The 109,076-nt window shown below is 46.1% G+C and overlaps 3 protein-coding genes across 16 annotated transcripts; 1 reads left to right on the top strand and 2 right to left on the bottom strand.

The window, feature by feature from the left end:
* Positions 1 to 21,968: 21,968 nt before the first annotated feature.
* On the bottom strand, positions 21,969 to 32,168 carry LOC143377482 (uncharacterized). Of its 9 annotated transcripts, none has more exons than XM_076828746.1 (9): positions 31,431 to 32,168; positions 31,226 to 31,317; positions 29,295 to 29,607; positions 27,218 to 27,479; positions 26,368 to 26,650; positions 25,866 to 26,054; positions 24,678 to 24,796; positions 22,363 to 24,603; positions 21,969 to 22,293 (listed from the first exon to the last, which is right to left on the bottom strand). In XM_076828746.1, exons 3-8 carry the CDS (start codon positions 29,358 to 29,360, stop codon positions 23,144 to 23,146), a joined length of 2,379 nt encoding a protein of 792 aa, XP_076684861.1. In that variant the 5' UTR covers positions 29,361 to 29,607; positions 31,226 to 31,317; positions 31,431 to 32,168; the 3' UTR covers positions 21,969 to 22,293; positions 22,363 to 23,143. The 9 variants fall into 9 exon arrangements, with proteins under 9 accessions (XP_076684861.1, XP_076684858.1, XP_076684863.1 ...); XM_076828743.1 differs by having other exon boundaries at positions 31,226 to 31,469; positions 31,601 to 32,168; XM_076828748.1 differs by lacking the exon at positions 31,226 to 31,317 and having other exon boundaries at positions 31,431 to 31,469; positions 31,601 to 32,168.
* Positions 32,169 to 33,588: 1,420 nt separating this feature from the next.
* Snrk (SNF related kinase) lies at positions 33,589 to 58,474 on the top strand. Of its 3 annotated transcripts, none has more exons than XM_076829825.1 (8): positions 33,589 to 34,581; positions 45,370 to 45,573; positions 47,341 to 47,493; positions 48,677 to 48,923; positions 50,041 to 50,356; positions 50,986 to 51,114; positions 51,459 to 51,564; positions 51,690 to 58,474. In XM_076829825.1, the coding sequence occupies exons 2-8, from the start codon at positions 45,379 to 45,381 to the stop codon at positions 53,739 to 53,741; spliced, it is 3,198 nt and encodes a 1,065-aa protein (XP_076685940.1). In that variant the 5' UTR covers positions 33,589 to 34,581; positions 45,370 to 45,378; the 3' UTR covers positions 53,742 to 58,474. The 3 variants fall into 3 exon arrangements, with proteins under 3 accessions (XP_076685940.1, XP_076685938.1, XP_076685937.1); XM_076829823.1 differs by having other exon boundaries at positions 33,590 to 33,925; positions 50,005 to 50,356; XM_076829822.1 differs by having other exon boundaries at positions 33,590 to 34,581; positions 50,005 to 50,356.
* Positions 58,475 to 59,317: 843 nt separating this feature from the next.
* LOC143377439 (choline transporter-like protein 1) lies at positions 59,318 to 96,934 on the bottom strand. Of its 4 annotated transcripts, XM_076828650.1 has the most exons (17): positions 96,569 to 96,705; positions 72,546 to 72,694; positions 68,969 to 69,082; positions 68,716 to 68,864; positions 65,288 to 65,356; positions 65,072 to 65,162; positions 63,848 to 63,911; positions 63,666 to 63,774; positions 63,400 to 63,508; positions 62,791 to 62,910; positions 62,587 to 62,712; positions 62,407 to 62,513; positions 61,562 to 61,818; positions 61,318 to 61,484; positions 61,157 to 61,249; positions 60,973 to 61,065; positions 59,318 to 60,884 (listed from the first exon to the last, which is right to left on the bottom strand). In XM_076828650.1, the coding sequence occupies exons 2-17, from the start codon at positions 72,594 to 72,596 to the stop codon at positions 60,816 to 60,818; spliced, it is 1,788 nt and encodes a 595-aa protein (XP_076684765.1). In that variant the 5' UTR covers positions 72,597 to 72,694; positions 96,569 to 96,705; the 3' UTR covers positions 59,318 to 60,815. The 4 variants fall into 4 exon arrangements, with proteins under 4 accessions (XP_076684765.1, XP_076684764.1, XP_076684763.1 ...); XM_076828649.1 differs by lacking the exon at positions 72,546 to 72,694 and having other exon boundaries at positions 61,157 to 61,246; positions 96,569 to 96,934; XM_076828648.1 differs by lacking the exon at positions 72,546 to 72,694 and having other exon boundaries at positions 96,569 to 96,931.
* Positions 96,935 to 109,076: the final 12,142 nt, after the last annotated feature.

Genomic DNA, 109,076 nt, shown 5'->3' with positions numbered 1-109,076 from the left:
AACTTTACGTTTTAACATTCGTTATATATTTCACAATCGTTTGCTTAACAAGAAAACCTTTGAACCACATTGATCGATACATAGTTATATCTCAGAAGGCGGACAGCGCTGTCAGTAATAATAATTGAATAATAATGATGACAATGCTCGAAGTATAATTCAAACGCCACTTCAAGACAATAAAATTCGAATGGAACGATTGCTATGAGCTAAGGAATATTCAAATTGGATCACAGCCACGTGAAAAATTTTCCCATTTTCAGTTTTATTAAACTTAACAAATACTCTAACATTTTTAAGCGATAGTGTACCTGTTCCTGCTTCGGGGATATTGCTTATCTGCTTAATCTCAGAGGGTTCAGTGAATCAGCATGAAAGGTAAAGGAAATTCCATTTTCCTACTACTTGTAAAAGCTACGTGAAAATTAAGGCGGCAAGAAAGAGCGATCGAAAACATCGTAGGCAAATCGTTTCTGCGGAGAAAGACGGGATCCAAGAATTTATCGACGCTTTCGAGCACAGAGCCATGGAAGCGCAGCAATGCAAGCGACACAGTGCACGCGCACGCAATTGCACGCGCGAAGAACTGCGAAATCGTGATCACTCTGACGCGGCTCGCATTGTTCCGCGACTCCTTTTCGCGAAGGCGATGATGATGACGGCGCACTGCCCCCGGCGTTCGAAGGAAAATGGAAGGAAATGTCATTGGCCGCGTGGTGCGTGCGCTCACGCGCTTTGTAATTGCGCGCGGTTGATCCTGGCTGGCAACCACGAATGAAAACGATAGTTTCTAAACCCAAATCGATTTTCTCTTATTACTCGACGAGTCTTCTGCCTCCCCCATTTTTCATGAAAATGGAAAGCAATCGAGAAAAATGTTGAACAAGACTTTAACGAAGACTCGTGTAAAGTTGACTTAAGGGGGTAGACACGTCACGCATCAGGAGAACATGAAGCGAAAAGAGGTATTCTGAATTTCAGCTTCGAAGGCATCCTCGATTCTCTCTCCGAAGACATTACTTAGTGCCACCTCCTTCGACATCATGTTCTCCTGTTACAAAGCCCAATTTTGTGCATTCTGAAAATTTTTGCCAGATTTTGGCCCAGGTATCAGGAGAACATGAAGCGAAAGGAGGTATTCTGAATTTCAGCTGCGAAGGCATCCTCGATTCTCTCTCCGGAGACATTACTTAGTGCCACCTCCTTCGACATCATGTTCTCCTGTTACAAAGCCCAATTTTGTGCATTCTGAAAATTTTTGCCAGATTTTGGCCCAGGTATCAAGAGAACATGAAGCGAAAAGAGGTATTCTGAATTTCAGCTTCAAAGGCCTCGCCTTAAAGTTGCAAATAAGAGGCGCTAAGAGCTTGGTTTTTCAATTTAAAAATCTGAAAAAAATTCAGGACAATAGTAACAATCATACGTACTTACAGTAAAAATATAATTATAGTGCCAAGCCTGCTTCGATACACAATCGGCATTTTTCCGCATTTTTTGGCGTTTTTTATTTTTCACAGCTTGGTTTTTCAATTTAAAAATCTGAAAAAAATTTAGGACAATAGTAACAATCATACGTACTTACAGGAAAAATATAATTATAGTGCCAAGCCTGCTTCGATACACAATCGGCATTTTTCCGCATTTTTTGGCGTTTTTTATTTTTCACAGCTTGGTTTTTCAATTTAAAAATCTGAAACAATTCTCTAATATGTGCCCCGATAACAGAAATGCCTCTGATTTTTTTCAAAATTTTTCATCCCCTAGTATAGGAGAAATTCGGCAAAAACCTGATTTCCTACTTTTGCCACCTCTTTCGACATCATGTTCTCCTGTTACAAAGCCCAATTTTGTGCATTCTGAAAATTTTTGCCAGATTTTGGCCCAGGTATCAGGAGAACATGAAGCGAAAAGAGGTATTCTGAATTTCAGCTTCGAAGGCATCCTCGATTCTCTCTCCGAAGACATTACTTAGTGCCACCTCTTTCGACATCATGTTCTCCTGTTACAAAGCCCAATTTTGTGCATTCTGAAAATTTTTGCCAGATTTTGGCCCAGGTATCAGGAGAACATGAAGCGAAAAGAGGTATTCTGAATTTCAGCTTCGAAGGCATCCTCGATTCTCTCTCCGAAGACGTTACTTAGTGCCACCTCTTTCGACATCATGTTCTCCTATTACAAAGCCCAATTTCGTGCATTCTGAAAATTTTCGCCAGATTTTGGTCCAGGTATCAGGAGAACATGAAGCGAAAAGAGGTATTCTGAATTTCAGCTTCGAAGGCATCCTCGATTCTCTCTCCGGAGACATTACTTAGTGCCACCTCCTTCGACATCATGTTCTCCTGTTACAAAGCCCAATTTTGTGCATTCTGAAAATTTTTGCCAGATTTTGGCCCAGGTATCAAGAGAACATGAAGCGAAAAGAGGTATTCTGAATTTCAGCTTCAAAGGCCTCGCCTTAAAGTTGCAAATAAGAGGCGCTAAGAGCTTGGTTTTTCAATTTAAAAATCTGAAAAAATTTCAGGACAATAGTAACAATCATACGTACTTACAGTAAAAATATAATTATAGTGCCAAGCCTGCTTCGATACACAATCGGCATTTTTCCGCATTTTTTGGCGTTTTTTATTTTTCACAGCTTGGTTTTTCAATTTAAAAATCTGAAAAAAATTTAGGACAATAGTAACAATCATACGTACTTACAGGAAAAATATAATTATAGTGCCAAGCCTGCTTCGATACACAATCGGCATTTTTCCGCATTTTTTGGCGTTTTTTATTTTTCACAGCTTGGTTTTTCAATTTAAAAATCTGAAACAATTCTCTAATATGTGCCCCGATAACAGAAATGCCTCTGATTTTTTTCAAAATTTTTCATCCCCTAGTATAGGAGAAATTCGGCAAAAACCTGATTTCCTACTTTTGCCACCTCTTTCGACATCATGTTCTCCTGTTACAAAGCCCAATTTTGTGCATTCTGAAAATTTTTGCCAGATTTTGGCCCAGGTATCAGGAGAACATGAAGCGAAAAGAGGTATTCTGAATTTCAGCTTCGAAGGCATCCTCGATTCTCTCTCCGAAGACATTACTTAGTGCCACCTCTTTCGACATCATGTTCTCCTGTTACAAAGCCCAATTTTGTGCATTCTGAAAATTTTTGCCAGATTTTGGCCCAGGTATCAGGAGAACATGAAGCGAAAAGAGGTATTCTGAATTTCAGCTTCGAAGGCATCCTCGATTCTCTCTCCGAAGACGTTACTTAGTGCCACCTCTTTCGACATCATGTTCTCCTATTACAAAGCCCAATTTCGTGCATTCTGAAAATTTTCGCCAGATTTTGGTCCAGGTATCAGGAGAACATGAAGCGAAAAGAGGTATTCTGAATTTCAGCTTCGAAGGCATCCTCGATTCTCTCTCCGGAGACATTACTTAGTGCCACCTCCTTCGACATCATGTTCTCCTGTTACAAAGCCCAATTTTGTGCATTCTGAAAATTTTTGCCAGATTTTGGCCCAGGTATCAAGAGAACATGAAGCGAAAAGAGGTATTCTGAATTTCAGCTTCAAAGGCCTCGCCTTAAAGTTGCAAATAAGAGGCGCTAAGAGCTTGGTTTTTCAATTTAAAAATCTGAAAAAATTTCAGGACAATAGTAACAATCATACGTACTTACAGTAAAAATATAATTATAGTGCCAAGCCTGCTTCGATACACAATCGGCATTTTTCCGCATTTTTTGGCGTTTTTTATTTTTCACAGCTTGGTTTTTCAATTTAAAAATCTGAAAAAAATTTAGGACAATAGTAACAATCATACGTACTTACAGGAAAAATATAATTATAGTGCCAAGCCTGCTTCGATACACAATCGGCATTTTTCCGCATTTTTTGGCGTTTTTTATTTTTCACAGCTTGGTTTTTCAATTTAAAAATCTGAAACAATTCTCTAATATGTGCCCCGATAACAGAAATGCCTCTGATTTTTTTCAAAATTTTTCATCCCCTAGTATAGGAGAAATTCGGCAAAAACCTGATTTCCTACTTTTGCCACCTCTTTCGACATCATGTTCTCCTGTTACAAAGCCCAATTTTGTGCATTCTGAAAATTTTTGCCAGATTTTGGCCCAGGTATCAGGAGAACATGAAGCGAAAAGAGGTATTCTGAATTTCAGCTTCGAAGGCATCCTCGATTCTCTCTCCGAAGACGTTACTTAGTGCCACCTCTTTCGACATCATGTTCTCCTATTACAAAGCCCAATTTCGTGCATTCTGAAAATTTTCGCCAGATTTTGGTCCAGGTATCAGGAGAACATGAAGCGAAAAGAGGTATTCTGAATTTCAGCTTCGAAGGCATCCTCGATTCTCTCTCCGGAGACATTACTTAGTGCCACCTCCTTCGACATCATGTTCTCCTGTTACAAAGCCCAATTTTGTGCATTCTGAAAATTTTTGCCAGATTTTGGCCCAGGTATCAAGAGAACATGAAGCGAAAAGAGGTATTCTGAATTTCAGCTTCAAAGGCCTCGCCTTAAAGTTGCAAATAAGAGGCGCTAAGAGCTTGGTTTTTCAATTTAAAAATCTGAAAAAATTTCAGGACAATAGTAACAATCATACGTACTTACAGTAAAAATATAATTATAGTGCCAAGCCTGCTTCGATACACAATCGGCATTTTTCCGCATTTTTTGGCGTTTTTTATTTTTCACAGCTTGGTTTTTCAATTTAAAAATCTGAAAAAAATTTAGGACAATAGTAACAATCATACGTACTTACAGGAAAAATATAATTATAGTGCCAAGCCTGCTTCGATACACAATCGGCATTTTTCCGCATTTTTTGGCGTTTTTTATTTTTCACAGCTTGGTTTTTCAATTTAAAAATCTGAAACAATTCTCTAATATGTGCCCCGATAACAGAAATGCCTCTGATTTTTTTCAAAATTTTTCATCCCCTAGTATAGGAGAAATTCGGCAAAAACCTGATTTCCTACTTTTGCCACCTCTTTCGACATCATGTTCTCCTGTTACAAAGCCCAATTTTGTGCATTCTGAAAATTTTTGCCAGATTTTGGCCCAGGTATCAGGAGAACATGAAGCGAAAAGAGGTATTCTGAATTTCAGCTTCGAAGGCATCCTCGATTCTCTCTCCGAAGACATTACTTAGTGCCACCTCTTTCGACATCATGTTCTCCTGTTACAAAGCCCAATTTTGTGCATTCTGAAAATTTTTGCCAGATTTTGGCCCAGGTATCAGGAGAACATGAAGCGAAAAGAGGTATTCTGAATTTCAGCTTCGAAGGCATCCTCGATTCTCTCTCCGAAGACGTTACTTAGTGCCACCTCTTTCGACATCATGTTCTCCTATTACAAAGCCCAATTTCGTGCATTCTGAAAATTTTCGCCAGATTTTGGTCCAGGTATCAGGAGAACATGAAGCGAAAAGAGGTATTCTGAATTTCAGCTTCGAAGGCATCCTCGATTCTCTCTCCGGAGACATTACTTAGTGCCACCTCCTTCGACATCATGTTCTCCTGTTACAAAGCCCAATTTTGTGCATTCTGAAAATTTTTGCCAGATTTTGGCCCAGGTATCAAGAGAACATGAAGCGAAAAGAGGTATTCTGAATTTCAGCTTCAAAGGCCTCGCCTTAAAGTTGCAAATAAGAGGCGCTAAGAGCTTGGTTTTTCAATTTAAAAATCTGAAAAAATTTCAGGACAATAGTAACAATCATACGTACTTACAGTAAAAATATAATTATAGTGCCAAGCCTGCTTCGATACACAATCGGCATTTTTCCGCATTTTTTGGCGTTTTTTATTTTTCACAGCTTGGTTTTTCAATTTAAAAATCTGAAAAAAATTTAGGACAATAGTAACAATCATACGTACTTACAGGAAAAATATAATTATAGTGCCAAGCCTGCTTCGATACACAATCGGCATTTTTCCGCATTTTTTGGCGTTTTTTATTTTTCACAGCTTGGTTTTTCAATTTAAAAATCTGAAACAATTCTCTAATATGTGCCCCGATAACAGAAATGCCTCTGATTTTTTTCAAAATTTTTCATCCCCTAGTATAGGAGAAATTCGGCAAAAACCTGATTTCCTACTTTTGCCACCTCTTTCGACATCATGTTCTCCTGTTACAAAGCCCAATTTTGTGCATTCTGAAAATTTTTGCCAGATTTTGGCCCAGGTATCAGGAGAACATGAAGCGAAAAGAGGTATTCTGAATTTCAGCTTCGAAGGCATCCTCGATTCTCTCTCCGAAGACATTACTTAGTGCCACCTCTTTCGACATCATGTTCTCCTGTTACAAAGCCCAATTTTGTGCATTCTGAAAATTTTTGCCAGATTTTGGCCCAGGTATCAGGAGAACATGAAGCGAAAAGAGGTATTCTGAATTTCAGCTTCGAAGGCATCCTCGATTCTCTCTCCGAAGACGTTACTTAGTGCCACCTCTTTCGACATCATGTTCTCCTATTACAAAGCCCAATTTCGTGCATTCTGAAAATTTTCGCCAGATTTTGGTCCAGGTATCAGGAGAACATGAAGCGAAAAGAGGTATTCTGAATTTCAGCTTCGAAGGCATCCTCGATTCTCTCTCCGGAGACATTACTTAGTGCCACCTCCTTCGACATCATGTTCTCCTGTTACAAAGCCCAATTTTGTGCATTCTGAAAATTTTTGCCAGATTTTGGCCCAGGTATCAGGAGAACATGAAGCGAAAAGAGGTATTCTGAATTTCAGCTTCAAAGGCCTCGCCTTAAAGTTGCAAATAAGAGGCGCTAAGAGCTTGGTTTTTCAATTTAAAAATCTGAAAAAAATTCAGGACAATAGTAACAATCATACGTACTTACAGTAAAAATATAATTATAGTGCCAAGCCTGCTTCGATACACAATCGGCATTTTTCCGCATTTTTTGGCGTTTTTTATTTTTCACAGCTTGGTTTTTCAATTTAAAAATCTGAAAAAAATTTAGGATAATAGTAACAATCATACGTACTTACAGTAAAAATATAATTATAGTGCCAAGCCTGCTTCTATACACAATCGGCATTTTTCCGCATTTTTTGGCGTTTTTTATTTTTCACAGCTTGGTTTTTCAATTTAAAAATCTGAAAAAAATTTAGGACAATAGTAACAATCATACGTACTTACAGTAAAAATATAATTATAGTGCCAAGCCTGTTTCTATACACAATCGGCATTTTTCCGCATTTTTTGGCGATTTTTATTTTTCACAGCTTGGTTTTTCAATTTAAAAATCTGAAAAAAATTTAGGACAATAGTAACAATCATACGTACTTACAGGAAAAATATAATTATAGTGCCAAGCCTGCTTCGATACACAATCGGCATTTTTCCGCATTTTTTGGCGTTTTTTATTTTTCACAGCTTGGTTTTTCAATTTAAAAATCTGAAACAATTCTCTAATATGTGCCCCGATAACAGAAATGCCTCTGATTTTTTTCAAAATTTTTCATCCCCTAGTATAGGAGAAATTCGGCAAAAACCTGATTTCCTATTTTTGCCACCTCTTTCGACATCATGTTCTCCTGTTACAAAGCCCAATTTCGTGCATTCTGAAAAATTTCGCCAGATTTTGGCCCAAGTATCAGGAGAACATGAAGCGAAAAGAGGTATTCTGAATTTCAGCTGCGAAGGCATCCTCGATTCTCTCTCCGGAGACATTACTTAGTGCCACCTCTTTCGACATCATGTTCTCCTGTTACAAAGCCCAATTTTGTGCATTCTGAAAATTTTTGCCAGATTTTGGCCCAGGTATCAGGAGAACATGAAGCGAAAAGAGGTATTCTGAATTTCAGCGAAACTTCTGCTTCGAATAGTTCTGCGTCTTCGATTCGCTTTCCGGAGACATTACTTTGCGCCACCTCTTTCGACATCATGTTCTCCTGTTACAAAGCCCAATTTTGTGCATTCTGAAAATTTTTGCCAGATTTTGGCCCAGGTATCAGGAGAACATGAAGCGAAAAGAGGTATTCTGAATTTCAGCTTCGAAGGCATCCTCGATTCTCTCTGCGAAGACTTTACTTAGTGCCACCTCTTTCGACATCATGTTCTCCTATTACAAAGCCCAATTTCGTGCATTCTGAAAATTTTCGCCACATTTTGGCCCAGGTATCAGGAGAACATGAAGCGAAAAGAGGTATTCTGAATTTCAGCTTTGAAGGCATCCTCGATTCTCTCTCCGAAGACGTTACTTAGTGCCACCTCTTTCGACATCATGTTCTCCTGTTACAAAGCCCAATTTTATGCATTCTGAAAATTTTCGCCAGATTTTGGCCCAGGTATCAGGAGAACATGAAGCGAAAAGAGGTATTCTGAATTTCAGCTTCGAAGGCATCTTCGATTCTCTCTGCGAAGACTTTACTTAGTGCCACCTCTTTCGACATCATGTTCTCCTATTACAAAGCCCAATTTTGTGCATTCTGAAAAATTTCGCCAGATTTTGGCCCAGGTATCAGGAGAACATGAAGCGAAAAGAGGTATTCTGAATTTCAGCTTCGAAGGCATCTTCGATTCTCTCTGCGAAGACTTTACTTAGTGCCACCTCTTTCGACATCATGTTCTCCTATTACAAAGCCCAATTTTGTGCATTCTGAAAAATTTCGCCAGATTTTGGCCCAGGTATCAGGAGAACATGAAGCGAAAAGAGGTATTCTGAATTTCAGCTTCGAAGGCATCTTCGATTCTCTCTGCGAAGACTTTACTTAGTGCCACCTCTTTCGACATCATGTTCTCCTATTACAAAGCCCAATTTTGTGCATTCTGAAAAATTTCGCCAGATTTTGGCCCAGGTATCAGGAGAACATGAAGCGAAAAGAGGTATTCTGAATTTCAACTTCGAAGGCATCCTCGATTCTCTCTCCGAAGACGTTACTTAGTGCCACCTCTTTCGACATCATGTTCTCCTGTTACAAAGCCCAATTTTATGCATTCTGAAAATTTTCGCCAGATTTTGGCCCAGGTATCAGGAGAACATGAAGCGAAAAGAGGTATTCTGAATTTCAGCTTCGAAGGCATCTTCGATTCTCTCTGCGAAGACTTTACTTAGTGCCACCTCTTTCGACATCATGTTCTCCTATTACAAAGCCCAATTTTGTGCATTCTGAAAATTTTCGCCAGATTTTGGCCCAGGTATCAGGAGAACATGAAGCGAAAAGAGGTATTCTGAATTTCAGCTTCGAAGGCATCCTCGATTCTCTCTGCGAAGACTTTACTTAGTGCCACCTCTTTCGACATCATGTTCTCTTATTACAAAGCCCAATTTCGTGCATTCTGAAAATTTTCGCCAGATTTTGGCCCAGGTATCAGGAGAACATGAAGCGAAAAGAGGTATTCTGAATTTCAGCTTCGAAGGCATCCTCGATTCTCTCTGCGAAGACTTTACTTAGTGCCACCTCTTTCGACATCATGTTCTCCTATTACAAAGCCCAATTTCGTGCATTCTGAAAATTTTCGCCAGATTTTGGCCCAGGTATCAGGAGAACATGAAGCGAAAAGAGGTATTCTGAATTTCAGCTTCGAAGGCATCCTCGATTCTCTCTGCGAAGACTTTACTTAGTGCCACCTCTTTCGACATCATGTTCTCCTATTACAAAGCCCAATTTCGTGCATTCTGAAAATTTTCGCCAGATTTTGGCCCAGGTATCAGGAGAACATGAAGCGAAAAGAGGTATTCTGAATTTCAGCTTCGAAGGCATCTTCGATTCTCTCTGCGAAGACTTTACTTAGTGCCACCTCTTTCGACATCATGTTCTCCTATTACAAAGCCCAATTTCGTGCATTCTGAAAAATTTCGCCAGATTTTGGCCCAGGTATCAGGAGAACATGAAGCGAAAAGAGGTATTCTGAATTTCAGCTTCGAAGGCATCTTCGATTCTCTCTGCGAAGACTTTACTTAGTGCCACCTCTTTCGACATCATGTTCTCCTATTACAAAGCCCAATTTCGTGCATTCTGAAAATTTTCGCCAGATTTTGGCCCAGGTATCAGGAGAACATGAAGCGAAAAGAGGTATTCTGAATTTCAGCTTCGAAGGCATCCTCGATTCTCTCTGCGAAGACTTTACTTAGTGCCACCTCTTTCGACATCATGTTCTCCTATTACAAAGCCCAATTTCGTGCATTCTGAAAATTTTCGCCAGATTTTGGCCCAGGTATCAGGAGAACATGAAGCGAAAAGAGGTATTCTGAATTTCAGCTTCGAAGGCATCTTCGATTCTCTCTGCGAAGACTTTACTTAGTGCCACCTCTTTCGACATCATGTTCTCCTATTTCAAAGCCCAATTTTGTGCATTCTGAAAAATTTCGCCAGATTTTGGCCCAGGTATCAGGAGAACATGAAGCGAAAAGAGGTATTCTGAATTTCAACTTCGAAGGCATCCTCGATTCTCTCTCCGAAGACGTTACTTAGTGCCACCTCTTTCGACATCATGTTCTCCTGTTACAAAGCCCAATTTTATGCATTCTGAAAATTTTCGCCAGATTTTGGCCCAGGTATCAGGAGAACATGAAGCGAAAAGAGGTATTCTGAATTTCAGCTTCGAAGGCATCTTCGATTCTCTCTGCGAAGACTTTACTTAGTGCCACCTCTTTCGACATCATGTTCTCCTATTACAAAGCCCAATTTTGTGCATTCTGAAAAATTTCGCCAGATTTTGGCCCAGGTATCAGGAGAACATGAAGCGAAAAGAGGTATTCTGAATTTCAACTTCGAAGGCATCCTCGATTCTCTCTCCGAAGACGTTACTTAGTGCCACCTCTTTCGACATCATGTTCTCCTGTTACAAAGCCCAATTTTATGCATTCTGAAAATTTTCGCCAGATTTTGGCCCAGGTATCAGGAGAACATGAAGCGAAAAGAGGTATTCTGAATTTCAGCTTCGAAGGCATCTTCGATTCTCTCTGCGAAGACTTTACTTAGTGCCACCTCTTTCGACATCATGTTCTCCTATTACAAAGCCCAATTTTGTGCATTCTGAAAATTTTCGCCAGATTTTGGCCCAGGTATCAGGAGAACATGAAGCGAAAAGAGGTATTCTGAATTTCAGCTTCGAAGGCATCCTCGATTCTCTCTGCGAAGACTTTACTTAGTGCCACCTCTTTCGACATCATGTTCTCCTATTACAAAGCCCAATTTCGTGCATTCTGAAAATTTTCGCCAGATTTTGGCCCAGGTATCAGGAGAACATGAAGCGAAAAGAGGTATTCTGAATTTCAGCTTCGAAGGCATCCTCGATTCTCTCTGCGAAGACTTTACTTAGTGCCACCTCTTTCGACATCATGTTCTCCTATTACAAAGCCCAATTTCGTGCATTCTGAAAATTTTCGCCAGATTTTGGCCCAGGTATCAGGAGAACATGAAGCGAAAAGAGGTATTCTGAATTTCAGCTTCGAAGGCATCCTCGATTCTCTCTGCGAAGACTTTACTTAGTGCCACCTCTTTCGACATCATGTTCTCCTATTACAAAGCCCAATTTCGTGCATTCTGAAAATTTTCGCCAGATTTTGGCCCAGGTATCAGGAGAACATGAAGCGAAAAGAGGTATTCTGAATTTCAGCTTCGAAGGCATCTTCGATTCTCTCTGCGAAGACTTTACTTAGTGCCACCTCTTTCGACATCATGTTCTCCTATTACAAAGCCCAATTTTGTGCATTCTGAAAAATTTCGCCAGATTTTGGCCCAGGTATCAGGAGAACATGAAGCGAAAAGAGGTATTCTGAATTTCAACTTCGAAGGCATCCTCGATTCTCTCTCCGAAGACGTTACTTAGTGCCACCTCTTTCGACATCATGTTCTCCTGTTACAAAGCCCAATTTTATGCATTCTGAAAATTTTCGCCAGATTTTGGCCCAGGTATCAGGAGAACATGAAGCGAAAAGAGGTATTCTGAATTTCAGCTTCGAAGGCATCTTCGATTCTCTCTGCGAAGACTTTACTTAGTGCCACCTCTTTCGACATCATGTTCTCCTATTACAAAGCCCAATTTTGTGCATTCTGAAAAATTTCGCCAGATTTTGGCCCAGGTTTCAGGAGAACATGAAGCGAAAAGAGGTATTCTGAATTTCAACTTCGAAGGCATCCTCGATTCTCTCTCCGAAGACGTTACTTAGTGCCACCTCTTTCGACATCATGTTCTCCTGTTACAAAGCCCAATTTTATGCATTCTGAAAATTTTCGCCAGATTTTGGCCCAGGTATCAGGAGAACATGAAGCGAAAAGAGGTATTCTGAATTTCAGCTTCGAAGGCATCTTCGATTCTCTCTGCGAAGACTTTACTTAGTGCCACCTCTTTCGACATCATGTTCTCCTATTACAAAGCCCAATTTTGTGCATTCTGAAAAATTTCGCCAGATTTTGGCCCAGGTATCAGGAGAACATGAAGCGAAAAGAGGTATTCTGAATTTCAACTTCGAAGGCATCCTCGATTCTCTCTCCGAAGACGTTACTTAGTGCCACCTCTTTCGACATCATGTTCTCCTGTTACAAAGCCCAATTTTATGCATTCTGAAAATTTTCGCCAGATTTTGGCCCAGGTATCAGGAGAACATGAAGCGAAAAGAGGTATTCTGAATTTCAGCTTCGAAGGCATCTTCGATTCTCTCTGCGAAGACTTTACTTAGTGCCACCTCTTTCGACATCATGTTCTCCTATTACAAAGCCCAATTTTGTGCATTCTGAAAAATTTCGCCAGATTTTGGCCCAGGTATCAGGAGAACATGAAGCGAAAAGAGGTATTCTGAATTTCAACTTCGAAGGCATCCTCGATTCTCTCTCCGAAGACGTTACTTAGTGCCACCTCTTTCGACATCATGTTCTCCTGTTACAAAGCCCAATTTTATGCATTCTGAAAATTTTCGCCAGATTTTGGCCCAGGTATCAGGAGAACATGAAGCGAAAAGAGGTATTCTGAATTTCAGCTTCGAAGGCATCTTCGATTCTCTCTGCGAAGACTTTACTTAGTGCCACCTCTTTCGACATCATGTTCTCCTATTACAAAGCCCAATTTTGTGCATTCTGAAAAATTTCGCCAGATTTTGGCCCAGGTATCAGGAGAACATGAAGCGAAAAGAGGTATTCTGAATTTCAACTTCGAAGGCATCCTCGATTCTCTCTCCGAAGACGTTACTTAGTGCCACCTCTTTCGACATCATGTTCTCCTGTTACAAAGCCCAATTTTATGCATTCTGAAAATTTTCGCCAGATTTTGGCCCAGGTATCAGGAGAACATGAAGCGAAAAGAGGTATTCTGAATTTCAGCTTCGAAGGCATCTTCGATTCTCTCTGCGAAGACTTTACTTAGTGCCACCTCTTTCGACATCATGTTCTCCTATTACAAAGCCCAATTTTGTGCATTCTGAAAATTTTCGCCAGATTTTGGCCCAGGTATCAGGAGAACATGAAGCGAAAAGAGGTATTCTGAATTTCAGCTTCGAAGGCATCCTCGATTCTCTCTGCGAAGACTTTACTTAGTGCCACCTCTTTCGACATCATGTTCTCCTATTACAAAGCCCAATTTCGTGCATTCTGAAAATTTTCGCCAGATTTTGGCCCAGGTATCAGGAGAACATGAAGCGAAAAGAGGTATTCTGAATTTCAGCTTCGAAGGCATCTTCGATTCTCTCTGCGAAGACTTTACTTAGTGCCACCTCTTTCGACATCATGTTCTCCTATTACAAAGCCCAATTTTGTGCATTCTGAAAAATTTCGCCAGATTTTGGCCCAGGTATCAGGAGAACATGAAGCGAAAAGAGGTATTCTGAATTTCAACTTCGAAGGCATCCTCGATTCTCTCTCCGAAGACGTTACTTAGTGCCACCTCTTTCGACATCATGTTCTCCTGTTACAAAGCCCAATTTTATGAATTCTGAAAATTTTCGCCAGATTTTGGCCCAGGTATCAGGAGAACATGAAGCGAAAAGAGGTATTCTGAATTTCAGCTTCGAAGGCATCCTCGATTCTCTCTGCGAAGACTTTACTTAGTGCCACCTCTTTCGACATCATGTTCTCCTATTACAAAGCCCAAGTTTCCTTATTCCACTAGAACTGTCATTCCTCGAATTAAGTCGCATCAGTGCTGAGGGTAATCCGGAAAACTATCGTAACTCGCAATCACTGCTCATATTGCACGGCATTCAAACCAAGAATTGCGGGATGGAGTTGCGGGTTGTGCAATACCAGGCCAGTGTTACCTTGGAGTTTCCCTAATCCGGGAAATTGCTCGTCCCAGCGCGGTGATTCTGTGATCTGCGTGAGGCGAAATGAGTTTCCGCTGGAAGAACGGGGGGGAAATTCCGAAAGAGTAGAAAAGAGAGGCAGAACGACAGAGACCACTGGGTGCACCGCGTTTATTCGCGAACTTGAGCAGAGTTGCCGAAGAGAAATGTTTAGAAAGTCCATCATCGATAGCAGATTGTTCGCTTGAAATCGCTAGTAGCAATTCTCATCGAGTAATTAATTCGCGCCAGCTGCGATAACGCCGCGCGTTAGTCAGACGAGAATTCCACTTGCACTTTTTAACAGCTGCGACTCCGGCGAGTAGGAAAAGTTCGTCTAAGTCCAGAGAACTTGTTTGGTCAGAAAGTCCAACCATTAGGATATCAGAGCGCGCGGAAATTGCGATATTCTAATCGGAGGCGTCCCACTCGTTCTCTAGCGATACACTCGGCCAGAAATTATCGTTCGCGGAGCGGTTCCCTCGTGGGACGGCGACAATTTTCTTCGCGAGGTGGCGAAAGTTCGCACGTTCCATCGCTCGTTAATGTCAGAACGCCGGCTGTCTAGCGTGATGTAACGCGTTGTAACGCGCTCGGCATCGCGTTAAAAGCTTTTCGGGGGCAACAATCAGCCACGGTCGAGAATGATAGACGAGCGGAATCGTGTTTAACGATGTCCCGTCATCGGTGACGCAATCGCACGGAACGATCCAGCGCCGATAGAGCGCCGAGGGTGGCTTTTACGAGCCTCTTTTCCGACGCCACTCGCAAAAAACGTTTGCAATTTTTAATGAGATCGGAAGTCATTTCCCGACTCACTCCGCGGAGTCATTGTCTTAATCTGGATTAAGCGATCTCTCGCCCATTGACGCGCAATTACAGGGCTAAAAACCCGTGTTTTAATGATTTTCCAGCGGGACCGGGCGACGCTTCAGCTTTTAATTGTGCTGGGAACAATTTCCGGGTGAAATTGGAGCGCGGCGAATGAAACTTGTTGAATTTCGAGATGCAGGGTTCAAGATCGCCAAGTGCCATTGAAAATTCAATCCTTGAGAAATAAATCATCGCGGATATTTTGCCAGTTCTATAATGCTCCCACGTATCGAAGTCTCCCAGGTATGATACTTAAACTTCCACTTACGTCGCCTCTGAAATTCACGGGCCTGAACTTTACGTCTCGCGACTAAATTTCAGGAAAAATCGGGTATCGTTGCGGCGTGGAACCGCGCGAAAATAGACTGCCGAACGAAGGGGCGCGATGAAAGGGGGTCTCGATTGTTTCCGTCGACGTCGGGTTCCGGTGCATTTTCGAAGACAAATACACGGTGAACGCGGGCGGAGTAAATTCAATTTGGCGGCCGCGATGCGCGGGCATGGAAGAGCAAACAAAGCGAACGAGCACGTAAGGAAGCAAGCGGTGTTTTACGCGCGCGGGGCTTTTCGTGTCCAAACAATTAGCGGCGGCAGGGGGTGCGCGCGGGGGTAACCCACTTACCCGTCTGCTAAAGAGCGAAACACGCCACTCCGCGGATACGGCGCCCGTATTAATGGCCCGTCGCTAATGTGCGAGTATCCCATTGCGCGGCTTAAGGTGTTTACCAACCTCTCGCCAGTCGGATTTTCATATTGCCGGGGGTGGCCAAACATCTGTCCAATCTCCTCTGCCGCGGCTCATCCACGGAAGAGGACAAAAGTTGCTCAAGCAGCGGGATCCTGGCACGAGAAGCGAGAAAGCGAACGAATTCAATATCATTCGAGGAACGTTCTCTCCCCGAGTAGAAGCTGCGATCTTTTGTATCTGCTCGGCTGCTGACACCGCGGAACGAGAACGAACGTTTCTGAACGTGCTCCGTGACGAATGACATTTCCACTCTGCGCTCCAATTGGGACAACGATGAAACGCGGGACGTGGAAATAGGAACTTAGCTCCGCGATTGCCGCGGCTACAGCTGCGGGGGTGGAAACTGGGTGAAGCCACGCTTGAAACTTCTGTAGGTAAATCAGATGTTTGAATAAAATCATAATATTTGTATTTGAAGACGAGGTCCTGGGGGGCCGCTGCTACGAAATTATTGAAAAACGGGACTGCCAAACTACAAGCACCCCCTAGTCACCGCGTCGCATCAGCAATTAAGAGAGGTATCTTCCACCATAGGGTATTCGTGAAACATCGTGATCCACAAACACGATCTTAAAGCCTGAGCTTGCAAAGAGAGCCCTTTGCCATGGACGCTTGAACAGGCACCGTGAAGCGCATCAGCAACCCCCAGAGGTTCCTTGGAGAAGCGCGAGCGACGCGCTTTAAGTCGCGGCACTCCATATTTATACCATTACGGTCACGCACACGGGGCGCGTTTCGCGCTCTTAATCCGCGCTCTGTCGAACGGTGACGGCCGTGGGGGTGGCGCGGACGAAACAGCAGGGGCTGCTGGTAGGTACGCGCCGTGTTCCCTACTAATTGCTAAATGCTAATGTACGCATACGCTTTGGCGACGACTACTTTCGCGACAGCCGTAGGACACGCCGATACCCGGTATCATCGCCGACGGGCCTCTCCGTCATCCACTTTCGCCCCGTGCCTCGCGCCCGGGGACCTGCCGATCGGTATTTGCATATCATCCCCCGGGCCACGCCGGGATTAATCATTCCGGCTCGCTACTTGCTGATTTATGAAAACGGAGGGACGCGAGACGATGAGATTCAACGACAGCCGCGACTCCCGCCGACGATAACGCGGGGATGTCCACCCCTTTGTGGAGCAGCGACGGTACCTATTCGAAAATTTTCCATTTTCGCGCTTACAACGGCGCAGAGGCTTGGGGGAATGAACTCGGTGTGTAAAAGTAGTTTATGCGATACAGTTTTTCTAGGTAGTAATTAGTTGTTCTTCTTTCGGTAAAGCCTTTACGTGAAGTTTTTCAGTGAACGCTGCATTTACGACAGGTAACTCTAAATTCTGTGAATGGATCGTATTAAATAGAGTGCTTCCGAGGAAACCGCCTCCTCTTTCGGTGCATGCTCTAAGACTTCGATCCGTTGAATCTTGTTAACGGAACGGCAAAGCGTTCCTTAAGCGGGCGAAGGCCTCGCGCAAGCGAGCCACCAACGATTCCCTTGTATCCACTTTAGTTAATTGGCACGCGTTGCTCTTCGAGATAAGACGAATATATTTCGAGGGCTGCTCTGCCCTCGTTCCCTTTCGTCACGAAAATTACAATACTCATTACGTACTCGAACAGCCTTTAATACCCACCGAAATGAACACGTTAAACCCGCGGTAGCCCTCTCAGCGACACATGCAAATACCTCTTCGCAAACAGACCTCCGACGTCCCCACAAAAAAAGGCACAACGCCACCCAAGCGGCTCTCGACTTTCGCCCACGAAAAGACGCGCGGCATTAACGTGAATTTTTAAAAGTGAAACAAGCTATTAGCCCGGCACGCGAGATAATCTCCAGGTCACGTTGGATTTCCCCTGGTCTCCCCCTGCTGGCTAACAGCCGCGCCCCAGGATCAGCCGCCCCGAAAAGGATTAAAGCGACTTGGTCCCGAGGAGCTTTTTGTCGCCTCGGTGTTTCCTGCGGGCGACCACGGTGAACGGAGTTACGGTACGATAGCCCCGGCGATGACCCGCGTGCCGCTGACCCCGCGTGCCAGAACTACGACTTATTATCGCGGCCAATTACCGGATTGCGAGTTAATTAACCAGCAGCACGAACACGGCCGGCGAGCAGGCACGCATGCTTCTTTTCGAAAATCGCCGCAATTCCTACAGGTGTTCGTGGCTCCGGGGCAACACTATCCCCCGTCTGCCGTGTTGCGATTTTATTAACACCTCTCCCGCTCGTCATGCTACTGCGTTTTTGCATATAATCTGCGAAATGGGTTCGCACCTTCGCATACGCGCGAGGCAACAGCAAGGGGGATAACACAGAAATAAATAAGACAAATTAGCGGGGGACGCGTACAGGGCGGTTCATAGGCGGCGTCGCCAACGTTTGGAATTGTGTTTTATGAGTATGGAAGTGAGAAGTTGAGGCTGCGACGCTATTTCTGTTTTAATTACAGAGTGGTTTAGGTGGAAGGAATTTGAGTGTCAATGAGTGAAGTTATCGCGTTACTGAATGCCAAGATATCTATTAGAGTTGGTTGTATCAGGAGTTCAATCTTGTAGCTTCCTATGCAGCACTTAAGATTAAAAGATAGCCTACATTCTGACAAGGAATTTTCTACCTCGAAAATTCTGACTATAATGAAGCTTCGTGTGAATATAAAGCACTAGCTTTATTACCCACTCGACTTTGCCCGGAAAAAAATCAATTCTTTTAGTTCTTTTTGTGAAAATGGTCTCGTTCGTCTGAATTAGTCAGGCATAATGAGCTGCGGAAAGTTTTTAGGCGACAGACAAACACACAAACATATAGAAGCTTTGTGCTTTATATATTAAGATATTGGAGTTCCCTTCTCGCGGTTTCTTCTTCTTTTTTTTAATATAACTTTGTAGCGTCGCGAGATTGAATTAAACTTTAAATATAATAACTATTCAGTTTTGTATGCCTTATCACACTACGAAAAGAAAATTAATGTTATATTAAGAAAACGAAAACTCGCGGTAACATTAATGGCTAATCTCAATGCGCAGAAAAAATTGCTCCTTGCCTACTGCAATATGCTCTACAGTCACGCGAAGTTTCCTTAAAATCTGAATTTTCGAGTTGCTACTTTTTAATGGGGAAATGTGGTGCAATCTGTGGTAGAAATAAGGCTTCTTTATGAACCTTTCAGACTATATTATGTACCTATTTCAAGAAGTGAAAACAGCTTTCGATATAAAAATATCGAAATGGCGAAATTTGGTAAAAAAACCAAACAGTTTTGTGTTTCTAATAAGATTACGTTACGGATGGACCTCGATCCAGCATAATATTATATTTTATATTTTATTGCACATGTAACTTGAAACACTCACCATTATCTTATTAATATTCACTATTATCTAGCCGGATGTTGTATCTTAAATGGAGGACAGTCTTTATTCTAATTTGAGTTATCGGAATTATAGAAAACTGTTTTTGCATAGCCTGAAGGTTTTAAAAAGATTGCATACCCATATAATTTCCTTACAAAAAAATTCTCAGATAGAACCTTGAAATGGGAACGTATAATCTTCCCGCAACACCATTCTCGAAGCGCCCTGTACCCGACAAGAAGGACGGTGGTAGTCGCCAGCCGCGACCGAGTATCTCGTTTGAGACGATAAATCGCGATGCTCATTGATAAGTTACGCGTGTCACGATAACATCCTTCAAGGCGCGCGTTGCGTTTCCCATAATTCGCCTCCCCCCCTCCGGCTAGCCTCGCATTCGTACGGCCGTCGTAATTACACGGAACGTGAAGGCCGAGGCGAGCGCGTAAAGACAAGATCCCGGCGCGATAGCGCGGGAATCGGTGAATTAACATCGACCCAGGAGCGATCCGAGGCGCGTTACCAGCGAGCAAACACGCGCGGCCAGGGCGATTATAAATAGAGCGCCGTTCCAGCGGTTCGATCGGATGCTGGGAATTCGCATCTGGATCGTGTCGCGGATCTACGCGCTCAAACAAACCCGGCCGGGCCCCCGAAAGCCGTCGCGCGGTGCCGTAACGAGGATGCAGAAGCTTCCCTGGCTGGGACCTGAGCAGGGGAGGCCGTGCTACGCCATTAACGCCAATTGTGGTTTCATTAATTTTCATCCGCACTTTGGTCCGCTGGCGCTGCCCAGCGAAGGTGACGGCCTGAAGTCCTGAATTGGGTAGCCGTTCCGGGCCCACGTGGATCATCTACGATTCCAAAGCAAGCGATTTAAACGCCGGAACACTGTGCTGCAGAGTTCGAACACTTCAAAGTTTCGCATTACAGTGCTCCGCAGCAGGGACGTTTATAATACATATACGTAGAATCCTACAGCAGCGCGTTCTGCAGCGCGGCTACCTCTAATGTCTTCGGCATCCAGCAGCCTTGAAGCTTCATCCATCTACCCAGGGCAACCCACGAAACCATCAATCATGCGAGCTCATTTCAACCGCGTGCAATTAAGCTTACTCGACGCTCTCGCACTGGCTTCCTGTATGAACGGTTTTGAACGATTGCTGAGATCGTTGCGCTTACTTGTTCGAGGAGGGAATATCGGTAGATATGGATTTCGGTGATAGGTGACGGACATAGGGGTTGAGGAACGGTGGCTCGTACTTCATTACATATCTAGGCGTTGGCTCTGCCCAACGTGGATTCAAAGACGACGTAATTGCATCTCGTGCGCGATATACGCTACTTACGTATCTCTTAATTAATTCGTGCCTCGCCCCGCCCGGTAATTATTTCCATATCGCCAGACACGTACCCCCATGACCCTCCTCCGGGGTCCCTGCGGCGGCGACGTCGTCGAGGCGACGTCGACGCCGAGCACGACGTCGGAAGCGAGGGGAGGGAGCCGCCGACGGTCGTTTGAATCATTAGGTTCGAAAATTCTGCGATACGAAGATTGGAATCTCCTTGAATATCGTTAGGGACAGTTTCTTTCTTAAACGCGGTAAAACTGTTGAACGGCTTTGCGTGGAAGGGCATTCGAGCCGAGCGGAGATATATGTTGCACGTCCGTTGCGATTCGATGTGTCTTGAGGCCATCACTAGGCAGAGAATCACGGACACGCAGCGGCGTCGAGAATATCGAGCATTTCCAACCTCAGCCGCCGTATCGCTGCGCTTCTTCCCTCTTTTTATTCGTAATTAATTACGCGGCAACGAGATACACCGACGGCAACCGACTAAAAAATGCTTATCGCCGCGAGACAATTAAAGTTCGCGAGGACGAGCGGTATTTATGGGGTACCGTATCGACCACGGGTCCCGCTAATCGGCCAAGTATTATTAGCTCCGCTGATTTCGTTTAACAGCGAACAAGTCCTCTTTTAGAGTGCGCGGGACGCGATCGCTTTCAATTAGGTATGCAGTCGATGGATGCACTTTTATTGTGGCCAGTTGAATCAATAAAGCAGGCTAGCTGTTCACTTCAGCGACTGCTTTCATGCGTCTTCAGTACGAGCAACATAAAATGTTAGGCGATGCTTCTTAATTAATTAGCTCCAATCGCTATTATTCTAGCAGGAATACTCAGAATTTTTCCTGACACGCGACGACATCGACGTTGCTTTCATCCAGGGCTCGATACATGATTCTTGCCACCCTCTATATTTAATTATAAATAATTATTCTAAAACATAATCTTTCTCACATAAAAACCCAATATAATATGGTAACTATATGGACGATTTAAAAACAATTTATAAGTCTCATACTAAATCCTTTAACGCTTTCTCAAAAAGTTTTACTGTTTTCATTGGTTTTTATCGATTTTAATTTTCTCTTTCTACCAATTTTGCCGCACTGTGCTGTTGCCTTGTTTGTCCAACGCTGCTTTCATCGTTCCCCGCAATTTAACACAGAAATCGACACAGTACAATATTATTTGCTACATGGAATTAATCTGGCGCGAATAACTGTCCGATAACTGTCCTCGACGCGTCGCGTCGCGCCTTCTATCTTCATTTATTCATGGAATACAGGATAGTCATCAGCGATCAAGTTGTTCAAGTCTCACATTTACATACTGAGATTATCGTCTTTCAACTAGAAATTGCTAGCTTTTGTTGAAGGTCCGATTGGGAGCGACTGAAAAGCCATACCACGGGTCCTCTAGTATCACAATTCATTTAATTCACGTGACATTCCGTCGGCCACACCTTGGACTGCTCCCGAGGAACGGGAGCCCCTGCTCGGTGTGCAATGTAATATTTACATTTCAATTACGCTAATACCGTCCTGGGGGTAGCTACGATCGAATATCCCGATCAGTAAGGTTAATCGTCGGTTGATCGCTGGAGGGCGTGCCCGAGGAGCCGGAAGCTCGATCGTCCTCCGCGATCGAGAAGAACGTAGACACGCCATTCTCCGAGCGTTCGTGCCAAATTTCATTTGCTTGTCGCTGGATGATCGACGATCGCAGGCACGCGAATGGATTCCTGAAATACACGACACAGGGTTGAAAATGGGACGAAAGCCCGGCGACGCGGGCTCCGCCTTGCCGTTACCTTTCTGTCTTCTTTCGGCGATGCACCGGCATCCTGTTACGGGGCAATAACTGGAAAGGTAAACCTGAAAATCGTTCAACGGAGCGTGCTCTATGTACCAGCTACAATAACGTAAGAATCGGCGTGGAGGAACAAAAGAATCACTATAGTGGGCCTCGTCGTGGCTCGTGTCCAACAAACGGAACATTCTAAACGGTACAGTCGCGTCATATCGTTTAATACAAAGTCGGATGGGCTAGTGTGCGTGAGCGTAGGACAGATTTGGTCGGTTTCCGTATAGATCCTTCGTCTAGTTACGTAACATCCTCTGCAACTTCGCATTTTCTCGTCGAAACGTCATTCCGCTGTTCTTCTTTTACTTTCTAGCGCTCGCACTGTCCGCAAGCTTTCCCGTAGAATCAGTAAACACGCGGCGAGGTGTCAGACTGTGCTCGCATCGTAGCTCGTTCGATTGTTTAAATAGTAATCAGCTGTAGCACATTGCGCAACATTTTCTATCTCGCTGCGCGACATGTTACTTATCGTTCGCCCTGCGTCCTCGGGGCCCATTTTATAAATCCCCATACAGCTACAAAAATTCTACCAATTCTGCGGACCAATTCGTGTCAATTAATCTCGACGATGCGATACATTAACAACCCTCAACCAAGGAAGAACACCTCGTATCGCAACATGGGCAAGAACACCCTGAATTAGGGCGCGAGAACGCAGCTACGTCGCACATGATGCAACGTCAGCCTCCAATCCACCATCGTCCAAATCTTCAAGCCAACAACGATCCTCAATTGCTGACGGATCGGCTAGCGCTTTCCAGCGACCCCCGTCGAACGTTCTCAGCCCTCAGGATCACTCCCTGCGCGATACCGTAGTGTTCAAATGGATCCTTGCCGTAGCCAAACGTCTCTTCAGCCCTGTGGCCAATTTTGGGCCTCGGCGGCGTCGACGTTCTCGCCGGGGTTGTAGTGGGGCTGTTCTTCGGGGTGATGATCCTGGCCGGCGTGGAGGATGGGCTGTTCTTCGGGCTAACGTGCAGGTTCGACGCTAAGCCGGTACCGGGATGATTAACCGCGTCGCCGGCGCTGGCGACGCTCATCCCTTGCAGCGCGTTGAAGCTCTGCAGGACCAGATGAGAGGCAACCGACATGGTCAGCGGATTCGCGAGTGGCGCCGGCCCGGCCGTGGACTTCTCGTTTCGGGCCACGGGCGAAGCGTTACTCGATTGACTCTCCACTCGAGCCACCCCTGGCGGCATTACCACGGATTGATTTTCTACTCGAGACATTGATTGCGTCGCGGATCGATTCTCGGCCCTCGGGGCGGACCTCTCCTGCCGGCCCGTAGGCAACGCCGACCTGTCGGTCTGCGTGGTCGGCAGCGCTGTGGCCGACTGGCTCCTCCTCGTCGATTCCGCCCGGCTTCCGTTCAGCACAGGCGACGTCGGGGCCGGAAACGGGGCAGTTTGCGAGCGATGCCTCCTCGCCGGGATCTGCGGGCTCCTCGCCGAACTTCGATCCCCCTCGACGTCACCGTGCGTTACCATCGTCCGGTCTTGAGCCGCGGAGCTCGCGGGAGCCTCCTCCGAGGCTGGTGGATTGGGACTGAAGCCACCGCTGGTCGTGGGTAGCGAGCTGTCACGGGAAACGTTCAGACTGCTGGATGGAGAATTATTTACGACGTGGCCATTCACGTTGCCGATCGATCTGCTCTCGTCCAAGGTGGAGTCTTGCTTTTGTAGCGTCATCGGGGGCACCAGGCTGCCGTTGGTCCCGTTCTTTGAGATCGCCAGGCTCGGATCGCCGTTGGGGAAGCTGGCGAACCGCGCGATTGTCTCTCTCTCCTCGGCCACTTGTGGCGCGAATGGGATTTTTCGTTCCGTAGGCTTGACGGACTGTCGCCTTCTGGTCGCCGATCCGTGTGTTCTACTCTTGTGCCTTTTATGCTCGCTTGTCTTGACGACGGGGCGCGTCTCGGGGAAGTGTCTGCCCTTCATAGAGGCTGGCTCCTCGTCCTCGTCCTCAAGAATGCGGATGTCCTCGTTCAAGTCGGACTCATCTTCCTCGTACTCCTCGGCAATCGCGCTGGCTTGGATCCATTCCCGAATGCGGTCCTTCTTCTTCGCTCTGTCCACCGTCGTCTCGATCCCGTACGTGGTCAGGGTGTGGAGCAGTTGATTCTTCTCCTCGAGGGAGCTGTGGAAGCTGTACATCGAAGGGCAAAGTTCGTCCCTCTCGTCGGCGCCACCTGTGCAAACGTTGAATCAATGGAGCAGGCACGAGAGGGGGGCCACGTAGCCTTTAATTTCGATCGATTGTTACCGTTCAAGGCCTTCTCGGCGCCCAGCTTCGCCAGCCACCTGTCCTCCACGTATTTGTTTACCTCCAAGACGCTGGCGGGCCGCTTCTCTGCCTTAGGGTCCAGCAGTCGCTTGAACATCCTGAGGAACAGCGAGCAGTATCGTTAAGGAGACCGGAAATTAGCTTCGGACCGACGGGACGCTGATAAAATCGCTACATTTTGGGGAAGGTAGCGTTGCAGACGGTGTTTAATTAATGGGGCTATCAAGGAACCGATGGTAGACTCTAGAATGATTTTAACTAAAGTAACCTGGATGGTTCTAGTGGCGCCTAGATTATCAGTGGCGGATTTAAGGAAAATGCCGAGGTGGCAAATGTGCTGGGACACCCTGTATACATGACAGAAAAAATAGTATTTGCATAAAATCATATTTTTTTGTTGAAGAAATTATTTGTTGGCATTTTTAAGGGGCCATTAACGCGTTATCGGTTGACCAACGATTAGAAGTGTTCCTGAACCGACATTAACAAACTGCAATGTAAATAATTACTTATTTGTAAATAAGAAAAGAAAACACTCAACTTGGAATATAATAACAGGTTTTTGGGTGTAGCAAAGCTAACACAACAATTAAATGTTGGCCTACTTCGGTTGGCCCAATGTAGTATCATCGTTGTAACTTTTTTCTTAATTAATCAACATTGAATAGGTATTCGTAGGCAAACTGTCATAACTTGTTTGCTGCGGGCCATATTTTGGGAATGTATAGGGAAAAACACTAATTATATGCCAACTAATTCGAAACTGTTGGATACTATTAGTCAACCAGAAATGCTACTACATACGGCACTGCCGATTATACTACAGCAGGTCCCTCTATTTCTCGCATTTAATAATTCCATCCTCATTGAGACATCAGACTATTCAACACGGAGTTAGGTGTAGCGTCCGTCATCGTCCTCATGCTTATTTCGAAAATAAACCACAGCTAAAAGAGTAACCCCCTGAGAGCGCAGTCTATAATCGTCTACGAACCCTCTTGATTATTTGAACGCGTTCGAATCAATCCCGAAACCCTCCCCCTGTTATTAACTTCCTCCGCTTCCATGTGGGAATGGACCATTCAGAGAGCTGTGCTTTTCAGAAAAGTCAAGAGAGTTCGTGGAAATACGGTGCACCGCTGGCGCCTGCTCGAGGAAGAAACTGACCTCTGCGCCCGCGAGCTGATCAGCTGAAATAATTTCGGTTTCTTGGCTATGTTCAGCGTCGCGTTGTGCCAGTTTTGATATCTGGTATACCGTGGATCGTCCAACGCCGCCTTCTGCCACGGCAAGCATCCGGTCAGACAGACAAATAGGACAATGCCGAATTGCCAGACGTCGTGCGACGTGAGTGCTCTGAAAAATGTCGAACGTAATATTCTAAATAGGTATCAAGCGCGCGCGCACGCTCTTTCTCATTCATGCTCGCGCGAACCACGGCTCTGATCGTTTACTTTCTGTAATTTACTACACTTTCTGCTTCCCTCGCTCTCGGTGAATCGTGAAAGCACAGATTTAAACTTCCATCTTGGGCCACTGATCGCCCAAACTTGTGGTTAAATCGATGCCTCGCGATCTCGAGCGCTCAATGATTCTAGCCAAAGTTCCGAGCGCGCAGGGGGATCTCGGGGACGCGGTAATTGCTGGTAATGGTCAAGCGTATAATTACTTGTACGTCTCGTCAGTGTCGATCTGCAATACCTCGGGCGGCGAGTATGGCAGCCATTCGTTGTGCCGCCGCACCACGGTGTTCATCCGCCTGGTCTCGCCGAAGTCGCAGAGCTTGATCCGCGAGAAGTCGCTCCGGAACACGAGGATGTTGTCCAGCTTGATGTCGCGGTGCACCAATTCGCGGCTGTGAATGTGATGCACCGCCGCGGCCAGCTGCCTGGCGACCCTCTTCGCGTGCAATTCGCCCAAGCCTGTCTCTGTCACGTTGGACGTCAGATCTCCTGAAAGTTGAAGCATAAATTAGGGAAGTAATTGCGGCAGGAATTGCCTTGGATGTGTTAACAGAAACACCTAATCCGAGCGAGATGGAGAACTGCGCTATTAGCAGGTACTCCGGTACTATTTACTCTACTTCAACACCAAAGCAAAAGTTCCTGCGAAACACCCAACTTTCCACGCTACCGTAATCAATATTTCATACAGTTCGCACGTCCTATTACAATATTCACTTTCCGTTTGATTTCACTGATGTTCCTACGGCCGCCGTTCAAGAACAAAGCGGTGTCGCAGGGTTAATGTCAAGCGTGAAGCGTTCGAGAAAGCACCGAGCGTAATTTTAGCTGCCTCTTAATTGGGGCAAGCGGTCCAGACTCAAAGCGACACGCGATAAATCAATCCAGCGTATAAACGCGCCAGTGTTTTTTTATCCGTCGCCGAGTGGTTCGGGAGTGGAGCGGCTAAATATCAAGATCCCAGTATAAAATCTACCCTTATAACAACCGACAGACATCCAACAAGCTAGCATCCCGAAGCAGCCGTAAAGATTCCCTAAATTCCTCTGAACTCACCGAGCGGAGCGTACTCCTGGCTGAAGACATAGAAGCCCGCAGTCTCGAAAGCCACGTCGTAGGTGGTGATGATGTTCCTGTGCGCTGCCAGGTGCAGCCCGTAATGGAACTCGCGAAAGAAGTCCGTGATGCCCGTGTACGCCTTGGGCAGCGCCTTCAGGACCATCTCGGTCTGGGTGCTGCGATGCTCTGTCAGCAGGATCTTGCCGAACCATCCTTCGCCGACTATCTGCAGGATATCGAACTCGTCGATCAGGTTCACCTGTTCCAGAAGAAAGTCCGGCTCAGCTGTGGCCACGGGCTCGCGGGTCGCGACGGGACGTGGACGCGAGCGGCGACGGAACAGCTGCATCGCATCCCTCGACTGGATTTGGCTGGCGCGCGGAGGTCGGCTCCGTGGCTAGCAACGTGGAGGAGCACGACGCCTCGGCAATCTATTTTTAATTCGACTCGCGACACGGTTCGTTCGTCGGGCACGTTTCGATCGCGCCGCGAGATCGACGGATAACGGAGGACGATCGGGGGTGGCTCTGGCTGCAAGGGTATCCGGAAGTCGGATTCGCGGAGTCGATGCATAATTTAGCGCTGCAACCGCGACCCGTCGTCGACACGCCCCGCGCGCCTCAAAGAAGCGGTGGCCTGCTTTTAGACTAGCAGAGTGTTTGACAGTGGACATGCGACGGGGCTGTGAATTATCGAGGGTGAGATCTGTTGCAGACTCGCCGATACTCGCTACAAGTGGAAGTGCCTTGTTTCATTGGCGAAGGAGAGCTCGGCGCGGTGGACTCGTCGAGCTCGGTGCTTGCATTCGAAATTGTTGGAGACTCCGCGAGTGGGCTTGACGGTAATGCTAATTAGTGGATGCTCGGACTTGTTAGCGGGGCAGGAGCAACTTCCTAAATTGGATTCACTTCGGTTTGTAGGTACTGCAAAGTGCTCGGGCAGCGGCGTGATATTGGCGTTGCCTCGGAGTCCAGTCTCCACGGTGAATATTTCAGAGCGCAGAAGGAGAACAAAGTGTCCCGTTCATCGTGACACATTTCTGTCACGTCAAAGTCTCCCTCCACCGCGGAGCGAAGCGGCGAACGGCGTCCGAGAGCCGATAGAGCGCCGACGGTGTTCCCGATTTTCCGAAGTCTTTCGAAACACGCGGGAGGATCACGATTCACCGCTTGTCCTTTGGAACAACGGCTGCACCGCGAGCAGCCACCCCGTGCGACTTGCCGGAGTGTTAAAGGTTACAACCGCGTCGCTTATTGTCATAAACCGAGGATCGAGGGAAAGTTGGTTTAGTGCCAGGCGGGAGGAGATCGCCCGGCTTGCTCCGCTTAGATGTAAATGTTGTACACGCGGCCACTATTTCTGGATCGCGACGGCTCGTGGCTGGAAACTCGGCTGCGAATTACCACTACGTTATCCGCCCGTCCACGGGTAATTTAAACGTCCATCGTTCAGCAAAGACGATCGCTTAGGAGACAATTTTACGGCGGCTGGATCATTGGGCTCGCTTCGAAGATTCATCGAATTTTCAACATTCTGCTCGTGATTCATCGGCCGACACGGCGCAGGGGAACCAGCAGTCAGGACTGTTTGTAATTTTCTGCCTCTAAATTCAATTCGCCAAAGAACCGCAAGGGTAGGTTTTCCTATAAGCGACTGAACGAAACGTGAAGAATTTCAAAGTTCGAACAGTAACTTTTCTTTTTACATTGCGCTTGATTTTCCAGAAAATCGACTTTGAAATTCTTCGCGTTGCGTCTAGTCGCGTATAGGAAAACCTAAACTATGGAACTCTTCTCTGAATTTTTTTGATATTTCAAATTCGAGGTTTATTTTTACTGTGGAATCTAATTCCTCTTGGAAATTCACGGTTAAGCTTTTGATCAGACCAGTCCACGAAATGGGTCAGTCGATTAATCGTCTCATCCACGATCTACCCAATTTCGTTCAGCATATTAATTATCGCCCCTGGAAAAATTCTATTACCAGCCGGCCACTCGAGGCACCGAGAGATCGACGAGGAAGGAAAGGAGCGGTAGAAGTATCGCGGGGGAGGTTCGGTTGGCGATTCAGTTACCTTCTCGAGCTCGAACTCTCGTATCCTGTGAATGGAGCCGCCGATGGCCTTCTTCATTAAGCTCATTCTGACGGGCGGTCGTCGATCGTGCGCCACAGGCTCGAGCGGAAGCCAAAAGTTGGAAACGCGTTTAACGATTCGGTGTGGTTGACGAAGAGATCGCGGTCCTCACGGTCTGTCATTTCGCGGCGAGCCGTCGGCGACGTAGTTTCACGGCCCGCATTGTCATCGAGTCTTCGTAACGATTTAGCGCTTCGATTAACGCCGCTCCTAGAACCAGTATACCTGCGAGACTTAATTCCCTGAGTAGACACTGCAAGCGAACAGAATTAGGATCTTCAGACATTGTAATTTGTAATTTTGCTCGAGGGGGTTTCGCGAGTGTGAAATTCCGCGGAGAGTTACAGTACTTTTCCTTTGGTAGGAGAAGTTTAGAGCGTTGAGAATGGGAGCGCCGCGCCGGGGCTCCCGTTGCGAATTAAAGCATCGGCCGGGGTAGAGGAAAGAGGAACGCGGCGAGGAGCGGCGGGAAGTTTGTCGAAAGTCACTTAAACCGCGATCACGTGCGCGCGGTTCCACAAAGCGAAGGCGTAAGTTTCAGATAATGCGCCCTTTGTGCGCGTGCAGGGCAACGACGCGTTTTCATGGACTTGCAAGGCTCGTAAGCGCTGCGAAAATGGCACGGGCATTCCATGAATGAAGGGAGAAAAAGTTCCGTGAATGACGCCTCGCTGGGCCGGGGTGTTACTTCGTCTTGACGGAAAGAGATACTTCGTACGCGCGTATCGCGTTACAGGCCCGCGTTCAGCTACTTTTAAATGGGAAACACGATTTCGCCATGTGAATGTTTCAGGAGGGTGCACGCGTGGAAAAATGTATCGATGCGATTGGAGAAAATAGTGCCGAGGAACGCGAGGGGTGGGAAATAAGAAAAATAAACTGTAGTGCAGAAAGTGAAAAGTGGTGTTAGGTGTTTTTCGTGGGTAGATGCATACTTCTGAGTAAATTCAACTGTTACTTTTTAGTGGCTTTCAACGCTGTTTAAGGGGTGAACCTGGTTTAGGACGCTGAAACGAATCGATAGTAATACTCATGGAGGATGTACATATTCCCAAAGTTACAGACAGAAATTCGAAGGTAGCTTCATAGATACAGCTGACTTAACAGATGCGTGTCGCGCAGATATGTATAGGTACGGTCGAAAACTTTAAACGCGGTTTTCTCGAAACCACATTTTCTAAACTTGCGTATAGGATAGAGAAAAATTTATTTGACCGATTGATTTCACCCGCCGCTTTTTAGTTACATACTGACCAACCATCGTCGATGAATGAAAAACATTTATGCAGCAATTAACTTCAACCATTTTTTTCCATAAAACCTAGTCAATTTTTTCTTATTTTTTTAATACATCCACGATACAGTTCATGTCAATTAAGAAAAACTTCGGCTTTCTTATTTCAGGCAAAAATTGGATACGCAATAAAACAATATTAAATGAATTATTCTTGAATAAAAAACGTTTTCTTGTTGCCTGAATATATACAGTAAAACACTCTTAAAGTTTTGGAAAGACTCGCCTTTTATATTTGTTGAGAAAATAATTCTTAAAAATCATCGCGTTCTAAACCAGGCTCCCTCCTTAAGTAGGAGGAATTGTTAATTAGTCAAGGAATGGCACAGTGTGTCTCGAGTATTCTGAAAAGATGGCTATTCTGGAGTGCGCGTGTCGTGGACCAGAATAGCGTTATAGATTCCTGGTCATAAATCATAGCAGCGCGTTAGTACTTGAAATAAATTGTTTCTAGGTAATTCCTCGCCGAGGCTATTTTCTTTTCTACAGAGCTTAAGCTCGTATTTTCGATCCGCGATAATTGTTGCGCAAGATGAGCAAACGGAAACGCTACAAATCTCGCCCGGTGCACACAAACCTCTTCATTCGCCAAATTACGATGTCTATATCGCCCGCGTATTCATCGAACATTCCTCTGCTTTCTCTAAAAATTTTCTCCACCCGATCCATCTCGAAACGTGACGGCAGGTCCAAAAAACGTGCGTAACGTAACAGAAAAATGCTGAACTATTGGTCTAATTGTGTAAAGAAGCATTGAATTAACTGCGTAATAAATAGAATACCTTAAAATCAGTGGATTGAGGAAACCTTCACTGATCGATCTAGTCGAATAAAAATAACTTTAACCATATGGCCAAAAGAAGTAGGTAACACGATCCTGAAGATCTTGCCTAGAATTCCTAAATCGAATACAAAAATTCAAATACTGTAACAGGTCTATATCAGCTCATACCGAAAGATATGAAGAATCTTCGCAGTGCGATGCTCTTACTCCCCCAGAAACAAATGGCACCAAAAGTATCAGTCCATCTTTCCTTATCACAACTCTCGGACCACCTACAATTCACCAGAATCTTCCGCCTCGACTTTCGTCCACGCACTCGCGCAATTCGCTGGCACTTGGTCCCGAGAATTCGCTTGCGAACCCGGGCCACAATTAATCCACGAAAATGTCACCACACTCTCGGCACACTTTAAGGAGGCCCACGCTGCCGCGAGTCCGCGTACATACGGGAGGAATCGGTTTATCTAACGACGCGAGAATAAATCGATAGGGTCGTGCAAAGCAGCCGCAACTGTGCCCGTCGAGATTTCTGATTTTACAGCGGCTCCCGTGTTCGCTGCACTCTTCGAGTGTCTGCAGTATTTATAAAACACCGACCGGAAAGCGCGACTGGCGAGCTGATTTTGGCGCCGAGCCGGCTTGGCCGCGCGCTGACGCCTCGACGCGGACGTCGTCGTTGTCGTCGTCGGCGACGACCTATAGATCCCGGGGGCATCGTCGGAAACGGCGCGTGTTTCGTGTGTTTGCGTAGAAGTCGCTCGCGGCCATCGTTGAGCATCGCATTTTTGCACGGAACCACGTGGCGGAAGGTGGTCGTCGGTGTATCCTCCGCGCCCCCCGGGGAAATTTATGCGTCTGCGTCGCGACGCTATGGGCTTTTCACCGTGCTTTATGGGAACGATGACTAATTCGCGTGTTATTTCCACCCGCGCAAACGGTGCCACCGAGGGAAAAGAACGGAGATATTTTGCACGAGGGAGGAGGAAGGAATGGATCGGAGAAGTAGCGCGAATCGATTCGTTTACGCGGGAGGAGACAGTTTCGGGGAAATATTCGGGCGGATTGCGTGGCGTCTACGAAATTTGTGTAGCCCTATTTCGACGAATCTATAAGAGTCGTCTCATTTGTCACTGAGTAGGAATACTTTTAGCGTATGCGGTATGCCTGGTTTAATAGCGTGTGACTTTTGCTGAAATATCGGATACGTGAGAGGTTTGAAAGCGGTTAAGTAATGTTGGATTTGAGGTCTTTCTGAAATTAAAGCTTGTTTCACCTGCTAACTTCTGTCTGTAATATATACACTCGAAGAAATGTATTTTAGAATTTACTCCGGGCACACTCTCACTAAATGCATACTTATTGAACGGTATATTGAATAATGCGCAATATAACAACTCGTTGTTTACTGCACATAAACTTTCATAACAAGTTACACAATCAATTTACCTAATTAATAGCGGAACAAATTTAAAATTATCCCCCGATCGATGGTTCTTAAACGCTACGGACATCTCTCGCCGCTCAGTTGAACAGTCTCCTCTTCTCGTCAGTGTTAGTCCAGCGACTCAGTCGATAACCCGCGCGATGTCTTCCGTCGTATTCACCGATCCCTGTTTCAGCGAGTACTGAATAAATTAAACCGAACGTCGTCGCGGTGCACCTGCATAAATTTGCATACATAAATCAAGTCTATTAAACGTTACTATTTCAAATGAAGAATATTAATAATTCACATATACAGCATCCCAAATGATGTATTTTAATCTACATTATCAACTCGATTCATCCCCGCAGCCGTTTATTAACCATTCAACCGTAGTTCACCGAAAAAGAGTCTCCGAATCGACTTACCACCGAGATGGAACCCCCAAATCAAGCTTCCTACCGAAGATGATCTCCCGACTTGATTTCGCAGATAGAAGGAACCCCAGAATCAACCTTCGTACCGAAAAGGAGCCCCCGAATCAAATTTTCTATCCAAGAAGAGCTCTTAAATCGACTTCCCACCGAAAAGGAGTCCCCAAATCGACTTCCCACCGAAGAGAATCCCCCGAATCGACATCCCACGATTTCGAATTTTCGCGCCAGCCAGATAGCGCCAGTAGTCCCCTCCACGCGGCACCAGGTGGCGCTAGCATGCCCGTGCAGACGCGACGGCAGTCGCTGGCCGCTCGTGCTCCGCCGCGTACGTTTTCTCAGCTTTCCCGTGTCACGGTGTCGCGAGCGCGTCTGTCCGTGGACGCTCGCGGTGTCCGTCAGTTTTATCTAATCGCTCGGAGAAAATTCAATTCCGCGAGTGTGCGGGCGAGCACCGGTCGCGAGTGAACGGTCGGGCGTGCGTGGCGTGCGCGAGAGATCGAAACGGTCGGCCCCCGGTTGGCCGGGTGGAACGAGGAAGAGGCGATTGGCAAAAGAGGTGTGCGACGTCGTCGGACAGAGACAGAGCGAACAGCGGGGAAACGAGGGAGCAGGCCGGGGCGAGACGGAGACGAGGTGAACGGCAGAGGCGAGAGAAAGAGAGAGAGAGAGAGAGAGAGCGAGCAAGGCTTAGAAGTGTGTCGGGGGCAGTTGGCGGAGGAAGGAGCAGGCAAATCTTCCTTTTCCTCTGGCTCTGGATCGAAGGGGCGGAGGGGTGGCCACGGGGCGGGTTGGGGTGGCGAGACGAGAGAAACAGAGAATTGGACGGCTCGAAAAGGGACGAGGTGATCCAGCGACCAAGGGTGTACGGGCTACGGGCCCCGTGTTCCGCGTCGTGTCATCGCCGAAGAAGAGAGCCAACCGTGTCGGGCGAACGGCGGTGCGGGAAAGAGACAGTGCCAGTGCCGTGTAAACACACGTCCCATTGCCCGTGAGTGCGTGCGCGCGAGTGGCAATCAGCGGCGACTTAACGTCGTCCTCGTCGTGCACGCCCGACGCGAGTGTGCTCCCCGTGGCTGCACATTCCGCGGCAAGGAACGTAGACGACGCGACGTTGGCTCAAAGGGGCGAGCCTTCCGCGAGAGATCGGCCGAGCAACGGTCTCAGGTGCCGTGTATCAATCGTCGCGGCGTCCGGGCACGCGTGCATGAACCTCCGTCACAAATGACAGTCCGTCGGACGGGAGGCCAAATCAGCTGCTGGCTGGATTCCTCTGTCTAGCGGGCAAAACGGTACGTGAAACATTATTCGAACGGTACATTTAGTGGACTCTCCTGTAAAAATGGCTCCTCGCGCCTCTTCTCTTTTCTACATCGTTCTACTCCCACTCCGCCGTTCCTCCGGCGTTGCGGTACTCGTCGTACCGGAAGTCGACGCTGCGCTTTTCTCTTCCCCTTTTCTACACAGCCGATCTCGTTCGTTTCCTGTTCCTTGTTCTTCAGCTGGCGAACTGTGTCACTGGAATTCAGCCTCGCGCTAACCCGCCGCGCGCAATTGTCAAGTATCGAGTGGCGATAGCGATCGGTGCCCGACACTTACGCCTTTCCGTTTATAAACATTCGCGACCTACACTGCACGTGATGTAGCGCGTTGCTCGCCCGCGACAAACGCGAATGACAGCCGGCCACTGACGGCAAACCCGTTACGCGTTTTCAGAAATATCCTCGCCGATGCTTCCCGTAACACCGTTTCCGCCATATTTACTTCTCTCGCGGGTACATAACCTGACTTGCGACCTTGAAACGCGAACGTCTGTCGGATAGGCGTCCCGACGCGGATCGTTTTCTGCGAAATGTGCGTTTTGCGCGCAAGGTGCACACTTTCAACACACGAGCGCTGGAAAGTTTTAAAGAATCGTTGGGTGTGCTACAATTCTTTCAGACACCACAGTGCCTCCGTCTTTTTTTTCTTAATAAAGCGACCGGTTTGCAACGTCTCCCGGAAGCTAGCACGGGGGTAGGAGCAGCAGCGTGTCGGGAAACGCATGCCCAACCTCTTTTTCGTTCCTCTCGAACATTACGCGGTGCGTTTTATTTCGAATTCTGGCGCTAAGTTATTAGCGGAGTAACGTACGATTGTTAGCAGTGGGTATTAGCGATATGGCGTACCTCGATTCAGGTTTTCTCGTTCGATTTCACATCGATTTACGTGGCAGTTTCTTTGCCATTTAAAAATAGTGTCTTACAAAATATACCGTGGTATGAAAGGTATCTTGCAAATGATACGCTATATTTTATTCGCGCTCAGTTAGGTACGTTAAATAATACCTACATCTGGCTTAGAGGCTATTTTCGCTTCATCTCCGGTGCCATTAGATATTCGAAGCGCTTGGAAATCGAGAACAAGAATGCCCACTCGGTACCATCTCTGTTGGAATATAATGTTTATTTATTCAAGAAAATAAAAGTTACACGGTCGAACGAAATAATAATAATAAGAACTGTATAAAACTTAAACTAAAAGTAATAGAAAGAATACTGTCTTTAGCGCGATACAAGTTATCCGTTCGGAGGGTTTTCTCGGACCGAGAAGCGCAGGGGTCGAGAAGACCGTTTTCCCCTCTTTTGGGTCTCCTGTAGCGAAAGAAAGGAAACTCATAAATTACCGGGTCCTTAAAGTCCCTGACACTCTAACTCTAGGAACAGTCTATCGTTGTACACATTCCAACAATCTCTCACAAAATACTTTCGATTGCGCCACATACGTCTCCGCTTCTCAAACTCCGCACGAAACCTCCCATCGACTATCCACGCTCTCTCTTATATGTACACAAAATAACGTCCCAAACAGCATTCGCATCTACGTACCATTCGCTGGGCAGCTCGGTATCGAAAAGCCGCGTGTCCACGGACACTTCTTAACGACCGTCTCCGCGGAAGAAGAAAAGAAAGCGGGGAGAGGACAGCAGCCTGGATGGCCCCCGGTATTTCGATTGCCGGGTTAACGAACCGGTCGGTGAAATGTTAATGCCTCGTTACGTCACGTTCGTTTACCGTCACCGGAGAAAGGGGTCAAAGGAGACGGAAGGAACGGGAGGAGGAAAACTGTGCGATACGACTAAAAATGGCGTGGCACTGTGCACCATCGGTCTCTCACGGATACGGATTACAGAGTCCACGCTTCGATCGTTCCTCTTTCTCCCTCCCACCCCTTCCCTCCGATCCGCGTCTTCCTCTCGCTGGAATACCGTGGAGTGCACGCATGCACTTCGTCGCACGACGAGGAACGTGTTCTAATCGCTCCTAATTGTTGCAGCCGCGCGGACGGAACAGTATCGTTTCAGCCGCTGCGGTTTCGCAGGCTCCTCTCTCGAGGAATCCCGATAACTGTACGCCGACGAGCGCTACCTGTTACGCAGCCCCGCCGCTCAGTTTACATTGCGCATTACCATGGGTTATCGCCTCGCGAATCGGCCCACAGTGGAGGCCTCCCGCGATTTTTTCCCCGCGATCGTGGAGTACCGTTCCGACAACGGGAGCACAGTGAAATCTCCGTGCCATCTTCCTCCATCGCAGCGATGAGCGACCCGCGGGCCGCATTTGTAAAATTGTAAATCTATGCCAGAAATAACAGACTCACCCCATAAATTCAAATCATCGCGATCGACGGTGTATAGCTTGACGAAAGAGTCGATTTATTGAAGCCTCCGCGTAATCCGGCCTAGCTATAACACGATATGAAAGTTTAAGAGTACCCGCATTCCTGAAGCCTAACAAGAAACAATTTAGAAAGCTTTTCTGCCCGGAGTAAACGCATTCAGAGTTTACTAGTCCAAGTGGAACCGTTCGCGAAACTGTTTCAAACACCGCGCCACGGATGTACGACGAAGAAACAGTCGGCCCGGTGCGTACGCTCGTGAAAACCGTGGACCGCGCTAGGTCCTTGCATCAGGGACGAACAGTGGCGGGCTTGTTCGAGACAATGCTCGCGCATCGTCGCTGGAAACACTTTTCCGCGCGCGACAAGAGGTTGCATAGATGATACAGGCGGTCGTTATCTCCGACGCGATTAGCAATCGGTGATAAAAGCTAGGATCGGGGAAAAACTCGTGGCTTTCGCGTGCGTGGTTCTGCGTCTAAATTAATTCGCTGCAGCCAGTGGAAGTAGGCAGCGCATTATTCATTACGCTTATTTACCGCCTGCGCGCGGCGCGCGCGAGTCGTTGGCATTTCGCGAGGCTCGTAGAGATGTCGGAGATGAAATTCGCGGGGAAAAGGGGCGGCTTTGGTTCGACGAGCGCTCGTTGCATTCGTCGACGACCTTTTCCGTTTTAATGCCAACAGGCTCCATCAGCGGCTCGTCTCTTTATTCCCTCGCGGAATTACGGGTTAATGAAATTTTTGTCCCCCCGCCCGTCTGCTCCATTTCTGGCTGATCGAGAGATCTGGAAATCAATTACCCGCACCGCGGCGCTAAATCCGATCCTCTCTCGGTTAAACTGGGCCACCCGAGTAAAATGGCACTGGCTTCCTTTAACCTATAAAGAAGTATAAAAAGCCTCTGGTGGTAGGCTTCTGTGCTTCTTCATTTGAATATAACTGGAAGGCAGTCGGAATCATTGGTACTTGGGGCGAACCTCGATTTTTCACCCGTTTATTTTAGAGTATAGGTATTATTGCAATTCTGCTTAAGGTGTTTCGCAAGCAAGAAGAAAGAAATAATATTAACCCTTCACTGGTATACTGGGGTCGCTCGTGACCCCAAGCACCCAAAGTTCGATGTACAATTTTCAGTTGTCTAAGTTGGTAAACTGAATTTCTAATTAATTTTATAATGATAGTTTAACTTTCTACGCTTCTATTATTTTATACATTACCTAAGATGAAAATATTCGTAGTGGTTGCTCTAGTGTCGACTTTACAAATTTCTGTGCCCTTTTTTATTTGGGGTCTGCCACGACCCCGGTATACCAGTCACGTTTGCCAAAAACAGTATACCAGTTAAGGGTTAAAGCAATCCCCTTAGCTGTGCACATGCGACTGGAACGTGTCGAAACATCATTTTTTCTATCGTGTCTTCAGTTCACGCGGAATAACGGCTCGGTAGCGTTTCAAATATCACAGGTACAGCTAATGTCCGGTATTAGGTGGTATACGGTGCACAGTAGATGGAAACCCGCTTTTTTTTAGTGGTCAAAAGTGGATTTTTCAAGTTTAATATTTTGAAATAAAATTTCTTATAAAGTCGCAACCCTTGGAAGCTTCAAAATGCAAAATATTTTTCATTTCGGATGATTCTGTGATGAGATACAGCGTTCTGAAGACAAAATCATAAAGTTCAAAGTGATTTTATACATGTTAGCAGATGTATTTTAAGTATTAAGTTCCAAGTTGTAAATTCTAAGTAGTTTTTAATCCCTGTATAAACAATGCAAGATTTACAGTAATTGAAACCCTTTCAGCAGGTTTTTAAAAAAATGTTTGAAAGTGTTAGACGTCTAACTTATTTCATATGAAAGCTTAGTTAGACAATTATAAAGGAGAAAATACAAATTTCAGATGGAACTGGGTACTTACCTGCAACTTTTAAATTTATTCAGATTCCATAAAATAGATAATCGAGGTGGGTACTGTAGCGTTCAGGACGCGGTTAAAATAATTATATTTTATATTTTTTATGCGCGAATATATATTTTGTTATTTATCATATTTTAGTTACATTGGTTACATTAACTATATTTTTATTGAAAAAAGTCGCTGCGACAGAATCTTTTGAATTTTGGCCACAAAAAGCGGGTGTTCAGCCCACTGTGCTTTGTTAAGAGAACTCCCCCCTATGTAACCGTTATACGATGGTAGTACAGAAGTGGTTTAATTCTCGAATCAGGGAAATTCTGGAATAATTGTTCTCCAGAAAGCTATTATATTTTCACTGGAACAAGTGCGTTGACGTTCTCCATTGTAAGCCCCGATTGCCTGCATATCTAACGATAATATTCTCCGCCGTCGCGTTTGCAAAGAGTCAGCACCTAATCCTCAAGTATTCACAACAGAAATCCGTAGGAAACCAATGAGGATCATCCTAAAAAATCCACTGCAATAATTTCGCGAGCGCCGCTAAAGCACACTATTCCGTTGTGTTGCGAAGTGGTCAGCCCCCAGCGCCGTGTCCTTGCGGTGAAATTGACTACGCACCCTAATTGAATTACTTTAGATAATCCCGCGTGTGATTCCGTTCGCGTGGTCGGATTAGGCATCTCGGTTACCGCGCGCCGAATCCAATTTACCCGCGCTCGCGATTATCTGTTTTCAGCGCGTGTCAGCATGTCGCGACGGTTACGAACCCTGGCCGCGTCCTAAATAATGGTAACTCCGCTCATCCCTCCGCAAACGCGACGCTATTGCCAATCGAATCGAATCGCTGCGCCTCTGTGAAGCGAGTGGAACTCGGTCGCGGGTGCCCCTTTTTTCCATCGACGCTCTACCGATACGCGGCCGGTCCGGCCAGATAAACTGGTCGTAAGTTCGACGAGGAATGCGAGCATCCGCGTGCGCACGCGAGCTCCTCGCGCTTCCTCCGATGTTATGCAACGCCGCTGCGCATCGATCAAATAGTTTCCACTTAGCGACGCGTGTCGCTTCGCCCATGGTGTTCGCCGCCGGGGGAGGGGAAGGACCGTGAAAAGTTTGATCTCCTGGTTGATAGGCGACTCCCGGAGTCGGCTCGTTATTCCAGGCGCGTATGCAACGGAACCAGGTCAACGGGCGGGCGACGAGGGCGCGTCACGTGCAGGTGGGATGCTGACGACTAGGGGACGGTAAATTGTTATCGGCAAAATGTCAAGACCAATCAGTCGCGGCGAGAGATTCGGACGAATAGACGTATTGTAGGCTTCCCGTACCCGACGATCCACGGCGGAACGCTTTCGGCGTTTGCTTTTCCGCGCAGCATCCGCGCCCGCCGCGCGTCACGTTCTTACGACGTTGTATTTAATTCGCTATTAACTTCTGCAAGTTCATGTGACTCGGACTTATGGATTGGCAGATGATTAGGGATCAGGATATGCTAGCTAAGCTTTTTATTCAGGGTAACGTTACGTGTATGTATATGTGAGTAGTGTTAATTGCGGATGAACCAGTGTGCCTGGTTAACAACGGGTGCCAATACGGATGTTAGTTTTAGGCTTGGAACTTAATTATACGATAAATGTAGTTGTGTGTCACTGTGGGTTCGCCTGAACTGGAAATTCAAATGTTGTCAGTCAGGAGGCCGAGAATAGGCGAATATTTGTGAATTTTTTTATGCATTTAAAAGAGTAATATTTAAAGAACGTTTGGTAATTTTTTGGACAAAAATATTTACATTTATAATAAAATTACAACCGACATCCAAGAAGCCTTTTTAAAAAGGCCTCCTTGTCAGGAGGTATAATCTATTGATTGAAAAGAAGTCCAAAGTACTGACATAGAAACATTTACATATCGATGGCTTAGTGCACAAATATTCTGTGTTGACTTTTGTGAAATTTGAGTCTTTATATACAACAGGTAGTTCTTGACTGTTTCTTTGAGCTGTATAAAAATCACATTTTCATCTACTTCGTTTTGTCAAAAATAATATTTGTATGCCCTCGAATCTTATGCTTACCATTTCTATACCATTGCACGGTTAAACATGTTAATACTAAATGAGGTGGAAGCGAATGCACGCTAAATATGCGAGTGATGCAATCAATGTTTCCAGTACTGTAGATGTAACGAAGGAGAAGATTATAGCTTCACGTTCGTAATGTTTTATTAAGTAATTTTTTCATGGTACAGAATTCGATGTAGATCGATGTAAATCATCGTATCTATCATTACGGATCTAGTAGGCTATATACTCGTCGTGATGGATAGGAAAAATTCGATTAAGGAATTAATTAATGGGCCATAAGGTAGCCATCAAGCACAAGTGGGCCAATGAGGCCGTCAAGAGACTGACATTATACTTTTCAACGTAATTCCTTCGTGAAACTTACTTTACAAACTAAAACTACCAGTCTTCTATCAGTCTTCCCCATAATTCAGACTTCCTTATCACTTTCCTTGCGCATCAGCAAAATGTTCTGGGTTAGCCCCAAAAACGAACATATGCTCCTGCATGTCCAGTAACGAGGTCATCTACTGCACGCATTGATTCTCCTTATAATCACCAGCTGTCACGTGAATACTTAAGAGCAATGACTTATGTCACAACTTTTCCGCAATTACACATTCACACTACTGGCGCGATAAAAAGCAATAGTTTATCGTTACGTTAAAGGAAACCGTGTTGCAGGAACTATGCCTCCGATTTCCACGCGCAAAAATACCAAGGGGAGGTTCGATATCTCGAATATCCTGCCGTCGATAATGGTGTATCACGCCGACGGATACATTTGATCAATCTCAAAGCAGGCGATAGCCGTAAAAAAAAACCCTTTTCCGCGTACCGAGCATTTTAATCGGGACGCACGTCGTTCGCCTGGCCGGTTGTATCTGCCAGGGTGGTAGAAATACACATCGTGACAGAGCAACTCGACCAAAAATAATGGTCGACTAACTTTGTAACCTAGACTAGCCTCGAGAGTAGACCGTCGACTGACTCCATGTCCGCTTTTCTTAGAACCGGCACTTTTGTCTGCTGCCCGGCTGATCGAACAATACCGAGCTTTCTGGCACACGTTCGCCCGCCACGTGCAGCGCACGCATTTTCCAACTTTCGAGCAAGCATTCGCATAGGGCGTCGATAATGACCGATTCTTATTAACCAGACAGAACGACTTGCAGTAGTGAAAATGTTTATCGCCTCACTCGAACATTAAACACATCACTTATACCTGCATACCTCTTTCATTATTAGTACTATGAAAATATTATCGCAAAATTTATTTATTGCAAAAATGTGTAGCTCGCTATCTTAGCCAAAATAAGTGGGCTATCGATCATATTGCTATGAAAATTCCTCGGCGCTGCGTAAATTTCAAAGTGATGCACTGAATATTTCCCGTAGCTACCGGAAGCGGGGGTGGCTTTGTGACTAATCGGGTTTGTCTCAAACTATTGCATTGCTTCGGGATTATAATGCATAGTTTTCGCGTGATATTTCTGATTTTCACAAAGCTATCATCCCCGCTTACGGTCCTATAACTCGCCACGAAAGTTGAATAACTACAGCCCCATAAAGAAATTAAAGCACAGATCTGCATCGTACTTAACCCTTAACTGGTATACTGTTTTTGGCAAACGTGACTGGTACACTGGGGTCGTGGCAGACCCCAGATAAAAAAGGGCACAGAAATTTGTAAAGTCGACACTAGAGCAACCACTACGAATATTTTCTTCTTAGGTAATGTAGAAAATAATAGAAGCGTAGAAAGTTAAACTATTACTATAAAATTAATTAGAAATTCAGTTTACCAACTTAGACAACCGAAAATTGTATATGGAACTTTGGGTGCTTGGGGTGACGAGCGACCCCAGGATACCAGTTAAGGGTTAACATTTACGCCGGACAAAGCCAGTGACTGTCTTCCTGCTCCTGGAACGACCCCGGCAAAAGCTGGTTTACGCCATTATTCAGCGCGCGAGTAAACAAGCTTGTTAAATCTCAAATCGATGGACGAGAAGCGGGGAGAAACAAATTCACTTGTTACACGTACTGTCCGGCGTTACGTAAGTGCGGCAAGGATTACGGAACCGTATCGCTGCGTTACGAAAGCACGCCGCGATGCACGTCCCCGTGAACTCGAATAAGTTTCGTTGATCGGCCGAGGAATTCGATTGGTCGTGAAAATTCTCAACGAGTCCCGCGTCTAATTTTAAATGCCTCCGCGCCCGCGTTGGGGTGGGCGCGTCTTATTCACGCCTTTGTCCGTTCCTTTCATACTTCCGTGCACTTCAAAGAAATGTATTTTCGCATCCGTTCCGTTAACGTTGACACGTCGCTTTGCACACACGCCTCGTTCTGACTAGCCTCCGGTCCGCGTGCCGTCTTCAGTTTGACGCGCGTGCACGTAAAGTGTGACGTACAGAAATTGCGCTCCCTAGCCGGGGCCTGAAAAGAAGCCGGAACTCGGCGTGACGCGTGTCCAGCTGACGAGAGACACTCGCGATATAAGGGATCCTCCCTCCTCGGCTCTCTCTCTCTCGCTGCGAGGGCATTTCGGCCCCTGAAATTTTACAGGTCAGTTATTTTTACGACGCTGTTTTACAAAGCGCTGCTCTCGCGTTTGCCTTACGATCGCGCCCCCGTTCACTTCGAGCGCTCTGCACGGAACTTCCGTTAGAAATGGATATCACGTCCGCGTCCCTTGCGCTGGCCTCGCCTCCGCAAAATAAGTGATTCGCCCTTTCTTCTGCTTCCTCTTTCGCGGAATCGATGAACAGAGTCGGAATGAATTTTTTCTGATTTAATTAGTCGATCATTCGCAGCCGAGCATGGGTGGTTGCGCTCGAGATACATAGGAGGTACGTAGTTCAGAGTTGAGAGTACACAGGCTGCCGCCGCTTTGTCTCCGTGTTAATATTATAGTAGATCGATCAACAAATTGCGCTACTAGTGTACCGTTTATTTTTACCACGGATTACGATTATATTGATTTCTCGTTGCGCTGAATGGGGGACGTTAATAGCCAGCTAAGAATAGCTTTATTGAGACGCGAGGATATTACGGTGTAACCAAATTCATGATTCTTTTTTTATACACACGCAACCTTGTGCATCCGTGCTTTCTCTTTCAATATTTAGATCGCATGCATTCCTAAGTTTCAGGGACTGCTATGATCCTTTATGCACTATACCTACTCGTAGCCATCCAGTTGAACTTAAGCCGCTATCGTTTACCACAAACCGATTCGGCGTTAGATCGTAATGGGGCTGAAACTTCCACCGACGAACCACGCTATCTATCATCCTCTAAACTAAAACAACCATCGACTTGGAATCGCAAATTACAATCGGTACGTGACCGCCTTTCATCGACTTCTTCTCACACTCGCGCTGCAACCTTTTAACGATCAATCGTCCATGGATCGGCGGCTCGCTTGATCGTTACTTCTCGTTAATAATGATCAGGTTGACCCTGTTTCCTCGCGTGACGGGCGCCTCGCGCCGGAAAAGCTTTCGAACAGCGCCGATCGATCCTAAAACTCCGCTTTCGGTCTCCCGGAACTGAGCGGCGCCGGAAGCAATCGGCCCGTTTACCCTTATACGAGGAGACGTGGCAGAGCTCGTCAAAGGAACGCGCCGTGCAACGGAAAAGTGAGAGTACACGGGACTACCTTGAGCCTGATCGCGCGTCCGGTGGGCGTAGAAAATTATTTTCTATATAAGGCGGACAATCGGTCCGTTGTTGCTCGCGGATCCGATGCTCGCGCGGCAGCGTGCAGCACGTGGGTCTACGTTGTTAGCACGGTCGCGGCTGTAAATTGTCTTACTAATGATTTTTGCGACTCCTGCCACGCCGTGCATATTTGGCTTGAGTTCTAAGAGGAGGTGCCACCTTCGTCGCGTGAAAGTTACATCCTTTCAAGATAAAAAAATTTATTTTCAACAATATCACAGCGATAGAGCCGCTACGCGTTTCTTTTCCTTTTATGTTAATATAAATAAGTACATATGAAGTTTACGATTGCTTGAAAATATCTTTAGCTTCAGACACTTTTGTAACCAAATTTTTCTTTAAACACTCACCATTTCCATAAATGAACATTCTTGTTTCCTTACTCGAGGAAACGCTCGAATATTAAATGCCATTAATCAGGTTCTGATTGAGTTCATTGTTTAAAAGAAAACGACAAGCTAAATCACACTATGATGCAATCACATTCCTCTTGTATTCCCTCGGAACTTACTTTTTCATCCATCGATCCAACAGCAATCCTCTGCGTTTCCTTGCCAAGAGTGGCACGCGTGCCAAAGCCAACAAAGAGGTCCTTGTGCGAAAGGAGACCGCTTTGGCGGCTTGGTGCAAGCTTCTGAACGCTTTCCAAACGGCAGAGACCCGAGGCGTTGCCCGCGAAGCCACCCACTGACTCCCCGGTTGTTTGCTCGTTTCAGCGGCACGAGATGCATCGTCGCGTGGGATACAGCAACTACGATGGCAAGATCGCCGGCCTCTACGACCTGGAGGAGACGCTCGGCCGCGGTCACTTCGCCGTGGTGAAGCTGGCGCGGCATGTTTTCACCGGCGAGAAGGTCGCAGTGAAGGTCATCGACAAGAGCAAGCTCGACGAGGTCTCGAGAGCGCACCTCTTTCAGGAGGTGAGGGAGAGCAGAGAAAAGCCTAGACGTTCTTTCATACGCGTCAGAGCCACACCGTCCGCGTCGATACGAGCGGGCGACGGCTCCCCCGACGATCGCGTATCCCTCTCCTCTTTGTTCCTGTCCCCTCCTCTCCAAGGCACCGCGTGAATGAGAACGCGCGGCATAAAGGAGGCCGAGGAGGAAATCGAAATGCAGGCTAATTTCTTCCTTCCTTCCGTTTCGCTCATCCAATGCCTCGCTCGGCGGAGTAGAATGTTGCAGCTGGTGCTGCTCAACGCTTCTGCGCCTTTGGAAGACACTTTGATAAGCGTGGATCGAAGGTAGCTCCATTGGGGGTCTGAGAAAGAAATCGCACCGGGTTAATTTAACCCTTAACTGGTATCCTGGGGTCAGTCGTGACCCCAAGCACGCAAGGTTCGCTGCAAAATATTTGGTTGTATAAGTTTGTAAACTGAATTTCTAATTAATTTCATCATAATAGTTTAACTTTCTACGTATCTATTATTTTATACATTACCTACGAACAAAATAGGTATTCGTAGAGGTTCATCTAGTGTCGACTTTACAAATTTCTGTGTCCTTTTTTATTTGGGGTCTGCCACGACCCCAGGATAACAGTTACGTTTGAAAAAACAGTATACCAGTTAAGGGTTAACAGCAGATGTAGGTACGTGTCGTTAGAAGTCGTCGGTGCATTCTCAGACCCCGGATGGAAACGGCGGGCAACTTTTTAACACCCGGTGTTTTACCAGATATGTAACCCCTGTTTCCCTTATTAGTTGAGGAGTAACTGCGAGGTTTCTATCGGGTTGTGACATACGAAACGGTCGGTCGTAGGTAGTAATATTCTACTTGCCCACCGCGTAGCTTTCCATATCAGATCAAAGACCAACCAGGGTTCCCTCGTTCATTGGACGCGAACATTTTCCAATTAGCTGCGAAGAACGCCTTCCTAGGAAAATGATCTGTGAAAGGAATTCAGAGTACTCACACTGTCTCGTTCAATTCCAGAACGTTTTGTTAAGCTGCAAATCCACGAGGGGCAAAAAATATCGTGTCTCACTCCAAGACTTTAATCTCACGAGATCATTATTTCAGTAATTTATTATTTTTTTTTAATTATTTTATCATTAGTTTTATTATTTCCATTATTTACATCTAATTGTTGCTGAGATGCAAATCCACGAGGGGCAAAAAATATCGTGTCTCACTCCAAGACTTTAATCTCACGAGACCATTGTTTCAGTAATTTATTATTTTTTTTTTAAATTATTTTATCATTAGTTTTACTATTTCCATTATTTACGTCTAATTGTTGCCGAGATTTAGAATCTCATCGTGGACTCGCACCTTCGCGATCTAGAAACTGTCCGTTTCGTGTCCTGCAACACAATGCACCGCGGTGTTTTGAAATCATCCAATTGGCCAACGTCTGAATAACTCTCGCCTATGGAGAGGAGTTTGATGGCTCCAGCGGCTTCCTACGTACCAGCCGTGATTTTCATCATTCCGCGACGCACACGCACGTACGGTGCGTTAAATACTAACGAGCGGATTGCGTAAGATCCGTTTGGACGCCATCGCGGGCGTTGGGAAGAGATCTACGGGACGATCCGCTTCGAACTTGTAGATCTCGTTAAGGTCAACGAGATAATGGCGCGACGAGGGGGGAAGGCGAAAGGGTCGTTGACCAGATCGCGCTAGGGGGAAAGCATCGGACGAGCGTCTCTGTTACCCCTCGCCCTCTTTCTTTCTCCCCGGCAGGTGAGATGCATGAAGCTGGTGCAGCATCCGAACGTGGTCAGGCTCTACGAGGTGATAGACACCCAGACGAAGCTCTACCTGATCCTGGAACTGGGCGATGGCGGCGATCTCTACGATTATATCATGCGACACGACAGCGGCCTCAGCGAAGAGGTATAGTTTCAACGGGGGGTAGTTTCCAACGCGAGAACCTAACGACCCACTGGGGGCAAATCCAGTCGTTTAAGCGCGCCGCTGCAGAAATTCGCGCGGATGCTCGTATACACGGCTTTATTGATACTTTCGGCTCCGACGAAACAGCGAGCCAAGTAATCGGGGAACACGTCGTTCTGCTAACCCTTTGCCCTAATAGAACGAGTATAATAACTGACTTCACTGCATTTCTGCTGTTTACTTAGTACTAATTTAGTGGGAATTAGATTGTAGGGGAGAGGTGCTATAAAAGGGGCGATTTTATTTAGCGTCCAGTTCTGATAATATCACCATAGATATTTAAAACGCAAGTCCATTAATAGCAAGCATGTTTATTGGTCTTCAATGAAAGCAAATATAGCAAACTCTGTTTAAATAAGTCGAAAATGTCCCTTTCACGATGAGGGAGTCTTAAATGGGACATCGGGCGTCGTGAAAGGGACGCGTTAATGAAAATAAACAAAGTCAGAAGAAAAATGAGATTAATTATTAAAGTATCATTAATAACTTCTTACGTTAGTTGGAACTAGTTAAGTAGAAGAGAGTCGGTGGCGAATAGTGAACTATTTCCGACGGTGTGAAGTTAGTTTAATCTTTAATTAGAGCTTGAAACTGCTTATGAGTAATATAGTTCTTCGAGTGGGAAGAAGAAAGCTTGGGAATTTCTGCCGAAGCCTCGAGTATTTTGAAGGAAAACTCGGGTTTTCAGTCTCAGTCACGTATGTAGTTTCCAAGTGTTTTCTAAGTGGTTTGTTGTCTAGGTACAGAGACACTTCAGGGTTACAATTTCTCAGGCGATGGGCACTTGAACGGTGTGGTGCCCGCGGAGGAACCTGCTGTTTACATATTCATATGAATCATTATCGCCGGGTTTCTAGCACTGATATATCACCCACATCGCTGTCACAGAGATAAACATAATCTTCTATTCCATTTAACTCGGTCACGGAACTGAGTCGTGGTACGAATCTTCGGATATCGCAATAGGTCACGTGTCTAACAAGTGCCGCGAGTCGTTAGTTCGCAAAGGGTTAAACAGATTCCTCTGGCTCGAAACAGACTCGACCACTGTCTCTCGTCGAGAATGCCAAGGGCGAGCAACCCTCTGCCGCAGGCTCACCGATACCCTTTTGATCGACCGCAGGTGGCCAGAACGTACTTCCGGCAGATAGTCAGAGCCATATCATATTGCCATCGATTGCACGTGGTGCACAGGGACCTGAAGCCCGAGAACGTGGTCTTCTTCGAGAAACTCGGCACTGTGAAGCTCACCGACTTCGGGTTCAGCAACAGATTCTGCCCCGGCCAGAAGCTTGAGACTTCCTGCGGATCTCTAGCTTATTCGGCACCGGAAATTCTGCTGGGAGACAGCTACGATGCTCCTGCCGTTGGTAAGGAAAAGCTAATATTTATTGCAGACGTAGGTATGATATCCATAAGACTGCTCTGGTTAAGTTGTTATTCTAGGTTAAAACGCGCTTTTTTTTACACGATCTTTGGTATTCTCCTTTGTGCAGAATCTGTATAATTGTTTCGTGAAACTTTGGTTCATAGGTATATTTATCCATGTTTCAGTAATGTTTACAAATTTTTGTAGAGAGAAAGAATTCAAATTTCTGGCAATGCAAGCATTTGAACGCATTCGTTAACAAAAAAGTCTTCCCATGGTTCTGTTCAGGTGAAATAAAAAATCGATTTAAAAAAAGGCGGCACTTTGAAGTTCGACTATCGGTTATTACATGTTCTTCAGACTGAAACACTGAGAAAAAGAACATTATTATGAATTAATTTTGGTACGGACGATAAAGACGCGTGCAGTGAAGACGCATGCACGGCAAATCTGGAATGAATCAGTCAAGTACTTAGGTCTTAAGATAGATATTATGGCAACCATTTAGAAAATAAGGTTTTGAGAAAAACGCGTTTAAAGTTTTGCATATCACTCGTCGCGGCACGCGTCGTCGCGTCGTTCAAACACCAATAACCATTTTAATTTTAAACATTCAGATATAGAGCTTTGCACATACATTTTTGCAACGATATTCTTGAAGAAAATTTACAAAAAGTCAATTTCGAATTAGAATACCGCTTTAAAAGAGCAAATTAAGTATAAGAGGTGGATGTACTGCAGATTTAATACAGTGACATTTATAGTTAATAAGTATGATATATTAATCGATTCTCGAATCACTAATGAGTTCCAGCACAGGCAGTAGAAATATGTAGTTTAATATTTATGAAAAAGAATAGCTATTTTTGTAGCTTGAGTGTGCAGCTGTAGCTTTTGATGGGTGAACTATTTTATAAAATGTAATCATATAGGCGCCTATATATAATCGAAGCCTCGACTAATGGGACAGAGTTAAAATGTTGCATAGCTTCTATTCTATCAGTTGCGCGACAAGTCTAGTACCCCGCCAGTTCAGGATGAGTTTCATATCCCGTAGTTAGGACCTCCATCTGTGTTTCCAGATGTCTGGTCACTGGGGGTAATTTTGTACATGTTAGTGTGTGGCCAAGCGCCATTCCAAGAGGCGAACGACAGCGAAACCCTCACGATGATCATGGACTGCAAGTACTCGATCCCGCCGCATGTTTCGGAGGGTTGCAAGCGCCTGATCGCTAAAATGCTCGTCAGAGAGCCAGAGGGCAGAGCGAGGCTCGAAGAAATAGCGGCGGATTCGTGGCTGGCGATTGGGTCGGACAGCGATTTTGTGGAAACGTTGCCTCTTGTGTCCAGGCAGCAGGTATCTGACGATCACCACAATCATATAATCACTAAGATGGTTAACGGTAACATTGCCACCAAAGAAGAGATATTGGAGTAAGTAGCGGCTTTTTAATAGGTTGTAACAGATGAAATCTGGTCACCTTTTCCTCTTCGAGCTACTTGATAGTTGGATCGTAGCATCATTGCTGGCCAGTTACAGGGTTCTGAATTTCATCTGTATTGAATTTCGGGACACCCATCCCACTGTCTTCGAAAGAATTTTCTTTGGGCAGAGTAATTTGTTCGGGAGCTAAATTGGGCCTCGATATAGAGAACGTGATTCAGCCGCCGATGGTAGATTGAATACGTGGTAGACAGCTTAGTCACCGATATCAAATCTGACTTTCCAGTGAAATCCTCGAAACTTTCGTGACCTGTGTTCTTCCAGTTAATACTGTTTAAGACTTCCAGGAGTGAGTATATAGTTCTGCAACTAGTTTCGTCAGGGATCCGAGGATCCATGCTACAGCACAGGGTGCCGTATGACGTCCTCGAATCCCTGATGAAGTTTAACTTTGAAAAGAACATGATTCACGTGAAAGCCTTGAACGGAATTGGCTGTTCCCTTGCCGAACGCAAATAAATACGTCAGAGATCTGGCAGACATTTCATGTGTTACAACCCAGCGATTGTTCCGCGATTCTGCAGTGCGTTCGTAATATGTTCGTTGAATCTGCTCGCAGCGCCCTCGACAAGAACGAGTACAATCACATAACGGCGACGTATTTCTTGTTAGCCGAAAGGAAATTGCGTGCTCATCGTCAGGAGCAGGTGCAGAAGACTCGGCCGGAGATCCTTGAAGTCTCGCCTAGGTATGCGCGCCAGTGACTCGTGATAAAGGGGAGCGATGATTGCGTGCAGGGCGTTCACGTTATTAGTACTCGGCGTTTCTCTTACAAACAACAAAAGAGGGGAGGGGTTTCATTGTTCGGAAGAAGCGCGGGTTAAATTAAAAAGCAATCGCAAGAGCTGGCCAGTGGCCACGTATTGAAAACTTGATATCTGAAAATCTGTTGCAGAGAGCGATCGATGTAGGTGAATGAAACTTCTCCCTCCTCCATTTATTTCATTCATCCCACGGCTCGCGATAAAATCGCGCGGTACTAATAACGCGAGCACCTGGTACACACAGATCGTAACCGTTGGTTATTTTCAGCCGGCAGGGCGATGCGGCAGCGAACTTGCGTGCCGACCAAAATTCATTGACCACCGTCAACCAATCGCTGTTGAGCGTGCCACGGACGCCGGGCGACGTGCCGCAGGTACGTGTCACGTGACTCCTTTTCCAGTAATGGCTACTGGCATGTACAGAGCTATTAGGTAACGATGCAGCGGTAGCAATGAGCCAGTGAGGAGGGTAGAAAGATGCCTTATGTTCCCGTTGCAGAGCGTTCGGACGCGGAAGTGCAGCATCGTCCAGGAGGAGGAGGACGAGGACGACGTGTCCTCTTGCTCGGGCCGGGACGATCGCGGCAGCAACTCCGCGCTAAACTCGTTCAATCGGCGCGGATCACGCTCGGAGGGGAAGCTCTCGCACATCCTGCAGGAGAGGCTGCCCCAGCTGCCGGAGAAGCCGATCCTGAAACCCCTCTCGACGCAGAGGAGCTCGCAGAAGGACGGCAACGTGGTGCAGATCATCGGCGACGGGGATGAGAGGCTCAAGTCGGATTCGTTGAGCGTGATCGGTAACGAGCCTCAAGCGAGTAACCCGCTCGCGGAGCAAGTACCAGCAGCGACGAATCTCGACGTGACGTGTCAGGAGAACCTGAAGAATCGCCTGGGGGACGCGTCGTCGCCGGGATGGGCGAGGAAGGTGACGGCCATGGAGAACAGGCCGAAGTCGGTAACGGAGTGTCTGAACTTGGTGGGGCCTGTGCCAGCGAACAAGTGGATGATGGGGGCTCACCGATCGCCCGCCACGTCTCTGGACTCGTGCCTGTCGTCAGCCACGCTGGAACCGTATGTCGCGAGCACGACGACCACCACGACCATCTTGACGGAGTCTTCCACGGTATCGATCCCCCTTCACCCTGTGGGCGTACTGAGCGATAACGAGCTCTCGATGACGCCCAAGTACAAGACGATGCCGTCCCCTGGGAGCGCAGGCTCTGCTTCGTCACCCCAGCTGACACTGAACGAGATCCTGGAGGACGGGGACACGGTACCCGTCTCGACTACGGAGGGCGGCAACTCTAAGTACCGCGTGGTGAGGAGGGCGGGCTACCAGCAGCGGAGGAGCAAGTTCCACAAGGCGCGCACCACGTCCTGCTCCAGCTCCGACGCCAGCGACGATGACAGCGAGAGCAGGAAGAAGCGGGCCCATAAACTAGGCGCCTCAACGGGCAAGCCTCTGCCTCCGAGGCGCGACAGCCACGATGATTCCAGCGATTCTCAGGATCCCGGAGGGAGCGGCGGGGGTGGGGGAGGCGTGGGTAACGGGGAGCACACGACGGAGACGCCGTCGAACGAGACGAATCGAAACGACAGCGGGAACAGCACCGGCACTACCACCACGACCACCACCACGACTACCAGCGGTAGGCATCGAAGCACGGAGAATCAGGTGATATTCGGCAGAAGGCATCGCGCTGGTAGGAGAAGAGCTGGCGAGACACGGCTGCGCGAGAGCCAGTCGTTGAATCGCATCACCGAGGTGCAGGAAGCCGAGGCGCCCTCGTCGTGCCACAATCACGTGTCGCGGAACTCGGCTGTTCTGGGGGTCCAAAGCATATCCTCGTCGTCGTCGTCGTCCGTGTCGCAGGGCAGCACCGGCTCGCACAGCAGCGTCCCCCAGCCGACGTCACAGACGTCCGCCACGGTGCAGAAGGCCAAGGGCTTCGGGGCTAGACTGCTGCAGAGCTGGTCCCTCAGCTCCGCCAAGTTGTCGCAGTCCTCGAACAGGCAGAACAACTGCAGCACGAACGGGAGGTACAACAAGCAGGAGGCGCAGCGGGACACGTGCCAGCGGATCGAGATCTGCCGCGACGACAGGGATCTGAATGGTAGCGCGATCAATCAGATGCCGTCCAACGACAAAGAGAACAGGAACACCGGGATGAACAGGAACGACTGTAAGAACAGGAAGATACGGCTGCTGAGCCGCTACTTCGCCGTGCACAAGAAGCTCTGCGTCCCCCTGCCGGGCATCTTCGGCAAGGGGCGGCTGTACAAGGCTCGGTCCTGCGGCAGCATCACGCGCGATCGCGTCAGCCCACCGTCCCCAAAGTCCATGCTGTTCTGCAGCGCGGCGGACGACAAGTGGCGGGAGCGTCGCCAGTGGTGCGACGCGAAGCACCGGGGCAGCGACGGGGACATCAACCAGAACCTGGGCCTGCCTCACCTGGTCCAGGACAACGTGGTGGGGAAGGGGTGCACCGCGCTGCCCACCGTCTGCCACATTCACCTGGGCGACGCGTCTAAGTGTTGCAGCCTTTGTTGATGAAGCTGCCGCCACGGGGATAGATCGATGCACAAACGATGAAAGATGACGCGAGCGCGCCCGCGCGTCGTGCCTCGACCCATCCACACAGACCACACACAAAGCATACGTATACACATGCAACACACACGCCTCGTGCAGACCGACGAGTTCCTTTCTGCGACGGATGGCGATTACCGCTGAATGGAGCTGAGAACGCGGAGACGGGACGCGTGGTTATCACGAAGTGCAATCTATTTTATAATAACAACAGAGCGGGGCCGTTGCGTAAACGGGTCGGAATGATCGCGAACGGCGGGCGACGCTCGTGCACGCGCAACGCCGCAGCCACGCGACCATGCAGCGACTCGTCGGGCGTCGAGCGCGTCCGACGGATTATCCGAGCGCGATCTTTACCGATCGCGGGTAATCGTGTGTAATCGTTAACCACGACCCCGGAGCGATTAAGCGGCGTGCGTCAATGGTCGATGTATTCTGAACCGATCGCGTCATGTGTCCTCCACCCCCGCCCCCTCCTGCCCCGAATGATGCGTCGTGTCACGGAGGGAGAACGCGCATCGATCGATCGGTCCGCTTTGCGGGAAGTGTATCTAGTCCGTGTGAACAAACCTATATTAAATATTGCAGAGTTTATTATTATTATTATTATTAATATTATTATTAACTAAGATTAATATTATATTGTCTTTATTTTAAACGTATAACGTGGATATCGACGCGAATCAAGCGCAGTTTCGTGGACATTGAAATCTCACAACCTTGGAGGGTCTTCCCCCTGCTGTGACATTTATTGTTTATCTGTCTGTCCTCGATTCAACCCTCCCCTTACTCAAATTCGCGACTGTCGTACCGTCGCCCTACGAAGCGGCGTCTATTTTCCTCCTGGACACTGTGCGCGGCTCGCTCGAGACGCGAGCGGAATTTGCGCGGTTCCGCGAGTTACACGAGCAATCGTCGAGTTCGTACAGCGACGATTCGATCGGGCGCACCTGTGGATCGTCCCCATGGAAACGTCGCCAGCGGTGGTACACCTGTGGAATCATGGCGAGGAAGAAGAGGGAAGGGAGGCCTCCAATCGACGGTGCATCGTGTTTGCACGTGGGAAGAAGGGAGGGTGAATCGTATTGTCTGCGGAGATGATGAGGAGATTTTAGGAACTTTACAAAATCCCATCTGCTGTGCACATGAACATTGGAGTAAGAGAATCTTGGATAGCGTGACCTCAGTAAGGTTGGAGGACGTCGACAGATCTACAGTTTGCATATAATGTATCCGCAACAGGGAGAGGAAACGATAATTGACTTTCTCCTAGGAAGAGATCAAAGGGGTCCCAAATTCGTCCCCATTGAACGTGAACAGGAAGGAAAGTTGAACACCGCAATTTTCTAGAAGAAGACCAGCCGAAGGCCCCCGAGGACCTATAATTTTTACCAATTTAGAAGAGGAAGAGACCTTCAACTACAATCTCCTAGCAAAGAAGCACAAGGTCCAGAGCACCCTTAACTTCCATTGTACCTGCAAACACGAGAAGTAGAGGCCGAAGAGAACAGAATACCCTGGAAGTACAGCAGAAGGCTCTCCAGGAGGCCCGCAAACTGTTACCTACCGGACCTGTAAGATATCAAATTATAACTGTCTAGAGGAAGATCACAAGGTCCCAGGAGTCCAGCCGACGTTGCTCCCGACGCCCGATGCCGGGTATCGCCGAAGCGTACAATTGGCATGTCTACGTCCGCTTGCAAGCTGAGCGCGCGACTCGTTCCTCGTCGTCATCGTTTTCATTCAACGGACAGCCCGTCATCGTCATTGCTGCGTGCTCGCGTCGCGCAGGGAAACACGCGATTTCATTAAGTGAACGTGGCGTGGTCGCGACTGTGAAAGTCGAGCACGATACCGGAAACGGACGTTATCCATGACAACTCTCGAACACACTTTCCTGTTGCATCGATCGACGAAGGCGTCGAGGACTCGATCGTAACGCGTCGTGGAGAGTCCCCAGGATCCCGAAGCTCGTCTGCATCGAAGCTCGAATGCGGGTCATTCGGCAGAGCTCTCGCCGAGCCCAAGGGATTAGGTTTTTTCACCCTCCTTTTTATATGTACACCACACGACGAATTAGGGATCGAAGGCCAAAACCTCGATTGATTGGCTCTGTTAGTATGTATCGCTGCTGAAGCTAAATGTTGCTATCTGATTTTGATCGTGGGATTTGGGCTGAGTTTTAATTAAACGCGTTCAAGAGATAATTGCGGAATATGAAGTTGTCTGAAGTGCGTACTGTTCGGGGTTTACGGGTATCTTGTTCCTTTGGAAGAGATTTTGGTTGTTTGCTAGCATTGCAGTTGGTGTTATTGGGATTCTGAGGACGTAGTAATGCTAGGTAATTCAGTATTATTATTTCATCGATTGGGTAATCGTCTGTGGCTTGTTGTTAAAGCTGCGCAGATAAAAGGGCCAGAGAAGGCTAAAGTGGATTACTAAACCCTAAATCCAGGGCAGAGTTTGGGATGTTGAAGTTATAGGGCTGGCGGGGTTCACCCTATATTTTCCAGGTAGGGGGAATATCCTTTGATATTCAAAGTGACGTCCCACTTCTATTCGTAATATGAGAAACGGGTCAGACTCCTCCTTTGTGATTTTACAATGAGGTAAAGGGCTACTAGAGTGTCTATCCTTTTTCTATGCTACGCGAATTTGAATAGGGTCTAGATCTTCTTCGTGAGCACGATAGGCAGCTAATGGGCCACTTTTAGTACAAAATTTGTGGTAGTACACTAGCCAGATCCAATTTAAATATTAATACGCCCCGTGTACTAAGTAGTATGGCTATTCTTTGGTTCTATATATATACTATTTACAGTAAGATGTATCGATAAACAAAGATATTGAAATGCATTGGTATCACTGCCCCCTCAGAGTCGTCCTAAAGATGCGATGCTAACAAAACATGAAAAATTACTTGCAACAAGACAGTTTACATGGACTCCTCGAAGAGTACCACCCACTAGATCCTAAAGCCTCGTTCACATTAGTCTAGTCAAGCTACTTGACTTCAAGAAACTTGAAACTACTTTACCAATGTGAACCTGTTTTTCACTTGGCAGGAAATATCCTTTCAAGTTTCGAGCAAAGCAGAGATTCTTTCGACTTCACTCGCCTTGAAACAAAACTTGATTAATGTGACCGTGGTCTTAGTTACGAATCTAAGGCTCGGTAAAATAAAATCCACAGCTGACTGCAATCTTTGCATCCATTTTAACAGTCAAACTTTACAGCAACATTCAGCCCTCTTTGTCGTACAAGAAGAAGAACACTCAGTCGTGGTTTCAGCCTTCAGATTCCCAAGAATTCCTCGCCGAAGCCGATATTTCGTGTCCCTTGAGTAGCCCGAGAGCCGTTTGTACGTACCAAGCGTAATTGTAATGTGTACCGAGCCACACGTTTATAGCGTAATACAACAATTTATTTATTATACATCCTGCGAAGAGACGATCCCCCTCAATCGTCACTGCCGACGATCGTCGATCCCCCATTCTCTTTTTAACTTCACATCCCCCCCCCCTCATTGCGTTTAGCCCCGGGACGAATCGTTTGTTTCCACGACGAAGACTGACCGCAAATTGTACAATATAACTTATTCGAACGATTGGATGCCTTGCGTCGCCGCGACTACCCGGCGTGACCAGGAATGATTTGTACCCTCGAGTTACACTCGCGATCTCTCCGCCAGTCACATCGGCTCTAATCTCTATGATAATAAGCGCGATGCCGATTCCGACGCGTTCGCCGCTCGACGAGCGTTTTCGAGCACCGACGTGTCCCCCGACCAAGGCGCGACCGGGCATTAATGCTTCCGTTTCACAGAGCTCCGAAGCGAGGGGGAAATAGAGAGCCAAACCCATGACCCGCGAATCTCGCTGCTCGTAGCTGAAACCGCGTGGAACCAGCGACGCGCCTCGTTACCGGGCATTAACGAACCCAATGTGAATTCATGCTTGACCAACGACACTTTCCCTTCGGAGATTAGACGCGCTCGCCACTTTCTACGCGATTAGACGTGCGTTACAGAAAGCGAAACAGCGTTCGAATGTATGCCCGCAGCCGCGAAAGATCTAGCGAAGCTAGCCTTGCGAAGTGGCGCGCCACCGTGCCCCACCCAAATCTGTCTATGGTAAATGAAGAGATATTTTCGTGTTGTAAGCGAGTCCGGCAGTTAATCCCGCGTGTTCCCCGTGCGCTCGGATACCCGAGGATCGGGTCGAAGGGTTCGCGCCGTTTCACCCGCTAAAACTCACGTTCGCTAGTCCCGTCGAAGTTGCCCGTAATTGGCAACGCCTACAACGCATAGTACAATGTTTCCCCGAGGTAATTTTTGTATGAGTGAATCTTTTTTCCACCGAACGGGCGCGACGATGTTACCGCGCATCCGTTCAATCGCGACCCATTCCCTGTGCCCCTCCGCCAACCCCCGCCCCATGTCTCGGTCTTTGAATGGAAAGGATTAAGGGTGAAACGAAATATACAATACGTACGACGAAATGTCCGCTTTAGATTTCGTAAATGTCGAAGCCCAACTTAACTGCCAGCTGAGTGTATAACAAAAGATCCACCCTTGTGCACCGGCGATCGAGGAATCCGTTGCAACGAGCGTCTACCGCCGGTTGCACGTGATCACATTCATGCAATAACTGTGTGCCCGAATCGAATAAACGAAGAAAAAAAAGTAACGAACAGCGGGAGAGTCTCTGCTGACACTGTGTCTTGCCTGGTCTTTTCTGCCACGTCCCTCTGTCTCACGGCCTGTCTTATCCAGCTTCTCCCAGCGCGGCAGTTCTGCGAGCTAGTACCGCGGGTGTCTGGTTTCAACTCCCTTTCAAGTGTGCGTTTTGCGACGCATTTAATGGATTTGAACTTTCTTTTTCTTTTAATAGTAAGTATCTCTATGTTTCTGTGGCGCATTCAGGACTTAATCTTGGGGGGGGGGGGGCTGGGTTGAACAGATAAAACTATTTTTAATGCAAATTGATTAAAATTCATTAGGTGATAGTGAGAATTTATTTAAAGAATAAAATCCAGTTTTCTTTTCTATTGCTTTTGGAAATTTATTTAAATAGTAGAATCCAGTTTTCTGGCCCCTTTGAAAATTTATTTAATGAATAGAATTCAGTTTTCTTTTCCTTTTGACAATGTATTTGAAAAATAAAATCCAGTTTCCTTTTCTATTCCTTTTGAAAATTTATTTAAATAGTAGAATCCAGTTTTCTGGCCCCTTTGAAAATTTATTTAATGAATAGAATTCAGTTTTCTTTTCCTTTTGACAATCTATTTGAAAAATAAAATCCAGTTTTCTTTTCTTTTTACAAAGCCCCTTTGGGGAGGGGGCAGGTTCCTTGTCCCCCTCTGAATGTGCCACTGCTTTAAGGTCCTCAAGAAATTAACATTGAGCGTGAACGTTATCTTATTTTAATAATTGAAGGTAGTAAATATGTCTATATTTTGAACTTAATTTGTGGTATTTATTTTCCAAAGATGAGGGGTGGTTGTGAAGGTAGAAAAATGGACGGTACCACGAGAGCTTCCTTTCTCAGCGGTTTTTATTAAAATTATAATACTATCTCTTGGAGTTACAACTTACATTTACGTACATTTACAGCTTGTAACTGCAGACTATCATCACTGCTTCAGCGTTTTAAAAAATAGCGTTGTACCTGTTCGTGGTGAGCGGATCGATTATCAAAAGGAAGCGGCGCTTGATGTGTATCCATCATTGGTGGGCGGTTTCCCGTGTAAAAATATGTACACATGACGATCGATGTGGTTGCAATTACTCAGATAGTCGCGTATTATCGCGACCATGAATCTTGTCGGTAGTTCCACGCGCTCTGCCATCGTTTGATCAATTTTTAACATCCTTCTGGCGTGTTTTCAGCCAACACTTTGCAACAGAGTTCTCCCGTAAGGAAACTTTGGAGCCTCCAGGAATATCGCGCGTTTATAAATTTCATAACACCGCGGCAACTCCGCGCCACTGAGGCTACCTGAGAATCCTTTATATATATATATATATAATACAAACGACTTATCTACGCGTCATGGGGGGACGATCGCCTCGCATGAAAGATTACGCGACATTATTGGGTGATCGTGGAATTTCATTAGGAACAGGAATGTTCAGCGATTTGTTGGCCCGAAAGTTGCGCACGTAACTTAATCGACCGGGTTCCTGGGTTCAGTCTTCTTCAACAACGAAGATGAAGAGGTAATTGTTCAGGCAACGGCGAGAATCGTTCTGTTCGTCTTTCGTAGTAGAAGAACATTTACGTGTGCGTTAAGATTGCCGTTTAAATAGAAGCACAGTGCAGCATGGATGTCGCCATAAGTAACAGACAGTTCTTCTTTTTCTAATAGTCTGACCATTCTTAAGTATTTTGCGAATCTCTTTTCCTTAAGCTTGCTCTCTACGCGAGCTATTTATACAGAACTATCTAAAAACTAAGTATTACTTTCACACACCGCAAGTGCCGTAATTAAAGAAAAATTTATCGGAAAATGTTCCACGCGTCAGTGGCAATACTATAGTATAGAATTTGATTTTTGGCAGTTACAGTACTTTCTCTACGTTAGCTAAATATTCTTCTCTAAACTCTTGACCATTTCCTCCTAAGTGACCGTGTATATTACTGCACCGCCCAATTCTTTATCTTCCCTTTGCCCCATTTTCAGAAGCTCTTCGTCCTCCCCTTATCTCACTTCCTCTACTTCTGTTCCCATCAGAAACGCGATAGGGGAAACGCCTTTCTCACAAAACCCATCGCAACGGTCAGTAACTTATGGCAGCGCTAGTCCACGCGGCACCGCGATTGCACAGTAAAAACGAGGTGGTCAAACATTTCACGGACGTTCATAAAATTCGCACAAGCGAACCGCCACAGCGTAAAGGAGCGCCAAGGCCACGGTGCACCTACGAAGCTCATTCTGGAGGCCTTTTCGATCATGTTTCAATCGCAGCAGGCCCCTCCTCAGGTTCTCCAAGGTAAATCCTGGAAGGGCCGGCTTTCATCGAACACAGATGCACTACGTGTGAGCGACCGCATGCTCCTGCTGCATATAGCGCAGCGCTTTTTTGCTGTTTTCAACGAATTCCTGGAACAATAGCGGAGGGGGTTCAATTAAAAGAAGCTTTCTATAGAGGAGCAGGATCAATAGGTGGGATTATAGGAGGATTAATTACCATTAATCCGCGGCTCATATAATAAGGTCTCCCGATGCCGTCGTTCTTCTCGCAGTCCTCGCAGAAGCAGATGAATATGGTATCAATGATCATCTGTAACGCATGGAACATGGTCGTTCAATATTCCCAGTAATAAGCAGGCATATATATTAAGCAACAAGGTTTCGTTGAATTCCAGCAGTACCTCGTAGATGGAGATGAAACAGTGGGCCACTAAGAAGGCGAAGCATCCGGCCAGCGCGATCGGCACCCACGGATGATGAAGTCCTTCCTTCTTCTAAATACACAGGGACGTTAGAAGGTCCACGTTAACGGAGAACTAGTTGACGACGATCGTTCACGTACCTGCACCAAATAGACGCCCGCGATCACCGTCAGCGTAACCACCATCACCTTTCCCAAAAACAGAACGAAGTCACCGACGCTGTTTATGGCGGCCACTCTTAGAATGTTACTTGACAGGGCCTGGAATGCTTTCTTTCCCCCGGTGCAGAAGTTGCAGCCGTATATCGCTACAACGGCCGTTTAATATTCAGTAGAATCGCGATAGGGGTAGACAACGAGGAGGCAGGGAGGGGCAACTTCGTACCTGTTTCTATGTAAGCGTTCCTCGTGAGGAATTTCAAAGCACACTCGAAACACCAAAGACAGCATTGGCAGCACCACAGTATCCCCTTTGCCAGGCCGTTATCGTATTGCTTCAGGCGATTTTGGACGAAGGAAATCATCGCTCTTACGATACGGACCACGCCGGTAACCAGCGCGCCGAACGCGACGGTGCCTAAGTGGTACGCCACCAGATAACCGAAGCCGCGTGTCACCGCCAGGGATAGTCGCTTCTTGTTTCTGTTCGGAAAGAGTCTGCTTAATGGGATTCCTCTGGGCTCTAATCGCTAGCTGTACTTTGAGCGCAGTGGGTCACTGCGACGCTTTGGAATGGACGTAAGTAAAAATAAGCGTATCGCGGTGTAACGAAGATACCACTCTATTCCGTGGACCGTGTATTTATAAGTCCTACTATTTCCAAATGGCACGATATCGGAAAAAAAGCGTTTAAAATTCCAGCATGGTTGAAAATGGTATATCTGTTCCGTTTCTTTAAATACATATTTGCCAGCTATTTTTATCTGCTTAGTCCCCTGCGAGACGTACGTAATTGTCGAGCGGCGTACGAAAACCGTGCCCTTACGTGACCAGCGCGACGGGCGTTTCGCGAATGAACGCCAGGGAAGGCGTGTTACCCGGGGTATCTCCCTTTTCAATCTCGATGTGCTAATGCTGTCGTATCATTAAATACAATTACGTTAATTGCGCCGTGGAATGAAAATACGAAGCGTGCCCAGGTATTCCCGTGGGGAGGAGCGAGGGGGCATGGAAATGTCCCTCGCGGGGGCACTTCACCTACCGGCTACGATATCGATCAAAAAGTGTCACCTGGTGAAGAACCACCGTGCCACGGCGCAGGCGACGACGACGTGCTGGCAGCCGAGAAGGAACTCGCAGGTGACGAAGAAGAAGAAGAGATTGTACCACCTGGTTGCCTGCGATAAATAATACGGTGCTCTCTTCATGTCTACTCGGGGCTTTCGGCTGCCGACCAATCCATTAACTTACGATCAGGAGAGTGTCCTTTCTGAAGTGGATGTGGCCTTTCCTATTCATGTAGATGTTCCCGGCGCTCTCTATCCAGAGCATGCAGTAAACCCAGGCGCACACGGTGAAGCCGATGAGCAAGTAGGTCTGAAACGTCATTTCATCTTTTTCGGATAGACTGCAAACCCGGCCGCGCGCGTACCATTCGCGTCGTCAAATATTTACGTATATGGGCTGAAGAAGCAGAGCCGGCATCGCGTAAACGGCTTTCCCTGCCTCGCGGAACAGCTGCATCACCAGGGCGATCCTTTTTCTCATTACGACGACGATCAGAAGCGTGATGACCTACATTACGCGCGTACACTTACACGGAATTATACCGAACGCTGGACGCGCGTTGTCCTTCGTCGATGCTGATATTTCATTTACAAGACCACCCTTTACCCGGACCATTGTCGAGCTATTCGAAGCGAGTGAATACGAATGGAGAATTCTCGCGGGAGCAATTTTACTATTTTACGTTTACTTAACCAGGGGCGGATTTCGAGATTTGGCGCTCCTAAGCTAACAAGCGTCTGCCGGCCTATTTGTAGAATATCATCAAACGATTTTAAAATTAATTAACTGTTTTTCAAGCGGGCATAAGCCTTGCCTTTTTCAATTTATTAGCCTATACACAAATCCACCCCTGTATTTAATTTACGAATTTCTGAGGGCTGAGTAACATCTGGAAAATCTGTTTTGTTAAAAATATTCTTATCCCGACAGTTGTGGCTCGCTCATCCAATGGTTCGAATAAAATAGGTGGTTGCTGTATTGTTTTTAGTTTCTTACAGTGACGGTAGACATAATTATCGCGTAAATCATGTAAGCCTCCTCGCTGGAATCCTCCTCAGGTATTTCGTGCGCCTCCACCCCTTTCTTCTCGTTGTGCCACACGCGCCTGAAGCAAGATAATGTTCCCCATTGAAGACATTTCGCAATGCGGCTTGAAAGATAGAAAACCGCCTAGCAACATCGTTCGTCACGCGTTCTATCGTGCTTAGACAAATCGTGCGGTGGAACTCAATGAAATCTTGGCACAAAGGGGTGGCGCTTACCAGAGGTACGCGGAGCCACCGATACAGGCGAGAATCACGCCGATTAAGACAATGTAAACGACCCACTGCACCATATAGCGGAAGGCAATTAAGATGCCGAGCGAGATAGCTGAAAGTCATTTATGAAAAATGAGTGGAAATTCGAGATAACCGATAACGGCGATAACGGTGAAACTGCATACCTAGAGCTATGAGCAGCAGATAGACCAGCTCCCTCCACGCGACGCCCATGTCCCTTGAAACTTCCTGAAATGTTTAGATACCCTTTTGTTGGACAGATATTAGGCTAGCGATATTAACCCTCGAGTGATGGGACGGAATAAAGTAATTGCATTTGTTACTGAATCAGTAACTGTTTGAATCTGCTGTTTCGCTGTGAATGATTCTTGCTACAATGACACGTAATTATTATGTTTGCATGGAATGTTTGTTTTTTTCTTTTGTTTGTTTTTTTCGACCCCATATCCCCGTACTCTACGATTCAAGACACACTTTTTAGATTAATATGTTTCCTGTCACGTATCACAGAATTCGCAAGCTCCAAAACAAAGGCTTTTCCCGAACCTACACTGCTCCTACACCTCTCTCTCTCTTTCACAATTCCTTCCTACACTACTACAAGTCGGAAATGTAAAATGTAATAAAGCGCTCCTCCCACCATACGAACCACGAAATCTGATTTTCCCACGAAAAACTTTTTTTTCGCGATTCTTGCACCTGCACCAGAAGTTGCGAGGTGAGATTATCGGTTTCGCAGGTGCAACAATCATGCAGTGTAATTTGAAACGAACGTTTGTGAATCTCTGTACCTGGTGTAACAATGTTTGCAACTTTATTACGCGTTGAATAGAGGGACACGATCGGTATGCAAGTTTGTTAAAATTGCAGGAGAGGCCTACAATAGATTTAGACATTGTTCTGTGTAAAATGTAACCTGTGCGAAGTGAAATATAAAGTGTGAGAGGAATGCAAGAATGATTTAGGATGGGTCCGTGTTAGCTATCAGGTATTAAATATAATTTACCTATACAAACTCTCTAATCAGACAGATGTTCCTCATTTGTATCTCATTATATACCGAAAAATCAACTGCTCTATTACAATACCGCGGATTACATTACACTAATGAGTAAATCATAAATGCTATCAGTTATCCGCTGCCAATTCTGTGTTACGCATTATTAAAAGCTCACCTGCAATAATCAATCAAAGACAATACTGCGAAACACCGAGGATCATTTGGATCCCCACCACTTGAGGGTAACTACCCTTCACCATCGGCACTATTATTTAGCAATTGATCATTCGTGCCGATAACGTCCAAGGGAAAGCCTCGGGGGATCTATCGCAGCCGCAATAAACCAGTTACCTTCTACTCCAGTTTCGCTCAATTAAAATCCACCAACCTTATAAAAATTATCCAAGCCCAGCTTCTTGATCACTGAATTCGCCGTGTCGGTCGCGTGCTTCGACACGCACCGGTTCAGAAATATCACGCTGCGGAACAACGGTCAGACAAATGAATCTAATGAACAGTGCTCGTCACTGGCCACGTACGAATGACCGAAAGAAATGGCGGCCTCGCTCGTTTAGCGAAGACCTGTACATTATGCGATACTAACTCATCGGTGCAGTTGGCGACGCACTTGCGTGACCTCACCCCGTTCGGACCCACGGTCACCAGCAGATACCTGGGGGAAATGAATTATTAATGAGCGCGGTGTTAATGAACCCGCGGCCGGCTGTGAAAACTGTCGATCGAAATTGGGAAAATCCGGCGGAAAAGCGCGGGGAGAATTTACACGCCGCATTAACGGCAATTACGCGCATTATTTCTCCCGGCCGGCGGGGCGGTAAGTTGCCCGTGGAGATTCTCCTGGAAAAGGGTCAGCAGCGTCGGCGGCGATTGCCCTTTAACAGATTCGTACGTAGCGCGATTTCGAAACTGCGTTTCGGTAACGCCGCGAAATGGTTAACGAAATATTAATCATCTGCGGTTTTCACTGCCGCGCACTTAGTTCGTTCATTATTGCGGCGCCGCGTAAAACATTCAGTTCGATATTATTATCGTATGAAATCCGATATTAATTTGCTGGCGATTGGTTAATCCTCTGGGGTTTCGCTGTTTATGGAAACCAGGAATCCGCACGGCGTTATTTCCCGCGAACTTTCCGCAGGCGAATCATTGGTGACGTTTCGCACGGTTTCAGATGTTCAGCAGCCGCGACGAATGATGTTTGGCCAGTTACTTTGTTAATGCAAAATGTGCGGAAATTGCGGGGGAACGTTGATGGGAAAGAACGACACGCGCAAAACGCGAAAGAACGAAGCCGGTGTTACTATCTGAATAGTAAGAAGTTTATATATTTCGCTTTATTAGAAAAAATTGCAAACTGAAGTCTGTTAGGAGTACAGTTTTAATCTGGTTGCCAGGAGTATATATTCAGGTAAATTCTGGCCTTCCACCGACAAGGGATTAGCACGCTAACAAATCCATTTAGCGAATAATTTTACCGAGTTGCAAAAGTCGGATGAACACGTTTCAGGGGGTATAGGTACAGGGCGAGGGGCAAACAAAAAAATACAAAAAAGAAAAACAAGACACTGAAAAGTCTATCGAAACACGTTTAACGCAGCGAGTGCGCCACTGCCGCATTATTCTATCAGCTTAAATTCTGCAACAAATTACCAGCGGGAAATTGATAGGGCAAATTGTTGGACAAATGGACGCGGCCGTATGGGCATCGAGTGACGGGCCATTATTCGTTCGCGCGAAAAGGAAAGACGTTGCGCACTAACTTTTAACGTTGCTGCGGAAAAGCCGCCGTTAAAATTATATCTGCAGCTTCGACCGGCAAAGGATTAGCTCGCTAACAAATTTATTCGGCGAATATTTTTGCCGCGCACCGGGATACTCGCGAAAGTTGGGCGTCAACTTTTTACCAGCGCGTTTCGAAAGGCGAAGAAAAAAGAGAAACTTGGCTGAAAATTCTGGCGAGACGCGTTTAAGGTCGCTGAAAACACCGCGTTATTCTATTAACGGGAATTTACGGGATTTTCCCGTTTAAACAAATGCAACCTGCTTTATTAATATTAAAAGGCAAACGAATCCTAGTCGTATAAATATACCTACCGCAATGTTGCTGCGAAAACTATGTTATTAAAAGCTACGTCTTCGGCTGCATTCCGGTCTTTGACCGCAGAATAAATTCATTTAGCCAATATTAGGTCGAGTGACAGCTCCGTTCGGTCTTTGAAGACACATGTACATTTCCGTGAGCAAACAGAGTTACGAGTACATACCTCGCAACTGCTCGATACGAGGCATCAATCGTTTTTATTTAATTTCGGTTCAATTACGTTCTATTTAGTTTGCATACATGTTATGCGCAACACGATTAATTTCTTCAACAGTCAGCCAGCCAGTGGCACACGCAGGATTTAATCTTCGGGGGACCCGAGTTGAAAACTGGTACAAAATATTTTTAATCCAAATTCAGTAAAATTCATTGGGTGATTAGAAAAATTTATTTAAAGCTGTTGTAGCCTAGAAATTGGAAAAGGTAGTGTAATGTTTTTATTTTGGGGTGCTCTTTAACCCTCTAGTGCATAAGCCTGTTTAATTCAGGAGTTGGGCCCCTATAATTTTTCTCAGAATTTTCATTTGCCAGCCTTAAAAGTATTGTCACCCCGCACATATTGGAAATCTACTTTGGAGTGCACTTTTCAGCTAAGCACGCTGCGAGAATTATTTGTGAAACTAAGAAAATCAAATAAAATACTTCCCGACACTGTACAGCTAAAAGAAAATTATTGATAAGTAGTTTGCGTAGTGATCTATTAAATGGAATAAAGATTTAAAAATAAAAAATAATTTACACCTGCGAAGTGGCAGCAGTCTTAAGGCGGTGTCATGTTAGTAGATCATCCTAAGTTAGTCAGGGTGTTAGTTTATCACTTTGAAGATTTTACTTGTGCACCTTTTTAGCTCTTTATTTATGAAATTTGGTAGCTATGTACATACATTATATCATATCATACTATTATAATAAAGGTAATTTGTTTGTATGCTCACAAAAATCTCACAAAGTATTGAACAAATCATTACGAAATTTTAACTACAGTATCCTTGAACAACAGGAAGGGATATAGGCTATGTTTTACGATGTCAAGTATAATTAATCTGTATAAAAAATGGTATGCACATAAAGAAGTCGGGCCAAGCGCTTCTCGCGCTTCTTCTGTGCTTAGTTAAATGTTACAATGCAGAATAATGAATAATTCTCTATTATATCATAAATTTATATTTTTTAATTTAAACGATTTATTTTATTAAAAAAAGAACACTACATTTTTTAAACTTGCTACATGATCCCGCCTTAAGGCGGTGACCCAGAAGGCTGCCCCGAGGAGCCCAGACGTCCTCCAAATTCAAAACAGACATCGGTTTCGGTTTTTTCATCCCCAAACTAGACTAGTCTAGTTTTTCCAACTGAGTTAAAAATCTATGCACTAGAGGGTTAAATAAACACAGAGGCTTCAGGCAACTTTAAATACAATTCACTTCTTTTTCGTTTAAATTAAAATATTTGATGATATTTCAGGATAACGACGGGAGCCGCTAGTTAGGCTTCCCTCAGGGTGTGCCACTGCAGGTAATGAATGCAGAAAACTACCGCTCGAAATCGAATCAACTAACCGCGTCACAAATAAAACCGTTACTAGCGATACTCACGAACTTTATTCCATTTCATTTTCACGCACTCTAAATTTCTAAAAAGTCAGGGTAGAACGCGCAGAACATAATACATTATAAAATGATGTCTACATTTTTTAATAATAGAAGCGGATGCTCCGCGAGCTCTAGAACGTGGCAAGTGTCGTCGGGAGAATCCGAACGAACTTGTTACTCGGCCCCCTAAGAACTGCTTCCCTGCCGATTTAGTACCTGTCGCTAAGTTTTTGCAAACTGCGCGACGCTCGAGGAGCTCGGACGACGCGCGGGCTTCGCGGCGGCGAATCGAGGGGGTGGCGTCGGGATTATGCTTACCGATTTTCCGTCATGTCTGCGCCCTTGCACTGAAATTCGGGATTAGTTTCCTTCGGTGTGACGCGGCCGCAAACGTTTGCACAGTCATCGTAGCCATTTATAACGCGGTAGATGTCCCCTTTCTTCACCGTGTTGCTTATGAGGTAGCCCTGCGCGGAATGGAGAACGGGATATATATTTTCTCGCCGCACAGGGGCGGGGGTGTACCGTGACATTGCAAGGGGACAATGAGGAAGAAGAAGTGGAGACGTACGAAGCCAGCGGCAAGGGCGACCATAACGATCAAAGCCAGGATGTCGGTGCAGGATCGATTGGTGACGAATATCTGCTCCGAGTGACTCGACGGCATGCCCTCATTTTCCGGCATCTGAAACGGAGAGAGCGTGGAAAATCGTCGTGGGGGGAACGTAACCTCTGAATTTAACAGGCGCGTACGCGATTCGCGAGTGATATCTGTCGGCGAGCGGCGGAATTAAACCGGCCACCCTTAGACGACCCCCACCCCACCCCTTAACGCTCGGATAATTTCTCACTTTTCCCAGTCAAACGCAATCAAATTAATTTCCCTTTTTCCCGCGCCGCCTTCTCTCCTTTTTTCGAACGCGAAATTAGAGGCTGCCGGTGGCTTTTTGCGCCTGCGCGGTCGCTCGCGCGAGTACTTAGGGTGCCGAGGGGGTGAGGTCGGCCGAAATGCGAATATAAATGATCAGTCGTCTCTGATTCGGGGGGAATGTTGGACGAAAGAATAACAATAATTTCAAGTGGATTTAAAGAGCAATTCGATTCGGTATAAATTCTAGCGACAGTGTTATTATTTAACGTGTTAATTGTTATTATTCATTAACCAGTGAATAAGGTGACTGTAATAATTCTACTGTTGGATGCAAGAACGGCCTCAGGCCACTCAAGCCCTTTTTGCATAAAACAGTACAATTGATATAGAATATTTCTTAGAGAAAACTTTTTCAAATGATACTACTAAATGGTATGATAATAAACAAGAATCTTCGCAGATTCGAAACACGCGAAGCACAAAGAAGTACCTATACACGTCGATGTGGTCCTGCGGCCTATCTTCTGTGATATCCTAATACCTTTACTGTTGTCACCATGTGTAGTACCTACTTGTGCCCTTTTAATAAACGGATAATAAATCGAGGAACGGTTTCATGGGAAATCAATTCGACCCTTCCGACGCGACTAACGACGAGAACTGTTTTCAAATTTCCCGTTCGTAACGGTTCACTTGACACTTCTACTTTCGATTAGTTTACGCCCATGCAGCGCAATGAATGTCCCCATTCATTACAAATGTAATTTCGACCCTCTCAGGAAAAAGCTCCGCAGCGCCGACTTAACGCGCCCCGCGCACACGAGCCACGGTGTACCGTTTTTATTCGACGATCGGTAAAAAAAAAACGAGAGCCGAACCCGTCGTTTGTGGCCGGCATTCCAGGGAATTTTGCAGCCGGTGAAATCGCGCGGGGCTAATGCTTTTAGCGAATCTGCGCCGTTCCACCGGCACAAGGGAACTTGTAACCCTGTTAGAAGTCAGTCACCGCTTGCAGCCACCACCCTAAATTAATTAGATTCTTTGACGGTGACCTTGCATTAGCGTCTGGAACGTAATTAAATTCCTCTTTGCCTTATTAAAAGCACACCACTGTGCCCGTATTGATAACATCGTCGCGAGTCGTTCGCGTTTTACGGCGCGCGGGGTGTTAATAAAAATATTGTACAGCCCCTTCCGGATCGATTCCGCGCATCGGAAGGAAAAAAAGAACGTTGCTTCTTACACGGTCTGTCTTCGCAAATCTGTACCTCAACCTGCGCGTTGCTAAGCCACCTGTGTACGCGAACTGTTTTTACGCTCCTCAAAAGCACATCCATATTTCATTCCCACGCAACACATGGGATTCCTTTGTACACTCAGAGCAGAAAATATTGGCCGTTTGACTATTTCATTAGAAACCACCCCCCGTGGTCGCACCTTCTTATAATCAGAAATGAATCATCACACGGGGTTCACTGCACCCCGGCGTCATTTTTCAGCTACCATTCTCGTATTTTTGTACATTCGTAATTCTCTGGAAATGTAAATAATCTCGATGCGATTAAACTTGTAGTTCAAGAAGAGCGATTTTCCGCGATCGTGCAAAAAAAAAAGGGATATTTTACTTCGCCACCGTGGTATTTTAAAGAAAAAATGCAAATTTAGGAGCGGACGTCCCCTGGGGTTGAAAGAAAGTGGGGGGAGGAGCTGGCATAACTTAGAAATGGAGGATGGTATTTGGCATGATTCACAAGCTGACTTTGAGTGGCCAATATTGTCTGCCTGGAATATACATAGCCACGTGGCCCGAAGATCGGCTTATACGGGTGGATAGGGGTGGAGCTGGTTCAGAGGATAAACGAGGGGTTAGTGGAGTCTGCGACGCTCGTTGCGCGGTAATGAACTTGAGTATTAATTGGACGTTTTAGTTGGGTCGGGGACAATTGAGGATAGCTCTTTAAGAGAAGGGGATGAATGTCATACGTTATTGTTAGGTTTCTGTTCCGCGCGCTGCGGGCACTTGCTTTGAAGAATTTCGTTGGCCCTCGAAAGGTAAAAAAGCAAGTAGGCACGAGCTGAGCTTGAAATATTTCGCTGCCCCGATGCATGGTTCGGTACGCGCTAATTGATAACGTGCCAATAAAGGATTCACGTGCTACCAATCGCACGACACGTACCTACCCTATCTGTAATCTACGATTCCGCTGATATCGGTAGGACTTTTAAAGAGATAAAAACAGATACTCTTCACTCGCAGAAACACACATTGGCGTTCTTTAAACACGGACAAGGCTCCCATTAAATTGCCCCTTCGCGGCGCCATTTCCTGCTTGTTTTTCTAACGAAAACTTGCAAACTTTATAATAGAGCCCGGTCTAAAGAATTTTAATCTAGAAACTTGCGCGTTGTACTTCAGTAGCTACGAAGTTAATGTATACATTTTTATCTGTACTCTCAAATTGGAGAACTTTAAGAATTCCACCGTCCTTCCGGGAACGACAGTATGTCGTACCCGCGCTCTTCCGAATGGAAAAGAAAGCAGGAAGTCTTTTAATATAAACTAGAACGCCGCGGCCCCATGATTATTATTTGTCTACAGAACTTTAAACCAGGACGTTACCCGTATCTCATTATTTCTAACAATAGATCCCGGCCAAGGATTTTATTCCCCCGTCCTTAAACCTCCCTCTGCTTTATCTCAAACGGAAAAAGTCAAGTTTAACGCCCAGCGGTTCCATAAAAACTTTCAAACGCGGAACTACAAGCGCAGGATCCGCGCATATACCGGCTGAACCACAGCACACAAATTCAACTATCCAGAGAATTGACTATGTATCGACTATAGTGGCATTTTTTGCAGCGGTCATAAATTAACGCCGAGAGAAAATAAATACCTCAACCTGAACCTTAGCTATCCCCTAAAATAATCACTTGCTCGGTAGTCCCGTGACAGTCGTGCATACACAGTGGCGCTAAAACGTTTCGGTTCCGCGAGGCGTCTGATAGGTAGTACGAAACAATTTTTTCTCATTCGCTGCTTATCGATCCGTCAGAAGGGTGGCCTCGAATTTACGGCGGACGGCGCGGCGTATCTATGGGGTAAAAAATGAGATATCGGAGGGGGGTGGTGGCGGTGCACGGTTCAAAGGACGCCATCCGGCTGTGCAGCCACGGGGAACCAGTTTACCGTGACAAGAGGCAAAGCTTCAAGTTTTATATTAAAATACTTGGCCGGGGATTTCCGTGCTGTGGCGGAATCATAAAAAATAATTCTTACCCTGGGCTCCACCTTGGACGAGGGCTCGTCCGAGCAGCCGCAGCAGCCCATGCTCGACGAAGGGGAAGGTAATCCTTGGAAACAGCCGGCAAACTTTTCCTTCTGATCCTGTCCCGCCTCCTGAGGCCCCGCTGTCACGGATGCACCGGCTTCCGGGAATAAATTAAAACGGAAGTTCTTTAGAGTCGGCCAGAAAATACACCAGCACGCGCGCCCGCGAACGGCAACGACGCGGCGGACGTTTCAGCGTGTCGTTCGAACGCCCGCGACGATATTCTGTTAGGTATATCCGCGGGATTCGACTCGATGCACTCGACAGGGGAGATGTTATCGGGGCAGACGTTGCGAGGGAACACGCGTGTTCTTAAAGCAGATACCAGCGAGATAAATTGACGACAAAGGCTGCGGAATTAACTGGATTTACACGCGTTGTGTTCTTTCGGCTTTAAGAAAAATAGGATCGATTTTATGATTAGTTTTCTCTTCGTATTAATAAACGTCAGGTTTAAAAATCAAGATATACACGTTATTGTGTATAAGTTGACGAAGAATTATGAAGAATTTGCACAACTCTTGTATTATACAATTATTAATTATTTTATTATTTTAGGCTTAAGGGAGCAAAAACTACCTACAGAAAATTTAAAGTAATATTAATTATACTACTCGCTATTAAATAACCCATTAAAAAACATTGTAAAACCATGACAAGAAATGAAATATTCCCGATAGAAATAAAGCTACTCTTCTTTAAACAATTCATATCTCCAAACTATAAATGTTACTCGATTTCAAATCGTTAAGGGTTGGTTGCTTTCTGCATAACTTGCCTTAATTAAGCTGTGTTGTTCTCTGCAAAAAGAAATTTCATACCTTAAGAAATGGTACCATAGCATCCCCATCCCCCAAAGCCTATTCATCAGTTACCTAGTGGACTTGAATAACATTTTACACTAGTATTTGTCCCAGACGATTTTCCTAACAAACTTAGGTAACAAACATAAATCTGTTCAAAATCGCCGCAAGTACCTACCTACAAGTCTTAAGAATGTTCGTGCAAAATTGTATTCAGATCGGTCAAGTAATCCCTGAGATATTTTTGGGAGAAAGGGTTGTTACGGTACCTGATTTCTTAAGATATCAAATTTCTTTTCGAACAGAAGGCAACTTAATTTATATACAACAAGGTGTAACATTCCTAAAAATAGCAAACCTATGAGTTCTGATACGATTGATCGTTGCGCACAATTTTTCGTTATAATTTAATTTAAACCTGCCGCTAGTTGTTCTCCTTTCCGAGGGATATTCGATTGACTCCGTCGATCATAATTGCTGGCTTCCCATTTGGATAATTCCTTTGTATAAGTATGCAGTTCGAAATGACGACGGAGAGTTCGATAATGCTACACGTTGAACGACCCGATTAGAAAATTGAAAAGTATAAAGTAGGACAGTGAAATATGCGAGCCTGTATACGATACACATTCAGCGACGAGCTCGGCAATACTTTGTAGAAGGTAACGCCATTAAACTGAAATTCGATGCTCGGATATATCCTTCCCGCGCCTTATCAAAGTCTGAATAAACAATTTATGTGTATTTTAATTCCGCAACTATTTTATAATCATTTTTTATATCCGTAGTAAGACCAGAGGAAATCGACAGATTCGCTGATTACGATTGAGATCGTTTACTGTCAAGCAGGAAACGCTACCGAGAGCATTTCCACCGTCAAGCTAGAGCCGAGCGTAAAAACAAAAAACAAATGTCCCTTTTTTGCACCCTTTCCGCCCCGCGTCATTAATATTTCCCTAGACATCCTTCTCTCGCTCTATCCTCGCGGGTCACGTCAGTTTCGATCGATTAATCGAATAAGCCTGCACGCCACGGCGGAATGACTGGTACACCTAATGTTCCGCGGGGGTTGTTGCCTTTCTGCTTTTAGCGAAGTCGAATAGCATCGGACAGTTAGAGCGCCGGCTTTTATTTCCGTCGGGCTGAACCGGCCCGCGCTGAAGCTCCGTCCACCGATTAATTATTGGAATTGTGGTTATGAAACGGCACGTCGGTAATTGGGCGCCGAGCGCGGTCCAAAAGGTGTGCAGTATTCTTTGTCTACTTCTGCGCGGGGAAATATTAATGCCACATTTATTCACAATGGACGCTAAAAAGTTTAATGGCATTGAGCTTGATCCTTTATGAGGGATATTCAAGTATCCGCGCGTAAAACGGACGCTCCTCGGGCAGAAGAATGGCTACAACTCGCTACCAACGCGGAACTCAACATACATTTACGCGGACCTTCCATTTTCGCGCCTCTTCTATACGCTCCGCATTGAAACAACCGCCGAATCTACTAAAAAAAAAAAAGAGGAATTCGAGATGCAGCGGCCACGAGACTAGAGACTGCCGCTCGAAAAACAGGAAAATAGCTGGCACAAAAGGACGAAGCGCAGAAATCAATTAATTACGCGGCTCTGGAAGCTGCTACCTGTTCATTAATAATTTTAAAGAGGAGCAAGAGGGGTTACGAGGCTTGACCCAATTTTAGTAAATAATCGAGTGGAACTCGAGCATCGACGGGCAGTCTTACCTTCTCGGGTTCCAGTAGCGTTTACATTTCATACAGCGGGGGATCGATATTTAAAAAAAAAAAATCGAACGCGGCCAGGTGACAGTGGAGGCCTCGTTAAACTTCGATCGCACGCGGAATGGAGGGAGAGGGGGAAGAAAAACGTTTGCACGACGAATTTCGCTGGAGTCGCTTTTACTCCCGATAAGCCCGACGCGACCAGCCAGCAGGAACAATACAACTTATCGAGCGACACACATACCCGGTTATTGGTACGCCAGATAAGAGGCGAGCGAAAGAAAGGAAGGATCGCGGGAAAAAAAAAAGAAGGTGGAGCGCGGAGGCCCCGGTGAAAACTGCCGCGGCCGTGTCACCTAGAATCGAGCAGCACGATTCTTCCCATCAGAAATGAACGCGCCTGGCACGCGAGCGGCCGCGGCACGGCGTGTCGGCGAACACCATCTTGATCGCTAACTGGTCTTAACGCGGTATTAACGAACTTCGGGCCTCGTCTCGGGGGGAAGGGAAACGAATGTTCCAATTATGGGACACTTTGTTCTTTGGACGGGGGTGTAACTTGATTACGCGCCTCGGCATTTAAGAACTTCCGCCCCGCCGTGGGAGGGTAAGTTCCTTTTAAGGGCCGAACAGGTTCGTTCCCTCTGGATTTTCAGGCTGGGTATCTCTGATGAAAATCTTGGGACAGAAGTCTCGTGGATTTCAACCCTTGCGCCTCGGAGAGCTACTAGTGTTCAGGCTCAAGGATTTCTATTTAGAAGATTTTTGTTGGTTGTTTTTATTAGGGGTTGATGATTTGAATTGAAGTAAATTCGAAGGGTGACTAGAGAGGCCATCTTCGGGAGGATTGACCCTAGTACCGGTCTCTTTAAATCGTCCTTTACTCCCGCGATACGTCCGTGGGAGAGTAAGTTCCTTTTAAGGGCCGAACAGGTTCGTTCCCTCTGGATTTTCAGGCTGGGTATCTCTGATGAAAATCTTGGGACAGAAGTCTCGTGGATTTCAACCCTTGCGCCTCGGATAGCTACTAGTGTTCAGGCTCAAGGGTTTCTATTTAGAAGATTTTTGTTGGTTGTTTTTATTAGGGGTTGATGATTTGAATTGAATTAAATTCGAAGGGTGACTAGAGAGGCCATCTTTGGGAGGATTGACCCTGGTACCGGTCTCTTTAAATCGTCCTTTACTCCTGCGATACGTCCGTGGGATAGAGTATTTCCTGATAACGGGGAAAATCAAGGGGACACGAATCAATCCGCAACGATGGAAAATCGTAGGTCTGCTCGGTTGAATTCTTCTTGCTTTCTTCGCGTGGGCGACTTCAACTGCCACGCTTTCTTGGTCCAACAGCGTTCATAATCTATCTAGCAATACTTCCCAGCTGGATGACTTCCCAAGAATTATACAAATTATCTGACACACTTCCATTACACTTTGCAATTACACATGGAAGATGCAAAGTGTCCCATTTCCTCTGAAATCCCCCGAGTGAAGTTCAAAAAATGGCACCGAAAATGAAATGCCTGCCAAAACAGCGAGCGCCTATTGCAAAGCCTTTGTCCGCGCGGCGGCTCGTGAAAGAGCGACACATGCAGCTGTCTTTCCCCGACCGGAATATTTCATCCGTCGACAGAGGGGAATCGTTCGATCGGGCGATCAAATATTCCGCGGGCAAATGACACGGTTCGAGCGGTCGGTAAATTTCGAATTATTTGCAAATTGGCTCGACGACTGTACGCGCGCCGCGGCCGTCCCGTGATTCCCGACGACTATTACCGCCTGCATTATTCCCTATTCTTGATCGTGCCTGGTTAGTCGGCAGATTTCAGGGCGATTAAGCAGGGGAACGTTCACGGGACCGGACGGCCGGTCATTTTTGCGCAGTTTCGCGGTAATTGCGCGTGGGCTTTCTTCGTGTGATTGTTTTGGTGTTGCAAAGGGGATCGTTAATTGGAGTCAGGACCACTTTGCGCCGCGGGCATCTCGAGGGATTGCCGGGTAAAGGCCTTCTCACACGAGGCACTTCTGCGGCTAGCGCACCGGTACCTCGGAGGCGATCGATTCTCAAAATAGTTGACGAGACAGCGCTGCCAGCTATCCGAGGCCACGCGGTAAGGACAAACGTTTTATATCGCAGGAATGACAGTTGCGTGTGACTAATCAGTGCAGCGATTCGATCGATCTTTCCACTGGATCATAGTGCAGATTGGTATCGCCGGAACTTACGCTGTTGTAAATGCTTTTAATATAGCAAAAGTAAATGTTTTTAATATAGCAAAATTTATAAAATTAAAAGTAATATACACAGTGACAAGCAAATGTAAAAATATACCCCCTGTTTTCCAAGTGAATGGTAGGAATTCTCGTAATATAATGTGTAGTTTAATTGACGTTACAGCTATCCATAAATCTATCTAAAATTCGCTCTCTATCCACCATCTCATATTTCAAACATGCAGTGAAATTATTCTTTATTAAGTATCACTTAATCGCGATCACGTTATTTTGCTATCTACGTCTATTTTCCGTATACATTGTTTGTTTTAAGTCGTTGGGTTAACAGCTGACAGCTGGACCTCGCCTTTTGTACTCTACTTCTCCTTTTACGTATGTCTGTCGCGTTAATTCGAAAGAGCGTATCTGCAACTCTCGCTTAAATTCAGTTATTGCAGCAGGTAGCAGAAAAATAGTTTATCTACGTGTATATTAAATAAGAAATCCATATCGGGATTAAAACTGAAGATATTACAGTTTATATTTCGCCCGTATTTGAAATCGATGCCTACTTTTGGGCGTAGGTTTATATTTAAATATTTCATGGCATAGCGCAGGATACTAAACATCATTTATGTCAGAACCACTTTTTGAGCTAATACGCACTTTCAAATTAACATGGCAGATGTAACAATACAATTTCTAACTCTTCTACTTTTCTCTTGTTTTCTTATATGTATTTGTTTGTTTCAATCTGCCTGTTACTTTCGTAATGTCTACTGGCTCAATAAAGAATTATTATTATTATTTCAGAGGATACTTCACTCCCTTTTAGTAACGCATCTTTCCCGCCACGAAAAACAACCCCTACCATAAATCAAATTACACCGATCCCAAAAAACTAAGTAATAGATACACCCTATTCCCTTAGGAAATAAATAGATTATCAATTGCACGTGTCTGTAAAATTGCAAATTCGCACATCACTATATCCACCAGAAATTACAAAATCAAGCTCCCAAGGTGGTCGGCGCACACACACTTGTGAATCACAAGAATCATCTTTCACCGTGAGCTATGATTACGCAATCACGGTATCGAGATAGCCTTCTTATCGCGCAGCCATATTCCACTTAGCATCGATACCCGAACGTCCCGACGGTGTCAACAATTAGTCGAAATTAATAATCGAGGCTACCAAGCATTCGTTATCACGACGGTGTCGCAACGTCCAAGGCGCCGAGGCGATGCGAAGTAGATTAGCATCGTTGTGACCAGCCACTGGCGGTATCGGTAACAGAGCAGCGATTAGAGACGCTGGCCGTCATTTATTCCCGGTATTGCGTATTACTTAGTCACCGGCGACGAGGATTCGACTCGTATAAATCGTCATCGTCGTCGTCGTCGTCGGCCAGAGGAAACGGGGGAGGAAGGAGGGGCAGAAAAAAAGAGCAACGATGAAGAGCGACTGTCGCTGGTTGGCCATGTTTCCGGCGTCGGGGAGAAACTTTGCTTTTCACGGTTCCACGCTCGAGGCGGTGGTAGCCGAGAATTTTCTGCGACCACGCGACGCTTCGCCGAATTATTAAGTGGGAATTGAAACGATAAAAATCGCGATTCCTCCACTGGGCTTAATTGGGACGGTTACCGTTCGATTCCGCTGACGGAAACTGTGTCCACCCGATAAGCCGAACTCCGCTTCGATTGCTTTCGCGTGTTCAAGACTCTCCGAGATCCAGATACTTGATTGCTGGCTTCGGGCTAATGACTGATTGGAAAAATCACCGCGGTGTCTTCGTCCTTTTCTAGTCTTCGACGGGGGATTTATTTCGGGCCGATTGCATCGCGATTAGCGTATGAAGAATCTGCGGCAGCTTAGAACACTTGCGATCGATGTGAGATTTTTGGAAATCGGTAGGCAGGTCTCGAATGATTTGCAGTGCGAGTACGCATCTATTAAATTAAGCCTGGACTTGCATAGATTTGATTGATCGAAACGTGCAAATCTCGCACGGAGATTTCAATCAGCCCAATAGTATTAAATCCGTTTAATACCATTAGTACCCGCGATATTTGCGAGGAGCGTGGTATGATGATGGTATCTGTTAAGTGATCCGATGACCGAACGAATCGGGGAAGATACCCTTTGCTTTCGACGTCTCAAAATCTCACGCACTTATTATGGAACAAGTGTGTTAGAGTGCCGGACGAAATTAGCGGGCAGTAGGTATTTAATTTTATTCATGAGCAATCGACGAGTTTAAATCGGCAACAATAAATTCTTACCGGGGAACGATTCCTGACGAAGTTATGCAGTGAATTTAAAACCTAGATCGATTGAATATTCATGGCCTTTTGCAGCATTTCACTCGAGAATATTTGTACACTTTTTGCGAGCGAGATTGAATTTCTATCTTCTCAGAAATAGATAATTGTTGGAAGATTTGGGTCGATTATTTGTGGGAAATCGCAGCTCCGGATACACGGTTTCCAAACTATAAATCGCAGGCATAAAATAGAACCGCTTAATGGAACGAGAAAATATTAGTTTGGGAAATGTAACTTTGAATAAAACGAGTTTCGGTGAACACGAAGGTTTATAACTTGCGCGTACCATGGATGATAAGTGTTGCATTATTTTATCTACAACAACAATGGAATTTGTTAGCGCCTGAATAATTTTATACAATCAACAAGAGGAATATTGATAAATCCCAGCACCATTAAATATTTCTAGTCTTCACCCCTTGTTGTTTACTTTTATTCGAACAAGCACCGCGAATATATCTGTTTACTGACAATGCACTTGTTGACTGAAATTATGCAGAAGACTGTAGGTTCGTTTGCATTATACGAGCGGTAATGCAACAAAGCTTGCCAATGATACTCCAAGCAAATAATTCCAGCGATGCAAGCCGCCTGGGATCTTTTCACTAATACTACAGTGGGCCCCGTGGAAAATTCTTCGCGTGCGCACTACCGAGTTTGGAGGCTCCTCGAACAAAGAAGCACAACTAATCCGAGAGACCCACCGCAACGTTGAAGAGGCTACTTGCTACGATCTTGATAAGTGCCGAACGTCGGTAACATTCGTTTCGTCCCCGATGACTCGGCCTGTCCCAGTGAATTGTAGGGAGTACGTGGCTGGCTAATTGTTTTACACAGTGTATTTTGAGCGGTGTATTACAAAACGCGGGAGCGCGTACGTGCACGGAAAGCCCGAGAGCTCGCGCTCCGCGGCTCCGGAGCGGAGACAATGGGCGAGAGAGGACGAGGGCAGACCGAGCCCGGGATCACCGTGAACTCATTTCAGCTCCGCAGACGCGGGGGGAATTAACCAGGATCGTGACTCACCGATTGCCGTCGCGACACATCGCGCGCGTTAACAACGGGTTTCTTCGCCGTAACACCATTGTCGGATGCTCGCGACTTCCGCCAACCTCGCGGGAGCACCCCGATCCCTCCCCTAACCAGAAAAGGTCGCGGCACTATCGACCACGATGCTGGATGATCAATATTCTATCATTGTGCCCGGCCCTACTCTCAGAATCGAATTCCTGGCAAGAATGAAGAATTCTGCTCGCCTAATGAGAAAAGGGACGACGAAGGGGGTGCACGAGGCTGGACTCTATTTCATATTCAGAAATAGAATCGAGTTCGCAATTTTGCTTTAGACCGAGCCTCCTGTGTGTTTAATGTATAGGGTGATTCATAAACCGCGTATTATTTCAGTGGGTAAATCAATATATCCGCTAATATAAGGAAAAACGTCACAGGAGCATATGAACTGTATACCTTAGTTTTTGAATTATAGATGACTAACAAGGGAACACCGCGAAGCCGGACTCACCGATTGGAAGGCAGTTTTGTGGGTTTTTAGAGTGATTAAAAGAAAGAACAACGGTGTGTTTCAATTGGGCCCTATCGCCTTTTAAGGGGGTGAAAACTAACCTCAAAGTCAAATTGGCACTTCCACTTTTTCGCGTATAACTCTCAAAGTGCAACAGATAGAAAAAAATGTTTCAAACAAAAGTTTAATGGTGCAATAAGCGCTACAAACTTCCGTTAACAAAATTTTGAAAAAAGTTACAAAAAAATATATAACTGACGAAAAAAAGTCTTTTCAAAATTTTGTTAACGGAAGTTTGTAGCGCCTTACCTACTGAAACATTCATTGTCAAGTAAATTCAGATATTATTTAAACACCGTTACCCATATAGTTACGTTTCACAGTCATCGGATAGCTCGGTATTCACGTCCCTTGCCCAGCCAGCAACAATACACGTTCCCACCTGGAACCGGCCGTGACAGACTCACAATGACGAAAACCGTCGCCTCTAACGCGTTAATCGTCCCGCGTATATCATAGTTGATGCATCGGGCTCCAAGTCGAGTTCGAGCACCGCACCCCATAAATAATGCACGCGCAAAATCGTGTTCTTACGCCTCGTCTATTACCCCTGATACATTATTCGCGGCCGAGGTGAACGTAAAGTACCGTCGACCGAATTGCCTGCTCTATATTTCTTGCGCCCCCTCCGCGGCCTCGAAAATGATTCATCGTAATTGGGGGAAATACGCTCGAAGAAGAGTCGCCGCGAGTAAACAGGATACCGAGATGGATCTCCCCGGATTGCGAGGTAAATTTGCAGTGCTTATCGCTGGACAGTTAACCAGCCGGGAGTTCGTGCCCCCTATACATTCGGATACATCCAATCTATCTTTCAAAGTTATAACAAAAAAAAGGGGGGAGAAAATAGAGGAGGAAGATCGATGCCGCTCTGCCTCTCCTTGTAAACCACCGGAAGAGACGCGAACGCACGATCGCGAACTTCGTTTAATTAAGCCGCTAATTAATGCCGTGGGGGAAAAACGAATCGCCGTGAGCAACGCCTCGAAAAAAAAAAACGTACGATTCTGTTTACCATCCGCCAACCCCCTCGGGGTAAACCAGCCCCGTGTAATTGAAAGGCGGAGCAAGCGGATGTCGATATCGGACGATTTTCTTGAACGATGCTCTCTCTCTCTCTCACCCCTCCCCCTCCCCCAGCCCTTGTACACCGGCGCCCTGAGCGTGACTAAACAAAACCGGGATTTACGCAACGCTTAATACCTTGAAATACGCCTGGCGTCTGCGTTTACGATCATACGTCACTGTAATCGGCGTAATGGATTTTGCGAGCGCGCAAAAGCCCGCGCCGCGTCCTCAGACTTTCCTATTCACGCGAATCGGAGATTCCAGCGGAGGAATCGGATTATTTCGTTACTAAATAGCATGTTTCAAAGTAAACGAACGCGTGATAAATTAAATTCCCGCACCCACCGCGGAATATTCACTTTGAAATTGCCTGGGAACATCTCGGGAGCTCCATGGACCTCCGCTTTAAGTTCGACAATTTTCGACCGCCACAAAAGAGGACGAAGCGTCGAATATTATAATATAGACTGCACTGCACACTTTTATTTGGGTCTTAACAGGATCCAAGAGAAACGTACCCTTCAAATTCACTGTGCAGCGATTTCACTTTGTGAAACCGAATATCCACCAGCAACAAGGCGAAAGCCTCTCCCCACCCCCATCCCCCCGCGCGTCTTCGGCGCACTCGACGCTCCGCGGAGCACGCTTCTCGAAATCAGAATTTTTCCGCCAAAGCCGCGCGCGCGGCGAACGCGTTTAGGGTAACGTAGTTTCGCGGAATTTCAATGGGCCCCGGCCGTTACACGTCGTTTTCAAAAGGGATTCGTTCCCCAGCCGCGCGAAAGCGCGTTACCTGCGCGCCGTTATTAAAATCCCACCTGAAATATTCATTGCACGCGCGCGTATTAAAAACGGTCGACCCCGCTCGAGCTGGAAAACAGCCGAGGCGTTCCCGCGGTGTTCCGACCGCGATTTCCACGAAAATATCAGCGGAATCGCCGCCGCAAAGGACCCCGCGGCCTAATTAATCCGGCCGCAAATCGCCGGAAGATAATGACGAGTAGCGAGGCGCGATTAAACACATCAGGGCGCGGAACGTTGTTCGGGCGGCTCGAGATTAATTTACACGCACCTACCAGCGGGCAACGGCGGTCCCGCGAATTTCAATGGGCAGCACAGCTGTTAGCGATCGATCCGAACTTCCCGTGCATCCGTGATCTTCGTGCGCCAGGGGGCCAAGTAACCAGGCCGTGCCCAGGCTCGATGGCTGCGGGAGTTTCGGGCGAATTTCCGCGTGAAACCGGACACCGCGGATAGGAACGCCGCACGAACGCTCCACGGACGCGCGAAGGTGGTCTGCCAGACGCTCCCGCAGGCAAACTGCACGTTAGTCGCGCGCTGAACGGACGCACCTGCATGCTCTTCAGGTTAAACGCAGCCCCCCACGCGGCCGTACTTGATTGTAAGCGGGCGAAGGGACTGGAAGGCTCCGGGTACTTGGATGAACGCGGGGGAGTCGGCTGTTTGGCTGTTTGCGCTCGCCCTTCTCGGGGTGCACCTGCTTTTCTTAGAAGGAAGGAAGGATTGCACGAGCCTGGGAACCGCGCTGGTGGTTGGAGGAAAGCGTGCCGAGGAATCCGACTCTCTATGACATGCACTAGGGGACTAGGGACTTGAAAGTTCGGTCGCGCTTTGCATAGTTACATTCTATCCTGTGATACTTGTGGTGTTTCGTATGGAGAGGGTCGTTATGATAAAGTGACTACTGCTGCGGAATGTAATGCCCTCTTGTCGAGTTATCTTATCAAAGTTTCTTCTAGCTGTCAGTGCGTGGCGTGGATATCTGGGAACGATGCAGCAGAGTGCACTCTGATACACCTGTGGATTTATTATATAGATTTTTTTAGGATGATAGATAAAATTTTATTTCTTGGAAGGTTGCTCGTTTCCTATTTACGAAGCCGGAAACGTGGGCTTACTGTTTATCTTGTAGCTTTATTGTTTTTCGGTGAAAATACCTGTTGTGTGTAATATCGTTGGGTATACAGGAATTGTTCTCTATAGTACAGAACTCCATCAGGAGCCTGGCTTGCCGACCAGAGCTTCGGACCTTTCACGTTCATTTGCAGGGGAACTAACAGTGGGCGACAGGCTGCTCGCTGCTAGAATTAGGCAGAAGGGATTATAGGGGACCTGGATAGCTTAACTGGTCAAAACAGTCACCTGGTCGACGTAGACATACGATTCCTAACAATATTGCACTTGACAGCAATGGAGGGAGTACACTTTGCTGCACGTAGTATCTGCGCGTATCGACAACAAGAATTCCACCAACTTACTGCAAAATTATATTGCACGCTGCTTCGGGGGTTGCTACTCTCGATGAGGCAGCACAAGTGGAATTTAATTCAAGAAACGTGTAGGTGCTGTGAACGTAATCAACTTACTTCAAAGCAATCTACGATAAGGAGGCAGGCCGTTACTTTTCTTATTAAAATTATCGAGATTGTTAATTAACTTAGGTCAAACTCTCAGCGCACGTTCGATGGCCTGGCACAGACGAGTTCACTAAATAGTAGATGGCGCATTGCTAGCACGAAGAGAAGAGTTTTTGCGTAATACTCCCCTCGAATAAATGGGTATCTCCACATTGTGTAATTATATAGTACTCCAACGTTTAAGTAAATGAAAATGACACTTTGTTGGCAGCTGGAAACTGTTAGAAACGCTCCAGAATAAAAATTACACCTACTGGAAATATTTATTGCGTCATCCTCAAATGTACAAAAACTTTCCAGAGGCTTTTTTCGCACTTCCCGATGACCTACAAGGTTCAGATTCGGCATCAAGTTTCCTCGGCACCCAAAGATGCCACAAAAATTCAAAACCTGGAAAATTCGATAATGTGTAGTCCCTGCGGCCTAAAACAAGCCCGCACGCGAGTCGAGCTCAAGCACGAGCTGAAAGACGAAGCGAGACAAAGTATGTATCATGCTTTCTCTCTTTCGTAGCCGACGGTAACTTCGTGTCGAATCTTTCGTCCTCTTTCGCTCGCTTACAAGTTCTCTCACTCTCGACCGAAGGATTCCAAGAAGTGAGGAGATACAAACGTGCGCTCAACGCAGAGTCGATATGTGCCCTTTACTTGGACTCTCATGGAGGCAAACGAAGAAGCGGTGTTGTAAAAGTGAATATGCTCCATAAATTTCTTGGATTCGGAGGCTTTGTGGCACATTAGTTGCTGTAATAATATCGAGAATTATTTCGTTTCGAATTGGGTTTCTGGAGACCAATTTAGACAGGTACATACCCCTCTGCTACCGAAACGTTGTAAAATTTCGTATTTCGCAGCGAAAATTGTTTCTAAAACACTAGTTTACTCACGTGTTTATTCGAGTGACGCAATAAATATTGTGCGAGTGCGAAGACTCTTTGGTTGATAAAGTATGTTTCCAACAGAGCGATTCGGGCCCAGACAGGATGTTTATGATACAGTATCGAATCTGTGTCAGGAGTGTGAGGTTTCAATGGTTTTTCCGAATGCACGAGGAGAATTTTGGTGATCGAAGCTAAAGAGTGTAAATCTCGGGGAACGCAACATAAGAATGCATCAGGCCAGTCGAAACGAAGACATCATGGCGTGCCAAGCGCCACCGAAAGAAGGCACGATCGTAGCCGAGCGCACACGATCACCCGCGCGGTCCCGACGACCGCGAGCGACAAGGAGAAAAGACGTACCTAAATACGACGACGGTTACTTCTGAACCGAAGACAGTGAGTCGTGTAGAGAAAGCCTACGAGCGTTTACGTAAATAAAGGACGCGCCAGTAAAGCTCGTTACCAGAATTAATCCTATCTGCTTCCTACAACTGCCACAGGCCCTTAATATAAAAATTCTTGCAGCCAATCCCAAGCAATTCAGTAAAACCTCAATGTAAGACCACGGCGAATCTCTACCAGATAGCACTCTGACCTGACCAGTGCTACAATTCTAACTAATTGTAAAAGTATTTTACAATAAACTCTTACTGCAAATTTCACTCAAGTGTCTGTGGGCCCAAGAAATCACCGTCCCTGCTACGCCGTTGAAATATTTGATCCCAGCAAATTTCCCAGCAAATGAGTAAAATTCTGAGCGCGGATTTTCAGCAGTTTGGCAAACAGTCGCGGGGCTGTGCGCCGCGCGCACATTTTTGCCATTCGCGGGCTGCAAAAACAAGGACGCTCGCGTGCAACGAATGCCTCATAATAGCATCCTTGTCACGTATGATCCATAGATGAGGTCGAGTCCGTAGCAAGCTGGAAGCGAAGCTTTTTTGTGCCGTTGCACAACGTTCTAGCAGAGAGGATCGCGCGTTGTATAACAAGCTTCGAGTTGTAATCTTTGCACGGGGCTTACGGATCAGCGATGTTATCGTCGCGCGCAGCTTATCTCGAAGAGATAAAAACATATCGGGTCGTACCTTTCCCCGTCCACGGAAATTCCGAACGACGGATCCGCCTTAACGAGGCGCGTTTTTGTCCCTGATCAAACAGGAAGGTAATTAGGCACATAGCTAATTATTTCCACCGTTTTACGATCATTCCTTTATCGCCCGGGCGCAACATCGAGATGATATAATTTCGAATGGAACGCGCCTTTGTGTGCGCTTGCCACGGAAAATACGTTAAGTGGGCAGACTGGTCAAACAGCCAGCTCCCGTTTAACGGGGCACATTGTTTTCAGGTACAATGAACGGTATTTTAAACACCGCCGCTCCGTTTGTGGGGGGGGGGAATGCTAGGGACGGTTTTCATCTTTGTGGCGTCTTTGTCTTCAATAGAATCCTTCGAGCTGCACTTTCGCGGTACTTTAATAATCCCCGCCTACGTCTCGCGCGTAGGTGCAAAGCGATTCAGTCTTTGCGTCGCGCTATGACCTCGTCGTTTGTCGGGAAATTAGCGCTAAACGCGAAATAATGTAGCAATTCGCGGCCCATTGAATGAAGTGTTCTCGGCCGGGGCGAGCGTTTCTCCGAATACCCCTTCAGACATTTGAATCTGGTTAAAGTACTTTCAAATGCACAGGTATCGTTCCATTGCGCGGGACAGCTCAACAGCACAGCTGCAGAATTTTATGGAGCGTTTGGCATTTGCTGTTGCTCGGTAGGTATCGCGCATTTATGTATATTCCAGTTTCGCGGCACTGCAAATAAATATACGGCCTTTATCTTTTAAACTGTTCACAGGTATCGTACCCTTCTGTGACGTCCACCCGTTACAGCCGCGTACGTCTACGCGATCGAGCGTCGCGTGTACTAGTGTTGAAGAATTTCTCTGTTTGCCAAAGTAGATACGGGGCGCAGCCTATTTCATTATTTACACGATTGTCTCTACGAAACACGTCCGTTTTATCGCGCGAATATTAATATTGCACGCCGCGTGTGATTGCATGGGATAACAACGGCGGGGATATACGAATAGAAAGCGTGGCGGTGAACAAAAATACAGTTCCTAAAAATACACCCGTTATATAATCGATACGTAAATGGCCCCCAACCCCCCCGAGTGAGTTTTATATGAACTAGAGTTTGTCGATTTTTTAAAAGAGCAATTTACGAAACGTTTTTCTTTTAAATTTGTAAAATTCGAAAAACGACTATTAAATTAAAAAAAAAACGATTTTAGATACTAGAGTTAATATGTAGAAATTAATTAATTATTTAATTATTAACGTTAACATTTTGAATTTAAACCGCCTCGGGGATAAGCGTATTGTAAAAGTTTTGTGGCGAGTGAAACGCGTCGCAGTAAGTTCCAGGAAACGAACGCGTCAAAACAATCAATCACGAATCGCAACCTTTCCTCGCCCTAGCGACGAACCTTTCGAGACCGGCGTGGTGGCACCCAGACAGGGAGTCTCACGAGAACGATCGAGCGAACCACATCGACGTTCCAATAAACAGTCATATTATTTATCACCAAGCGTGTCATTATTATATCCGTACCAAAACCCTACAGTTTACTGTAGGGGAGACCGGGGCTAAAAGTTCCGGGGGTAAGTTGTTCCGACGGCTCTATCTTCAAAATAAAAAGAGCGTTGTACTTTAAATTACTTTTTCCGTGTGAGTTGATCACGCCACTCTGTCGCCCACTTTAAAAGCATCCGCGACAGCGAATTGTATGGTTGTAAGCAAGGACCTATTAGTCGCGTACCAGATAAGTAAAAATTTTTCTATCATTACTTTTTGGTCTATTTCAATTATTTAACGTCGATATTATAGATTGATTCGTTTTTATGGATCAAATGACATTTAAAAACATGGTGTAATAGTGTTTATCGTTTGAATACATGTATAAGCAGAATAGTCTTTAAAATTACTACATGTGTCGGTAGGGGCTAGTTGTTACCGTGACTTGGGGCACGTTGTTACCGTAAAAACTTGCCCCGCCGCAAATAGGTCTGTGAAGATAGCACAGATTTATTTGTTCATCGTATGCCCATGTTTGCCCATAAAAAAAATTCGTTTGCCCACCCTCCAGAATTTAAATAAAAAATAAAAACCTCGAAAAGAAGGGTACAGGTGAAGCGATCGCGTTAAAGTTCGATTTTTCTAGAAAATATTATCAAAATCGTTCTTTCAACGATGCAGTCCGTTAGTTTAGATGTAGAAGAGATTTGCCCATGCATTAATTTCGTATGCCCACCCTCCAGAATCGAATTATTAATAAAGATAGCCAAGAAGTGCGGTACCCGTTGAAGCGATCGCGTTAAAGTTCGATTTTTATGGAAAATATTATCAAAACCGTTCTTTCAACGATGCAGTCCGTTAGTTTAGACGTAGAAGAGATTTGCCCATGTATTAATTTCGTATGCCCACCCTCCAGAATCGAATTATTAATAAAGATAGCCAAGAAGTGCGGTACCCGTTGAAGCGATCGCGTTAAAGTTCGATTTTTATGGAAAATATTATCAAAACCGTTCTTTCAACGATGCAGTCCGTTAGTTTAGACGTAGAAGAGATTTGCCCATGCATTAATTTCGTATGCCCACCCTCCAGAATTGAATTATTAATAAAGATAGCCAAGAAGTGCGGTGCCCGTTGAACCGAATACCTTTCTGTTCGTTTTTTTCCGAATGAATTATCAAAATCGATTGTTCTTACCGTAAAGGTTAAAGGTGTTTGGTGACGTTGTTACGCTATGCGCCAGGCTGGCGCCAAAAGACAAGGATCATCCCGAACCCGTGACAAAGGACCATCGCATAACTTCTCGTTAACCGATAGATCCTAGCGCTAGATCTCTCCGGACCTTCGCAATAGATCTTGGCGGTAGATCTCCCAAGAGGATCTTCCCGCCAAATCTTCCCGCCAAATCTTCCCGCCAAATCTTCCCGCCTGATTTTCCCGCCAGACTTTCCCGCCAAAAACCGAGGAAAGCGTCGTGCCCTCAAGGGGTATAAAACCCCTGGAGCTCCACCAACGCCAGAGACTCCAGTACGGACCACTGACCTAAACACTTGTTAACGCGTAACCTTAAGCACGGTTTTCATTCACGTAATAAAAGTCTATCTACAACAAACTCTAAAGTTACTGAGAAAGCACGAGTGTTTTCTCTACATCGTAACAACGTGTTCTCCAAGAAATGTTGCACACACTTCTTTCTCACTTTATTCGAACGACACTTAAAAAATTATTCACAGAAAAAGATACAACCTCACTTGTATATATGGTATGAGGTACTATCCACCATTTTGAATTATCTTTTGCCCACGAGTGACGTCACGTTTGACCGTTATTTTTGCTTCACTATGACTCGTGGCTTCATATAGAGCAGGCCGTGTCTATAGGTATATATGGTCTAAGTGCATTTTTCACTAATTACCGCAATGATATCGCACAACGGAAAATAATATAATCTCACAGTTACTTCACGAACCGTAAATGAATGCACGATCTTGCAAAAGTTGTGTCCGAACTCTGTAGATCGACTGACTTTCGTGCGTCGTTGGAAAGAATCGAGAGTATCGCAGACATCTGTTTACGTTTCGGCACGTTCGATCACGACACGCAGCGCCGAGTGCCACTGTCGAAACGTAAACAGATATCTGCGATAGTCTCGAATTCCTCCCAACGACGCACGAAAGTCAGTCGGTCTACAGAGTTCGGACACAACTTTTGCAAGATCGTGCATTCATTTACGGTTCGTGAAGTAACTGTGAGATTATATTATTTTCCGTTGTGCGATATCATTGCGGTAATTAGTGAAAAATGCACTTAGACCATATATACCTATAGACACGGCCTGCTCTATATGAAGCCACGAGTCATAGTGAAGCAAAAATAACGGTCAAACGTGACGTCACTCGTGGGCAAAAGACAATTCAAAATGGTGGATAGTACCTCATACCATATATACAAGTGAGGTTGTATCTTTTTCTGTGAATAATTTTTTAAGTGTCGTTCGAATAAAGTGAGAAAGAAGTGTGTGCAACATTTCTTGGAGAACACGTCACCAAACACCTTTAACCTTTACGGTAAGAACAATCGATTTTGATAATTCATTTGGAAAAAAACGAACAGAAAGGTATTCGGTTCAACGGGCACCGCACTTCTTGGCTATCTTTATTAATAATTCAATTCTGGAGGGTGGGCATACGAAATTAATGCATGGGCAAATCTCTTCTATATCTAAACTAACGGACTGCGTCGTTGAAAGAACGATTTCGATAATATTTTCCAGAAAAATCGAACTTTAACGCGATCGCTTCAACGGGTACCGCACTTCTTGACTATCTTTATTAATAATTCGATTCTGGAGGGTGGGCATACGAAATTAATGCATGGGCAAATCTCTTCTACGTCTAAACTAACGGACTGCATCGTTAAAAGAACGATTTTGATAATATTTTCCAGAAAAATCGAACTTTAACGCGATCGCTTCATCTATACCCATTTTTTCGCGGTTTTTATTTTTCATTTAAATTCTGAAGGGTGGGCAAATGAAATCTGAGAGTGAGCAAACGTGGCCAGGTCGGGTACATTCGTATCCTTCTATTAAAAAATTGAAATGCATTCATGATGGGTGATGAAGACAAATTTTTTATTTTGTTCATAACTTTTTTTTGGAGGGTGGGGAAAAAAAAAAATTTATGGGCAAACGATGGACAAACGAATGCCGTTGAGTTTTTCCAAAAATTCGAATTTGGGGGTGCTATCTTCACAGACCTGCCGCAAATGTATAAATTGTTTCCGCTGTGCTTTAAGATGCGAACATATGAATGAAAGCCGGAAAGGGACACGACTTCGATCGAAGTTATGCGCAAAGATAAATAAAAACTGTCGCTTTTGGTTTTCTTTTAAAGATAATACATTTAGTTGGTCCGAACCTTCATAAATAACCATTATTAATAAAATTCTGCTTTAATTCATTAGAAAATGAAATATTTCATTAAAAGGCAACTCTTATATTTTAGTAACAGCTTACCCCAATGCGATAACAACTTGCCCCAAATAGGGGTAAGAAGTTCCGCTTCGATCAGCCACAAATAAATTACTTTCTATGGGAAACCTATTACAATATATTAAACACAAGCTTAAAATCAGAAGATATAATAAATTTAACAAGAAATTAGTCAATAGTGAAGAGAATAACTACATTATTTTCCAGTCATTTTTTATGTTTTATCGAAATCGGAACTTTTAGCCCCGGCCTCCCCTACAACTAATCTCCACGAGTTCATATTTCCAGAAGAAAAGTACTAAATGAAATAAAGATTTATTATTTATATTTTGTACGGATTTTAGTTATATTACTTAGTATTTTCTCAATTGGTTTCGTATAGAGTATATTTTAATTCGTTAAATTTTGTAAGTCCGTAAATATTAAATGGACTGAAAAATTGTACGGATTTGTACAGATTTTAGTTTTTCTTTTATTATATATATAGAGTGTATTTTATTTCGTTATATTTGTGTAATTCCATAAATATTAAATGAACTGAGATTTCTTTAAATTAGTAGGTATAAGTATTTTCCTACTGTTTTAATTATTTTTATTTTCGTAAAAATTCGAAAGCCAGTTGAACCGGATCGGTTTTTTTCAAAAGTCTATTTTTAAATAAACCCTGACCTCAATGGCGGTGTCCAGTGATAAACCGTAAAGTGAAATTACATAACGAACGAAAGATAGATGTATCAACAATAATTCCTATCAAGAGCACAAAAGCTGCGAGATACAAAATAAATTTCGCAACCTCAGCGATGCTAGTGAAAGCCACAAAGTAAAGCGTTCGAGCCTCGGTACCGACAGAGCAAACATATATTCCCGGCTTCGCTGTGGAACACCAAAGCACCTGGCACAGAAATTCGCTAAATTCCGCATTAATATCGACTTCAATTGCTTTTAGTTAGAGTAGCTGTTTAGAGCGAGATTTTAGACGCACAGAACGAGTAGATGCTGGCATTTTCTCGCAACAGTTCAGCCCCGCTTCCACCCGGGCCCTCTATTCAGTGGAAAATCGGGACCGACGGCCGCCATTGTTCCCGCGCGAAGGAAAACCGCGAATGGCCGCGGAAGATATCGCGGAAAGAGCAGCTCGCATAAACGCGGCCCACGAAAAGAGATGTAGGTCGTCGGCGGAGCGCGTCAAAGGTTTCGCAACGATATTAACGCTTAACGTTACAATAGCCCAGCGACGTGCGCTCAATTATTCATGAAGCCCCGGTCCGGACTGGATTTCGTATCTTGTTTGCCCTGAAACTCTGCGGGGCTCTTTCGAAACGCACGGCGCGATCGTCCCCCACGGAATCGCTGCTCGATTACCGCGACCGCAAAATCTGTACTACTTTTACGAGCCTCGTAACGCGAGCTCCTGTAACTCTACGCGACACCGCGCACAAAGGGACAACGACGAGTCGCGAATCACTACGCGATTCCAAGATTGCGTTTCCACGCGTTTCAGGCCCCTTCGTATCCCTTTCACCGCCAGGTATTTACCGGCGACGGAACCGAACTAACTAATCTCCGCTACGGCTACGTGCCCCATTCAGCGCGAGTTCGATCGTAACCCACAATTTCACTGTCAGCTCAATTCCACTCTACCAGTCCTCAGCTGCAATTCGGTTCAAGGCTAGCCCCCGCAACAATTCACCTCTGAATGCGATCTCCGAGCGCCAGCGAGATAAACGTATCGTCGGGAATCTATCTTCGGCTAAGTTTTCTCAGTATGGAAGCGAGGAGGACACGGCGCAAAGACGACAGAACCGTTCCACGGATACGATGCAATTCCGGGGACGCTCTATCGCGCGTTGTCGGGTCTCTGAGGGGCTAGGTCCTAGGAGGGCCGCGAAGGCAGGAAAACAACATAGATGGTTGGAGTGGTTCGTGGAAGGGAAGCATCGATTTCGAGAGGGCGCTGTGCCGTTTACCGTGGCCATTCGATCCCGCGCGATCGATCGTAAATGTAATGTCGGAGCCCTGTTTGTCACGAGCAGCGGGTGGCTAAGGAAAAATTCATTTCACGAGGCAACGAAGAATGACACGCGAGGTTGCCAGGCAAATAGCGGGACGAAGAAGCTGAGGAGGATAGCACGAGGAAGAACGCGTGGAATACACGAGGAAGAGGTCGAGGCGTGCGTCTCGCCCGTTCCTTTTGTGCTCCGTGCAGCTCCTCCGTGCCTTTATGGCCGCGCAATTGGCCAGGGGAATCGGCGGACGCACCAGGCCAGCTCCTTCTGCTGTGCCTGATAGCTCGCTTTCTCTCTATTTCATCGGTAATATCGATAAAACCGACGTTTACGGTGGCCACGGTACGTCGTAGCGATGTCACAGTGCCTCGAGATAAAGGTAAACACGAACGGTGCACCGGTTATCCGACGCGCTGTAGATTGCGTGACCGATCGACAGGGGGCATTCCAGTGATTAAGCAATGGATCGCCGATGACAGCGCCGCGATCAGATACGATTGGCAGGCTTCCAAAGCTTTCCCGATCGCTCCTCTTCCGCGTTGCCTTCGTCGACTCGCGATCGGAGGGAATTTGTCAATTTTTGGCAGCAGGCGGATCGGAACCTTGCCCGCGGCATTTGGAAATGGATATCTTGACAAGTAGGGTAGTCTGTCTACGCGACTCTAACGGTTTGAAACGCAAAGGAAGATACAGTAAAGCGTCAATTACTTATCCGAAGTACTTGCGACCGAGGTGGTGCGGAAAATCGGATTGCTCGGGTAATCGAACAGTTCGCAAAATGAAGCGTGCATGCACTTACCCAGTCTGTAATTATAGGAATTAAACCAAAAATTACTAGATAAGATCCCTAACCTGGAAATTAAAGAAAAAAATCTGAAACTTTGTGAATATATTGTAGGGGATTTCCTCCTAATTACAACGCAATTTTCCTTTGCTGCTCAAATTCACTCTAAGGGGGTGAAATTAACCCCTGAAAATTTGGTTATTTTCTTGTTAGCAAACGCAAGAGTACTACTGCAGTAATTTGAAACGCGATGCAAATATTACCCACAGCGGGGGCAAGGGGCCCGGACATCCCCCAAGAAGGGGCTTTGCGAGAACAAAAGAAAACTTGATTTTAATCTTGAAATAAATTTCGACTATCGCCTAAAGAATTTTATTTAATTTGCAGTAAAAATACTTTTATCCCGAGCGCGCCACTGCAAACAATATTTACTACATACTTCCAAGAAGTGGTGGGGGTAGCGATGACGCAATACTAATTCGGATAATCGACGCTGTACTGTACTACTCAGTCCATGCACGGAAAACGAATTAAATCCCGAACGAATTAATTAGCCGCTACTCATCGGGGTCCGTTCGACAACCCAGACCTTGATGATCCCCAAGAAGATGAACGATTCTGTACGTAGATCCATTCCAATTGAGCGCGCGCGCGCGCGCGCATGAAAACAAAGAATCCCCGACGCAGCAAGAACGCCCGCCGTGAGTCACCCGCAATTGGTGTCAACGTTCTTGCACTTGCTCGGCGTTACTCGCGAACATCGCTTGGCTGCATCCAGAGCCATAATCACGGCGCAGCAGCCGGCGGTATAGTAGCTCCCCGTTCAAGGCCAGCCATGCGTGCCACCGTTGCATCGTCCGACTGTTTATCTCGACGCGTACTTAACGAACCCGCGTTTCCCTCGTAACGAGCCAACGTAGGTGTTGCTGATCGATAAGGGCGAATCGTCCGAGGGGGTTTCGCACGTGCGAGAGGCACGTGCGGGTTTTCCTCCGACGGCGGGCGCAACGTCAATCGAGATAGCGGAGCAAGCTGTATCCGCCGCGAAACAATAGAACGCTGGAAATCGAGCACGCCTGTCGATATTCTTCGCAAAGTGGTTTATCGTCGTCGAGGATCGCGGAGATCAATTTGTAGATATAACCGCCCCATCCTCCCGATGGATCCCGAAAAACCAGGCGCGAACAGCACCCCCTTCCCCCCCGTGATCTGTCGATACACGGCCCGTGCAGGCGGGAGGAGCCCCTGTCAGAGGAAATTACCGAATCGTGCAACTCCAGCCGCCGCGAAACGCTCCGAATAAGTGGAAACAGACTCGGTGCTCGTTCGTCCTATCGTGACGAGCAGGTTTCTGTAAACATGGGATCGTCGAGTGTACCGTTCCTGTACTCCGTTTCTTCTCTGGTTTCTTCATAATAGCTGAGGAATGTTTACAGTATCGCGCGGCACCGGGTATTCCGGGAGAAATAATGGCCAAGGTGAAGTAGAGGGGCTGCGTGTTGTCAGATGGCATTCAAATATGCAAGAAGATAATCACTTGGTTAACGGGCTAAAGACGAGCAGTTATTTGGAATATGAGATTAACGAGCCAATACGAAGCTCAGTAGCGAGACACTGTATACACTGTACCCCTCGAGTGTCTTCCTTCCACCCGGGGAAGATCTTGCGAAAAATGTGAATGACACATGCCGTCCCCCAAGAACACAACACAACATCCAACCGCTACCCACGTGATCCGAGTCCCTGGTTGCGGGATTACAGCGGCATCGATTCGTTCCAGCAACGATATTACCTACATGCTGTACTTTTGCTCGTCGCTGGAGCGGTTCGGCGGCAGCCATTCACCGTCAACCTCGGCAACTAAGCGCGGCAGAAACGACAGCGTCACGGTGGCCCGGCCACGGTTACTTCAGGGTACCCGTAGCGATTAACATTGTTGCCCCCCTCACGGGCCAACTCCGTGCAAGTTCCAAGGACTCTTGGAAATTCCGAGGCGAGATACATGCACACGCCCGAACTCCCGGGGCCCGTAACGAGTTACGGCCGAAACTACCGGCAACACCATCCACGTACCTCGTCGTATATGCAACGGCGAGGATTCCTGCCAGCCAGTGGACCGGTGTACCGCGTCGGAGATCTCTGCGCGGCCTCTTCTCCGTCCTCTTTGCCCCGCGCGCCGATCGAGAAGCAGGCTCTCCCAGGCACGGAAATAGAAGCGAGGCCCGATGTGTCAGCGTCCACGGGACTCATCGAAACCGACACCACCCCCCACCCCCGCGTACGCACTGCTTTCCTTTCTCGGCAGAGCACACCGAACTCGCAGTTCACGCGGCGCGGCTGCTTGCGCGTCGAACGGGTTCACTCGCGCTACTAACTCGCTGGCCACTTGCACGCTGGAGAACGGACTCTTGTATACCGGTTAACGATACTCAGCGGGCATCCCTCCTTTTCCACTCGACCGCCGTTCGCCGTATTCGTCGTCACACGCTACCACGCTCCCACTCCTCTATCCTCTTTTTGCCGACGCTCTCCCACTATCAGCGTCCCCCTGCGTTCCTTTCGCAACGCTCGGTGCCCGCAACCGAGACCTCTGCCAACACGCGAGGAATCTCGCGGGGGGCTGCAGCCTGGAAACCCTATCGAGGTGATTTTTAGGAACACCGAGTGGGTGCCATTAAAACAGTCGCGATGAAAGGTGTAATCGAGATGTTGGTCAGAATAAGAAATGACACTTGGGCAAATGCTAGTAGGTTCATTCTGCCTGAATCCTGCTTCCTCGCGGGCGGCAATGTTAGCTTCTTTTTGCTAGGAACGAAGGAACGGCGGTGTCTTGGCTTCGTGTGCAGGAATCTGTTGTAATTAAAGCCTGATTTAATTAGGAGAGGCCGGGGTAAAAGTGGGCCTGAAAAAGTTTAAAGTGGAATAGCAATGTGTCGGAATAAATTTATAATATAATTTGAATATTACTATCGACGAATTAAGAGTAGCAGTGCTTCAGATTAACTTAGCATACAATATTAAAATTCAACTTCAAAAGAAAAAACCAAAACGATCCCCGTACCATATATGTTAAAGGGGTAAAGTAGGCTGAAATAACATATGAGTTTTAATTAAGGATACAATTATTAAATTATCTTTATTAGAACTTATAAAATATTTTAAAAAACCTACTATTTTAATACCTAAAAATTAATTTTCATTTCTTAAGCGAACTTAGTATTTTTGAATACTCGAGTGTGTATAATTATCATCCTCGTATTACATAAATTTATTATGGTGCCACAACTTGTGATTATATTCTATTTCTATCTATGAAATAAGTAATTAGAAAAGTCCACTTTACTCCAGGGCTCACTTTACGGTAAATAAAATCGAAACGCGGTAATCGAAGTATTAATGAGCTGTGCGCAACGTTTTGTAAGACTCCGCTGTATCGTTTATCCGCTCTCGATAAAGATATTTGCGGCCAAGATAATTGCATTAAATCGCTGAAGCACCGGCGGAATACGTGTAAATATCCCTGAATATTCTTTCAGAGATTTACAGGCTGTCGAGTACTAACAGTCAATTTTTTCCGCTCGAATACGCGCTTGAAACGGCAACGGTGAATTGATATCTCGCAGTGGAATAATTCCACCTCGATTTCGCAACGGGCACGAGGTCCAGTCATAACTGTCTCCGCGCGTGAAATACTTTCGTTCGTATTAGTACGTAGTACAGCGGTGTAATAAGGGTTGCGCGGCCGCGGGCGTTTTCACGCGCGCTTCGAACCGCGGATCGTATCTGCAAGTGGGAAACGTTCACATTCGCGAATTGATATAAACTCGTTCCATTATTTATTCCGACGCTCTGGCAACCCATCTCGCAAAAATAGCCCGGATTTTTATCATGCCGCTGTACATTGTAGAACTTTCATCCGCGCGGTACCATTTCATTCCCAGCCGCGATTATATCGTAAGCCCCGTTAATTAATAAACAAACGCGTTCCGTATCGTTGGCTTCGCTCGCCATGCAGCTCGCGCGTTCAGCCCCGCGAGATAATGCACTGAGAATAGCTCAGACGGCGCGAACAATCTCGGAGAAAATAACTCGTTAAAAATGCCGCGGCTTTGTCCGCCCTCCGCCCCATTGTCAATCGTAATTATGCAACTGTTGCCGGAAGGGGCTCTTAGAATTCGCGGATAACGCGGCCAGTCACGTGATCGCAATTGAGCCGGTCACGCCGCCACGATGCCCGTCCCTGTGAAATATCGGAGGAATTTCTAGACACGGGGACACGAATGGTCCCTGGATCTATGTAATCCTGTCGCCGCTTCATCGTCGAGTGGCGATAGAACAAACAAGCTCAGCGTTTCCACCAATGGAAAGATTACTTCGCCCGACGATTCTTGCGCCCCGCGATGTCCGACAAAATTAATGACATCTCCCGCGACACTCGAGACCTTCTTGGTCCCTTGCCTCTCCATTGATCGCGGCCATCGAATTCATTTTAGAGGCCCCGCTGTCGCCCCGTGCCATTCTAGAAACACCTGAGAAATTTGTCGATCAATTCTTGCTACTCCTCGGTGCATTTTCCGGCTGTAACGTCGAGTCCGCGATCAAGAACGCCGAGCTCCGTCCAACGGGGATGTCCCGAATTTCAACGCGTTGCTTTTTAATTCCGCGCGCAAAAGAGGCACTTCTAGTCGCTCCGTGTCACCGTTATTTATCGTCCCGAATTTAGAGGCCGAAACACGCCAATATATTTTCCCGGGCGAATTTCACCGACGATACGATTCCGGAAAACAAGAGACCCGTTATGATTTATCTCGCTTCTCGCAAAGCCTCCCAGTCGCAATAAAGAATTCGTTCGATCTCAAATATCCCAGCGGGCTTTTAATCCTTTCTTATCTCGGCACGGGGAAGCCCTCGCCAGAGTGTAATATTTCAGATAGCCGTAAAAATAACCGTGTCAATTAATGAAGTAACGATTCCATCTCCATTCGACATTTACTGGCGCCGATCCTCGCTATTTTCGTTTCAGTTTAATACCTCCGAGCGATCACCGCCTTGCCGTGCTATTTCGAAAAATTCATATCCACTGATTGGTCTCCGATTTCCTCCGCCTCCGTTATTTATTCGTCACTTCGTATCCGCCACTTTTCCGAACTACATACTTTATTATCCTCCTCAACCGTATCACAGCGAAATTAAAAAACCAGCATACGTATCGTGTTTAAGCAGTTAATTAACGGCCAAGACCCGAGCGATCGTTACCCGCTGAATTTTTCATCCGAGCATGGAACGTTGTTACGCGCCCGCCGCGGAAAGCTGGACTGCTGAAAGAAACGAGCCGATCGGCGATCACGTGCTGCGGAACGTGCTCCGCAGAGTTACATAACCGAGCGCCAATAATAAGATGCCCGTGAAACAGAGACATTTCCTCGAGCGCGACCTTATCGTGTGCACGGACCCGTATATACGATTATCCGCGTCGATTTTACGAGAAAGAAACCCCTGCAGCTCAGCTACCTACTTGTTGATTTCCAGCGTCGATTCCAGGGATTTCGCGCTCGGCCCGGGTATCTTCGGGTCCCGCCGAGCGGCGGGCATATTTTACGCGGGAATTACGCGACAAGCCCCGGCACCGCAACAATTTTTAATCTAGTTTTCCCTCTAAATATACGTTTCCAGTTTAACCGCACCGTCGCCCGCACGTCCGCGCAGCGTGGCTCCCGGCCAGATGATCTCTGAAAATGATGTCGGGGCAAACGCGGAGGTCGGCTGCGACGCGAAAAATACAATTCCGTGGGGAAATTCGGCCCTCGATATAGCGGGGTCCAAGTGTCAACAAGTTTCCCGCGACTTACGATCGCGGTCAACTGTGATACCTACACGTAGGGAGGTTGTACGGATGGCAGGGGTGTGGTGGCATCCATCGATTCGGTTGGAATTTTCTCGACAGCCGGCGCATGCCGTGCATAACAACGCTGCGAAAGAACAGAGCGTGCAACCCAAAATGCCGCGGGAAAATGTAATAGCAACATGGCTGCACCTGGTAGCGCAGTCATCATAATTTACCAAAGTGCTGGGTACCGAATAAGGTAGGCACAGTGTTATTATCGTTCCTTCCTTGATCTATTACTAACCGACACTGTCCTATTAGATACCACCCTGCATCTACCGCGAGCAATCGTTTCGCAGCGAAAGCCACCCTTCTGAAACCGCTCCAGCGAAAGCTCGCTTCGGCTCGCTATTATTCATCGCCCCGTCACATTCCCCCAGCGTCGAAGGAAAATATTTTGACGCGGGGATCGTCACGGCGAATCAACCCCCACTGTACGCGACACGGGCCCGCTGATAGCCGCCGTCACATCGACGGCCCGTGACGCCGGGGCTACAATGCAGCCGCGCATAATGCGCATCGACTCGGCGCCCTCGGGAACAAAAACTGCGCCCGCGCCCCGCCGCTGTAAATATTCGACGCGCGGCATGAACCGGCGAGCACCCGTCTCGCCGAATTAAAATTCCGGCCGCGGATCCATCAGTCCTGATTTACGAACAGGCCCGATACCGGTCGCGGGTCGCATCGCAATGCGGCCCTCCTTTGAAGGCGGACGCTCGAAAAATTCAACGCGTAACCGGCCAGAGACGCGTTTATTGATTCATCTTCCTGCCCTCAGTCCGCGCCGCCGTTGGAATCTGGACGTGAACGCGTGCCGGAGATCCAAAGACCGAGGGAAACGTTTGTCTCGGGAAGAAACGGACCTCGCGGGCGAGGCTCCACGGTCCCGGTAGCTTTGGGATTCAGAATGATCCATCGTGCGCGCTGGAGGAGCGATGCCTCGTAGGACACTTCGTGCGGCACGCTTACGAGCGAATCACCGTTCCCGAGGAGGATCATCAATGCGTGTGCGCGTGTTATCGACTCGGCGGAAACGGTGCATGCAGCACGGTTGTCTGGCGCAAACGGCGCGAAAATAGAGCCGGTGCGAGTGTTTTGTCACGGGCGTCTTGACGGGTTCAATCAATAATGAATATTTCCCCCCGTTGAATATTTCGCGATAACGAGCGACGAGCGAGTATTTCTGAAATGTATTCGCCGAATCGTTGGACGGGACAGTGCGCGGCTGGCCCACTCCTATTCCCCATCCCCGTCCAATCGGCCGCCGGCCTCGGTGGTAGTGCATTATTCACGGGGGCGATAACATTTTTAAGCGGGCCAGGCAGCAGCTGCGCGAAGCCTTCGCCGAGCGGCAACCACGGCCCCGGGATCCCGTGCAAGACAGCTACTCGAGTTTATACATCGGTGGTGCCATCCATTGACATGTAGTCTCATTACCGTGTTTCTGCTTGGATAGTTTGCAAGAGTTAGCGTTACCAGCCGCGCAAGCAATGCCTACGAAGTTTCCGCATAATAGAGTAACGAGATTTCTACGTTTAAAGGCGCTGCCGCCTCGGCTGTGTCCCAGTTAGAAAACGCGACATTGCAGATAAAGGCTTTAATTACGCGCATGGAAAACAACGAGCGAAAGTTTGGAAGGAGGGTAGTTCGCGGTACCATCGGGGCTGCTTCTCCGTGCCGCACTAATCGAAAGTGTGCGGCGAGGTTTTTACGCAGACGGCAGACCCGTGCGAAAACTGGAAAACATATAAACTTTAAATAGCCGCTATTTTGGTTTAAATTAGTATTTCGAAAATTCCCTCCGTTAATCGGAGCAGACATTAATATACTAACGAAATCTATTTTCTTTTTTCATTGTAGATAATCTTTGACTCCGAATAGCGGTGCTCAACGCAAATCTAATTTTTTGAAAAACACTTCTTGGATGTCGCTGGTTACTTTATTATATAAATATTAAATATTAAATATTTTTCCACGAAAAAATTACCAAATTTTCTTTAAATGTTGCTCTTTTAAGTGCAAACAGTTCTGTAAAAATATATGCTTCGACTTTAAAAAAAGAAATCACAAACGTTCGCCTCTTTTCGGTCGCCTGACTAACAATAAGAAGGCATAACTCCTTAACAATAGAATTATACCGACGATTCACATATTCCTACTTCTACCGGAGGGATCGAAATCACTTGTTTTTGAAAATACATTTAAGAAGAGACGTGCATTTTTATACACTGTTTTGCTTTATTTAACTTGCACTATTTTCTTTTTCTTCTTTTTCGTAAACGACGAAATCTTTATTTTCAGTATCTGATGACTCACTTTTGCTTTTTCTGTCCGATTATGGATATTCTTTTCCACGGTCTAATGGATCACTTTCATCACAGTCAGTGTTCACACTTTTCGACTGTCTCTCCTCAATTCCGAAGTAATTTCGTGCGTAAATGTTTTTACAGATCATGATAGAAAATGGAATCCTGAATTTCAATTTTTCCGATTTGTTTTTATGAACAAGACACGGAAAAAGTCAAAGAAGGATACACCAATCGGGCAAATATAACACACAAGTAATGTTTGGCATTTTTTGTACAAGGTGTATGCACTGAAATGTATTTTGTTTACCAAACAAGTGTTTGAACTACGTACACATATGGAAATATTATGAGAAACTTCTGAAATCAAAAGTTTACCTGCGTTCGGCAAGGGGTTAAAAGGATCCCCCTCGGTATACGCAGGTATACCAGATATAAATTTCATTGAAAAAACAAGCGTTGAAGAAAACTATTTTACAGAATTAATCATTTATATATTCCAAGAGTCACAAAATATTTGAGAAAATACGATATACCAACCTACTGAAAATGAGTAATGATTAAAAGAAATGACAAAAAAACTCATTCTGACCCCCTTGGTAGATTTTGTGTTAAATTTTGACGATGGTGTGGGTGGACCAGTGTAAAAGATCATCGCAGATTGTTTCGGTTTAATTATATTAATATTATTATTGCCGAAATTGCCGGGGGGGGGGGGCCTTTGTTGTGATAGATCTTCACTTTTTAATGCTTTCAGTTCTTGAAGCTTTACTTCTATTAATTGAGAAAGGCATTCAATTCATTCCTTGTCGACTGAACCCTTAATGCAGTCCCAGGAGTAAACACGAAGAAGTATGGTGGCTACCTTGGAGTCGAATATCATAATTTAGCATCGTAAGAGGCAAGCAATCTGTAACATCGCGTTTATGGATCCCATACCACTTGGGAAGTACAGGAACACTGACGCGCAAGTAGAAATAACCAGCAATAGACGGACGCGTTAGCCAAACCGCAAACAACCGTGCTCCCGCCCAATAAATCTTGGAAATCGCTTTCCTCGAAAACTGAATGTCGTACGAAAATATTTTATTCCACATTCTCGATAAATTTTCACGGAATCAACCCCTTTTTATTGAACCATGAATTACGTCCTATCCCGCGTAGAAATAAAGCAAATTTCATTTTGAAAGCTTTACACGATTGCTTTTGTTTCGCGATCGTACATATTTTTCATAGAAACACATTGAAAGCCGCGCAGACGTGCATGTAACGGTTGCTAAATATTAATGCGGACATGAAAATAGAATGGGATTCCTTTGCCGGTACTCACTTTCCATCGATACCATCTCCATAGTGGCGCAGGCAGAGGTCCAAAAATCTCGTAGGCAAATTCTCAAATCCGCACTACACGAGCTGTGACGTGTCACCGGTTCGACTGGACCGCGGCCAAATTGTTTTGTGGCCGTTTATGCGCATCTACTTTCGATCGGGCTGCTTTTTCTGCGCGCGGCACGCATCTAATTACGATCCTGCAGTTCGAGATCTGTACTTTTCTGCGGAGTGCGATATCTCGTCCGTTCTAAAAGAGGGAATAATGGATTTCCAGTACAATAAGCGGCTAATAATTCATAACTCAATCATGCGCTAAAGTACCATAAACCAATCCTGATTTGGAGGCGGTGAACCGACATTTTGGGGAACTGAATGATACATCTCTATTCCAGATAGTATTTCAACGCCACCGAGATAGAAATTATGCCCCGAAATCTCTCGCTTCACACCCTCTACTCTATATCCAATTTGCGCGTAAAAAAATTCTAATTCCGCGCCAAAGATAAACGACAAGTTATGGAAAACAATGCTTTGTTCGCGACGCGTTGCGTGCAGCTGCAATATGCAAGCACGCGTTAATGGCACCATCAATAATAAATACCGCAATCATAATTACGGAAGGAACTCGGCCACGCATTATGGAGAAATTGACAAGAGCGGCGCGTGTGTATCGTAACGAGCCGCAAAATTGCGCAACGGTGGGCAAACACGGCGAAGATACGGAAAACAACCAAAGGGGAAACAGAACAAGGGACAAAAGGAGCGACGTGTGTTTCATCAGTGAGTGGATCAGCGCATCTGCTGCATATGAAACGCAGAGTGTACAGCGAGCCTCCACGTGACGCGTTAGGAGAATAAAAACGAATCCGATTCGATATACAGGGTGTTCCCTTATTGGCACGAATTGCGCCGGGCCTCGAATCGGCGCAAGAACGTGTGGAGGAAAGTTTGCGCAAACGTACGATCTTGTTTCTGAGTTGCAGTCGTAGCTGAGATACTTTTTATATCCCCACTAAAAAACGTCGTCTCTTTATTTGTCCTAGATTCGATTATAGGCTGCTTTTTAATTTTTTTTTTATTTTGGAAACATCATAAATAATTGCCGGGTAAACCCAAGTGACAGGTCAGCTAGTAGAATATAAATTTGAGAACGTTGCAAGTTAATATCTCTGAAACTCGGGGAATCGAGATTTTTCCAGAGGACGTTGTGTCATCAAATTAATTCTGTGTAGATGATTTCTGCATTTCTTTAAGTGGCAGCATTTAACTGTTTTTGCGATGGTAAAATAATTATATAGGCACAGCGTGAGGCATCTACCTTGGCAACTTTAAATTACTCGTGAATTACTTGCTGTTTGAGAAAATGTTTGAAGCACAAGTTGCATGGTATCAAGGGGGACATATAAGGCAATAGTTCCCCTTGATACCGTGTAACTTATTTTTAAACATTTTGAAGTCCTCGAGTTAGGTGCCCCACCCTGTATATTCAAAACCACGCTATTGCTCGGTATTAGAGCTGTTACTACCCGACACGTGAAATACCTCGGTAGACAAAAATTACCCGGCTACCCGGGTATGCATGTCATACTCGAGTAAATGAGTTAGTCGACAATTCCGATTTGACAGCCGATCCTCTTTCGACTATCGATCATTTCCGGCTAACATCACTAATGAACGGAATAAACTTCAAGCAATTAAATGTAATAGTATCTGCGCGTTATGATTATGAAATTATGACTATGATATATAGAATGCGCAATCCGCATTTTATAACAGATAATTGGGAGCTAAAAAATTTCACATTTCCCACGCATGGTATACATAGTTATACAGGGACGACATACCGCCAAAAATGTCAGCCGTTATAATAGGAAATAGGAATGTAGGAAGCTGGAACATTACAAATAAATTAATTGCTGTGGTACATGACAATGCAAGTAACACGAATGCATCAGCAAATTTATTAGAGAATTTAAAATACAGCATTTCGTGTACTGCATATAATCGCCCTTCATAATCGTAATGCGCAGACAATATCACATTTAATTGCTCGAAGTTCATTACCGATGTTAGCCGAAAATGATCGAAAGTCGAAAGGGTATCCGGGTAGTCGGGTAAGTTTTGTCTACCCGGGTATCTCACGGGTACCCGGATAATTTTGTCTACCCGTGGGTCTTATCGGGTACCCGGGTATCCGGGCCAAAAGAATAGCTCTACTCGGTATAATGGTACCATGGTGTAATGGAGAAATAGTGGGTAAGAGAAGAAAAAGTAATTTCTCTTTCGGCACACGGGAGCAGTGTCCATGGCACAGAAGACGGGCAAGTAGAAGCGGCCAGTGCGTGATCAGACATATCACTGTTTCAGCCTCTGGACGCGTCTACCGTTACACTTCGAACCGGGTTACAGAGATAACACTTTAAGTAAGTAAAGCATTATTATGTTAACGTAATATTGAAAACGTATTGTTCTGTTTTGAAAATTTTTGTTTTGTTGTCCCCACTTTAATTTCGTTTATAGTTCGCGGTTAGGCTTACCACTGTAGCCTCGCATTTACTCTTGTGTCTATAAAAAATTGTTTCGAAAAATTATCGTATTCCTTTTGCAACAAGATCTGAACGCTGCTCACTATTTACTTATAATGTTTCCATGATAACTTTGATACGATCTTAAGGGGTCTCCCTACTTTCACGGTCTGAGAAGGAGCGCGACATTTGGGATTTTTTAAAGAGAAACCCTGAACTTATATTAATTGAAAACTTTATGCCTGTATTTGTACATGTTTAGGCAACATTTAAAAAAAAATTAATTAAAAAATAACAATACCTAAAACTTTAAACGCGTTTTTCTCAAAACGATGTTTTTCGAATTAGCATGACATCTCAAAAACCAATCATCCGATTTACTTCAAACTTGGTACAAATCTTCAGTAGCTGCCCCATTCTTGTTGCTACTATAGAACTAAGTCGGGTTTTGCAAAATTAGACTTTTACGACTTAAAAAAACAGTGAATTTTTTGCAACGATCGATGTCTGTTTTAGAAACTTGCAATTTCTTTTCCTTTTGTTTTCAACTTTTCAGTAGGTACTCTCATACAGATTACATGAATTTTTAAGCTTTCTATTTCAGACAACTACAACGGGTGATTTTATTGTAACCATGCGCATATGATTTTCGTGAGGCGCTTTACTTGAAGCATTATAACTCCGGATATAACCACTATTTTTGCATGCAATTTTTTGTTCACATCCTCCAAAGATTGATAAATAAAGCCACACAGCTGGAAGTAAATATATATTAAATGGTTTTGTTTTAAAAAATCCCCAAAGCTCGCATCATTTTTCATCCGTCAAGATAGGCAGATCCCTTAACTGTGCATAGTCACTTTACATCTGAAAAATTAGTCCTCTAAAAATTAGTACACAAGCAAGCAGAATACAGCCCACGATAAGACTCGCTACAATTTCTTAGCCCAACTGGCCGATGGATCTCCCAACTATGTCCCCCAGAGAGCAAATCCCATTTCCAAAAACCCACATCTTTCTGCAGAAGCACCTCTGTACCATCAATAACAGACCACCCCAATGTCGCGTCAATGAGCGAAAATAAAAAGACAACGGGTGGCGGACCAATAACGAGGCTGTACCACTGCACGTCATAAGGACACACTTGCTGTGCCGCGTGATTAGCGCGTAGAAGCTGCTAATTAGGCCGCGTCGTTTCGTCTCGAGGCGGGATAGAAGACTTAACTCACAGTCGGGAGGCTGGCAATCGTTCTATACGGGACGAGAAGAGGTTCTCGCCGCCACCGAGTCGCACCGAAAATTCGCGAGCACGGGGAGGTTATGACGCGCACACCGCAGGGAGGTCGGAGGAGGATCCCACGGCGGTCCGAATCTGGACGGGCATCTTCGTGGTGAGAGGGCTGATCCGGGATGATGGATACGGACTCTAGATGGATCGCGCGGGTGTTGATCATCGAGAGACGATGAGAAATTTCTGCACGAAACCCGCGTGCCGCCCAAATGGAGCCATGACTGTAGCCCAATTTCCCGTCCTACCCTCTGCTCCTCCGTGTTTCCCGTCTCCAGGCAACCGTGGTCGCGTTCGCACGTACATGCCTATGTATATATCCTGCGCGGGTGTCAGTACACACGGGCGCGTCACGCATACAGAGGAGTTTCATCTGTTCCTCCCGTGGCTCGTCGGGCTTCTCCACACGCGGCTGTCACGTGTGTACACCCCCCACCTACACAGGGAAGAATCATCGATTGCATTCTGGGCAACGAGCGCACGGGCCCGTATTATCTGCTCACCAATCCCGGGCAGCGCGTGCACGCTTCATGATATGTTCCATTAACGCTTAATTTGATTGTAAAATCGGAACGGCGACGGTACATGTAAAAATGCCTGGTTTACGCGGGGCGGGCCATCGATTAGAATCGCCCGCCGTTAAACACGCGGGGAAGGGCGAAGGGAACGGATCCGTACCGAGAGACGTGCACTGAATGGGCCCAGCGGTTCCGCTTTGTTCGGGGATCCTCTTTTATCGCGTGCTTCGCGGTGCGTATGCTTGTGTTGGATGGAACTTTGCTAATATTCACGGATTTATATACGGTATTGGAAATATTTATTGCATCACGAATCAACGTGCTGTGAAACAAGCTTCGTAACTACGTGATTGATAATGTATTATTCAACTTATTTTTAGACAACAATCGCGCAAAAGTGCTTCTCGGATATTAATACTGAATGAAGTAAACATTTACAGTATCGCGTTTTCTTCTGGAAGATATGCCAGAGGTTTCTGTTTCTGTTGTAAGACATCAGGAGTAGTCAGACATGAGTTTAGCGGTGCTTGATGTTCGTCGGAAGGTAAGGGAGGACAGAAAATCGGGAAAATCTAGGAAAGCCAGTAGTGGATGATAGAAGAGACTGTTGAATCGCCAGGACACTCGCAGTCACTCCGATATAAAGTCTGTGGTAATGAAGAGATGAACTGGGAGGGTGGATTCTTCGTGAACTCTGCGAGAAAATAAGGAGAATCAAGTGCAATCTC

This window comes from Andrena cerasifolii, chromosome 16 (genome assembly GCF_050908995.1).
Source record: "Andrena cerasifolii isolate SP2316 chromosome 16, iyAndCera1_principal, whole genome shotgun sequence".
Taxonomy (NCBI): Eukaryota; Metazoa; Arthropoda; class Insecta; order Hymenoptera; family Andrenidae; genus Andrena; species Andrena cerasifolii.
The sequence above is the reverse complement of the archived record's forward strand: the minus strand, read 5'-3'. Positions and strand labels throughout refer to the sequence as shown.

Coding starts and splice junctions, on each gene's coding strand:
- LOC143377482 (XM_076828746.1), bottom strand. CDS start 29,360: ATGAGCTTAATGAAGAAGGCCATCGGCGGCTCCATTCACAGGATACGA. Junction 26,651..27,217: donor CCAGGAGTACGCTCCGCTCG/GTGAGTTCAGAG, acceptor TTCAACTTTCAG/GAGATCTGACGTCCAACGTG. Junction 24,797..25,865: donor ATCAGCTCGCGGGCGCAGAG/GTCAGTTTCTTC, acceptor GCTGTTCCTCAG/GATGTTCAAGCGACTGCTGG.
- Snrk (XM_076829823.1), top strand. CDS start 45,379: ATGCATCGTCGCGTGGGATACAGCAACTACGATGGCAAGATCGCCGGC. Junction 50,357..50,985: donor ACCAAAGAAGAGATATTGGA/GTAAGTAGCGGC, acceptor ATCTGCTCGCAG/CGCCCTCGACAAGAACGAGT. Junction 51,115..51,458: donor ATCCTTGAAGTCTCGCCTAG/GTATGCGCGCCA, acceptor GGTTATTTTCAG/CCGGCAGGGCGATGCGGCAG.
- LOC143377439 (XM_076828648.1), bottom strand. CDS start 96,745: ATGAGTCCCGTGGACGCTGACACATCGGGCCTCGCTTCTATTTCCGTG. Junction 63,912..65,071: donor GCTTGGATAATTTTTATAAG/GTTGGTGGATTT, acceptor TAAACATTTCAG/GAAGTTTCAAGGGACATGGG. Junction 62,911..63,399: donor TAATTATGTCTACCGTCACT/GTAAGAAACTAA, acceptor CGCGTAATGTAG/GTCATCACGCTTCTGATCGT.